This window comes from Candoia aspera, chromosome 1 (assembly GCF_035149785.1).
Source record: "Candoia aspera isolate rCanAsp1 chromosome 1, rCanAsp1.hap2, whole genome shotgun sequence".
In the NCBI taxonomy this organism is placed as follows: domain Eukaryota; kingdom Metazoa; phylum Chordata; class Lepidosauria; order Squamata; family Boidae; genus Candoia; species Candoia aspera.
Genome location: NC_086153.1, coordinates 282,089,396 through 282,191,501, shown reverse-complemented (window position 1 = coordinate 282,191,501; position 102,106 = coordinate 282,089,396). Strand labels below are relative to the sequence as shown.

General features: G+C 42.0%; 2 protein-coding genes across 2 annotated transcripts; both read right to left on the bottom strand.

The window, feature by feature from the left end:
* Nucleotides 1-18,814: 18,814 nt before the first annotated feature.
* On the bottom strand, nt 18,815-19,737 carry ANKRD63 (ankyrin repeat domain 63). The gene has a single exon (XM_063288776.1). It carries the CDS (start codon nt 19,601-19,603, stop codon nt 18,815-18,817), a length of 789 nt encoding a protein of 262 aa, XP_063144846.1. The 5' UTR covers nt 19,604-19,737.
* An 8,324-nt stretch (nt 19,738-28,061) lies between these two features.
* PLCB2 (phospholipase C beta 2) lies at nt 28,062-100,454 on the bottom strand. The gene is made up of 32 exons (XM_063289963.1): nt 100,107-100,454; nt 92,991-93,068; nt 80,688-80,756; nt 76,556-76,696; nt 75,579-75,658; nt 74,848-74,901; nt 73,375-73,450; nt 69,148-69,248; nt 68,285-68,451; nt 66,388-66,534; nt 65,708-65,865; nt 61,172-61,254; nt 60,159-60,243; nt 59,861-60,032; nt 58,729-58,823; nt 57,504-57,600; nt 55,397-55,481; nt 54,658-54,782; nt 54,100-54,254; nt 52,569-52,733; nt 49,368-49,467; nt 48,454-48,558; nt 46,854-46,936; nt 43,825-43,909; nt 43,529-43,585; nt 37,145-37,358; nt 34,905-35,076; nt 33,481-33,557; nt 31,979-32,071; nt 30,467-30,524; nt 29,069-29,155; nt 28,062-28,394 (listed from the first exon to the last, which is right to left on the bottom strand). The coding sequence occupies exons 1-32, from the start codon at nt 100,188-100,190 to the stop codon at nt 28,113-28,115; spliced, it is 3,630 nt and encodes a 1,209-aa protein (XP_063146033.1). The 5' UTR covers nt 100,191-100,454; the 3' UTR covers nt 28,062-28,112.
* Between the last annotated feature and the right edge of the window lie 1,652 nt (nt 100,455-102,106).

Sequence of the window (102,106 nt, the reverse complement as noted above, 5' to 3'; positions counted from 1 at the left end):
ACATGCTTGGGAAGAGGAGCGAGAATGCCGCTATGTGAAGGGACAATGCCTCCGATGTGGGAAGGACGGTCACCAAGCAGCGGCGTGCCCGAAAGGAAAGACCGAGGAACGTCCGGGAAAGTCGTCGGGGAAATCTCCCTCTTTACCCAGGAAAATGAAGGCGGCTTTAGCTGAGACTGAAGTGGAAGAAATTCCTTACTTCGGGGACGAGGGGGAGCCTGATATACTCCAGATGGCGGGAAATGCCAGCCACCTGCTTTAAAGGGCGCCTCTGGGCAGGTGGTAGAGGAAGGGCGCAACCATATTTCGGTGAGTGGCAACTATCCCACATTGACAGTGAAAGTGAAGTTAGGCTCCCGCACAAGAACTGTTGAAGTGTGGGCTTTGATCGATTCAGGGTGTTCGCGCTGCTTGATGCACCCTGACGTGGTGACTGCTTTGGAGTTACCCAGTTTCCCTCTAAAACACCCAATGATTTTTACTCAGCTTGATGGCTCTATGGCGGGGGGAAAGCCAGTCACCCATTCCATGGGCATGGTGGCATTACAAATGGGCAGCCACTGTGAGGGGCTGCCGTTTGTAGTGGCGCCTGTGGGGGGTCCTTTAGTCATTCTGAGGATTCCTTGGTTGGTCCAGCAAAACCCATATATAAATTGGGTGCATAGGACTTCGACTTTTGGAGATGGTTTCTATCAAGCCCCTGGGGAGGACGACGCTCCGCAGGCAGCAGTGGGGAGGGCGGTGGCAGCAACCCCGCATTTGGCTACCACCCCACTGGAAGGCTTGCCGGAGCAATACCAGAGTTTTGCAGATGTGTTTGGTGAGAAGGAGGCGGACCAACTCCCACCTCATCGAAAACTGACTGTGCAATAGAGTTGGTCCCAGATGCACAACTGCCAAAGCCAAAAATCTATGCCATGACACAAAAGGAACTGGCAGCGCTGCGAGAGTTTGTGGACAAAAACTTGGCCAGGGGTTTTATTGAACCAGCTAATTCGCCAGTGGATGCCCCCGTTTTGTTTCGAGCAAAGAAGGATGGGACATTGAGACTTTGTACAGATTACCGCAGATTAAATGCAGTTTCAATATTAAACAAATATCCTTTGCCAATAATAAAAGACATGTTAGCACATCTGGCCAAGGGGAAGATCTTCTCTAAGCTGGATTTGAGGGAAGCCTATTTCTGTATCCGTATACGGGAGGGGAATGAGTGGAAGACTGCTTTCAATTGTCCTCTGGGCTCGTTCCAGTACAAGGTTTTGCCTTTTGGATTGGCGGGGGCACCTGGGGTGTTTATGCAATTGATCAATGAAGTGTTTCATGAGCATTTGTTCAAAGGGGTACTGGTTTATTTGGATGATGTTTTAATTTATACTGAAACGGTGGAGGAACATGAGCGCTTGGTGAAGCAAGTACTTAGCAAACTGAGAAAGGCTGAGCTTTATGCTAAACTGTCTAAATGTGAATTTCATAAGACTCAGCTTGACTATTTGGGGTACAGGATTTTGGACAAGGGTATTGAAATGGACCCTGCGAAGATTCAAGCTATTCTGGAGTGGGAGCGCCTGCGCACTCGCAGACAGCTCCAGAGTTTTCTTGGCTTTTCCAACTATTATCGCCAGTTCATTCAGGGGTTCACAGAAATTGCATTGCCTCTGACTGATTTGTTACATACAAAGGGGTTGGGGGACACACGAAAGGTGAAGAACTCGGGAGCATTGCTCAATTGGACACCTGAATGCCAGTCGGCTTTCGACAAACTCAAAAGCCTGTTCACTGCTGAACCTATTCTGCAACACCCTGATCCCACTAGACCCTTTGTGGTTCAACTGGACGCTTCCGATTTCTCAGCTGGTGTGCTCTTGCTGCAGGCGGATGCTGCGGGCTGCCTGAAGCCCTGTGCGTATTTGTCCCAAAAATTTTCTGAGACGGAAAGGCGATGGCATGTTTGGGAAAAAGAGGCTTTTGCAGTCAAGGCTGCTTTGGACACCTGGCGCCACCTCTTAGAGGGGGCCAAATGTCCTTTTGAAGTTTGGACTGACCATAAGAATTTGGAAGCGCTCAGCACACCCCGTAAGCTCAGTCCTAAGCAGATCTGCTGGGCTCAATTTTTCAGTCGCTTTGATTTCAAATTGAGGTTTATCCCGGGCAAGAAAAACTTCCTGGCTGATGCGCTTTCCCGCCTGCCCCAGGATTCGGTCCAGGCACCTGACGTTGTGGGTACACTGTGGACGGAACCCCAGTTGGGATTGCAAGCTGTCACTCACAGTCAGACTCGTGCGCAGCTGCCCTCAGCGTCAGTTTCACTGGCTGGGGGAAGACCGGCGGTTCCTTCTCAATTGCAACAAAAGTTTCTCTCAGAACTGAAATCTGACACTTGGTTGCAAGTTGTCATGTTCGCCGTTTCAATGTCTTTGATACATCGTAACGTTTCGCATGTCATTAATTAGATGCGTGTTTCATCTTTCTGGGGAGGATGGGAACGATTATCTTTTGGCTTTGCTTTGGAATGTATTTGTATTATCTACTGCGTTCAAGGTTACTTTCCCAGGCTAGCAACTCTGACGATTGCTAGCACCTGTGCCGGGCGGGGCTGTTACGAGGGAGACGGGATACGTTTGTACCAAGGGTTTAAGTTTGTATTTGGCGCGCTTTTGCTCATTCTCAGCTTTCTCTGTATTTGCCTTTAGTTCTCTAATAAATCAGATTTCATTTAGCAGCCTCTTGTGAGTCTGAGTATTTGGGCTAGGGCAATCATTACATAAAGCTGAGAATCCTAAGTTCCTAACTCCGCTGGCCCCTGTCCAGGAAAGACAAGCGTCTAACCCTGTGAGGGAGAGAGCCCGCGATGACCGAACCCGACATCATGATGATGGAGGAAGGGGAACCGGACTCGACCGTGAGGCAGTCCGGCCGACCGTTCCAAGGTAGGGAGCTGTCAGGCATCCGAGAGGAGGCGAGCTCCGAGTCGGAAAGTGAAGCCGGGGGGCTGAAAACGGCCCCGGAGACCACCGTAAATTCTCCGGGCGAGCTGCTCACCTGGGATGAGACCCAAGGAGATGCCCCGGCAGCGGGGGGCCCATCCTGGAAGCAGAGATACCCATTATCCCCCAACGTGGTGCAGGTGCCGCCAACGGAGGGCTCACCCACTCCGGATCGGATCCGAGTGCTGGAGTCCAAAATGGATTCGTTGGAGGCTATACTGAAACAGCTGAGCTTGGATGTGACCTCGTTGCGAGAGGTCCGGGAAGAATCAAGCCAGAGGCATTCAACCCCTTCTTCCCAGGGGCTGTCCCCGGAACGGCGACGGGTGGTGCGGAGGCGCGAAGGGGACCAGTCGGTCCAGATGGAAATCGCAGCATCGCCAGGGCGATCGCCCCGGGGCCCCGTGCCGCCCCGAGCCAGGGAAGCACAAGCCGCGGCAGCTCCGGTGGGGGGGCGCAGCCCGGCGGGAGGCAGCATGCGAGACTTCCCTGTCAAGTTTGATGGGGACCCGACCAAACTCTCGTTCTTCCTGACGAACGCGAAAGCCTACATGGAAGAATGGGGGGCGTCTTTCCAATCGGAAAAGGCAAGGATCATCACCATTGCCACCAAACTGAAGGGGAGGGCGGCAGACTGGTATGTCCAGATGTGCCAGTCGGAGGCGCCTGAACTGGAAAGTCTCGAGGAGTTCCTCTGGGCGTTGAAGCAACACTTCGAGGACCCCTTAGCAAAGGAGAGAGCAAAGCGAGCCCTGAAGGAACTCAAGCAGGGGTTCAGATCAGTGGCCGATTATGCTTTGGAGTTTAAAGCGCTAGCTGGAAAGGTGGATGACTGGTCCCAAGCAACCATTATCGAGCTCTTCAAGGATGGCTTGAATACAGAGGTGCTGCGCTGGTCCCTGGGGAGGGACGACCCATACACGCTGTATGAATGGATCCTGCTGGCGGGGAGGGCTGAACATGCCCAGGAGATCTTCGCCCAGCGGAAGACCGCCAAGTCGGGGTGGGAGGTGAAGCCCAGCCGCACATCGACCACCGGGGGGAAACCGGGACAACGACCCTGGGACGAGGAGCGGGAGAAGCGGTACGCAAAAGGCTTGTGTCTGAGATGCGGTAAGGAGGGGCATCGAGTGGCAGCATGCCCGAAGGCAAAGGTAGAGGAACGGCCCGGAAAACCGCCGGCAAAGTCCCCTGCATTGCCGAGGAAACAGAAAGCTGCGGTGGCTGAAACCGAGGGAGACGATGTGATGTTCTACGAAATTGAAGGGGAGGCCGAAATCCTGCAGCCGGCGGGAAACGCCAGCCACCTGCTCTAAAGGGCGCCGCTGGGCAGGTGGTAGAGGACGGGCGCGAGCCTCCATCGGTGAGTGGCACTTACCGCATACTCATGGTGAAATTGAAATTGGGCTCCCAATCCAAGACTGTTGAAGTATGGGCCATGATTGATTCGGGGTGTTCCCGGTGTCTTGTGCACCCCGACGTGGTGGCGGCTTTGGAGCTCCCCACTTTCCCTTTACAACGACCCATCGCTTTTACTCAATTGGATGGGTCCATGGCAGGGGGCAAACCGGTCACCCATTTTACAGGGCGTGTAGCCTTGCAACTGGGCAGTCACCAGGAAGGGTTGTCTTTTGTCATAGCTCCTGTAGGGGGGCCATTGGTGGTGTTGGGGGTACCCTGGTTGGTGCAGCAAAACCCCCAAATAAACTGGGTTTACCGTACTATCACGTTTAGGGATGGGTTTTATCAAGCGGCAGAGGGGAAGGGTGCCCCAGAGGAGATGGTGGGGGTTGCGGCAGCTGCGACTCCGCCTTACCCGGCCTCTCCTCTGGAGGGCTTGCCGACCGAGTACAGGATGTTTGCTGATGTCTTCGGTGAAAAGGAAGCTGACCAGTTGCCCCCCCATCGAAAGACGGACTGTGCCATAGAACTGCTGCCCAACACCCAATTGCCTAAACCAAAAATTTATTCCATGACACAGAAGGAACTGACTCTGTTGAGGGACTTTGTGGACAAAAATCTGGCGCGCGGATTTATTGAGCCGGCGAATTCACCCGTGGGAGCGCCGGTTCTGTTTCGCCCAAAAAAGGACGGGACATTGAGACTTTGTACGGATTTCCGCGGATTAAATGCCGTCTCAATTTCCAACAAATATCCCTTGCCATTGATAAAGGACATGTTGTCACATCTGGCCAAGGGAAAGATCTTCTCTAAGCTTGATTTAAGAGAAGCCTATTATCGTGTACGAATCAAGGAGGGGGATGAGTGGAAAACTGCATTCAATTGCCCGTTGGGCGCCTTCCAGTATAAGGTGTTACCGTTTGGGTTGGCTGGGGCCCCTGGGGTATTTATGCAATTAATCAATGAAGTTTTGCATGAACATCTGTTCAAAGGTGTACTGGTGTATTTGGATGATGTGTTGATTTATACTGAAACCATGAAAGAGCATGTAGCTCTGGTAAAGAAAGTATTGTGTAAACTCAGATCTGCTGAATTGTATGCCAAGCTGTCGAAATGTGCCTTTCATCAGACCCAAATTGACTACTTGGGGTATAGGATTTCAGATAAAGGCATAGAAATGGACCCTGCCAAGGTGCAGGCTATCATGGACTGGGAAAGTCCCCGCACCCGCAGGCAACTTCAAAGTTTCCTGGGGTTCAGCAACTACTACAGATTGTTCATAAGGGGGTTCGCTGAGATTGCCTTGCCCCTAACTGAGCTGCTTCGAACAAAAGGGGTGGGAGATACTAGGAGAGTCAAGAATCCCGGAGCGCTGTTAAGGTGGACGCCTGCTTGCCAAACGGCGTTTGAGCGGCTGAAAGCAGCTTTCGTCAAAGAGCCCATTTTACAGCATCCTGATCCCTCAAAGCCTTTTGTTGTACAGGCAGATGCCTCCGATTATTCAATTGGGGCATTGTTGATGCAAAAAGACAAGGCAGGATGCCTCAAGCCCTGTGCCTACTTGTCCCGCAAATTCTCCGAGACTGAGAGGCGTTGGCATGTTTGGGAAAAGGAGGCATTTGCAGTAAAAGCTGCCTTAGAAGCTTGGCGGCATCTGTTGGAAGGGGCAAATCATCCCTTTGAAGTATGGACTGATCATAAAAACTTGGAGGCTCTTAGTACCCCTCGAAAACTGAGCCCCAAACAAGTTCGTTGGGCTCAATTTTTCAATCGATTCAATTTTCAGTTCAAATTTATTCCAGGGAAAAGGAACTTCTTGGCTGATGCCTTGTCAAGGCAACCTCAGGACTCTGGGGCAGCGCCAGATGTGGTAAGCACCCTATGGACGGCGCCCCAATTGGGCATGCAGGCTGTGACGCGAAGCCAAACGCGCGCGCAGCAGCCGCCCACCACAAGCGCGGTTCAGCCAAGCACTTTGTCAATTCCCTCCCAGTTGCAACAAAAGTTTCTAAAAGAACTGAAAACGGATACTTGGTTGCTTGCGAATAAGGACACTGTTACTTTTGACAGAGGCTTCGCTTGGAAATCCGACCGCCTCTACGTTCCTGAAAACCTCAGAAAAGATGTGTTACTACGTTCACACGATGACAAACTCGCAGGTCACTTCGGGTTTGTAAAAACCTTGCACCTCGTTCGGAGGCAATTCTGGTGGCCCACATTGCGTAAAGATGTCAAAGACTACATTGCCTCCTGCACTGTTTGTGCAATGTCTAAGCGCAAGGTGGGCAAGCCCCACGGCCTTCTGCAGCCGGTGGCAGCCCCTTCTTCCCCTTGGGAGGAAATCTCCATGGACTTTATTGTAGAGCTACCACCCAGCCAACGCAAAATGGTCATTTGGGTGGTCAAAGACTATTTCTCCAAACAGGCTCACTTCATCCCTTGCGTGTCCATTCCGTCGGCACGTCAATTGGCTCGCCTATTCCTTGTACACGTGTACAGGCTACACGGATGTCCCTCCCGCTTGATTTCGGACAGAGGTACACAATTTACCTCGCAATTTTGGCGGGCGTTTCTCAAGCTGTTAGGCACGAAGCAAGCCCTCTCCACGGCTTGGCATCCTCAGACGGACGGGGCCACTGAGGCGGTCAACTCTACTCTGGAGCAGTACCTTCGAGCTTTTGTAAATTATCAGCAGGACAATTGGGTCGACCTCCTGCCGTTTGCTGAAGTGGCTTACAACAATGCAGTGCATCAAAGCACTGGCCAAACCCCATTTCGGGTAGCCCAGGGTAAAGACTTTGTACCTATCCCTGATCTACCCCAACCTCCTACAGGATCAGCCACTCCGGATGATTGGACAACTCAACTGGCAGACTCCTGGCCAATGATTCAAAAGGCATTGGCTGATGCCCAAGCGGATTACAAATTGTATGCTGATCGGAAACGGGCCCCCCAACCTGCATTCCAAGTTGGGGACTCGGTTTACCTTTCCACCAAGTTTATTAAGTCATCACAACCTTCAAAGAAACTTGCGCCTAAATTTGTGGGTCCTTTCCCGATTATCGCTCAGATTAACCCTGTGACTTTTAAACTTGACTTGCCTCATAACCTTAAACGCTTACACCCTGTTTTTCATTGCAGCTTACTCAAACCGACTATTCCTTCTGACCGCTGGCATCGCCATCCTCCACCTCCCACCCCCATCATGATTGATGGTCAGCAACACTTCGAAGTTAAAGAAATTCTGGACTCTAGACGCCTTCGCAATACTTTGCAATATTTAGTTCGTTGGAAGCATTTCCCTCATCCAGAGTGGGTCGCTGCACCAGATGTGGCTTCCCCTGTTCTGGTGGCCCGTTTCCACTCTGCTTATCCCACGAAACCAGGTCCCTAGATGTATTTTTAGGGAGGCGGTATGTCATGTTCGCCGTTTCAATGTCTTTGATACATCGTAACATTTCGCATGTCATTAATTAGATGCGTGTTTCATCTTTCTGGGGAGGATGGGAACGATTATCTTTTGCTTTGCTTTGGAATGTATTTGTATTATCTACTGCGCTCAAGGTTACTTTCCCAGGCTAGCAACTCTGACGATTGCTAGCACCTGTGCCGGGCGGGGCTGTTACGAGGGAGGCGGGATACGTTTGTACCAAGGGTTTAAGTTTGTATTTGGCGCGCTTTTGCTCATTCTCAGCTTTCTCTGTATTTGCCTTTAGTTCTCTAATAAATCAGATTTCATTTAGCAGCCTCTTGTGAGTCTGAGTATTTGGGCTAGGGCAATCATTACACAAGTGAATAGAGACAATGTTACATTTGACAGAGGCTTCGCTTGGAAGCAGAACCGCCTCTATGTCCCTGACAGTTTGCGAAGGGAGGTTTTGAATAGATCTCACGATGATAAAGTGACTGGTCATTTTGGCTTCATGAAAACCTTACACCTGGTACGCCGCCAATTCTGGTGGCCTACATTGAGACGTGATGTCAAAGAATATGTTGCTTCGTGTCCTGTCTGTGCCATGTCTAAACGGAAGGGGGGCAAACCGCAAGGCTTGCTGCAGCCTGTGGCCAGTCCCTCCCACCCTTGGGAGGAGATCTCCATGGATTTTATTGTTGAACTGCCTCCTAGTCAGAGAAAGACTGATTTGGGTGGTGAAGGACTACTTTTCCAAACAAGCCCATTTCATTCCATGCGCCTCCATTCCGTCTGCTCAGCAATTGGCCCGTCTATTCCTAGTCCACATCTACAGAATTCACGGGAGCCCCTCCCGCTTGGTCACAGACCGTGGAACACAGTTTACTTCTCAGTTTTGGAGGGCATTTTTGAAGCTGGTGGGCACTAAGCAAACATTGTCCACTGCGTTGCATCCGGAGACTGACGGATCTACAGAGGCTCTTAATTCTACCCTTGAACAATTTTTGCGGGCATTTGTCAACTATCAGCAAGACAATTGGGTTGATCTCCTGCCTTTTGCTGAAGTGGCTTACAACAACGCCATTCATCAGAGCACAGGGCACACCCCTTTCCGTACTGTGTTTGGTAGGGATTTTGTTCCCATTCCTGATTTACCTCAACCTACAACACCGCCCTGTTCTGCTTCTGATTGGGCTGCACACCTGGGTGATTCCTGGCCAGTTATTCAACAAGCGTTGGCAGATGCCCAGTCCGCCTACAAACTGCATGCTGATAAGAGACGAGCCCTTCAACCTGCTTTCAAAGTTGGTGATAAGGTCTACCTTTCCACCAAGTTCATTAAGTCTCCTCAGCCCTCGAAAAAATTGGCTCCTAAATTTGATGGTCCTTTTCCCATTGTGGGAGTTGTGAACCCTATCACGTTTAAACTGGATTTGCCTCACAATCTTAGACGTTTACATCCTGTTTTTCATTGCAACTTGCTCAAGCCTGTCAACCACTCCGATCGGTGGCATCTGCCACCTACACCTCCTGCGCCAATTATGATTGATGGACAGCAACATTTTGAGGTGAAGGAGGTTATTGATTCTCGCAGGCTTCATGGCACCTTGCAGTACCTCATTCGATGGAAGCATTTCCCCCACCCTGAGTGGGTGGCTGCACGCGATGTTCAATCTCCTGTTTTAGTTAGATGCTTTCATCTTGCTTATCCTATGAAACCTGATCCTTAGTTTTGGGGGGGGCGGTATGTCATGTTCACCATTCCAATGTTGCTGGTACATTGTAACGTTTCGCATGTCATTTCATTGATACGTATTTCATCTGGGAAGGGCGGAGGATTCCATCTCGGGGAGTTGTTATCTGTTGGCTGCTGGGTTGGAATGTGTTTGGGTTATCTCATGTGTTCAAGGTTACTTTCCCAGGATGGCAGTTCAAACGGTTACCAGCACCTGGGGGGGGGGGGAGTTTGCAACGGCAGGGCGAGGGGAGGGATTACGTTTGAGGCGAGGGTTTTTAGTTTGTATTTGGCGTGCTTTTACTCACTCTCAGCTTTCTCTGTATTTGCATACTATTCTTTTAATAAATCAGATATCATTAAGTACCTGCTTGTGAGTCTGAGTCTATTAGGATAGGCAACCACTACACAGACATCATTACTGACAATGTTTATTTTATTTGTTTATTTAAAAGATTTGTATGGCTGCCCATCTTAAAACAACTCTGGGCAGCTCACAACAGCCATAAAACCAGTAACTACAAAACATAACCACAAAACAGCAAAATGATCAAACAAAAACAAAAACCCTTCACCTTAATTAGCCCCTTAGGATCCCCCACAGCAAGCTCCAATTACCCTCATCCCATCCCATCCCATCCCATCCTGGTGCCTCAGTAAAAAGCCAGGTCTTGATGGCCTTCCAAAGGCTGAAAGGGTGGGGCCTCCTGAATCACCAGGTGGACGGTGTTCCATAAGATAGGGGCAGCCATGGAAAAGGCACACTTCTGAGGTCCCACTAGGTGGCAGGATTTCAGGGAAGGGGTCTGGAGCGTGCCTACCCTATCCAATCTAGTGGGATGGGCAGATATTCTTAGGGGAAGGGGGTCCCGCAAATAACCAGGTCCTGTGCCATGTAGGGCTTTAAAGGTAATAACCAGCACGTTGAATTGTACCTGGAAGGAAATGGAGCCAGCGCAGCTCATGCAATAGAAGTGTAACATGGGCTATGAACACCCAATGCTGTGTGCACCACTGCATTCTGGACCAGTTGTAACTTCCAAGTAATCTTCAAGGGCTGCCCCATGTAAAACGCATTGCAATAATCCAAACGGAAAGTGACTAAGGCATGAGAGAGCATGAGCAAGGCCCCCTGGTCCAGGAAGGGGAGCAACTGGCACACAAGACAGATCTGTGCATCCAAACACCTTACCCAAACCTTCCTTCACACAACTCTCCCAAAACTATGGCACCCAAAACCAAACCTCCCTCTTTTACCTCTCCGCCTCCCCATCTGCCCGCTTTCACCCAGGCAACAGAGAAGCCACACACCTGCAAAGGGGCTGGGCAGCAGCACCCCCAGCCCACCCCATCTCTCACACGAGGGGAGCATGAAGGCCCCAGCCACACCCGGTCCCCACTCCAACTACCAAGCCATATAAAAGGTCCTGGTCCATACCACAGTCCTTAACCCAGGTGCCAGCAACTCCAGTTGCAAGTCCACCTAGACAAGCAAGGGAATCCACCGAAATGGCTGCTTTACCATGTTGATGTTGTAGTTCAGTGTTTCTCAGTGCTGGCTGGGGAATTCTGGGAATTGAAGTCCATACATCTTCCAGTGACAAGGTTGAGAAACACCACTGTAGTTACTAATTTCTGGCTCCAACCTTCAAAGATCTCCTTTAATATTTCCCACATTATAACATTTTGTGTCATTTTGTAAGTCCCAGTATTGACTGACATCAGGCTTGTATTTTTTTTTTCTGCTTAAAATCTTTAGTCCCCTCTAGTGTCCAGTTTCTAAAATCATTACTTATATTTTGTTATGACTTGCAATTGCCAGGACAGCCAAAATAAGTCTGTTTCCCACGAGTGGTTATTTTTTATAGTTAATTCCAAAATCTTAAAGTCAATATTCCAAATTTATCTGGACCCTTAATCCATTTATAACTTTCTTAGATCAAAATCTTATTTAGCTTTTTGCTATTTATTTCAATTTTTTAAGTTCTTAAGCTTGTAATTTTTCTTTCATTAAGAGTTGAAGATAAACTCACCCAATGAAGACTTTTCAAACCTGTCATTCCAAACATCTTTGATAGTTTTAGAATAGTTAATAGGCAATTTCTGAAAGTGATTAGAAAGTAAAGTTTGCAAACTTAGTGTCCTTTAAAAGGGTCCACCGCAGTTGTCAGCAAGATGGCTGATCCTGCCATCTCAAACCTGCAGAAAACCACTGTCCTGTGGTCTCCTCACAAGGAGCAGCCATCCGGAGCACATGTGGGCAATCTCCTGTCCTCTCCTTATCCAGAGAGGTTCCAAGTAACCTTATCCAGAGAGGTTCCAAGTAACTGGATTTCTCACCGGTTCCTTGACCTTTGCTGTGGTTGTTGGCTCCACTTTCACAGAGCAGTCTTCAGTTTGCCATACCTCCCCTGGAAGTTGGAGCTCCACCAGTTTCAAGGATTTCCCCATTCATTTTTGTAGGGCAGTCTTCTCCACCTGATTGATTGATTGATTGATTGATCGATCGATTACATGCTGGTGTCAAGACATTGACACTCTTAGTGACCACATAGATTTTCTCCATGATGTTCTGTCCCAAGCCTGGCCCTTCAACTCTTCCAATGGTGTATCCATTGCTGCTCTATAACTGATTCCATCCTCCTTGCTGCTGGTCATCCCTGTCTTTCCTTCCACTTCTCTACCTGGTACCCTCAAAATATGTTGACACTGCTATAGGTTTAGGTTTCTGAAAGACACCAGGCTGGGAAAGAATAGTAGAGAAAGATAGTACACGTATGAAGATCCAGAGACATAGAAAAGTGCCTCCAGAGATCTGGTCTATTAACTAATCATTTGACAGCCAGGGAGATTATTATGGCAGGTAGATAATTCTTTCTCCATATCCAGCACAACACCAATTTCTGCCAGTCTGTTTACCAGGAAGATTTTTTTTTAGTTTTAGTTTTAGTTTTTTAAATAGGCATTCTAAAGGTCTAGCAGCTTGTACTTCTATGCTGACCATGAAAAGAGATTTCTTATTCTCTGAGGTTAGTATCAAAACGTATCTAAGTAGCTTTTGGAGACAGGTTAAATGTTGTCATCGGGTGGGACCTAGGAAGTGTTTCTTCTCTGTTTGGAAGACATACTTCCCTGCTCCATGGAACACCCTTCCCCTTGAGATCCAGCAGGCCCCTCCCCTCCCAGACCTCTGGGAGGCCTTGAAGAGCTGGCTCTTTTCCTGCAAGCATTGGGAAAGGGTGAGTCTGGAGCACAGGACATGTGAATATGGATGGGTGGGGATATGTTGCTTTTGGGGTGCCAGGAGTTTCTGTTGTGGTTTTTAAGTTTTTATTGTTGTTCTGTGTATGGAACCTAAGATGGGTGGCTATATAAGTCTTTTCAATAAATGAATAAATAAATTTGTGTGTGAGAATGGAGGGAGAGAGAGAGAACAAGGGAGAACAAGAGAGAGAGAGAGAGAGATTGTACTCTGCTGTATTCCAGGTAGTGACTTTAGTAATAATTTTTACAGAATTGTCCAATTCATATGGTAACCTAAAAGTCAGGAGGACCGAGTCCTAGAATGCTTCACACTATTACAATCTCCTAAGATGTCTTAGTCTTTTAATTACAGCATGCTGTGAAAACAATACAACCTCTGTTTAAATTAAAATGTGCCAGTTACCTAGAAAGTTCTCTATGGACATGTGCATAATTAAAATGCACAAAGCAAAGCACAGCCCAGTAAAGTGGTATCATAATAAATAGCACTAAGTAGAATTTAAGCAGCTGAGCAGTCCTATGTCCTGAAGAGAAGGAGATCAGTGACAAAAACCTGCATCTTAAAACCTCGCCAGGAGGGTGGGGTAGAATTTCTTTGTTTTTCTTCCCCCTTCTGTTGTCTCCAGCAAGAGAGATTGATTAGGTCAGGTCTCCAGCTTAAGAACTTGCTGTTTTGGAAAGATCCCAAACCAAACTTGTTTCAGCCCCATTGCTTCCAGACCACCAAAAAGCTTTCAGTCACCAATTTTAAGAGCAGCTGCACAGGTGGACCCTCCTTTTCTGTGGGCTGATCACTTTCTCCATCTGTGCTGAAAAGGTAAATGGGCCACTTTCAACAGTCTGAGCCTTCCTTCCAGGGAATCTTCTATTGTTCCCTCACATTAGAATTCTGGGTCTTGTCTGGAGTGCTTAAGGATGGAGTATCCCAATATTCCTGCTTTGCGATGGCTACAGCAAGGCAGAGCAATAATGAATACAGAGATGTTTGCCTCTCTCTCCTTCCTTGTCCTGCTTTTATTTTAAAAAAAACTTTCTGTCCTACTTCTTGCTTAGAATTGGGGAAAAAATTATTTAAGCCATCTAAACATGTGCCTCTTTTCCCTGGCTGGTCTTTCTGGTCCTCCTTGTCACAGAAGAGTTTTCGCTGGGTGAAGGGAAATTGACCTGGGACTACAGTATTTTTTTCCATCATTTGTGCTCGGAGTTGCCAATGGAATTGGTATTGGGTATTCTCCACCTCCCCTGCTAGGCAGATCCATTCTTTCAAAGTGGAGGGGGGGGGGTCTCCGCAGCAGAGCACCCATCTCAGGATTTCTGGCTGCAAGCCCCCTTTGAAGTAATCAATCTTAGTGGTTTCCGACCAGTCCATAACTTTTCCGGCAAGAGCTTTGAACTCCATGGCATACTCCGCCATGGTCCTTCCCCCTTGCCTAAGTTGCTGGATATCTGTCTTTGCCCTCATCTTGACTAGTGGGTCCTCGAACCGGTGTCTCAGTGCCCTCATGAAATCACGCAGGCTGTTCAGCTCCGGGGCCATGGCATCGTGCAGTTGCGCAAACCACTCCGCCGCAGGTCCCCAGAGTCTGGCGCCTACCTAGCTCACTTTCTTGTACTCAGTGGGAAAGCAAGACCCATATTCCTTCATATATATGGACACTTAGGTCAAGAAGAACACCAACTGTCGTGGGTCTCCATTGAACTTAACTTGTATGTCCTTCAGGGTTGCAGCCAGTGTCACCCCGCTGGACAGAGCTCTCCCCCAGTCGCCTTGGCTCTCTGGGTGGCCTCCACTCCGCCGGCGCCTCACTGGGGATTCGAAATCCCAGGTTGGGGTTAGGGTACGCTGTCTTCCTCGTAAGTCCGGCGATGCCACTCTGGACAGCTGAGTTGAGATTTCTGCCAAGGTGCCATGGTCTCCAGGGTTTTCGATACCTGCTGCAACACCACTTCCATAGCAGACATCCTCGCCTCCAGGCTCCTCATTTCTTGCAGAGTTCCATTGGGGTCTGGTATGGTCCCATGCGACCCCGGACTCTGCACCCTTACTTGTGCCTCCATGGGTGGAGGGGCTCTTCCCTCTTCCTCTCTGGCACTGGGCTGGGAAGGACCCATCTGTGGTTCTTCTATGATAAAGCTTGTCGTCTGAGGCTCTCTCACGAAATTGAGGGAACGGAGGGCACTTTCCAACTCCGTAGTGTTGAGGCAGGGTTCCATCTCACACTTGCTGTCCCCGCTCCCCAAGCTCTCCTCCGTCTCAACTTTTTCTTCTTCCACTTTGGCATATAGCACTGTCCTCTCCGATGACGGTCAAGGCGATGGCTGCTTAGCCCGGGATTTTCCATGTTTAGGAATGGTTCGTCAACTCTCAGCTGATTACTTGCTCAGGAAGAGTTTTTGAAAAGATGGATTCGCAGCTTAATGTCAGCACCTGATCATTTGGGCTTTCACACAATCACAGTCAGGAGGCTGGGATTCCTTTAACTGTTTTAATGAGGTGTAATGAACAGTATAGAAGGCAAGCTGTGAATAAAGATTTCCTGCTCAAACCTAACTTAAAAACTACATTCCCTTAGTTAGTCCCCTTTCCCATGAAACCATGTCACCCCCCCTCCCATCCAGATGGTATTCCTGGCATATCTCAACCCCGTGTCCTTAATGTCCTCCATAGCCCTAATAAACCACTTCACATTCCAACTTCACACTCCCTCCCATCTGGCGACACGGATTCCATTCCTTGGAGAAGGAAATGATGGGAGACGCTCCAATAAGGGTTTTTGTAAAACCTTTGATCAGGGGGATCTGACAGTCCATCTCTAATTAGGGTCATGTTCAGTCCAATCCCCAGCATGTCCTCTTTTGGGGGATTTTGAAATGAAGGTTTATGAGACAGCGTTAGCCATAGAGGCTGGGAGAAGAAAGAGTTTGGTCCTATTCCTTGCCTTCCAGGGTTTGAATCCTCTCTCTGTCCTCACAGGGAGAATCCAAGGAATCCAATGGCCCATGGAACAAAAATCTCAAAAGTGAATCTCTCTGGCCTAATACAAAAACGCTGAACACCATCTTCAGAAGGTCAACCGATTAGTACTGTATGTTCCCTACAATGAAAAGTTGTGTGGGGATATAGTTTGTGGGGACACATCTCTAGAAGACAATAAGAACTATGCCTCCATTAGGTGGACCCACGCTACCGGAAGGAACCATAATCAGGAGAACTAGGTTTTACTGGATTTTGAAGTAAAAATTGAGAGCCACAAAGTCCATTGCCCCAAGAACCGAAAGAAAAAAAATTCAAAGCTCACTGTCTTAGAATGTCAAAAAAGCAGAATTCCTTTCAGCAAGGGGGATCTGTAATAATTGAGACAAGCAGAGAGTATGGATTTGAAATTGCATTATTACTGCATAATGTACCTTTATAGCGAGAATTTTAAAGGTCTAGAACAGGGTACCATCCATCTCAAAGTCTCAATGCTGACTACTTATGCAAGGCTAGCCAATGAAGACCTGAATGACCAGGCAGGGGATAGACCATCCTGGAGAAAATCTATCTATATGGTCGCCAAGAGTCAATACTGACTTGATGTCACATAATCAGTCAATCAGCCAGTGCTAGCTGATGGAATCTGGAGTTTGATCAGCTGCAGAGCCACACAACCACCATCAGTGCAGCTTCATCTCTCAACTGGAAATATTATAACTGGAAAACATAGATACTTTTAGTCCATGAGAATGTGTGCATCTGTATCCTTCAGAGCAAAAGAAGACGTAACGGAGGAAACCTAGGGTTAGGACACCCGGCATGTTTTTTTGGTTAAAGCAGTCCAATTGGCAGAGAATTTAGTTGAGAAGTGCAGCACTGGGAGTGATCAGTTAATATTCTTTCCAGTGCCATAGGCCTGAGCAAAATCATTCCACTGAATCTACCATCAGCCGTGGAAAGGGGAAAAGGACATAATACAAATATTGTCTTCCTCCCACTTCAGGTTCCAACTAAATTCAAAAGATGGCTGCTTAAAAGGTGGTTAAATCAGAGGTCCTTATGTTTTCTGGTAGGCTGGTAGGCATATTGTTCTTAATCAGCGGCTGTGAGAGGATTGGCCCTATTGTGAAACGGAGAGGATTTAGCCAGGTACAAAGCAGAGCTTTATCAGAAAGCTACCTCCTCCCCCTTCTGCCCCTTCCTGCAGAGGATTCTCCCTATTACCCCTGTTTTTCAGTCCCTTTTCCTCACAAATGGGCACACTTTCAAATACAGTTGCAGCCACCTATCATTTTTCATTGAACAAATCAACCTAGACAGAGTTCTCACTCAAAGCACAAATGACCAGGCTCAACTTTCCATACTTTGGACACATTATGCAGAGACCCAGCTCTCTTGATAAATCTATAAATCTGGGAAAGGTGGAAGAAAAAGAAAAAAAAAGAGGATGACCAGCAGCATGGTAGATGGATGAGATGCAATAGGTGGACCACTGGAAGACTTGAAGGGTCAGGCTGGGGACAGATTATCCTGGAGGTCTCGCTGTGTGGTTTCTGAGAGTTGACACCAACTTGATGGCACCAATCATCTGCCATTTCTCCTTTCCTCAAAGAGTTCATGAGATCCATTTGGGTTCCAGAGGCATTATTGAAAATAACAAATATGCTGGCTGTTTTTGATTTTCTACATGCCAACTCTCCTCCCCTTTTCTTCAGTGTAGTTAGGTGAGGGAGAGAGCCCGCAAGTACCAAGGGAGCTGTGCATGAGCGCCATATTCCACCCAAGTGCCACACTGGGAACTCATATGGAGTAATTAGTGGCAGGAGGAAAGGGGAAGCCCTCTCATCTTCCAACTTCCAATGTCTCAATCCCATTTCTTAGCTCACAGTTGCTTTTGATCCGCCTCACTTCCCAAAGAGTTTGCATATAATACTGTAAACACGGAAAGACCTCTAGCTCCTAGCAGCAAGTCCTGCAAGTAAAAAGCCTCTTTCAGGGAGATCAGCTGCAAACCAGAAATGGTCTTGTGATGCTGATCACTTTTGGTTAGGTGGGGAAAAGAACCTACCAGTGAAAAGAAGCAGGCAAATTAGTCTAGTTCGAAGAGTAATAACTTTAACCTGAACTCATACTCTTTTCCAGGCAGGCTTATAGGTTCATTTAAAAGATCACTTCCATTGGTATAATGATTGCCAACAATTAAATGTACATAGAATTGGCCATTTAAGCTCCTACTAAAAATCAAGTTTTAACTTTGTTTTAATACCCTTCTCACATTTTATACATTTTTTTATTTTTATATCTCCCGCTTCTTGTGACAGGCTCTGTATTTAGTTTTACAAAAGCTTGTAATGTTTACCTTTCTAGTAGGCAGGGATGGGATTTATAATTTAAATTACAACATAAATAAACACAACCAGCATCGCTGCATCTTCACTATCACTATAGAAACTACCATGGTCCCGTATTAATGATCTTTCAGACTTTCTTGCTAGTTTGCTGAAAAGTGATTGATGAACATGAAAAGAAGACAGATAATTACACCCATCAGAAAACCTCCATGAGAGCAGATTTTGACGCTAAGCACTTTGTCCTTTTATTTCAGAGGAGCAGGTGAGCTTAGACAGTATTGATAAACAAAATATTGCATAGCTTTGATACGAAAAGACATAAAAAGACATACATACATACATACAGTGATTGTACATATACGCTGCATTTAATAAGCGAACAGAAATAAACTTCTCTTTTGCTATCAAATAAAGCATAACCTTCCCGAGAAGCTACATCCAGCACCAGTTCCCAGTCCACCTGCTAGCGATGTAGTGATGTAAATAGTAACGAGCTGCAGTAACAGCACGGTTGACGGAGCGGGACGCAGTGACCGGGCCCCCAGAAATTCGTCAAGCAAAGCTGGATCGGATGCACTCCTAAGGGCGACGCTCCGGGATGAAGCGAGGCCAGGACAGGCGGCTGCGACGAGCTGCGGCTCTCCAGGAAAAGCGGGTCATTTCCAGCCGCCCGCTCGCCCCTGCCCACGATTAGTAGCCGAGAAGGCTCTGACAGTCGGGCGCCGTGGACCTGCGAATCAGCGGGCGTCCTCTCGCCGCCGAGGGCTCCTTTCTCGCTTCTGGGCCGTCTGCGGCTGCTTCCCGGAATCTCTGCTCCTGCGCGCCCTCCTCGTCTTGTGGGAGCCCACGCTCGCTGGCCGCGTGGTGCGGGGGAGAAGCCGCAGATGCGGCCCCGCTGTCGTCGTTGGCCGGGGACTGCGGCTCCGGGAGGATGAGGATCAAGGCGCCGGCCGCTCGCAGCGCCCGCACGCACTGGTGGTGGCCCCCGTTGGCGGCGAGCTGCAGGGCTGTATGGCCGGCGCGGTCGGCGCGCTCGAGGTAGAGCTGCCCGAGGCGGCGGAAGGAGCGCAAGAGCCACTCGACCACCGCCGTCCGCCCTTGCGAGGAGGCGTACATGAGGGGGCTCCAGCCGCGCGCGTCCACTGCGTCTGGGTCGGCGCCGAACTGGACCAGCAGCTTGATGACCTCCAAATAGCCGCGCTCGCAGGCCAAACTGAGGGCGTTGCGCCCGGCATCATCGCGCAGGTTTACCGCGGCGCGACGCTCCAGCAGCAGCCGCGCAAAGGCCAGGCGCCACGCCGGGTCCTTCAACAGCACGGCGAACATGAGCGGCGAACGGCCGCGCTCTGATCGGCAATCCACGATGGCCCCATCGAGGGCGTCCAGGACAAAGCGCGCCAGATGCAGCCGGCCCGCGTTCATGGCCTCCAGGAAAGTCCGGGTGGACTCCCCCGGGCCCAGGTCCCGCGGTTTCAGCATGGCCTCCCACTGCTACCGGTCCCCGCGGTTCGGTGCCTGATGGTGACTCGAGGCGGCGGCTCTCCAGATCTGCTTTATAACCTCGCTTCAAGTCTCCATGGCGATCACCGCCTTTCCGCCCCGGGAGAGACAGATCCATTAAGCACTCGGGTTGGCGGGCTGGGGAGAGGATGTCGTCCAAACTCCGAGATAGTCACGGGCCTCGGGAGCAACCCGCCCTCCTGCTTTAGCCTGTCAGGTTGGGCGGGAAGCTTAATCCAAGACCAGACGACTGCTTAGCTCCCATCTTTTGAAACGGAGTCCCTGACGATCTCTCCGTAACTGGGAGACTGTCTAAGTAAGAAGAAATGGTAATTCTTGAATGGTGGGATCATTCCCCCTGACCTTTTCAAAGCTCAGTTAGACAGTATTGAGGAGGCGACACTCTCAGTGAGTAGAAGGCGGCTGTGTCCATAGGGCTACCACATCTGGGCTGAAGAAATTGGCAGGATCACTGCATGGCAGCAGAGGTCCCTCTGTCTCTTTGCTTCCCTCTAATGGATGTTTGGATTTCTGCAACTCAGATCTGGTAGCCCTGTACTGTATTTGATTACTTGGCAGCCTTCCTGAACCTGGAATCTTCCAAAAGTTTTTTTCTTTTTCTTCTTTATTCTTTCCTTGTAATGGTCTTGCTACCTCGGAGTTCTGGGCATTGTAATCCAGCACATCTGGAGGGCAATACCTTGGGAAAGGCTTTTTTTAAGATCATGTGAAAAAGCTGTCTGGGATACTTGATGCAAGCAGGATGTCTGGATGTCACTTGATGGGCATGCATGTATGAATTCAGCCTTTTTGTTGCATGGTCGTGTTGGAGGATGAGTTGTGTATACATGTAGTACTCAGTGCAGTCCTCAGAGCCCAGAAACCAGAGTGTGTTTTGATTTCTGCTTTCTCACAGGTGACAGATAGTAGCAGGAGCCGTAAGTTCAACAAGCCCTGTTTCATGGTTTATGATTATGCTGGTGGCTGCACTGCATTTCCTTTTTCTCTGCTAGGATATCCTCCTGTGCTGAAGTCCAGCGTCAGTGCATATACAGACAGGGCCTTGTATATCTCCCATCAGTTTGTCCTTAGCTCTGTACAGATACTGAAACCAGCTACAGGATGGTGTTCTGCTAAAAGAAAATGAGCATCCATATGAGTGACACGATTCTCTTCAAGATGCAGTTGGGATGTGCTGAGTGTCTTCTAGCATTTGGCAATAGTCATGTGATTGAAGCCAGCATGCTTGCCAACATCTGGTCCCAAAACATCTGGAGGGCTCCAAACTGGGACAGGTTGGCCTAATCCTGAGCATAAAAGGGGCAAGTCCACATTGAACTCTAAAGTTTTCTAGCATTTTACCTTTGATTTTTAGTAGAATCCTCAGTGCTAAGCAGCAGTCACTGCTTAAGTTATCTGCTTTTGGCTCTTTGCTGATAGATAGATAGGAAAGTTGAAAAACTACCTTGGAAGAAGGCAGTGGAAAGCCATATTGTTGCCAAGAAAAATATATGGAAGCTCGTTTCCATCAGGCCTTTACCCCACTGCAGAGTTAAAAGTGGTATCCATGAGTGCTTGAGCCAGCAGAAAGCTACCAGCATAACATCTGCTGTCCCTGCTGCCATTCTCTGTCCTGCCTGTTTTGTGTGGCTGCCAGATGATAGCATCTTCAGGGTGGTGTTGTCAGAGCAAATTATGGAAAGGGATTGGGGCATTCTCACTGTTTTGTTTTCCTCCCTTTCCCCCAAATATGACCAGCTGATGGGAAACTGGATCCATCACTCCTTCTCCTCAAGGTGGGCCGGGCTGGGGAGAAGGCGAATTTGGCAGATGCCTAGATTGGTGGATTTAGCCTTATGTCAAAACTTGCTCTGGCTTTGTGCAAGCCTTTTGCACAAGTGCATTTTAAAGGAGCCCGATTCACTGTGCAGCCTTGGAGAAGGCTTCACAGTGAAGCGAGAGATGCTCTCCCAGTACCCTACACAACCCTGCCCCCTTCAAAGTTGAGCTCTTAGTCAGGCTCCTTTTGAAAATGGGTTTAGCTATATCTAGTGCCTAACTAACAGCTGAACTGTTGTTCAAAGGCCTAACAGTTGACAGGTACAGAGGGAAAGGCTGTGTGGTGACATGGCTCTCTCCTACTTCATAGCACACATTTCCACTGTAGGAAAGCTTATGGTCTACACTCCCTTTTCCCCCTGGAGGAAGGTCCAGTATGAAAGAACTATACTCTCCAAACTGGTCCTGAAGAATAGAGTCTAGGAACTTGAAGGAAGGGACTTGTCTCCATCAGTCTAGAATGGCCAATAGGGGCTGAGATGATGCCACTTCCTAAAGGCCTCCTGACTGCACCACCAACAAAATGATTAATGAAATGCATCTGATTATATCCATGGGAAAAAGTGCTGGAGAGCTGAGGATTCCTTAAGGCTGCCTTAGGTACAGCCTAGGGACTGGATGAAGGCAATGTCATGAAGACACAGGAATAAAAAGAGGTTGCCAGAGCACGTTTATGCCAGATGCAGACAAGGAAAACCTCTTAGTCCATCTTCATAGGATTTATTTCTAATCTCCTGATCACCCTTTTTCCCATCTTTGCATCTCTTTCAGTTTGAATACTTCTTAGAGTGCAGGATAATATTCAAGGTGGTATATAATTGGTGCAGAATAGAGCGGAGCTATTATTTCCTGAGATTTAGAAAGTATACTTCTACTGATGCAATTAAAACTGCATTTGTCTTTTTTGAAGCCGTGTCACACTGCTGATGCATATTCTGTGATAACTAGAACTCTAAGGTATTTTCCATAAGTACCGTTGACTATATTAAGTATGGTCTCATCCTGTACTTGTGTATTTATTTTCCTAGATGAAGAACTTTGCATTTGTTTCTGCTAAATTTTATTTTGCTATTTTCAGACCACTTTACTGACTTACCAGGACAACTCTGAATGTTTCTGTCTTCTAGAATATTAGATTTCCCTCTCAATTGTGAGTCTTCTTCAAATTATATAGGCTTTTCTTCCATATCATCTGAACCATTAATAAAAATGTTGAAAAATACACAGCCTTGGAATGAACCTTGTGACACCCCACTTGATACCTCCTTCCAATTTGATGAATTACTGTGGGAAGGCACTCTTTGAGTATTTATTTATTTAATCAAGTTTCTATACAGCCTCCTCTTGGCATAGTTTGTCCACAGATCCACTTAAGGATTAATTGCTATACTTCCAGCTTGTACCTAATTAGCTTGTTGACCAGAAGGTTATAGGGAACTGAATGTCACATCTGGCAGGTATCTGTCTTATTTTGGGTCTAATCTAACAACTCTTTCCTCCACTCTGTATCTTAATTTGAGATGAATACTGTTCTTTTAGCTGTGTTTATAATTAGTAGGTATCATCACACCATCTTTTCAGAAAAGTTGAAAAAATCTATCATGTGATTAGCACTTGGCTGACCTTGTCTACATTAGGAAGCTAAGCAGGATCAGTCCCAGTTAGTAGTTGGCTGAGAGACCAGCACAGAATTCCAAGACTGTAGAACAGACTAAAAAGTTGAAATAGATCCCAGAAGAAGCCAGTGACAAACCACTTCTGTATTGATGCCAAGAATTGTTGCCTGATTTTATCCACATAGTCATCCAGAGATGACTACATGGGAGTCTCCAAGACTCAAGGGAGACTTTACTAATCACCATGGAGAGAGGATAGCAAAAAGAAGGGAGGAAACAATCTGGGTCAACTGATCTTCTGAATGCCTTGTGGATGAATGGTTATGCTCTTTTACAGAGTTCTAATTATTCACAATAGGAATTCTTCATATTTTATAGGGTTAGGGTTAAACAATAGCTTCACAAACTTCAGATAACATTCAGATAGTTCTAAATATGAGTTGGTAACTCTGGCCTTTATAGCAGATCCTTCTCTGCATGATTATTTACATGATTATTTCTTTCATCATGAGTATTATTGCAGTAAGTCTGATGAAATGCCTAAGTGAAGTGATAAAACAGCAGTCTGACACCAGCTGCATCTTTGCAATCCACGTCAACAACTTAATGACCCATCCTTCACAAGTCTTTCATACTGACATTTCAGTTTGCTTTCTTCACTGGCTGTTGAAGGGCATGCAGTACCTACCATTTTGACTGTAAATAGTCCTTTGTAATAAATTCTGATACAGTTGATTAATTCAACAATAGAGTGACAACGCCCCCCCCCCCGCCGCCCCATTTCCTAGGTTGTGATGATTATTCTAGTTGTTGTTATTGTTACCCTCCTGGGGTGAAGTTAGTCTCTTGCTGTTGATTTTCCATGTGATCCAGCAATCCCCAGATGAAAAAAGATTAAATAAGATCCTATCTCACTTCAAAGCATATAAAGCCCAATGGAGTACTGATTATATGTCTCATGAAAGCAATATTTTTTTGCTAGTAGCTATTACTGAAGGGATGGGGAACATATTGCTGAATTACAGCCTTGGCATTCTCTGCTGTTTGGCTGGCTGCTTGAACCTCCTAATCCAGCAGTATTTGAAGACCTCTAGTTGCCCACTGCCTCTGTAATAGAATTTGGAATTATGAATGGCAGGAATTACATAGAGAGAAAAGAAAGTTTGCTGGTGACACAAAAAGGAGGGAGTGCTTCCCTTTCCCCACAAGGCTGTTTACCTGGTATAAATTCGTCTCCAGGTATTTAACAGGAAGAGGAAAAGGAGGTAGTTGTTAATGCAGCACTAAAGAAACAATCTGCTTCAAATAAAAATGCATTCCATAACAGCAATATATATTGTATACATAATACCATAACACAGAGACCGCCCCCTCCTCGAAAGGTGTAAATCAGTCCAATCTTACATTGTGTGATTGGCTAATCCAGTCCAGCGTTCCCTAATCTGGCACTGCTGATTTTGCTTCCGGGGAACGTGGGATTTGTAATCCAATGCCTTGAGAGGGTAAACAGAGCACTCATGCATAGATACGTACACACACACTTTGATGTAATATTTCAATAATATATTTTTTTAAAAAATAATGTAATATTTTAATTTTAGGGGAAGAAATTAAAAGCATACATTTGTAAAAGAGGCAATTTTTTTGGTTGACAAACTGAATAAATTGCTACAATGTTAAGGAATTCCCAAGCGTCTCAGCAATTATTTCTAAGTCTCATGAGGGGACACAATTATTTCTACCTGAGTGGATTCTTCCTTTCTCAAGCACGTCATATGAAAACTGTTCCTTCCTTTGAATCTTTCAGTTCTAATCCATCATCTTTCTAGAGCTGATGATAGGAACAGTATTTTAGAACAAATGGCCAGTCTAGAAACATTTTCATCGCAATCAATCCATTTCAGCCCTTCAAGATTTGAGCTTGTCTGGGGTTGGAAAATGGATCAACTTATTAGAAATATGGCCTATTATGAGACTGATTACCTTTTTTACGAGTATGTCAACAAGGAATTTCTCTGCTTCTTTTCAGTCTCCAAACTGCACTTTAAAAAGCCCTCTTCCCCTTAAAAAAAAAAAAAGCACTAAAAAATACATGCATGAATGTTGGTGATGGGACAGTTGCATACTTTTTTATGAAAGGCCAGTGACTTGCTAGGGTTGAGTCCTGGAGAAGGGCCCCAGTGCGCAACCCTCTGCAGCTACTCTCTGTCTTCCAAGTTTGTCCAACTAGCAGAGTTTTCTTTCCTTCTTCCATTCAGATTGCTCCTCTGGAAAAACTCACAGGCTGGTGCCAAGAAGCCATACCTTTTGCTAAGTATGTGATGGTAGATAGAAGCTAACTCAAAGGCATAAACTGAGCAGGGGCTTCGCCGTTTTCCTCTCATGGTACACTATGTTCTTAAATTTTATAAAGAAAGAAAACAGTATCTGGTATATGAGTATTCCTTAGCAAAGGGATGACTATTCCTTAACAAAGTTGTAAGATGGCTTTCTAACACCTTGACCTCTCAGAATGTTCACTTGAGCTCCCCAGAGGCAAAATCAGGTCAGCGGGTGTCTTAAGAGCAGCTATGACAGCCATTGCAGAGATGGATTTCTTCCTTTTTTAATGCAAGGGTGTAGCATTTCTCTGCAGATGTTTGGGTTGCCCCTGGAGCACATCAGGCCTTGACCTTTTGCCCAGAGGCTGTGAGCTAGTGGTACTGGTAGGAAACTACTGTGTCCCTAGGTTAGATTTGATAGTTGCACTAATTAATCTGGCATGAATTTTTGTGGATATCTATCATTTTAATCAAGAAATCAGACTCATCCCTAAACTGAAGAAAAGCTCATGAACTACTGTTTGCACAATAACTTGTTTCATATTTGCAGCATGCATGTACATGTGTGTGCATGCACACTCATTTTCTCCCCTGTTCCTCCCCCCCACCAATTTAAGGGTTGCTTTTGTCATTCCCTGGCATGAAAAATGGCCATCTATTTCTTTTGAGAAAACATGGTTCTCTCAAAACATCCACTGCACAGGAATTTCAGCTGCAGTTCCCCAGGCATCATAGATACCTTCTGGTTTTGTGAAAGATGACAAATGACAGTGAAATCTTGCATATTGGTGCATATTGCAAATTATTATATATGCCTGGGTAGCTGCTTTGATTGACGGGAGAGTGGCTGGGTTTGTATAATACCTTTCTATTGGTAGATTTGATAGCTTTTCAACTTGTTTCACAGTTGGGACAGCAATACTGAGATTGCCCTTTTGCTGCCCACAGAACTGCATCTGAAAAAGACAGCTGAATGACCTGCATACATGGCTGAAAAGAGGCAAACCTTGGCAATAAAAACTGCCTCTTACAAATCTCAGTGCCTGATTTTTCTGCCACCCACCCCTAAACTGGGCATAAAATTAAGACCAGCCAGAAGATAACCAAGACATCCTAGTGATGAAGATCCTGTCACAATATCTGGAGAGATCAGAGCATTGAGGCCATCAGGCTACCCTGGAAGAACAGTTTTCTCCTGGTCCACACTGGAACACTTCAGTGGTCTTGGATCCACTCTGGAATAAAGAAACCTTCAGCAGCTCCAAAGCTGCCTAGTCTAACCTGATTTGTCACCTACCTCTTCTCCTGCAGCCAGCTTAGCCTGTAAGCTCCTGACTGTCCCTCGTGAGAACTGCTCTGTGAAAAGGTAAACCCATCTCTCCCAGCTGGTTCATCAGAGTCCCAGGACAGATGTATGCCTGGATGATTACATGATTGGATGGGGAACAGTATTCAGCTGCTGCATTTTGGCACAAAGAATTTATGATAAAGGATCCCTGCCATGACAATTCATGTGTACAGATTTTATGGTGTTTTTGGGTAGAAGCTGGAGTGTAAAGAAGAGCAACTTGGGATAATTGGCTGTGTTTGTTCAGATTAAGGGAACTATCTCTGCTCTTTTCTGCTGACTATCTGTCCCCCTTTAAGATATTGCAACAGCTGATGTCCCACAACAAAAGTGGTCTATGAAAACCCCCAAGCCTGGAAAAGAGTCCTCTCTGATCAGGGAATAAATTTTATTTTTCAATCAGGCTTAATTTAGATAAATGGAAACAGGAGAAATTTTGTGGAGTCCTTGGTGCTCTCTGAGCCTTGTTGTTTTCTTGCAGATGTTTCATTGCCAGACTAGGCAACATCTCTGAGAGAGCAAGCCCCACTCCCTACTCGCACTGAAGATGTTGCCTAGTCTGGCAATGAAATGTCTGCAAGAAAACAACAAGGCTCAGAGAGCACCAAGGACTCCCCAGTTCAACTCTGAGCTACAAATATTCTCTTCGATTAGTAGAAGTTTGCACTGCGCTGTGGTTGACCTCCATTGTGTTGGGACTATTGAGAGGCTTCAGAGTTGTCTACTGGATGCTGTAAAGAACTGACCGTGTAACTGGTTTTCTGCAATCAGCTAGTATGTGTGAGACTTTGGGAGTGATCCCTCTTCACTACGTAAGAATTTGGTAAATAGAATAAGCTGGGTGTTACCAGCACTCCACTGTACTTTGGGAAAATCTTCTGATGGGGAGGGTTGCAGCTGCCAAAACATCAGTCTGGGCATCTCTATATGTGGTGTCTTCCACTCCAGAACTGATGTGTCCTTTTGATCCCCCCCTCACCATTTTCCATTTGGCAGCTGAACCAAATGTTTCTAGCTTGGACTTGGAACTGCTTCAGAGCAAGACTGATTTTTGAGACCCTGTAGTTCTTGACTTCATGCCTGTCCAGAAGCAGCTGGAGAGTTGAGAAGCTGAACTACTTGGCTGTTATTCAGATCCTCATTCTATGTTGTGATAGTAGTGGGCATTATCTTTTGGTGCTGGAGTTTAGCGGCAGATCAAATAGAATGAAAACTGTGTAGATGTAAATCTGCCAGATCAAAACGTCCAGCTATCCAAGGAAGCTGGGTAACAGTAACAGATATTCCATTAAGTTCTATGGAGCTGTATTGAGACTTATTTTAAAAATGTGGAAAGTTTAAAATAATAAGACTTCCACTGAGCCTTACAATCTGCTGTCCTGAGCATCAGTGGATTCTTCATCCACGATGACATCCTCCTTCATCACCTCAGTTGCATATCTTAGAGTCTCAGGGGACACCAGGTTCTCATAGAGCTGTTGGCTTAGCCCGTGGTCTCCCTCACTGGCAGCCCTGGGGGCCTCTCTCTTTGCCGTGTCAGCTTCCAGAGGGTAACAGACTTTCATGCAGTTTTTCACTAAATCTTGCACCTCTGCACTGACAGCTTTCATCTTCTCTTCATACTCGGCAAATGCCTCCTGCTGGAGCTGCAAAAAGAGAAAGAAGAAGTTCACAGCTGAGCAACCTGTCTGTTCGTTGCATGTTTACAAATTCAGCTATGTGTCTTTTAGCAAAGCTACCTTAAAAGAAAAAAAAATCTCCTCTGTGAGGACAAGATCCCTGTGGAAATTACTCTTTTTCCTCTGCTGTAATTATGGGTGTGGGGAGAAAATAATTCCCTGAATTAGAGCCTATGGGAGACTTCCCCCTCTTGCTAACATGGAGGGGGTTGAAAAGGTCAAAGCTCTTATCCTCATGCACTGTACAGCAGTCTCAAAGAAAACTGCATTCCAGTAAAAAAGAAAAGCTTCAGCTAGGCCTAAGCAGTTTGTTTATTCTTGCTCTCTCTTGATGGCTCAGAACAAACAGGGGTTCGTGAATGAATCTTCAGGGAAGTGAATGCAATCTGTGTGGCGCAGATTCTGCTTAGTAAGTAGAGGCCTGGAGGGCAGGGAGTAGGCCACCTCAGCCCTCCCCAACCTTTCACCCGCCATTCGTGTTGAGACTTCTGCTTTGGCCATGCTGATTGGGCTGTGCTGGAAGTTGCACTTCCTAGTACTTCAGAAGCCCAATAAACTGGGAAGCCTTTGGGGTTCTTCCAGCCCTCCTGTTACACCCCTAACCCTCAAAGGACGTTCGTCGTAAACTGGTCATGAGATACCTGGCTTTCCTTTTCCTTGATCTTTCCTAGGCAAGTTGACTGCTTTGCTTCCAGGACTTGTTGATGCCTCAGCTGTTTCTCGTTCATCTTGAAATAGGAGAAACATTTATGTTAGAAGGAATAACCTTCCATGCAATTATATAAATGCAACAACATCACAATACAATATCATTATGTAGGTACAACAATACCATTGGTTAAGTCTGCAGCGTATTTTAGCTCCCCATCCATCCTCATCCTCTCCAAGCCCCAAATCCCATTATGGTTACCGGTTAATACCAGACATATAACAACTGCTTTTTTGCTACTATGTATTACTAGAATGCTTTGCCTATTAGCTATACAGGTACATCAGTGTTAAAAGCAGTGACTACCTAGATTTAGACTCTGAGTCATAGGTGATAAGGAGGTAGGCTTCTGTTGTCTTTTTTCTTAGTTTCTTAACACTTCCATTCCAATTTTATTTTTCTCAGCATAGAACGTTATGATTAGTCACCCTAGACAGCTGACCTGATAGCACTTTGTCTCAGATGATCATCTGGAACATCTTAAGGCAGTGCAAATCATTCTATGATTGCCTAAGGTGAGGGGAGGGGGCAAACGATCAACCGCTTCTCTTCCAAGTTGAAAGCCATAATGACTTTCCTCATATTCTTGCTCCTCTGGAATTATCCAGTCAGGGGACTCAAATAATTCTATGAATTAGGTTAAGTTGTGAAAATAACATCAGTGAATTAAAATTTGCCCTATGAAAATGATCAGGCAATGGCCTTAATATTTACTCGCTGGTCATCTGGAAAAGTGTAACTGAAATAAATGTACTTATTTATTCTGCTTTTTGTTTGCTCACCTTATGACTTTAATCTACTTTTAATTTGTTTCTATGGATTTTTAATCGATTTATAATGAATAATTGCACTTGTCCCCATTGTACATCACCCTGCACCTCAGATGGATAGATGTCTAGAATTTGAAAACTTCAGCATGTTTTAACACCCACACAAATCACAGGAAAAAGGAGGTGAAAATAGGGATGAAATATCACAGAGCCATAGGTACTAAGGCCACTGCAATGTATGGTTTGAAGCCACTCCAGGCATCATACAAAGTAATGCAGTGGGAATATGGCTTTGGAAATATTCCAAAAGAGAGAATTGAAGTACACATGATCTGCTAAGTGAGGGTCAGAGGCCAAGTCCTTTCCTTCTTCTAGGGGTCTGTGTAAAGCCTGAGGGAGCCCCATGGATTGGGACCCTACATCTGGATTAGAATCAAGTGTTTTCCTTGGAAGGAGAAAGCATTTCTAAATCACTGGGCACAGCATTTGTACAAGTCAGTGGGACAGGCCTAATAACTGTTCTTTTAGATGGTACAGAAAGGATCCAGAAAGATACTTACCTGCTTGACTGCTTTTACAACTTCCTGAATGTGTGCATTATTGATTTCTCTTTTTAACCTTTAGGAAAAAACAAATCAAAACCCTATGTATCAGGAGTTACAATTTACAGCTGAGATTGTTTTGAAGGCATCAGTGAGACAAAATTGTTTCATGTCATATGTAATCACTTAACAACAGAAAGAATTTCTATATAGAAAAATTAACACTTTTTGTCTGCAAAAGGCGCTGTGTTAGAGGGAAACATCCTAAACTCTAGTCGAGGGCTTGCTAAATTATGCTAATCACTTGAGCACTTACAGACTAGCGGTTCATCCATACACCCTTCTTTCCTGTTGTTGAGGACATCAACAAAAAAGCCCTCTGACTGAAATACTGGTCATTAGCAGATTGACTGAAGTGAAGAAGCAGCATATTGGGAAGCCAAGGGAAAGAAAAGCAGATACTTTGAATCTGCCAGACAGAGTTACTGTAATTTCCAGAGACTCTTGCTGAACATGATGAAAATGCACAACAGGACACTTTGGGCTTGCATTCCTCCCCATCTCCTCTCCTCTATCTCATCAAACGATCCAACTTCAAGTCATAGGTTATTAAGGTTGCCTATGTTAAAACAAATCATAGGTAACATTATCCATACTAAGGATTCAGATGAAATGCCCAACACGGAATGGAACATGGAAGCCCTCTTTATTCATAACTGTGCTGGAGAGGAGATGTGCAGGCATGACTAACATCTTGACTTTTTTTACACACACATCTCCTCACCCCTGCAGACATCCCTGTTACTTGTCATGCACAACAAGTTGCAGTTAACCCAAACTAGAAAGAAATTGTCCTAACAGTCAGGACTCACGCTGAGACGAGGAGTAGGTCTCTAGTGTTTATTACTGCTACATAAAACAGAATCCTAACAAACTGAAGAAGCGTGGGAAAAACCCAGACAGATAAACCCCGAAAGTTAGGGCGGGTCTGATCTGTGTCTCTTTGAATGGCTGCTTAATTCCTCAGTACTACGCATGCGTTTTCCCCCCTGGATAGAGGCCCCCTCCTGCTCGCCATCAGTACTCATGACATAAATGCTCCCAATCACCTTGCAGCTCTCACAGGAGAAGAAGGAAGGAGACAGTAGACTAGTCTGACATCTGCTGCAGGTCATGTCAACTATGTCTTAAGGTGATGCCCAAACCTCCCTACTTTTCTCAAGTTTTAAGTTCTTCTTAGGTGAGGAGAATGGCTTCCCTCTCGTGCTTGAAAGATCTGCAAAAGAGGCCTCGACTCCAGATCAGGAGCGTTCAAGCCATTTTTCAGGTGGAGTCACACTTGGTTTTGTGCGGTGTGCTGGAAGTCTTGCTCCAGAAAGTGGGCAAGACCAGATTAAAATTTGGTTTAAATGTTAGTTAAATACAGTTCACACGACAGCTCCCTGTATGTTTATTTAATAATTTGCCTTTTCATTAAAAATCATAAATTCAGCAGAAATGAGTTCCGCTTGGGAGTGGAGTCCAAAATACCTTTCTTGAGCACCCTTATCAGCATTCTTAGCCACGGCTTGGATTTTGTCCAGTCTCTTCCCCTCTAGATTCTTTTTCGTTTCTTTAGTGTCACTGCAGAGGAAGATAATCAGCTCAAGTTTACAAATTTAACAACAGTATATCTTGATTAAAATTAAATGCCCTCTCCTTTTCTACTCATGTCAGAAGGCTTCAATATTATGAAACCCAGATTAGCTCGCCAATTCCTCAATCTAAACCTCTTCGTTTACTAGGCTGAAAATGTTTGTTGCTCAAGACATGTTCCCAGGGGCATGAGAGGAAAACCCTATGCATTATACTTAGGTCACATCATGCCGACCCTGCCTGACAATTGTCTTAGGCTTCACATCTTCAGCTTCCTCTGAGTAGTGATTGATTAGTTTACTGTCCGCATGCTGATATAGCCCAGCCAGAGAACACCTTTACATGACTATGCTGATTCAGCATGGAGCAACTAGGAATGTTGAATTCATGGAGTTTATTTGAAATTGCTGCATCCATTCCACGATTCAATTTGAGCACTGATAATTGGATTTCTGACTGTTTTTTAAAGAAGCCAACTTCCAGATATTCAGAGAAACTACTTCCCCACGCAAATGCCTAGGCTGGAGCAAGTCCCCTGTGTATAATATTTTAGCTTAGAAAAAGAAACAACTCCCTTCCCATCATTCTAGAACTCAGGATCATCCAGTAAAGGTGAGTAGGGGGAGATTCCAGACTAATAAAAATGTAAGGGGCGATACATAGACAGGCAGACAGACAGACAGATGATTGAGAGATGATTGAGAGATGATAGATATTCAACAGTGTTTATTCACGACATATGTATTATCTTAAGAAACCAAGATTTATGTCTATCAATATCAGTTGCAGGAGAATGAATGGGAAGATATTATTGTACTGGTATTCTGATGGCGGGCTTCTTAGGGAAGGACAGAAGGCTATACTAGAGATTTGAGCTAGCATTCACTCACTCAAATTCGTTGCTCTGAATAAAGCAGTCGTTCTAATAACTTAGAACTTTCTGAATGTCAGTATTTTTCCCAGACAGTCATTCAGAGCAAAATGAAAGATAAATTGTCACACCAATTTATGAACTGAGAGAGATGTTGAAAAACGAAAGTAAGTCAATTCATTACTTGGCCCTGTGTAGTTAGGTGGAAAGTTGCCACCCAAAGGCTCTGTACATTGCTGATCTCTGATCTACTTTGCCCATTAATGCAACAATCTCTCTTTTCTGCATGCAACAAGTTGGGCAGCATTTTGGATTCATCAGTGGGCCTGCCCTTCCATGAGCCTCCCCAATACCACGTAGAACAGGACAAACTTAAGCTGTAGTCCAAGCATGTGTGGGCAAACCAGAGAAAAGCTTTTGTAGAAAACAGTGACAATGGACAAACAAAATAAGGTTGACAGAAGAAAAGCTAGAAACAATGAATAGAAACAATGCCACACACACAAATGTTAATATTTTTGTTTACCTTTCCCAAGTCTCCTTTAGTGCCTTCAGCTCAGATGCTTGCTTGTCTCTTGCAAGTTGTAGCATTTTAGCAACTTTCTGTTTAAACAAAGAGCACAAGGTAAGGATTTTATTTTATTCTTCATTTAATTTTTTTTAACATTATCCTGAGTTGGAACTAGGATGATCCATTCCACAGAAGGAGCTTCAGTGGAGGCTCCTACAGGAGGAAGGGAGCATTGATCCTTCCTTCTCCCTGAAGTGTTTTGTACCTCTTCCCATACCATTCCAATCACATGAAGCAGGTTTGCTCTGGGCACAGGAGGTCCACAGTGGGAAAGAAGGATGAGGGAATTACCAGACGTAGCTTCAGATCTGCACAGGAAGTGAATGTGAGCCTCCACCAGTCACTTGACAGCATTACTTGGCACACTAGTCGTAGCTTCCTCTTGCTTTGAAGGTGAAGTTTTATGCAATGTTGTGTGATAGACCCTATTGACTGACAAGTAGGGACTCAATTCACTTCCTGCATAGCTCTAAAGCCCCAGATGGTAATATGTCACTGACTCTCTCACACACAGAGAGGAGGGTGAGTTCTTATGACAACAGCAGATTTCTTCTTATGGGACCTTTGGATCCAAGGCGCTATTTGTAGTCTGCAATTGTAATGGTATGTGGGAATGACCCTGAGAAAGAGGAGGAACAGCTACAGCCTAGACAAGGGTCTGATAAACCACATTTGAGTCCAAAGGAGGAGAGGTGGCAAAAGAATCTCAGAAGGGACGCTCCCTAGTTTTCAGGAGAGTGAAGTGAGGGACAGGAGGGGTACTCTCAGACTTGCAAGATTCTGTTAATGTAACCTTATAGTGAAGATACAGCTAGTACTCCTGGGTGTGTTTCTTGTCTGGACTACCTTGCAAGGTCGACAGCCATTCACCCACAACCCACTCATGCCACTTTCCTTCCTTAGGAACTACACAGTAAGTGATTAAGCCAATGACTCCAGATATTTCTAAAGCTGTGTTTGTAACATACAGTCTTGTTGCATATTGGGGTGTGTGAGAATGAGCTAACTTGTGTTTTATATAAATTTGCAGAAGAGGGCAACAAATGAGATCTACCTGTCATTCTCAAATGATAAACTTCCTTGAGGATTGCCAAGGAATGATCAGCTCTGAAGGACCAACTTACTTTTGTGCACCAGAAATATGAAATATCACTTTGATCATATAAGGAAGCCACATTCACATACTGTATGACTTTTTTCCCCCAAACAATAATGCAGATTCACATAGCAGATTTGGGGTTGGGTTTAAAGCTATCTGGCAGGTTTAGCATGTACAGTATACAACGCAGTCTCAATGAAATGTGTCAGGTTGCTACTACTGCTGTTTAATAACTAAGTAATTAAATAAAGGAATGTGAATACACATGCGGTCGCTATACCTCTGTGGCATGCTGATCTTTCTTCTTCCAGATTGCGTCATACTGCTCTTCTCCCAACTGGAGCAATTCTTCCTCCAACTTCTCTTTCAGCTCTATCATTTTATAGTCAGCATTCTCTGACATCTCTGCAGCGTTTCCTTTTGTGCTGCTTTCATCCAAAAATAACCTGCAACTTCAGACACAGCAACAATTCTCAGTCTAAGGCAGAGGTGGCCGGCCCCTGACTATACTCCCCTTTTCACCTGGCACATTGTCATGATATTATATTTACCCTTTGAGCAGATCAGTAAACGGGAGACGGGCGGTGATAAATAAATAGATAGATAGATAGATAGATAGATAGATAGATAGATAGATAGATAGATAGATAGATAGATAAAATGGAAGAGTCATCAGTAATACTCCATAGTTTACTGATCTGCTTCCTCAGTAGTCAGGCACTATTGAACAAAAGGACAAAACCATCATCATCCATTTAAACTTGGCTAGGGTGAAGTCATCCTCTTGGGGGAAAAGCATTTCCTCAAAACACTCTGGGATTTCTTACTAAAGATATATATATATTTTCACTGAATTCTCTTTGGTGCCTGGAATCATGTGATGCCTGTTCTTCCGTTTCCTAGCACACTTAGATGGCACGTTTGAATAGCACTGGGAATAAACCAGCTGGTTAAAGGGCTGCTTCCCACAGCTAGTACTCCTGGGTGTGTTTCTTGTCTGGACTACCTTTTCCTAGCACTAAGAGTAATAAAATAGCACAGTGTTAACACATATAGCCCCACATTCCAATTTCTACCAAATCTCTGCACTGGCAAAGCATAACATCCATATTGTTTAGGTAGTGGCCTTCCATATACTGCGTGTCTGTGACATGAATATTATGCTTCAGGCAATACACCCAGCACTGCCATTTAAACATGAGAAAGTACCTCCTTGTGGCAACATAGGGATTCGTTTGCCTTTTAAGTAGCTATCCAAATGTGTTTTCCCCCAGAGTGGAAAAGGAAAAAGTTAATGATCAGGGATTTAGGGAACATAGAAATTACTTGTATGCACAGTAAAAGACTCTTATCTGTGTCTATTTTCCTGGGGGGGAGCAATGTTCTTCCTTTCCCTAGATCAATGTTTCTCAATCTCAGCAACTTTAAGATTCTGGTTGCTGAGGTCCACATATCTTAAAGTTGCTGAGATCAAGGAACGCTGCCCCAGATTGTAGTCTATTGTATAGGCTGCAGATAGGATACAAGCAATAGGTGGAGCTGATCCAGTTTTTCAGTAGTAGCAAGAAATTCAGGACTATGTTGCTGGAATTGCTCCCAGCCAGGACGGTGGAACTGAAGACATTAGTGGACAGCTAGGACCACTGAATGGAGCAGAGCTTAACACAGCAGAGAAGCTGCACACAGAAAAAGAATATTATCTTAAATAGCTTTAATGAGCATGTTAGAGAAATACATGTTATTGTTCTTACACACTCAGCCCTCCCAAGCATAAAGAATCACACGCTTAAGCAAAGTAGGTTTAAGATAAGTAAAAAGAGTCTTACTGACTTTATTCTTGTTTCAGTTATATCCATCTTCGGTGGAAAAATGATGTTTCTTCTGTTCTTTCCCAATACTTAGTGATCTCTTAGCCCTATAGCTGCTAAGAGCTGCATGGAAGAAAGGGGCAGCCACATGGCTTTAGACCAAAGATGGAGAGAGAAGCAAAACATGCTTCTTCTCAGATGGTGAAGGAGGAGGAAGAGAGAGAAGAAGTGGGAGTGGCAACAAACAGCTTCCTCAGAAGCACGAAGAGTTGCATTGTGGGATGTAATCATTTTACATGCTAATGAGGCATGCTGGATTTGCCAGGACCTCCAACAGGGACAGGGGGACAACGGGAAGGAAAATATGCTCAGAGAAGTCTGTTTCAGCCAATCACAAGCCTGGTTATTGAATTCTAGTCCTTGGTCTCTCTTGCTTGACTGAGCATATACCCAGAGGCAGGCACAGTGAAAGCAAACCTAAGTGGCATGCCCCCTGCTTGAGCCTACCGTTATCAGCTGGCCATAACTCATTCAGCATGCTGAAGTTAAGCAGAGCTGAATCTGGTCAAGGTTCGGATGGGAAACCACCAGGGAGCCCCATGTTATGTCACCAAGATGGCAGAAAGACAAGATTATAATATAACAAAGAACAGTTTTGTTGTGATTGCCAGAAAGAAACTCTTTGCTTTCCTTTTTCTGGTCTAAGGTCTACCTTTTCCTTCGTGGAGCTTTGGATGGGCACAACATTTCTTTTCTGCCAACCTGGCTAACCACCTCAGTGAAAAGAGCAGCGTATTTCTGCAGTAATTCTTCCTTGCGCTTTGTCATCTTCCGCTCCAGCTCCTTCAGTTCCTTCTCTTGCTTCTTCAAGAGCTTCCCAAAATTTTTCATCTGCTGTATCTCCTCAGCGCTGGCTGTCTGTGGCTCTGAAACACAGTATGAAAAAGACATCCACTGGTTGAAATAAGAGGCTAGGTTGCCTCTTATTTGAAGGATCCTTTTCCACAAGTAATTTACTAGGCCTATGCTCTCTCAAGATTACCCTAGTGTCATGAGTAAGGATGGCGAGCAGGGGGCTCCCATCCAGACTGTCAAGCGCATGCGTAGCACTGAGGAATTGGTCAGCCATTCAAAGAGACACAGATCGGGACCGCCTTAACCTTTGGGGTTTATATGTCTGGGTTTTCCCACGCTTCTTCAGTTTGTTAGGATTCCTGTTATGTACTAGCAATAAACATTAGAGACCAGTTCCTTGTCTCAGCGTGTTTCCTGGCTGTTAGGACACCTAGTGTTGCATGAATATATCCCATCTTCTCAGCTCCTCAAACACAAGAAAAAACAATATTTATCCCACTGAAGAATGCTCTGGAGTGAGTCTGTGAAAATCTCACAGCCATCTGTTCATAATATTGGTGGGGATCCCCAACACTCTGCTCAATGGTTAAAAACGCAGCTGGGTTTTCCAGCTTCCTTCCCACTGAATCATGCCTCTGAGAAGGCCCAAGGAACCCTCCAAAGATGCAGGCATGTTGGAGCTGGAGCTGGAGCTGAAGCTTAGTGGAAAGCTGGCTTAGTGGTGCCCCTTCCTCCACTTATAAATGGGGCTCTATGTCCCCATTTTGAATTCTAGCTATTATTCTGAATAAATGACTGATTTCTTCTGCTTCACCATTTCCTGGATTTTTCTTCTTTTCTTATCTCACTCTGAGTGAACTTTTCAAATATTATTAAAAGAATAGTCATTCAGGAGAAATTTGTCCCAACCTGGTCCTTTCCACAATGTATTGGGGCACCTACTTCCATAATCCCCAGGTAGCATAAGTGTTGGCGACGGCATCAGCACATAGTCTAGGCAGCAGTGAAGCTTTTCTATTGTTGGAAAATTATCATAATTTCCAGTTTGCACCCAGCATACTCTCATGTATATCAGGGCAAGCACACGGGTCAGTACAGCTAGGAAAAATATAGCTTGATGTTTATTCATTAAACATCAGCAAACATCAAAAGAGATACCTGGCAAAACATGACAAAAGAGGTAAAAGCTGAGAGGCATAAACAGACAAGAATTCACATTTTCTTCTCCCTCTCTCCCCAGAGCCAACAGAAACAATACAGTGGGTGATTGGCAAGAACAGTCCCAATGGGAGGGACCTTTGGTTATTCCAGCCTTAATCTTTTTATATTCGTAATGGCAACAGAGATGGAAATTAGGACACCTGGTGCTCCTTCCTCTATTCTGTACCACGAAGGAAACAATTTGGTGGATGGGGATAACGCATCTTCTCCTATCTCTTTCTTTTAAATAATCTAACTTTTACTTCAGCTTCCAGGGGAGGTATGGGAAACTGAAGACTGCTCTGTGAAAGTGGAGCCAACAACTACAGCAAAGGTCAAGGAACCGGTGAGAAAACCGGTTCCTTGGAACCTCTCTGGATAAGGAGAGGATGGGAGATTGCCCACATGTGCTCCAGACGGCTGCTCCTTGTGAGGAGACCACAGGACAGCGGTTTTCTGCAGGTTTGAGCACTGGGAGATGACGGGATCAGCCATCTTGCTCACAACCATGATGGACCCTTTTAAAGGACACGAAGTTCGCAAACCTTACTTTCTAATTACTTTCAGAAATTGTCTATTAACTATTCTAAAACTATCAAAGATATTTGGAACGACAGGTTTGAAAAGTCTTCATCGGGTGAGTTTATCTTCAACTCTTAATGAAAGAAAAATTAATTACAAGCTTAAGAACTTAAAGAATTTGAAATAAATAGCAAAAAGCTAAATAAGATTTTGATCTAAGAAAGTTATAAATGGATTAAGGGTCCAGATAAATTTGGAATATTGACTTTTACTGTATGATTTTGGAATTAACTATAAAAAATAAACAACTTCTCATGAGAAACAGACTTATTTTAGCTATCCCAGGAATTGCAAGTTATAACAAAAGATAAGTAATGATTTTAGAAACTGGACACTAGAGGGGACTAAAGATTTTAAGCAGGAAAAAAAAATACAAGCCTGATGTCAGTTAATACTGGGACTTCAAAATGACACAAAATGTTATAAAGTCAGAAATATTAAAGGAGATCTTTGAAGATTAGAGCCAAAAGTTAGTAACTGCAATATCAACACTGTCAGTAATGATGTCTGCTTCTATGGATAGACTTTGTCCAGAAGATGTTAATGAAGGAATGACAGATGTGGAACCAATTTTATCTGACAAGATAGAGAAAGTACAGAATGTGGAACTACTAATGACAGGCCAAGATAATGATTTAGAAAAGGATGCTTTACTGGATATACAAAAGAAACTGGCCGAAGTTTTAAAAATTAAAAGGGAAATACAAATGATAAACCAAGAGAATAACCTGGAAAATGTTTTCTTATTGGATCCACAAAAGAGGCTTGTTAAAGCCTTGAAGTAATTTGTTTGATGGGATAAAGAATTGAAGGGAGATCAAATCCTACGAAAATATTTGATTGAATTAAAGATTAAGACTGTTAGAAGTAAAAGGAAGGAATATAAAGTTGGTTTATTTGATCAAGGTTTAAATATGACATTTCTTTTGCAACGTTCTAGTGGTTAAGGCAACAGGCTAGAAACCAGGAGACTGAGAGTTCTAGTCCCACCTTAGGCATGAAAGCCGGTGGGGTGACCTTGGGCCAGTCACTCTCTCTCAGCCCAACTCACCTCACAGGGTTGTTGTAGTAAGGAAAATAGGAGGAGGAGAGAGTATTAGGTATGCTTGCCACCTTGAGTTATTTATAAGAATAATAAAGGCGGGATATAAAATAAATAAAAATAAAATAAACGCTTTACAGACTTTTTGCTGACACCAGGATTGAAAAGTTGATGTTTGATGGATTTTCTTATAAATAAGGATGGGATATGGGATGAAGAGATATTCGTTTAACCTTTTAGGAGGTGAAGAGTTACTAAATTTGTTTATACTTGTGATGAAAGTTGGAAGTCACTTCTTTATTTCTTTTCCTTTTCTTTATTACATTCTCTTTTCTTTTTCTTCTTTCATTTTCTTTTTTCCTGCACTTTTTATTCTTTCTTTCCATTCTATTTTCTTTCTCTAAGTTTAGTTTCTATTAGTTTTTACTATTGTAATTAACATTCTTAATAAAAATTATATTAAAAAAAATAAAAAAAATCTTTTACTTCAAATGTAATGAATGTTGACTAGCATTCCTTGATAGCTGGACTAAGCCCATACCTACGTCAAAGACAAGGTATCATGAGCATTTTATTCTTTTTGTTTTGCATAATTTTATTAAAAGTTTTTACAAGAATGATAAAAATAGTACAAACAAAAAGAAAAAGAAAAAACCTCCTCTCATTTAACAAATATAAAAGTCTCCATCCTATAATCCCGCCTTTCTCAACCTTCTGACCCTGGAGGAACCCCTGAAATATTTTTCAGGCCTCAGGGAACCCCTGCACATCCAGGCTCAAATATAGGCCAGAAGTTACAAAATTATTGTATGTAAAGGCCTATATATAGTGTATGCACTAACAGTGTTCTTAAACTAAAGAATGAAACTTACCTCTTTAATTTGAAGTTGCCCAAATTTGAAATAATTTTTTAAATAAATCGTGATCCCCCAGGGAATCCCTAGTGACCTCTCACAGAACCCTAGGGTTCCACAAAACCCTGGTTGAGAAACCCTGATCTAACCAAACAGAGCTCTAAAATATTAACGAGCATTTTATTCTTTTTAAGGAGGATCTACTGCTACTTAATTTCTCAGCATTCTTTTGGTATACTGCTTATTTTCAGAAACACACCTTCAAACAAGGGCTTCTGTTGAATTCAAATCAACAATGGGAAAAGGCACAACTGTAGCAACACCCCCCCCTAATCTGCTGCATCATTCCAGATTTTTGTTATCATCTATTATTGTTTCAGAAGTGTGTTTTTTTCTTGAAAAAATGGTAACAGCAATCTGTTTTTCCTTAACAATGTCTTTATCTTTGCAGTTTTATTAGCATTCTGTTTTCTGTTTTCTTTTGTTTTGTAAGATTCTAAGGTTCCACTCAGAAGGCCCAATCGAGGGAATTGGCTGGATTTTTAATTATGTTAATTTAATCAGTTTACCTTTGCATTCCAAGGGCCCAAGTGATGCCATTTTCCAGCAATGCATGTGTTCGGATGTGCTTGTGCTTTTCCAGTGTCAATCAAAGCCTTGCACCCAATATCATATTCATGAAATACCTTCTCCTTTGATATCTCCTTCTAAGCCACTAATGAGGTGATAGAGAGTGTTCCCAGTTCAGTATTGGAAAGGTTGGCCTGTTTCTCACCTCCTGTACTTCCCCTCAGAGATTTACTTTGAGTGAAAAAAGGGGGAGGAAGCCTTCTGAATTTCACTTCTTACCTTCTGGCAGCAAATGAAACTGATCTGTCCCTGCAGCAGAACACTTTCCAATCTGTTATTCAGTAAGAGGAATAGTGCCAACTCCTACTTCCTCCTAAAGGTGCCCTCCAGATGAATTGGGATTACACTCCCCCTCACCCCATCTAATAAGGCTTTGCTACCTGGAGTGCTGGAATCTGTAATATCCAAATATCAAAGCAATATCAGGTTGAAGATGTCCCTGCTAATCTATGGAGGACTTGGAATTTATTCATTTCTTTTATTTGTTCACTCTGCCCACTACTCAATTGCTATAAAATCTGTCTGTCTGTCTGTCTGTCTGTCTATCTAATCTATCATCCATCCATCCATGCTCCAGCTGTCAAGCATAAAAATGCATAAACTCAACTCAAGAGCATCAATATCCCCCCACACACAGTGTGTGTGTGTGTATGTGTGTCTCACTCACTCCGAGTCAGAAGCCCACAGGAATTGATGGAGTATCTAAAGAAATATGGCAAACGACAGAAGCAGCAGCAGTAAAGTTTCTACCCAAGCTATGCCAGCAAGAGAAGGACACAGTGGCCAACAGATTGGAACAGGTCAATCTACAAACCAATCCAAAGCAATAAGACTTAGCAGAATCTGCAAACAACATCCTTAATTTCATATGCTAACGAAATAATATTTAGAAGCATCCAATGCAGATTAGAGCCCTGCATGGAAATGGAGATGCTAGCAATTCAAGCTGGCTTTAGGAGAGAACAAGGAGCACAAGACATTATTGCTGATGCATGCTGGATAATTGCACTGTGCTGATGACCCTACTCTAATAGCTGAAAAGGCAAATGACCTGGAAGCTCTAGTAATGAAAGTCAAGGAGCACAGTGAAAAAATGGGACTAAGATTAAATACAAAGAAGACCAAACTAATGGCAACAGGTACAGCAACCAGCCTTAGAACTGATAATGAAGATATTGAAGTGATGGACAGTTTCTGCCTTTTAAGAGTGAATATCAAAAATAAAGGAACCAGCAGTCAAGAAATATACCGCAGACAAGCACCTGGTAGAGTAGCAGTGAAGGCCTTGGAAATGATATTCAGACTGACTCGAGTTACAAATGACTAGGCTCAAATTATCCTACTTTGGACACATTATGTGACGATCTAGCACTCTGGAGAAGTCTATAATACTCGGGAAAGTAAAAGGAAAGAGAGGAAGAGGACAGTCAGGACAAGGTGGATGGACTTCCACTGTTGGAAGTCCTGAAGAACCAGGTTGGGAACAGATCCTTCTGGAAAAAATACATATATAATACATATATACAGTATGTGGTATCTAAGAGTCTATACCAACTTGATTGTGCATAATCATATATATATATATATATATATATAGAGAGAGAGAGAGAGAGAGAGTGAGAGGGATTGTATTTACCTCCCACAACATGCAATCTCTAAAAACTCTAAAAGGCCTGGATAAAATGAAAGGTTTCTCCTCCTATTGTAATAAGAAGAGGGTTTCCTTAACTCTTCTGGCAGTTTTTTCCCAATGAAGGTCCCACCCCTGAATAAATTTGTGGAGTGTGATTTGAAGGGTATTGTGGAAAAGCCCAGAAGTCACTAGGAATGTAACCTGGTTGAATCACCACCCATTCTGTAATGACGGTGTGTGTGCAGAATTTGTTTACATGTGACATTGTGTCAGAGCTCTAAAAAGAGGGTGCTTTCTTACCCATAGTTAATTTTGCAGCTTCTTTCATGGTTCCTTCTTTAGGTGTACTCAAGGTTCCTGGAGAGTGAAAACAAGATCACAGTTGACTAAAAATCTTTTGGGGGAGATGGGCGGTAGCAAAATTTGAATAATAATAATAAAACTTCATTCCTTTGTAACCATTGATTTTGACTATGGCCAGAATGTTCAATGGGTCCCAATGATGTGGGTTGTCACATGCAGCTACACCATCTCCTTTCAATATGTGAACCATGTGTGCTCTCACATTCTCAGCCCCCATCATTCCACAGCATTACCTGCAGGGCCATTTGAAGGAGCGCAATAGCTTCCTATGACGTTAGGTATCCCACTGACTGGAAGATTCCTTTCCAAACTGGGCTTCTATAAAATAAAGATCAGCAGAAACTTTGATGTCAAAGCAAAAATAACTAGCTGCTTCCCGCCCAATCCCACCCTGGTTTTGCTTTTCCACTCTTGTTTGGCACTTCAATGTTTCTGCAGGAAAGCAGGTGCATTTATAAAATATGTACCATAGTGGAGATACTCCACCATTACCCTTCATGTGAATGTCCTGCAGGTGCATCCAAATGTCTCAACCAGAAAAATGTTCTCTGACAGCCCCAAACATCCTATGACCTCCTCAACAGATACCCATTTCCTATGTTTTTCGCATTGACCCCTCCAAATAAATTGCTCAGCAGCCCCCAGAGCTGTGATAGCTCAGAAAGCAGAATGTAAATGCGTCTTCTGAGTACTGTTTTATTCTTAGCTTTGAGAAAAATTTTTACAGCACCTTGATTATTGAATGTGAAATGTGATGAAGACTTGATGAGACATTCACTCCTCGTGTGAATAACTAATTCAGAGTAAGAAGTGGAGGGAAGAGAGTCTGGGAAAGCAGAACTTCAGCTGTTCTCTAACTCTGTTACATATCCAGGCTTTTAGTTTGTTCCTGAATGATGTGAAAAGGGAACTTGGATAAGAAAGAATTTAATTCTGCTTTGCAAAATACCTAGCAGCTAGATTTGCAGCTAGAGTAAAATGGGCTGGAAGTCTGTGGTATGGTCAGCTGTTCAAAGCAAGTCACTGTTTTAACACGGATTAAACCAAACCATCATGTTAATCCATAATGTGTTTTGTTTCAGCATATGATAAAGCCATAATACGGTATTTTGGTTTCCCAGTGTGTTACATGAACACAGCAACTGTGGTTTATTAATCAGATCTAAAGTTTAAGGTACCGTGTCAATATAATCAAGAAACAATACTTTGAAGGTCCAATAGAAGAGATTGTTCGTTTGTTTCCATCTATTTTAGAATTCCAATGCACTGCCCTACATTCCTTGAATCCTTTGCTAAATCCCCTTTCCCATCCCCCAGATGACAGAGCAGTGCAGACCTTAAATGGGGATCTGTCCCCAGCAGCTTTAATAAATAAGCATTCCCAAAACCTTTCAGGAAAGGATGTACTGGAAATGACAGCAAATCAGAGTGACACCAAGTTGGCATATGGCCACTCTTTCTGCATTAAAATGAGCAGCCTAGGAGTGAATTTTGAGCTTTGAGAGACTAAAGTTTCTAGACAAGCTAGGTAGGAGACCAAATGACAATTGCTATCAGAGTTGCAAAAAGGGAAGCCACAAATTGCTGCAGACATTTTCAATTAACAATCATTTTCACTGAGCTCTGTCTTTAGTTTCTGCAGCCACTACAGAAGGCAGGAGAAACTAAGTGAGGTACCTCACCGCTGCACTTGAATAAATATTACATACACAACATCAGAAGAAAGATGTATCAAAATATGACTGCACAAAAGAGAAAAACAAGGAAATCAAGATCTAAAGATTGATGTGAGAGTTCCCCAGCCTAGCACTGGAATGACTTGAGGCTATAAAGAAGAGGAAGAATCATGTAGATGTTGCAGGTCAACTTTTAAAGAACATTAAAGAATGTAATTGTTCCAATTGTTTCTGATATAAACATGGAGAAGAAAAATATTTCAAATACATGGACAGCTTTAATTAAGTGGGAGTGCTAATTTTCTTTAAGTGAGATTTGACATTGAATTGCAGGTACCAGTTTGATGTATTATATTGGTTTATTGTATTATGGTTTCTTATTTATTTTTAAAGGTCTCTGTTGCATGGCTAGATTCTCCTTTTCAGTTTGTTCCTTCCCTTGAAAATTGTTTTTTAAAATCATTTAATTTTTTTTATTAAAATCTATATTTTAAAGCCTTTATTTTATTTTACATTTTATCTTGCATTCCCTTTGCCTGCCTGTGCATACTTGCCCTTTATCCTGTCTGAAAGAGAACAGGACCTCTCCTTGGATTTCAGGGGTTGGATAGGGAGATAATGTGGGAGAAAGGAAACACACTCCAGAGGGCCAGATTCCTTACGCAAGTGGGACTCGCTGTGGCAGGGCAGAAGTAAAACAATTGGCTATGGGAACTGCTAAAGCTTACCATCTGTCATGGGTCAGGCACTGAAACCTGTCAGGACACTATTACTGCAATATTTAAATTATTTGATCCAGTTATCACAGTAGTTAACTGATTTAAAACTTTTAATGCCTCTGGTTGTGAAAACCACTTCCAAAAGGAATGCTAGGGAGGGCATCCAGTCTGCTAAACCTTTGGAAACACCTCGCGTTATGGCTAATGAAGCAGGTCATATTTTAGATCACTGTTTTTTATTTCAGGGCTGGTTGCTAAGTATCTGCTATCTGATTTTTTTAAAAAGATCTAACAGATGTTGACTGACTTATTTCTGTGAATCTTCATAGTATTATTATACATGTGTAGATTTTAAAATGACCAATAGTCAATGTTTCTGTCTAGAAACTCAGCAACTCAGCTTATCCCTGGAAACCATAGCCAGTTCCTCTACATTTAAGCATGCATAGAATAGGTTGGTGTGATGTCATTGCACTGAGGTGGATATTATTATTATTATTATTAACCATTTAATGGTTAACCATTTGCCATTCCAATCTCTTAGGTGTCTCTTGTCTTTCAGATAACTTCGTAACATTTATAATATATGGGTAATATTCTGGTTCCTAACAGAACGATATTCAGAGGTATTAATCTTATGATTCTATAAGCTAAAGCTAATTTTTGTCCTTTGTCCCCTCTTATTAAAAGACTCTATAAAATAACTGATCTCTGTTTTTCTTTGGTTGCTATTAAGGAAAGAGACATGTCAGACTCTGACACAGAAAATGCTGGTTTAACTATGAATTCTGTCACTAATTACCTGATTTGAGCTATAATAAAAAAGTAAGTATTTTACACGAATGAAACATTATTTAGAGGACTCACCTCATTATTAGCATCTTGGTTCTTCATCTTTTTATCATGTGCATTAAAAAACTTTATCGGGTTGGATAGAGCCATGGTGAGATCTATTTTTTTTAAAAACAAGATGTTTAATACCGTCTCATTATCTCCTACTGATTGATTGCTACCTCCTTTACTAAGAATATGGTAACATTTGCCTTTTTTTGTATGCTTTTTGTTATTCTGAACCAACTAATAAAAAAGTTTCAAGACATCAAATTTGCAGTAATGGATTGTTAAGCTTCTGCAGACTACCTGCACTGAGATAAATCTGAAGTGTGCTTGCACTGAGTACATTCAAAGGTATACCATTTATACAAGCAACAAAATCTAATTTTTCTTGCAAAACATTGTTGAGTATTTTTAAAAGAACAATGCTGAGTGACCTACACTCCCAATTACAGTTCTTCCTAAGAAAGACCTGTATACCTTCCCCCAGCTAAGAGGCGTAATTGAGAACTGTGCTGCAATAGTGGCTCACTCCATCTGTACTGTGGCTATGTGTAGATTGCCATTCAACAGTTGTTCAGCCCATTAGTTTCTAGGAAAGGAAACAGAAAATAGGATTTAATCTTCCATGTCTTTGTCCTGTTTGGTTGACCTTGTCTGGGCTCAGAAACCAAATAAGAACAAAAGCCAAAAAAAGAAAAACATCAGATAAGAACAGGTCTGGTTAGTGTTTGGATGGGAGACCTCTGAAGAACATTAGGTCTTAGGCTCAGTTGGGAAATAAATAAATAATCATCCAGAATAAGGCAATGGCTAATCACTTCTGCACTGTTGGCAAGAAAGCTGCATGGATGTAGCCAGGAGCTGAGATCAACCTGGAAGAGACATTACCTATCCTTGTCCTGGGAGACTGCTGAGTAGCTGAACGGGAGATGAATGCACACTGGGGTTGCTACAAGTATGGCAAGACAGACTGGGCTCTTATTGTCGATACCTCTATTAGGTAACCCAGACTAGGAAACCAATGCTATATAGGTCTAAAACTACTTTTACTGGAATAGCCATAGTAACAGAATCTTGCAAGTCTGAATGTGCTTCCCCCCTCCCTCACTTTATCTTTGTGTGCATTAGGAAGGGGTCTGAGACATTTTCGCAAGTTAGTTTCTTTGAATGGACACAAGCCATGCTTGTCTGATCATTGCCTTGGTAGCAGCACTTCCTCCTGTCCTTCAAGGCCATTCCCTAGATCCTCTACACTTATCATCATTTGGTAATAGTTATTATAAGATTGTCATCTTTACTAAAGACTGCCTAAAATATTCATATCTGCCTACAAACACCTCATCCAACGCCCCACTTAAATTATTTCACAATTTTAGCTAAGAGAATCTTTTCAACGTCCCTCATCCAGAAGAGACTGTAAATACTTCTAATTGGCCAATAAACACCAGGCCTTTGCTTAAAAAATAGCATGATCCTTTTGAAAGAAATAAGGTTAATTCAATTAACAGTTCCATCTAGAAGCAGACCAAGACTAACAGCAACAGAGTGTGAAGTCCACTTTTTTTCTCTTTTTTAAAATGCTGCAACTAAAGTACAGGTATCCTTTTCTTTCATCTTCAGAATACTGTACCTGCCCATGAATCAGGAACATAATCTTTCATCTCCACATAGACAAAGAGAGAAGGCATTGTAAGGGGCCTGTTGCTCTCACTACGAAGGCAAACATGGTGATAACCTAAAAAAGAAAGTGCAGGAATCCAGTAGAAAAATATATTATATAGAGGTGGCAAATTGAAAGCCAGAGTGAGAAGGACAATGTTCCTGCACAGAAAAACAGCACCATTATAGGTTCTTCAATATTATATTATTTCAGCTTTTGTAAAGTGTGTATCAGTTTCACACCAAAGAAGTTCACAAATGTCACCCATGATGAAACAGCTAAACTCTGGAGAGCTGGATACCAAGAGTCTGAAAGGAGTCCTCCAGCATTTCTTCACAATCTATATATGCTTCCCTAAAGTATTTGCAATGGCAAACCACCCCGATATAGTCTGCCAACAAAATGTCGTGAAAGCAGCATCCCTCCAAGGGTCAGACATGACTCAGTGCTTGCACAGGGGACCTTTCACCTTTCACAAAGAATTTGAGCTCTCTTTGTGCTTTCCTTGAAATACATGGAGAAAAAATTAAGGAAGGAACCTGGTGACATACATTAGTCCCATTTCCTACAGTTGTCTGTCTCCTTAGTTTCAGATCTTTTAGCCCTGAGTTTGAGAGCACTGTGAGACTACTTCTATTTGTAATCAACTAGACATGAATAAAAGGTTTTCAGATTTTCCAGTTCTCACAAGGAGATCCCACTTTAGCTCTTTACGCGTTTGAGGAATGCACAAAGACAGCTTTGGTTAACATTTGATCCTGGCTATGGAACCAGCCTTCTCCTCTGGCTCTATGAAGGACATCAGGATTCATGGGAAGCCACCCAAAGGCTGTTGTGAAAAAAGACAGTCAAGTTCATTAGTCAGAAAAATGGCCAAGTCTTACCAGAGCACACAGCAGTGACAGGGATGATGCGGTGACCAATGAACTTCCCACCTTCCTCTAAAACTACAATTCTGAGAGAAGCCAGCTCTGGCATCAAAATCTGGCAAGAAACAATTGTATGACAGCTTTTAATATTTTTAACCTTAAAAAACAAATCCCAAGATGGGGAAAACTAGTTCCATAGCTACACTTTGGAGGTCCCATTTTCTTCTCTGCTTTCATATATAAAAGGCCTTCTCTTCTGTATTATTAAGGCCTTATTAAGGCCTTAGACTTTAAAAGCAGGCCTCTGAACTGTCTCCCTTTCCCCCCATCATATCCCCAGCTATTCCTCTCCATAAGCTGCTTTCTCCCCTCCCAATTCAGCCTAGCTCAAGACTGATGTCTCTTTCTTTTAGAAGTATCCTGCCAGCTTCAAGGTCAGCCACCTGTATGCAGGGAGGGTTCAATATATGAGCTGATCCTGTCTAACATAAACTTTTCTGAGCTGATGAACAAGAAGTATAAACAAAAAATGGGTCTGGTTAGAAGTATGAGAAATTGCAATAATATACTATATACTGTAAGATTCGGAAACCCTTCCAGGGATAAGCTTCAGGGTAAACCTGTTTTGCATTGTGCAAGTAAATCATTCAGCTTTTACTCCATTTGTGTGTTTAGTACTTTCAGATACATGAACCTACTATCCATATTTAGGGTGCCAATACTTCTACTTTCTGCAGGAGAAGCATTAATTAAGACTTGGGGCACTTCCACACAACTAGGGTTGCTCACCAAACACTCCCAACCTTCAGAGCCATTTCTGCAAGAGCCAGGATTAATTATCCTGACTGCACTCATTTGGTGAATGGCCAGAGTCAATCTGTGCTCCCACTATTGGACCAATGACAGAGGGCAGATAAACCTAAGTCTATGACTCTCTCCTCCTCTACCTTCAACTCTCTTGTTTGGTTGCAGTGAGGAAAAAGCCCCACCCTAATTCAGGCTGTGAAAAGGTCCATAGTTTGATCTTAAGGCACTACAGGACTATGTTACCTGCCTAGTTGAAGAGGGAGGGGTGGAGAGCTATGGCGCTGAGAGGTAAGGATTGGTGGTAGTTGCCAGCAACGGGAAAGTGGCTCAACCACAGCTCCATGGAATCAAGAGTCTTACATTACACACACACACACACACACACACACACACACACACACACACACACTACTGTGTTTTGAGTATTTAGGCAGCTGAGCTAGAAGAAAATCAACTTGGCTGTCAGGGACTGTGAGAATGGTGCCAAATCCCTGTGTGGAAATGCCCATAAACACATCTAGAGAAATGAAGGTAAAAAGAGGGTCAATTAAAAAAATAATAGGGCTGCAAAAGCTATTTGTACAAGGCTCCACTTAGTGCATGTTACATTTAGCTGAGGTTATTGGCTCCTGTATGTGTAACTTATTTATTTTCTATCCCTTTATTATTATTATTTTAAATAAATAACTCAAGGCAGTGAACATACCAAATACTCCTTCTTCCTCCTATTTTCCCCACAACAACCCTGTGAGGTGAGTTGTTGAGTGACTGGCCCAAGACTGTTGAGGGCTGAGAGAGAGGGACTGGCCCAAGGTCACCCAGCCAGCTTTCATGCCTAAGGCGGGACTAGAACTCACAGACTCCTGGTTTCTAGCCTGTTGCCTTAACCACTAGACCAAACTGGCTAAATCTAAATCTAACATTTAGATAGCAGTTTAGGGTAGTTGGAGCTGTATTTATGTTGCATGCAAGAGAATGCTTTTAAAAATGTAATTGTGAGACTAGCCTGTAGGTTGTGACTGGCACATAACTTTCCTAGATCAGGAGGTCCCATTATGCTAGGGTCACAAAAGAGACTCAGAACAAACTGGAAACCCTACCTGCTACTAACTAGCAGGTTTGGGAAGTTTAGTGAGCTTCTGATTCTGGGAGCAGCCAGACCTGGAGCTAGCATATTTTGCAACACATGTACTTCTAGCCTGCCTAAAAAATCAAGTCTCTCTGATTTGAGAACCATTATAATAGTCATACTCAGATATTATGCTTGCACAGAAAACCCGAACTGGTGTAAGAAACATAAAATCACACCTGCTGGTACCATGTCTCCAACATCCCTGTTGCTATTGTCCCCAGGCAAGGCCTAAAAGGGCTGAGTGTGCCTGAAGGTGAACTGAACTCCCAGCATAATTGGAAGGCCCTGTCTGACCAGAAGCCCCAACTATGCCCTTCCTGTTCCAGTAACAGTAGTGGATTAATAGCTTTACTTTGGTAGTCATGCTCCTGTCTATACTGTTAGCAGATTTTTATACCACATTAACTGGAGTGCTACTGCTTCTTATAGAAATAAATAAGTAAAATAAATGTACTGAAGCCCTCTTTAGATCTTTTGGCACGCTTTCTCTCTCTCTCTCTCTCTCTCTGTGAATGAGTGGGGTGACCTAAATCCCTGAAGTCATTGTGGACAATACTGAGTTACATAAGCCCCATTGCTGATCAGTACATGGCTGCTCTGTGAATTCCTAATTTTGAGAAAGTATTTGTGTGCTGGCACTCTTATGTACATACTAGGCATTACAAATGCTTTCCAAGTCATATACAGAATAATGAAGATTATAATGCAATGGAAGGGGCACATATTTCCATGTTTTATGGCCTTGAGCTTTTGCAAATCTTTAAAGACTGTTAAAGCTTTGTTTAGAAAGCAAAGAATCTGTAGCCTTTGATCTGGCATATTTTAGGAGGGTTTTTTAAAAGAAATATTTAGACAAAAACTCATTGAATATGCCTCACTTTCACTTAAATTTCCCATTTGTAACAATGAAATGTAAACAACTTACCTGAGAGGGTCACTAGAAACAAGGGAATGAAGACTGCAAAGCTTTCTGCCCACAAAACATGACTTAGGAACTACAAGTTATAACAACCTCTGGTCCTTGGACTTTTTGAGGAGGACAGCTCTTACTCAATGAGCATGTGTTCCTGATATTTTCCCCAACCTCATGACCAAGTGGTGATTCTAATATTTTCTCCTGAAATGTGTCGCTGATCCTGTTTATTTAATTCCATTTTTATACTGCTTTCTATATCAAGAATGATAGAGGAATCTGACCTGTCTTAAATGCCTAGAACCTGGAAAAAGCAGACTTTTTACCCTTGGAAATGACAAGTTATTACAGTAAGACCTGTTACCTTTTCAAACACAAAAGGGTCTTCATTCCATACAGGGTTGATTGAATTGGCGTTTGGTGTCACTTTGGTTCGGTATCTACGTTTTGGATCTCCTGGCAGGCCAAACAGCTCCACCTCTACATAGGATTTCACGTTGCGTTCTGAGAGGAACTGGCCAGAAATGATCTGTGCATGGAACAAGATCAACAGAGTAATTTATTAAATAAAGATTCAGTACTAGCTCTTTAGTCCTCTTTCCCTTTGGCCAGAGGCACACACAACTTTTCTCAGCCTGAACCTGGCCTTTGAGTGATCAGGCCAAAAATCTACATTCCAAAAAAAAAAAAAAAGGGCCAGGGCAAAAGCTAACTTTTGTTTTGTTTCATTTACATTAACATAGTTCATGTAATTGCTATTAAGCTAATACAGTCACATGTTGAATAATCCCCACTTCTGTGTCACATTATGTATTTCAACTCAGTAACATTGAGTTACTTTGGATGTAACTGCAGCTCTGCTTTAAGCTATTACTTTAATCCTTCAGGTTCATTTCCCATTAGTTTATGTAAGTTGGTCTTATGTTACCCTTTGATTTATTTCTTAGACTACATAATTTTTCATTTGACAAATTTATCTATCTGTTGGGACAATATCACTGCAAAATGCTGTTCATAGAATTGCATGACTGAATGCTTCTTTGTTTCAAAAAGTGCTTGATGAGGGAAAGGTGTCATATCAGGGAGAAGTGTTCTTGTTCAGCTTTCTTTAGCTTCCTAGACTTCAGTGGGCAGGGAAACTAGAGCTGAACAGAAAGATAAAGTGTAAATGAACACTAGAACTCCCTTCAAAAACAACTTTTCTTCTTTGAGTTGGAAGCATGAGTTCAAAAGACGTGCAAGCATTTGTGTATTTATAGAGAGATCAGGCTATACAAGCACTATTACCTGAATACAAGGAGCCTTCGCTGAACTGCTTTCTTTAGTCCCTGTGACACAATTACATTCTTAAATGTGGGAATGCTACTATTGTTAGGAAAAGGAATTACATTTTCAAAAAAGGATCAGAAGCTGACACCAACTGCTACATGGACACGAGGAAATTAAAGAACTGACAGAGTGATTTGGGAATATTTCCAGCTGCTGGAGAACACTATATTTGCAGGCAAATATACCCACGACCACATGGTGCTTACACATTGAGAAACCTTCAAACAGGTTTGTTCTATTTGGACATGAATTGGTGCATGTCCAATACTCTACTGCAGTAGAGTAGATACAACGATGATTTGCCTAAAATTGCAAATCCATTAGTCCATCTGTGTCGTCTTCTTTTTCCCTATAGTTACAACTGGTCAGGTTAGTGTTAAATCCACGAGTTGAATTCACTCTATTTAAACACTGAAACAACTATAATTTTCTATAACCAGACCCTCCTGCAGGTCCCTGTAGAATTACTTTGCCAAGGAGAACTTGCTGGGTGGTAGATATACTGGACATTTAGCACCCCACCTCTGGGCAACAAATTCCCAGTCAACCCCACAGGTGTTACTTACGGTGACTGACAGAGTGCTTGCCACAACTACGTCAATGCGATCCACTGAAAAAGGATCGAACTGCTTGTCTGGACGACGCATGAAATCATGTTTAAGAAGATAGCCACTCTGCCCATTGAATTCAAAAACAGCCATGTTCTGCTGCATGGGGACATCTGGGAAAGGAAGTGGCAAAGGAGATTATTTCACCTCAGGACAAGCAAAGCAAAGTAGGAAACTCCACTCTGTGGGCCACCTTTCCTTCTATTACAACTGAAGTCAAAAGAAGCATGATTATATAGACAAGATCAGGACCTAATGTGGAATTATGTCTTGGTATGGAGTGGTTAGTGGATGAATGCGAGCTTTATTGGGACCTCAACATTATTTACTGCTTATTGTGTTAAATGTTTTTTTATTATATTTTGTTTTTATTTTGTTCACCACCCAGAGTTCCTTCTGGTATATGCGCAGCTATATAAGTTTGTTAAATAAATAAATACATTTATGCAAAACAATACCAGAGCCAGAAACTTAATGCAGCATATGAGCCCAAACACAAAGAAGTCCTCTACTCACCTGCTGTCTGAAAGTTTAATGCCACCATTTGGCACCCAACATTCCAGAACATCTGTGGCATATAGTTAGATGAATCCATCCGGGTCCCTTTGGGATAAATTCGGCTCATCTGCCTTTTGTTATAGCTGAATTTCTTTTAATAGGAGACCATTATTTCAATGAAGGCAATGACTATTCTCATTTTATAGGATGAACAGTTGTACACATTAAGTTAAATGCTATTCCTGCCCCTTCACTATCCATTTAATTCATATTATGCTAAAACAAACAATTATGCAACTGAACGGGAACAGTACGAGTAAGGGACACAGAGGCAATGAAGACAGGAGATTATCAGAGACAAACCATTTTTGCTATTGTTTATAATTGTTCTGCTCACATAAAATAGTAGCAAGAGATTTCCTGGGGCCGTCCCAATAGATATGGATACAACGATCATGTCCTCTAGGTAGTGAGGTTCATTGTGAACAGCCTTTAAATGAACTCCTAATATTTAATATTACAGTCACACTATAGCTAGCTAACAACCATCTCTATTACAATTATAAAAACAGCAATTAAAATACTCTGTATGTGACTGTACCTTATGTGTAATAGTCTTACACTGTGGAATGTGCAACTATTATCCCATTTTCATTTGCAGAGGGAAATTCTGTTTGGGCAGGTATGAATGAACTGGAACAAGCTTCTGTATATATAACGTAACTGGTCACTGAGGAGATGCCTAAAAAAAGGATACTCTACAAACTGGATGGGGGATCTGGTCAACAACTCATAAGCCTTCAACTCGGTGAAGGAAGAAACAACATAGCTCTGGTTCTTCTCTGGAAAAACAAGGAAGATAGCATAGAACATAGTCAATCCTCTGTTTCCAAATCTTCCCTGTCTTCCATTTAATCTCCAGTCCTTGCTATCATTTCTAAATAAAAGAGCTGGTTGCACATGCCTCCTGACATAGAGTTAAAAGAAGACACAGAAAGGGAAAGTTGGGGTCAGGTGGAAATTCGTTTTAGGATTCCTTCCAGAGAGAAAGCATATCTAGGGAGAATACTTATGGCAACAAACACATTTGTAGACAATATCACCTCTGCAGATATTATGGGAGGAATCAGCAGCTACCTAATCAAAGTTGCTATTAAACTGCATTTCCTGGTGGGAGGATAAGTGTTTGTGTAAACTTGCTACAAGCTGTAGAACCCTCATGAAATAATGGTACAGCAAGCTTCCACTTATGTGCAGTGAGACCATTTTTGTTGTGTCTAGGAACATGTTTAAAAGTGGAGTGGAAACCGTAAATCAACTTTCAAAACTGGGACCCTCGAGATATTTTAACTTGAATTCCCAAAATTTCCAATTAACATGAGTGAATGCTGACTCAGTATTTTGAAAGTCAAAGCCCAGCCCATCTGTTGTTCTAAATTCTGGAAGGGGTCAAAAAATTTAGCTCTTTTAAAGGTCCTGCAGCATTTGACTAGAACATAGAATCACCTCAGTCTTCCCATGGCTAACATTTGCAGAAATTGAATGTCTTTAACATGAAATAATTTCTTTGAATTAGCTATTTCAGTTTGATTATTATTTATTCTTCAGTATTTTTATTCTAGCATGAATCAAACAGAAGGGACAAAGTGTGCAGTTTCATTGGGTTTCCATCAGTTTCATAAATTCTCCCATTGTCATTCAATATTTGACACAAATTTGAGAACTTCTTGATAAACTTTGACAAATGTAATGAAAATACAGATAGTGATACATGGCTACAAGTACACAATTTTCTCCCTCTTAGCTCTCAGTGAACCAGTGATGCACAATAATTCCATATGCAGGTAAAGCTCCTTGGGTTTACACACTTCTGAAGAAGAAACCATAGATTACAAATACCTGCTATGCATCAACAGTACCAAATCTTCTCCCAAATTTCTGCCTTGGAATGTGGGCTTGAGGTGGGTGAGGTGAAAGGTCCCCTGTGCAAGCACCGAGTCATGTCTGACCCTTTGGGGAGATGCCGCTTTCGCAATGTTTTCTTGGCAGACTATAGCGGGGTGGTTTGCCATTGCCTTCCCCAGTCGTCTCCTTCCCCAGCAAGCTGGGTCCTCATTTTACCGACCTCGGAAGGATGGAAGGCTGAGTCGACCTGAGCCGGCTATGTGAGAATCCAGCTTCCACTGGGATCGAACTCAGGTCATGGGGAGAGTTTCGTTTGCAATGCTGCCACCTACCCCTCTGTGCCACATGAGGCAGTATTGGAATGTGGGCTTACCTGGCCCATATGATGCTGTAGTCCCAGTGGCCTTTAGAAGAGGGATGGGCAAAGGTAGCTGTAGGGCTAGATACAGGCTTCAGATTAACTCAGCTGGCCTTCAGTCTAATTTAAAAAGCCACTGTAAACAATTAGTCTAGCCACCTGTCCTAGACTCTTCATGGAGAGGCAGATGAAGATGCAGATAGGGAAGGCTCTATCAGAAAGATTTTTAAAAAATTTTGAATCTGGAAACAACTGCATATAAGAAGTAGGTATTCATTCAAATTTTCTGAAAGATGTTGTGATACTTTGCACCATGTAGAAGCTGTGTCAGCTTCTGCTCATGTAGAGAATCATTGAAACATACAATTCATCTAGGGCTGTAATACCCTTTTCCTGACTGATACTGCCCTGTACCATATTGCTAGTACAGGTAGGGTTTTCCCCCCCATATATAGGTCCTAAAGCACACAGAACAGTGTTAAAGAATGACATTTACACAGATAATAAATAGACAGCTTCCAGTGCTAATATACAGTATCTGGGGCTTGCTTTAACCATATGAAAACACTTTCTTTAATAGGAGAAAACAAATCATCCTTACGTGCTGAAATTTCAAAACTCTCAAACTTGATGGGTTGGATGTAATTCACCAAACTGGACATTTCCTCATAAGCAGTCACTTCCAGACCTGCAGTACCCTAAGCAGAATTTGGAGTGTTACAGAGCACATTGCTGTTATGCAAACTCCAGTGGTGGGCAAAATAAACATCAGAAAGTACTAAGTAGAATTCAGAAGAACAATAAAAGGGGACCAGTGTCTTTGAATATTATTTGCCCCGCAGGTCTGTGTCTTTCAGAATGGGATCTCAGATTAACTGGGGAAGCATAGACATGCAGAGGCTGTCATCTATTTGCACATCCTTAGTTCAGCCTTCTAGGATTTGTAGTTCCAACATACCTGGAAGGTCATCAGGTTAGGGAAAGTTGTTCTAGTAAGATTAGGACTAGAATATGCAGAAGAGGGATGAGTGCAGCTCTACTCATGACTTTGCCTCTGGAAAGTTAGTGAGGGTTATTTTGTTTTTCCCTTTCCTGCTGAATAGCTGATTGGTATTACTGACACACCAGGGAAGGCAGAGTTTAGCAGCTGTATAGTAAAACAACTGAGCTAAAGACAATACAAACTTTACAGGCTTCTCCAGCTGGGTGCCCTCTGGCTGTGTCAATGCTGTACCTTCCAGAATTCCAGCCAATTGTATTTATTTATTAGTTAGAATGTCTAGCCTATGTTGTCATCATTAAAATAACCCCAAAGGTCATGCTATGTCAGAATGCAGGAGGAGACACAACACATTTGAAGGGCTAATCTTTTTGAGATGGGGCAGATGACCCCAATGGACATGTCTTAGCCATTTCAAGCCCTTCAGAACGCACTACTCTGTTACATTTCTCAAGAGAGCCATACAAAGGAGGAAGATGGAAATTAATCATCATCAACTTTTCAGTAAGAAAGGCTGACCAAGATAAATAATCTGTGCAAGGTATACCAATACTGCAATCAGGAAAAGCTTCCTAGAGCATTCAGCTTAGTAGAAACTCACAAAGTTTAGTTATTTCATAAAAAGAGGAGGGTTTTCTACTTTTTATGAGCTCCTCTAGCCTTTCTCCATTAAGTGGAGGAAAGTATGAGGTCTGGACTATTTCCATCTCATCTTGTTAGGGACAGGACAATGTACCATGAATAGATATTACTATATATGAGATCCTTAAAGTCTTGGAATAATCACCATATACTCAGGCTAGGTACATAAAATCAGAAATCATACCTCATCAGACTGTAGCTTTTTAATCTCTTCCTCATTCAGGTTTTCCAAATCTCCCTCTGCTTCTGGCACTTCTTCATCCTCCTCAACTGGCTTGGCTGACAATTTGAAAGAAAAATCAGTATGCTTGTGCAAGTTCTCATGGAGCCTTACTAGAGTCGCTGGGAGTCGGGCAGCATTCATCATCATCATCATCATCATCATCATCATCATCATCATCATTTTAGTTATCTTAATAATCTGCAATTCCTCCAGACTAAAATTTTCTGCTTTTCCCCATCCAACTACCCATTCTGGAGCTGTAGTGGCTGATTCGTACAGGCACAGACTGCTGTCCAGTGTGAACTACAACACACTAATAGTCAATAGAGGCAGGTCATAAAGAAATGTGTTAATTCACTGAGAATTAAGAAGGTTATTTTGGATATATCCCACTGTAGCTCCTTCATCTTATAGGGATCTCTTATATATAAGAAAATAATTAGCAGTAGTTTCTGAGCCCCTCTCTTCATTTTTAATCTACATGTGTTTTGGGATATGAGTTCAGATTTTATTCCTTTACCAACAAATGCAGAAGTAGATGTTGCTCTTTGAAATGTAAGTTCACTGGATGATTTTGGGACATTCACTATCTCTCAATCCAACTTACCCAACAAGATTGTTCTTGTGGGGAAGAAAGGAGAAGAGAGTGCTAAGTACACCTTGAACACCTAACATTATCTTTATATAGTTCTATCATTACTTGTTCATTTTGTTAAAGAGTATCAGACTTTTACACAGCTCCTTGCTGGTATGTTCCCTAAGACCTCCATAACACATATTTTTGATACAACCATGATACTGTTTATGTTGTATCTTAGATATTCCTGAATCCTTACTCCAGGCTAAAAAAATACCCAAAAGGCCAGCCTTATCTCTTGTAATGAGTGAGTTGGGTGGCCATATAAATTCTTTAACAAACAAACAAACAAACAAATAATTTTTCTTAACCTGAGTGTTTTCAGATGTTTTGGGATGACAATTCTCACAATTCCTGGGTAGGTATTTGCCCATATTGTCTGGGAATTCTGGAAATTGTAGTCCCAGAACATCTGGAGGAAACTAAGTTTGGAAAGGCTGTCGTATAATATGATACCTGTGCTATCCTTATCTACAGGCGTGGGTTGGTCTGTGATTTCATCCTCCAGACTCTTCCTCTTCTTCAGAATATCTTGGTTCTCCCCAGGCATGAATTGGTTCTTCTTGTTCTTAATCAAGATTTTCCCCATGAGATCCTGAGGACTTGGCAGTGGAACTCCTGGTTTTAGCTACCAAAGAAAGAAACAAAGGAATAGACCAAGTTAGCATTCATATGATTCCTCACATTAACACAGAATGCAGATGGGCAGGACAAGTGTACCCCAATGACTGTTTTAATTTTCTTATTCACTTACTGGATTTTTTTCCAGCGGTTCTGTCAGCAGCATGTCCCCAAAGGTGGTTCTGCAGTACTCAGCCATTTTAGCCTGCTGCTTAGGCCTAAAAGAAAGTACAAGAAAGGAATAATAGGTTATGAAAAACTGAGCTTGGCATCATCCCTGTTTCATACTCTTTACTCCCTGTTTATATTCTAGCACGTGCAAGACTGATCTAAATTTACTATCCCAGAATTTTTTTGGTTTTGCTGTAAACCCTGGTCTGCACCTCCTCCCTACCACATCCCATGCTTGCCATTGCATGGTAATCATTTTTTTAAAAAGTCCTTCAAATTATTTAGAGTTAACATAAGGTTTTTTCTTTCTTTCTTAGTTATTGAGTAGTTTAACTACCACACTGCTGTGTTCCACACTAATTTGGATGGAATACACTTCCCAGGTCCATTTTTAATAGGCACATTTGCTGGGAAATCTGGGAATAATGGTGCCAATACATATTGAAGGGAAGACTGGATGAGAATTTCCATTTATTTATAAACATGCATTGAAAAAGAAAAGGTTGTTCTCAACTTTTACTATCTCTTGATTGTGAATCCTGCTTGGCCTTTCAATATCTGACTGAGCACCAAACTGAAAGAACAACTTCAGGAGACAACTTGCAGTTGGAGAGAGGATGTTTATTGGCTGCAAATAACACGGCATACAAGCACATAGACACTCCTTTCTCATGCAATTGACTGGGATTCTTCATGGCTGTTGTTTTTTCTTTAAAAAAATAGGTCATAATTAAGCATGCACCCTAGAAGTGTACATTTATTCAAAATAAAACACAGTTTGGCCAGTATCAGTCATTCTCAAATGTGTGTTTCACTTTTCTCATTATTAAGTCTTAAATGTTTGATTTGCTAGAAGGTGGCTAATAATATTGTAGCAAGAATTAATTTATCCTGACTGAATATATTCCTCCCCATTGCCGGTTTATCAAAACACAGATTCAATCCTTTCCCCCTGAGCAAGATCCGAATACTCACAGATCCACATGATTCTCAAAAGACAGGATCACAGGGTAGGGAGAGATTTTAAAAGCACTTTCCGCAATGGCCTCAATTGCATCCTGTATGAGACGAGAGTGAGAGAGGGAGAGATTCAATTTTCATGAATTTAACTGAATGCTTGCCTAGGGAGAATAGATCTATATCATTCAAATGCTGATGAACATCTCTGATAATTGGCGTACTGGGTGGTTCTGGTAAGAATTTTAGTTCAGCAATATCTGAAAAACCACCAATTTGGCGGGAAACCTAGAAAGAAAGAAACAGGATCAGCTGATAGGCGGTAATCAAAAGGCAAGCGATTGGCTCCTGCCTTGAAATGGCGGGAAGAAAAGAACATAAAAGCACAGCCAGAGGAGGAATGGCTTGTCAGGGACAACCGTTCACTAGACTCTCCAGCCCAGCCTTGCCTCTCGCAAACGAAGGAATCCAAAGATTCCCAGCCTGAGAAAAACGGAGAAGTTCCTGCCTGCCAAGCCAGCCCGTCGCCCAGCCCTGCCCCGTTTTGCCATCCCAATGTCCCGTTTTTAACCCTGTCCTGTTTTGCCATCCCAATGTCCTGTTTTTGTCTCAAGGAAATATGGTCAGCCTAGTTTTAGCCTTCTGCTAATCTTGAATCTGTAAACTGGGTTTAGGCAAAGGGGAAACCCAGAACACCTCATTGTCCTTATGAGAAACTTAGGACAGGATAGGAAGCCACAATCCGGATGGAACAAGACAAACAGGCTGGCTCCAGGTTGACAAAGGAGTGGGACAAAGCTGTATACTCTTTCTTTGTTCATTCAACCTCTTGGCTGAATATACTGTATATTAAGGGAAGCTGGACTGGAAGAAGATCAGTGTGGTTTTAAAACTGGAGGAAGAAACATCAATAACCGTGCTATGCTGATGCCTCTGCTCTGATAGCTGAAATTCCAAGTGATCTGCAAGCTCTAGTAATAAAAGTCAAAGAGCACAGTGAAAAAATGGGACTATGGTTAAATGTAAAGACTAAACTAATGACAATAGGCACAGCAACCAGCCTTACAACTGACAACAAATACAATGAAGTGGTGGATAGCTTGTCTCTTTTGGATTGAATATAAAGGGACCAGCAGTGAGAAATACACAGCAGAGTAGCACTTGGCAGGGCAGCAATGAGGGCACTGAAAAAGATATTCAGATGCTATGATGTGACCAGAATCATGGCGGCGTTTTATCTGGTCCAGCAGAGCTGTTTGTACGTTCTTAATATTGTAACGAAATGGGATTTGTCAAGCAAGGCTTTTGAGGATTGCTTGATTTGATTACGTACCGGATCAAAGACCTATCCTGACCAGCACCCAGTTTCATATAGAGGCCAAATGGATTATTATAAGTGGTCCACAAGCAGGTCAGGAGCTGAACTCTCGCTCCCTGGTTATCCCAGATTGATATTAAAATGCCTCATTTGGGAAGAAACATCATAATGAAGAGCTACAGTAATTGGCTTATCCTCTATTAATGTGTTTAACCCCTCTTTAAAGCCATCTCTGTTGTTGGCCTGTCCTTCTATTGTATACTTTAACTTGCTGCTATATGAATGTTGCTTGTTCCACCACTCACTCTCTTTGGACAATCATGCATTATGAGGCAGCATTATGTATTTTTTATCTGGAAATAATATTTTTGTGAAACCTCTATGCAACTGCCATTTATTTATCTGTTCATTTATTTTCCCTACTCCAACACTGTAACTGACAGTTCTTGGTAATACTGCTTTCTATATAATTATCTGCCTTCTCCTTCTGTTGCTTCAGCCATTTTAAACAGGACATTTATCTTCTGTGGGTAAACTGAGTCCCATTATGCAGCAGCTGTAATGCCAAATGAACTTTATCACTAAGTAACAGAATTGAGGAAAGCCAAAGAATGGGATCAAAGCAATTACTGGAATGTGCTTATAGGTTATTATGAAAGAAGAGAGCCAGTTTGGTCTAGTGGTTAAGGTGCTAGGCTAGAAACCAGGCGTCTGTGAGTTCTAGTCCCGCCTTAGGCATGAAAGCCAGCTGGGTGACCTTGGGCCAGTCACTCTCCCTCAGCCCAACTCGGTGCAGTGTAGACTAGCCTCCTTGTGGTGCACCCCGGGCAACGTGACTTGTCACAGCTAAATAGTCTACACATCTGGCTGCTGGACCTCACAAGGATTTCCCAGCAAGAAAAAGCAGCATGAACACCGAACTGCTATGCCATATGAGAGAAAAAAAAATTATGAAAGAGACGCCCAGATGGTGAGCATCTCATAATGTCACCAAGAGTCAACTGTACTGAATGGCACCAAACCGAATGGCCCATAACTTTGGATGGTCTTTTGCAGAACAACTGTTAACTTTAACTTCTAACTGCACACGCAGTTGATCATGGAGAGTGGAGGGAGGCTGTTCTGCCTCTTGACATGATCTATTCCAAAGGAAACTGCTGTAGGTTTAAATCAGGAGAGATCCACCTCTTTCCACCCACAAGTTATTTTGGAGAGGAAAACAAAGAAGGAAGAGGAGAGGGGAATGTCCAAATGTTATATAAGCTATAATGAAAAGTACATGCTGTGCTAACGGCCTGTAATTCCTTTTCAAGTTTTACCGTTGTGGTGCAGAGCAATCATTCCCTATAATTATAGCTCTAGTCAAGCACAATAGCTTCTGTTTGCTCTGTAGATTGCGTGGTGCTGTGTCATGGTAATTGTGATGTCATTAGGTGGAGAATGTGAAATTATTAACACCAAAAACTACAACCATGTTAATCATTTAAAGGGTTCTTTTATTCTTTTCCCTGCTGCTTCAACTACAGCTGAGGGTTGGAACCTGCTGAGTAACTTCCTTTCTGAATTTTTGGGCCAAAAGAAAACTTTTAAACACTCTGAAAGTGTAGTAAGAAAGATCAGGAGTTTGATCATTTAAATATAATCAGTAGTTGTATCGCTGATTATGCAGGCATCACTGCTGCAATACATGGAACTTAAGCACCCGTATTTGAATTGTGGCCTGTGTGTCTTAATTACAGCAACGTCAAAGTACTGCTATGCAGAACACAGAAAGTAGCGCAAATCTTTAAAAAGATCAAAATCATTCCTCGTTTAGGCAAAAAATTAAATGCATTAAATATATGTTTAGGACAGGGGATATCTGATATTGTAGTAATAAATCAGGACGTATGTGTAAGGATTTTGAGGCTGTAATTGATTACATGCTAAACACAAGCCATCTTATGGCATACTCTCCAGTTCTGGGTACAATTTCTGTGTTCCAGATTTTTAAGATCAATTTAACTAAATGGAAATGGGCCCAGAGGAGGTCAACAAAGATAGGCAGGAATATGGAAAACAAGTCCTGTGAGGAAAGGTTTAACAGACTTGGAGCTTATATAACCTTAAGATAAGCAAGTATGACACTGGGTCCTCAGAAACTCCAGCTCCTGGATGCTGCTGAGCTCAGTGCCAGGCTGGTCTGTAGCAAAGTGGTTGTCATCCAGGATCTTAACTTTGATGATGCAGATGACCTGGTATGTATTACCAAGACCCAAGGGAAAAATCTCTTGGATCCACTCAGAAGTGGATTCCAGCTGAGCAAGTCTGAGTGAGTTGGCTGAAGCTTTGTCTAGTCCTGTTATCTGGGAGTTGTTTGACACTGCAATTCCTGAGGAAGTAGACAGGATCCTGAGTTCTATCAACCCAACCACCTGTTTATTAGATCCATGATCTTCCTAGTTGGTTAAAATTTCATAAGAAGTGACCTGTGGTTGGGTCCCTGTAGTGGTAAATGCTTCTTTATGTGAGGAGATGGTTCTGCCTGCCATGAAAGAGGTGGTGGTACACTCCCTCCTAAAAATGCCATATCCAGATCCAACAGTTCTGGACCACTTTTGTCCTGTTTCCTTTCCTTTTCTTGGGAAAGTCGTTGAGGAAGTGGCTGGGTTGCAGCTTCAGAGGGTTTCAGGTTGGGAAATATTACAGAGATGACACCAAATGCACTTGCAGATGACCATATTGTTCTGGATCAACTACAGAGATTAAGAGTGGGAGAAATAGAGTTCAGGTTGTTTTCCTCCTTTCTCTAGAGCTGGTTGCAGTTGGTATAAGTGGGGAGGAGGAGAGGTCAACCCTTCAGCCCCTTACCCGTGGGATGCCTCAGGTTTTGAAACTCTTACCTTTCCTGTTTAATATCTATATGAAACCACTGGGAAAGGTCATCCTCCAACATGGGGTCTAATACCATCAGTATGCTGATGATACCCAGATGCACATCTTGACCCTGACCTGACCAAGTAATGCTATCAAGATCATGTCCCAGTCCCTGGAGGATATGAAGATCTCAATGGGGAAGAACAGGCTTACATTCAACCCTGACAAGATAGAGTGGCTATGGGTTTTCAGTTATCCTGGTATCAGGACTTTCCATCTTTAGTTTGGGATGGGGTTGTGCTTTGTCAGATGGAACTGGTATGGCCTCAAAGTGCCTAAAGAAAACAAATAGAAAAAAAAAATAACCAGCAGACTTGTACCTTGAACAGTATTTCAGTTGTCATGGTGTACCCATGGGTGATGATAGGCTCTTCATCTGGAGGACGTCCCTTCCAGCAATCAAGTTCCACACAGCGACAACCAGCCAAGAGAGTTTGGCGATACATTTCAGGAGACGAGATTCCAGAAAACTGTCCAGCTGTTAAAAAAAAGAAAAGGAAGAAAAAAAGAGGCATGTGCATAAAATATTAATAGAACCATAAAACAATAACCAGTAAAAATGATCACAAATAAGAAAAGATTAAAATATAGGGAAGGCAGCAATTGGGAAGTGGGTACCAGATGTGTCAGTATGAGTGAGTGTATAGGTGTGTATTTGCAGCATATGTGTATGTGTCATTAAAATAGGAGAAAAGAGGGAAAATGATTTTTCAGCCGGCAAATACATTAGATGATATATATGTTATAAGCACGCAACAGGATTATAGGCATCTGCCCTATAATTATGTCAGATTGTGATCCATTTTGCCTATTTTCCTTGATAAACAATGGCTAGATCTTGGATGATTATCTTTCATATCACCTGATACCTTGTCTTTTTTAAATTGGCAGAACCAGGGAATTTGGGGAATTGTAGTCCTAACATAGATGAAAGTTGACAAGTTGCAGAAAATTATCGTGACCAGGACAAATGAGCGTGTCTTGGTATATAACGCCATACCTGTTAGGTAGGTATTGTGGGACGAGTTGATGAAATAGTGGGAGAGTGGCTGGTTCATATCTTGGTACAGCAAGAGTTTGTCCTGGGATACGATGCTGTTTTCAGGACCACACAGGAACCAGACCATTCCCTCGGGAGACAGCTGTCCTGCAGGAGCAAACAGGGAGTGGAATTCAGGGCCTTGAAGGAGCTGACTTTGAATCCAAGATAGGTACCTTGCTGCCCTCCAGAAGCTTTGGATTTCTATTCCCAGTAGCCTCAGCCAGCATGGCCAATGACAAGGAATTGTGGGAGTTATAGTGTAAAACTTCTGGAGGAAACAAGGCTACCTTGTTGCGCGTTACGATTACTTCGTAACTGTTATTACTAATTCCATTCAGTCTGCTGGAGATTCCTCGTTTAGCCGTCTTCACCCACTTCCAGAATGCTTTGGTTTTAATCTCCATCAAGACTGTTCTCTAATTTCTTGGCCTCTTTTTATTTTCACCATCTTTGCTCTGCTTGACTACATTCTTTTCAACTGTCTTCTCTGCATTATACGGTATCTTTCTCTCATCCTCATTTTTTGCACAATCTTTCTCAAATGCAATTTTTCTTAACCACAGTCTTTTTCACTTCATCATTCTACCAAGTCTTTTTGGTCACACTTCCCATTAGTCTAACTCCACATACTTCCATGGCACTCTGTAACTTGATTGTTCTCAGTCTGTTCCAAGCAGCAAATACATCCTCTTTACTTACATTCACTTTCTATTTATTCTGTTGGGAGGGTAATTTATCTGCTAATGAGTTTTCATACTGGACTAATACCATCTCTTCCCAAAATGGACGCTACCCAAACAAGCATCACCTTGTTCAGTGAAGTCACTGAACCATTTACAAAGTATCCAGGATGTTTATAAAGTATTTTAAATTCAGTGGATAATATCCTCTCTCCAAATACCTTTTAGAGAACATCATAAATATTACTTATTAATTACCATAAGACTCCTTTTAAAAAAAGTATACAGGGAATCCTCATTTAGTGACCACAATTGGGACTGGAAACTCAAGTTGTTAAGCAAAGTGGTCGCTAAGTGAAACTGATCTTACTTAAGCTTTTCTTTGCTTTACAGAGCTGTAAAGGTTATAAATGCGAGGATTGGTTGTAAAGTTACTTTTTCATCACTATCGTAACTGTGAATGGTCACTGAATGAGGCAGTCACTAAATGAGACTGCCTGTATTAAGGGCGTTTTGTTTCCATGTTCACAGGATTACATATCATAATGTACGTGATCTTTATCGATGATGACTATCTGCTTGCTTATAGCCAATTATAGATTTTAAACACACTTGAGGAAAATTATTTAAGAATACAAAGAAAATACAAACAACACGAATAAAATCTTTAATCAAGAATTATATGTACACTAAGTAAATATAGTTTTAGCAACTATGTTTCACACCATCCTCCCACCTATTGGTTGTTAATTTTTGTTGGCTGACGAGGAGAGAAGCAGCAGCATTCCACAATGTTAAGACTATGGTATATTCTTTCTGGGAGGACCATCACTGGAGAGAAGGCCAATAACTCCTTGCTAAAACTAGTATTTGATGGTATACCCTGAAGTATTCACAAGACTTACAAAGCCCTCCTCCTCCTTAATACAGTAGGTCTTGCAGGTGTTCTTTTGACATTTGGGAGGCAGTTCAATATATTACCAAACAGTCAAATATGCGTTTGTGTGTGTGTGTGTGTATAGATACTCGAACAAGCACACATGAACACATTCACTACTGCTGTAGGTTTCCTACCCTGTTCACATCCATATAGGAATTGGACAGTGTGAAGCACTTCTGTTGACTCTGTAGGCTTGGGATGATGACAAAACCTCATTCTAATGGAAAAGACTCACCTCTCTGAATATTCATCCCACTGGGCTCATATTTTTCTATGAGACGCTGCACTCTATCTGTTTTGGCAGGAGGGAAAAGCGTGTCATTGAGGTGGGAATCTCGCTGTTTCTTGTTGATAAAGTTTGTCAAGTGATCTTTCGTCATGTATGGCTTGGCTTTTGAATGGCTAAGGAGAAACGAAGAAGAAGAGTGTCTTTAGGTGTCCCTGGGAAATCCCCCCTTAGCAGCAAAATTGAAAAAAAACTTTCATTTTTTTAATATTGAACAAACTTGTTCCACCTTATCCGTTCCTTGCATTGCAGATTTTGTTTCAGCACTACAAGGTATGAAACAATTGGTGAGGAAATAAAGTGCTTCCTTTATCAACCTGAAACTTCCCTCACCATTTGAAAACTGAACAACTAAGAACTGAACAACTAACACCCATAAAAAATACCCTTTGTAGAGAAAATGAGATATAACAAAAGATGCTAAGCCAGCCTTCCCAATCTGCTCCCTTTGAACATGTTGAACTAAGTTCTCATCATCAACAGCCAGCATGGCCAGGAGGGTGGCAACTGGAGGAGAAGTACTGCAGCATATCTGAAAGGCACTAGATTGGGAACAGTTCATCTCAATAATCTCTGAAGGGCATTGGGTGGCCAGAGTTAGCAAACCAATCTGATGAAATGGGAAGAGTCTTTCCATCCAGCAAAAAAAATGCATCTGGCTGACACAGAATGTGCTCACAGAGTCCCAAGAGTCTAATATGAAGCCAACCAAACAGTAGGCCCAAGAGATGCTGAAGGATAAGAACTGTGCTAGATTTCAGTGGACTCACCCATACTACCCACATAGTATCTCGTACACTATAAAAGCTTACTGTGAGGTAAATATTTCATCAATATCTGGCCGAGGACACAGGTTCATCAGGAACGTCTTATACACTGCTTCAGGAAAGTCCTCTGGGTTGATGCCATCATTCTGTAAATGGAAGAGCAATGCATGATGAGATTTATCAATATATTCCGAGTTATAAAGGATGACCTCTAACATGGAAGTCTTCCTCCTATGCCTAAATATGACAAACAAGTTGCACTACGTCCTCGAACACAGAAAAGCTGCATATGACATGGAAAAATACATTTAGCAAGGATTTCAGTTTTGCCTTAAGAATGCAGTGCTTTCACACCACGGGCAGTGTGGTGCTATGGTAGAGTGCTGTCATTTGTGGGGCCCTCCCCATGTGGTGCTTTTAAACATGCCATGCTGCTTTAACCCCATTACCTCAATGAGTTGCTTTAGCCCTTCTCTAACTGAGCTGATTAGCTTCTGACTTGTCTCTAGCACAGCAGGAAATGCGGCAAAAGCAGTTCTGCAGTAGTACTGCTAGTGATGGGAAGCAAATTGTTTTTCATCAGTGAGAACTTGCATTTTATCCTGGTTGCTTGGCTCACCCACCTGGTTAGCTTGTGGGAAGTACTGAGCATTGCAAGGATGGCAGTAGTGAGGACACTCGTGGAACAGCGCAAACACGCTTCTGAGGGTTTAGAGGGTGAGGTGGTGGCTGTGTAGAAGGGCGCTACATATAACCAGACTTTTCTAATCTGCTGTTTTCCAGAAACTTGGGGACTCTCAACGTTATTAGCCATAATTCAAGAATTTGAGATGATGCAGTTCAACACATCTGAAAACACACCAGGTTGGCGGAGAGTGATACAAAAGCTTGTTGTAAATGTAGCCTGCATGCCATACTCCAGATGGCAAGCTCACATACACAGTCACATCCTCATGAGTGAGAGATGGCTCTTTGTCACATGTACAAAGTGAGATATGCCAGCCTGCCCCCTGCTGGAGACAGAAGTGGTTTGATTTTTTTAAAAAAACAAAACAAATGGTAGAACTGTGGAGAAGTCCATGGAAAGAGGCTAGATAAGAAATGGGGTTTCCATGTCCCCAACAATCTCTGTTAAATCATTAGAATATCCCAAGTATATTCTCCAGCTTCTCCCAAGCTGGAAAAGTCCAGATAATTGAAAGAGAGGAACATTTGATTTAGGAGTCTTCCATTTCTGTAGAAATAGGTACAACATACAGCCAGTTACTTGTACTTTGTTGTTTATTTGTTCAGTCGCTTCCAACTCTTTGTGACTTCATGGACCAGCCCGCACCAGAGCTTCCTGTTGGTTGTCGCCACCCCCAGCTCCCCCAGGGATGAGTCCGTCACCTCTAGAATATCATCCATCCACCTTGCCCTTGGTCAGCCCCTCTTCCTTTTGCCTTCCACTCTCCCTAGCATCAGCATCTTCTCCAGGGTGTCCTGTCTTCTCATTATGTGGCCAAAGTATTTCAGTTTGGCCTTTAATATCATCCCCTCAAGTGAGCAGTCTGGCTTTATTTCCTGGAGGATGGACTGGTTTGATCTTCTTGCAGTCCAAGGCACTCTCAGAATTTTCCTCCAACACCACAGTTCAAAAGCATCGATCTTCCTTCTCTCAGCCTTCCTAATGGTCCAGCTCTCGCAGCCATATGTTACTACGGGGAACACCATTGCTTTAACTATGCGGACCTTTGTTGTCAGTGTGATGTCTCTGCTCTTAACTATTTTATCGAGATTTGTCATTGCTCTTCTCAGTTACTTCTACTAGTCTTTTAAAATTTCTGTTTCCTGTGTGATGCTAAATCTCATTGTGTTTTTTATTACTATGTATGTCAGCCCTCTAGGCAAACCAGACCAGGAAATCAACTCCACAGGAAGGGTAAAACTACTTTTATTGAGATTGGCTATGATAACAGAATCTTGCAGGCCTGATTGTGCTGTATCTCCCCCTCCTTCTTATAGTTCAGTGAAGTAGGGAGGCATCTGCCTGAGCTGCTTCCAAATGTTATTTCATGCTGGACATGTACCAGCAATTTTTGCCTAGGCAACGGTTCCTGTATATCTCCATCAAGGTCATCTTCTTTACTCTCTACACCATGCAAGTTATGATATTGCGTGTTTAATCTCAGTCTTCATCCATACTTTATCATACGTCTTTAGAATCTCTTGGGATTGGTAATAATTCAAAATATCTCCAGTCTTTTTATAGTGTTGTTAGGCAGACAAACACTATCTTGTGAACTGTCTGGAGTACTGTATTTTCTTTAGGATGTCTACTTTTAACTAGTTTGCAAGCTGCTTTGCATGATCTAGGCATCTTTGTAGTTTTCTTCCACACTGAATCGTTGCATTTTAATATTTAATGTCAAAAAGGATTAAAAAAAACATTTTATATTTTCTTTCCTTTTTTAAAATAAAGTTTGATTTCAGTTAACTTCTATGACATTGGTCTATCTTCCAAGAGGGTGGAGAAAGGGTCAGATCCTCTAGTTATCATGCCTTTATGCTATACAGCCAGGAGTGATACTACAAAATAATTTCAACTTTTATATTTTGACCTTTTAATCTCCAGAAAGGCACTACAGGTTAAGGTGGAGACCAGGTGAAATGGGCCATGGAAGATAGATGGTGAAAGCAGGGACTACAAAGTTTCTATCCCAAAGCAGAAGGTGGGACCAGGATATGAATATTCTTGCCACAACACTGAATTAGGAAATCCTCTGAATTAGCAGTAGTCTGATGGGGAATCAGGAACTGCAGGTAGTCCTCGTTTAGCAACCACAATTGGGACTGGCAACTTGGCCATTAAGCAAAGTGGTTACTAAGAGAAAAACCATGTGAGTGTGACTGTGCTTGTGATTTTACACAGGACAACATGTACTAACTGTAATGACAAACATGAGACAGAGAAAGATGCTGTGAAGGTTGTAAATGTGGGCATTGGTTGCAAAGTTACTTTTTCATCACCTTTATAACTGTGAATGGTTACTGTCTGAGGCAGTTGCTAAACGAGGACTACCTGTACAGTTATTTCTCTAAGATATTTGCAGATTGGCAATTATTTCCAATTTACTATTAGTTTAAATGTTCAACATTCTTCCTCTCCTTACTCTTGATTCACAGGCTTGTATCAAACTCCTTACTCTTGATACAAACCAATATGAATATGTTTACTGACAATCACATTATTATTATTATTATTATTATTATTATTATTATTATTATTATTATTATTCAAATTTTTGCCACCACCCATCTCTCCCCACAAGAGGGACTCTGGGTGGTTTACAATAAAAACAATCCATTAGAACAGCAATCATAAAATATAAATACAAATGTATAAAATATAAATACAGTCATCACATATAAATATAAAATAAAAATAAAATCCAAGTGGCAGGTGATCTAGCACAGTCCATGTGTGTGAGGAACACTCTAAGGAGCCAGCCAACCCCAGGAGTAACTACTCCCCCCGTGAGGGAGCAGAGCCAAGTCTTCAGGGTCTTCCGGAAGGCCAGGAGCAATGGGGCTAACCTCACCTCCAGGGGCAGAAAGTTCCAGAGGGTGGGAGCTACTGCAGAGAAGGCCTACTTCCAGGACCCCATCAAACAAAACTCCCTTACCGACGGGGTCCATAACATGCCCTCTCTGCATGATTGGGTGGGATGGGTTGAGGTAATGGGGGTGAGGCAGTCCCTCAGGTTACCTGGAGCCATGCCATGTAGGGCTTTAAAGGTGATAACCAACACCTTGAATTGGACCCTTTATTCAGGTATTATTTTGGACTCTTTATTCAGACTTTATTATAACTGATCCTTTATTCAGACTTTATTCAGGTATTAAGCCTAAATAAATTATGCAAGTTCTTATAGAAGCACAAAGGTAATTTGCTGGTTTCAGTAGTCCCAGTGATCCCATACATGCTGCTTGTACCCATTTAGTTCTTGACTTGTAATATTGAGTCTCAAATTCTGAAAAGGGCTTCCATCTGTATTCATTGGAATATGGGTAGAAGATTCCCTTCAGATGAAGCTGGGTAGAATCCCTTTTTCAGACATGGCTGCTCAGCTTAGCAAAGTTTTTTGCTGAAGGGAAGCCTTGATGAGTAAGTTCAGCCTATGGAAATCTGTGTGTATTACATAATTTACATACCTTGTTCAGGATTAAATTCTGATTTAATCTGTGAGTTCTAGGCTATGTAAAAGTAAGAAAAAAATAGTAATTACTGACCTTCCCCTTTGGAAGATGACAGGCACTTAATGCTGCTTCTACCCTTTTTCTGTCTGCGGGAAACATTTGAAAAATACTGAAAAAGAAAGGAAAGACAAATTAAAGACAGACTGAGCCACTTAAGGAACATTAAGATTGCCCATAAGGAATAGCTGTTATAATAATAAAATAAACAAAACTGTACCAGGAGAATATCATGCCAGAGTGGAGTTAAACAACCCCAAACCTTCAGTGGCCAAGGTTCATATTACGCAGAGCAGTTACATTCCTAAAGTGAACAGGGCTGAGACTTCTGTGTTTTGGGAGCTTAATCGGGTTTTTGTTTTAGAGGATGGATTTTTGAAATATTCAATGCGTATTTTGTTTTGTTTGTTGGACAAAGATATGGTGGGAAATCAAACTTCTGTTTTCAGTGACTTGCTCTCAAATGTTGCATACATGATTTTGGATGGTTCCAGGGCCCACAGAACCAACATCTGAGGCAGCAGATGGCCTATGTGCTATAAGATGCCACCATGATTTAATGCATCGCAATAAAAGTGCTGAATAGAAAACATAAGAATGCTCTTGAAGTTAACCAGATCAAAATTTGATTCTTCATTAAACATTTCACAATTTCCTGGAAGAGGGACTATCCACTGTGAGCTACGCGATGCCTCAACTCCGACCTGCTTTGACCTGCTTTAGTCTGCAATCCATAGGCTGGAAGAAGCAAGTATGGTGAGGAGTCAGCCTTTCTAGTGGAAATGGCTGTATTTATTGCATTTTATAATAATTGTAATGTGTCTGGTTTTATGAGATTTTAACGTTTATGATTATAGTTTGATTTTATTGTAAACTTCCCAGAGTCCCTCTTTTGTGGGAGATGGGCGGTAATTAAATTTGAATAATAAATAAATAAATAAATAAACGTGTCACATACATAATCGCTCATTCCTCCTGAAGCAAAGGTACAAGGATCAGGCCTGCAACCAGGGTCTGTATCACCTGGGGCAAACATGGATTCTGTGCCCATTTTGGAGCCTCCCCAGCACTCATTTTGGCACCCCCCAGTGCTGTGTCAGGGGCACATGCCCCGCTTGCCCCCACCCCCGCAGTTGCAGCCCTGACAAGGATAAACCCTACTCTTTGCAAAAGGTGCCAAGGAAGTAGTGCATTTAAAAATCTATCACAAATATGACACATCAGTGATGCTTTGCTGTCAGTGGCAGTGAATGTCTGGTGTACGTGCGCGTGTGATCAAACTACCGATACGGAATATTCCCCCTGTGTAACAGACCTCTGCATTCCACTGTATTTTGTGGGATTGGGACATTTCTTCTGAAAAATGCTGAATAAATATACCCTGGGAACAGAGACCAGCTGGTCACATCTTTGCCCAATGCCCAATGGGAGCCTGTACCATCCCATGACTCAGGGCCATTTCAGGACTCAGTGCATCATTGATCAAAGCATCGTGAACACCATACTCACTTCCTGACAGGAATTTTCCCCTCAGCATTCAGCTGCAGCTTCAGTTTCACCAGACTGCAGGAAAGGGCAGGACAGATACATTTTCGTTAGTTTGCTACCTACAAAGCTGTGGGACAAAAAAGAATGAAGGAAGGTAGACATTGTGGGGAAAATATTGAGGTAACCCTGGTTTGATTCCCCCCAGAACTGGAGCCTGGAGTCCTTGTGAGTAGAATCAAGCACATTAAGAGTATCCAAAACAGATGCTTACGATCCAAAAAGACAAGTAAAGTTACATGCTGTAGTACCAAGCCTGATCTCTAGGCTTTCACAAAGGGGTGAGAAAGAGAAGGAAGGGTATAGTCTTTGTCTAGGTAACAGGCAGAAAGGAAGAACTTAAGAGCCTTCAGTCACAGGAAAGGAGAGCAGGGACCAGCGAAGAAACAAAGAGGAAGTCCCTTGTTTCCTTCTCCTAATGTCCCATATGGTCCATAAGCTGAAAGATTTCCATGAGTTGATGTTCCTGGGACTGCATCTTCATCAGCTACAGTATGAAGAAAATGATTACAGAGAATGTCTTGCTGTTGTTGCTTTTTTGAAGGGAGGGGAAGGTTATGTACCATCCTCCTAAAAAGACATAACACTCCTGTGTTTTTGAGTGACCTGCTTTCAGCTTCACTTATCCACCATACCATACCACTAGGACTGACAAGAAGCACTTGGAAATACAAGCTTTATGAATAACTACTTACATTTTCTCTAGGAAAGTATAGCGGGAAGCATTATATATAAAGGGGCTCCTAACGAAGTTCATGATATCATCTGCCCAGTTCTGAAAAACAAAGCCAATAGTGCAAGCTGAAAGACCAAAATGTGTGAAGTGTAACATCTACATTTCAGTGCATGAGTGGCTGTGCCAGGCAATATTTCCACATGGAATAAATGCTCATTTTCCATTATTGTTATCCTTTCTAAAGACATGATTCTAATCTATGCCACCATCTGAATCAATGACATTTACTTTCTATGTATTTAAACTTAGTGGAACAAATTAACATCTTTCTCCTTCCATCTAAAATGGATGGTCGCTTTGATACTCATAAGGTATTTGTCTAAATAAATATAGGGTTGATAGATATAAATAACAAGTTTGCTTGAAGACAGTTCAGTGCAACATACTTGGTTCTTCTTGCCATCTTTGGTTTTCACCACAGTTCTATGAGGTGGGTTTGGCTAAGACATCAGGAGGGTCTCAAGGCCATGAAGGGATGAGGATTTGAACATGAAAGTAATCAGGCCTAGCATAACCACTACATTACACTGGTATTGGGTTTATTTAGCTTTTAAAGCAATCTTATATGGTTCCATTTTTGCCCATGGGTCGATTCTGTGAAATACTTTAGGGCAGAAATGCATATACCAGAAAAATGCCCTGCAAACTTCATGCCCAAGCTGGATTAAAACCGAAGTCTGCCATCTGTAATGCCAGCACTTTAGGCATAACATCAACAGGTTCTCTCACATATGGTACTGTGTGGCTATTTTGGTTAGCTTTTTGCTTGCATTAACTTCTCGAGTAGTTAAGGAACATCAAAAAAAACTAATCCTGCTAAGAACAAGTATTTTGACTAAAGTACTAATGCACAAATACACAGTCACCCCTTCTCTTCCTTTTGAACAGACTCCAGGATTTGTTACAGCACCACAACTTTATCTTATTCTCTAATACCTTTCCAACGTTTTCTTTATAAGAAACAAAATTGTGAAATGTGAGGTCCACCATATCAGGACCAGAAACCACAGCCAATGTCTTGTGAAGAAAGTTACTGTTTGGAAAATCCATTTTGAAAACTTCTCGGAGCTTGTGGTTCTGCAAAGGAAAGATAGAAAAATAAATCAATCTATCACGTTAAGAAGGAAAACAGAAAGGAGGAGAAGTGAGAAGATTTGAGAAAACCTTACCGTAAAATCCAAAGTGGGATTTTGCTCTTTGAACAGAAAGTAAGTAATATTTTAATTAAATATGGTAGTCTTTACTCAATATTATTGTTTCCTCTCTTTTTCTTTAGCAAGGTGATTTTGGTTCTCCCATGTATATTATTGCACATCTTACCAAATCCCTAAGATGGGCTTTAAATGCTGTAACCAACACAGGGCTATTGGAGAAAAACTGTGTTCAGTGTGCTGCTTCTGTAATTTGTATTGAATCAGCTACAATATTCTGAAGGTATTTCGTCCTTCTTCATCCTGTTCTACAAGCTTGGCCCTGATAAGGCCAGAATCCTTAACATCTCTACCAACAGTCTAGAAGTTCAGGACAGCCTCTAAGGAAGCAGATGTTTTAGCAAGCATAACATTAGGACAGAATCCACACTGGAGTTCTGTCCACATTTGAGAGACATAATGGCTATTTTTAAAAATGCAATTGCTACTCAGTGCATTAAGAGCATTACAACTACTGTACTTAAAATTAAACACGTGCTTCAGTTGTTACTCTGGGAAAAGGAGGAGCTGTTTGAACGCTTCCATTTTAATGCTGTTGCATCAGGAGGATAGTGATAGGAATGCACGAATACGCCATGGAAGTGAGTCATGCATCACAGTGTTAGTAAAATGCTTACATAGATTGGTCCTAGTTTGGTACTAAGAAAGAAATACTGTACAGCTGTGGTCTTGCTGCTGCTGCACTTTCCTAGTTTTGTCAAGGATGCCCTGTGTGACTTGGCTACTGGGAGGCTTCAGCTGTTGCCATTCAGACTGATGTTTTTTATGTTTTCTTTAATAAGAGTTTTATTAAGTTTCAAGCAAAGATAAAAGCTATGAAAAAACAAAAAACTAGAAAAAAGAGAAAAAACTGAAAAGGCGTAAAAACACAAGAGAAAAAATTTTCAAAGTTACAGAAAGATGTGACTTCCTACTTTTAACAGCAAGGATATACAAAGATTTTCCATAATCCATCCCTCACTCTATATTAAACCAAAACCACATTATTTCTATAAATCATTCCACATTAGCACATTATAAAAATCACTAAGTACAGTTACTCCCTTCCCTTATATTAAAAGAAAAAAAAGAAAGAAAAATTCATATAAACCTCCTAAACAACTTCTCCCTCCCCAAAGATAACACCTATTTAATTATTCACTTCCTGTCATGGTCCCTGTTCCAATGTTCCTGGAAAACATTGTAACCGGTTCCCATGCCATGGGGCTGACACGAGTTGCTGTACGAGAGGGGGCTGCTCCTGTTCCTTGGACCAGGCTGTGATGCGAGGAGTGAAGAATGAGAAAGGCATGTTTGGGTTATCTCGCCTTGTCAAGGACTTTTCCCGCAGACCGGCAGGAACCGTTAGGGGCACCTGTGGGTTGGAATTGTGTTGACTTTGAAGGGAAGGACTGGGACTTGTTTGGGGTTTTATTGGGAGACATCCCACACTTTTACTATTCTCAGCTTTGCTTGTGATCCTGCATACTATTCATTATTAAATCAGATATCCATGAAAGCCTTGTGTGAGTCTGATTTTGAATAGGCAATCATTACACTTCCTACTACTATTCTATACATTTCTGACTATTATAATAAAAATCAAACTAAAAAGCACATAAATTGTCTGCCATTATACTTAATAATACAACAATTTTAATTATCTTAATCTGAATAAACCCCAAACCATCCAAGTAGACATTTTCTTATACTTTATTAATCTTAATCCAAATCGTTAAGGATAAATGAAATCAGCCAAACCTTTAAAGCAAACCAGATAAATATTCTTTAACCCTTATCCACTTCAAAATATACCAGAGCATTTGCATATCCCCACAATGTACACCAGAGCGTTTTTCTTAAAAAGGTCAAACAGCCCAACTGCCCCCCTCAAAAACTCCAACTTCTCTTCAGGAGACCTCCCATACATAATAACCCCTTCTTTTTCATGGTGTTCCATCAGAAGATCAATTTCACTTGTGGCTTGCAAATCTCTCCCTTCCTTAAATTTCTCCAATTCCACTATCCAATCTTCATCCAGCATCTCAATAGAAATCCTGATCTCACTCTTAGAAGAAACTTTTCTGTCACTGTTGAATTCCTTAATTTCATCCACCACAACCCCACCAGATGACACATTTTGGACCTCATATTTTCCACAATGTCCTGAATGTCTTGCATAAAAACTTTGTAAGAGTCAGAGAGAATCTGTTTAAAATCTTCCATGTCTCACACAGTAGATTATGGCAACCCCTAGGAGTTTAACCAGTGAATGTTGAAGATACGAAAAAGTTCTGAAATGTGTTTACACAAGTGAAAGTGAGATAGGCAGACAGTTCCCAAGGGAAAGCAGAAACAGAAAGCTGAAGATTCAAATCAGCTGATTCAATGTGTAGGAAAATGCTAATATCTTCAAATTTAGTACAAAAATAATAACGAGACAATTATTACTCTCAATCCTCCTTAATATTTGTAGGGAAAATGAAGTCCAAAACTTTAAAAGCATTTTTTAAAAATCCTCAAAATAACGATAAGCACCATGAGAGCCCACTTCTTGCTGTAGAAAGCCTCTCTTATGGTACACGTACTTAAAAAATATGTAAATTGGGTGATTTAGAAATGCGGTGGCTGGTCTTAGTGTCCCTTTAAGGCTACAGTGTGGCTTGGAAAATGGTGACATCCCAGCCTCCCAGCTAGCTCTTACCAGCTGAATGTGAATGCTGTTTGCAATCTGGCTGCAAGCAGCCGTCTGGAGGACAGATGGGTTGATTCCAGGTGTTTTCCTTTTTCTGGAAAACACTCCTGGGCTTCAGGAAAGCCTGTCTGAGCCCAGAAAAACTGCTGCATTGTCAGCTCCACCCGCTGAACCTGTGGGCACAGCTGTTCAGTCTGCCATGTCCCCACTGGAAGTCCTGATATTTTTTCTTTTTTGAAGTCCTTTAAGTGTGTGCAAACCTCAGCATCCTAGCAATACTGCAGTTCTGTAGCCTATAACTCATACCCATGTGCACACACAGCACACATATTGATTTGCTGCCTACGAATTTCCTCCCTCCACAATCGTTCACAGTAGAAGCTTGGCTCCTACTTCTAAAAATCAATTCTTTTGTTCTTGTTGCCTTTCTTCAGCAATATTGTCTTTCTTTACGGCACTCAAAGGAGGCACAGCTACCTCAACCTCTCCTGTTAAGATTAGTTGGTATTCAGCTGTGTCTGACTGCTGGCCGAATTATTTTCAGATCTCTGAGGAACTGCATGGGAAACCTTCCCTGAACAGAGCTCCACTCAGAGAGGTTGCCTCTGCCAAATTTGGGAGAGACCTCCCTGCACTAAAGGAACTTCTGTGTAGCATTTTTAGGGCTGGAGAGGCCACTGTGGGGAGGGAAAGGTGAAGATGGAAAAATCCACTTTTTCCAATTCAGTTGCAGGCACTTAAATCCTTTCCAAGTCTGTTAAGGTTGCAGACTGGAAACTGTTTTTCACATCACCACAATCTGCATATGGTCTTTTGTACTATGCACAGAGTTGTTACAAAAAGATGGAAAAGCAATTAACTACACCAGCCTTCTGTTGACTTGTTGCTAAAACAGCAGCAGCATTCTGTTGGATCCTCTTGTAAATAAGCAGTCTTGAGCAGGGGCATCCCAGGGAGATATCAGAAATGTCAAGATGATGGTCGCAACTGCACAATCAAAGCCCTGCCCCTTTTTTCTGTGTGTGACTCCTCTGGTTTTGAGTTCATCACAAAAGATGTACAGAACAGTTTTCCCTGGCCTCTAAATTCCCAGTCAGCTTGCCCAATTCCAGGAGCCAAAATCAAATACATTTGAAAGATCCTAGGTTGGAGAAGACTTCTATATATTATGTCATAAACTTACTTTTGGAGTCTTTGCAAATTTCCCCACTCTAGTATCTCGGATGCTTGTAATGTCCAAAAATTCAGTTTCCTGCAAAATAACAAAAGTAGCATGCACTATTTTAGTATCTGTGAAAAACAAAAACAAACCCAAAATCCAGACCATTTGCATTAACAAGCATATTACTCAGTAACCTAACCATCTTTGGGACTGGGAGCTTCAGCGAACATGAATTAGTAAACATTTTATCAATTTTTCTATAGGTCTAAATCTAATAGATTCCACTAGAAGTACAGTAGACTGAGAGCCTTTCTTTATCAGACTACTACAAAACAGTAAATTGTAATGGCTGAGCTAGAAAAAAATCAGGTTACTGTTCAACAGCTACGGCATATAAAAATCATTTGATGCAAAGTGTGTATCTAGGGAAGATATCACAGCTACAGCGGCTATAGTGGATTGCTCCAGTGAAGCCATTTTACTTTATAGTACTAGAGAAATGATGAAATAGTGCACTGCTAGACTTACTGGGGGGGAAACAGCAGAAAAGTAGGCAGTTCAAGGAAAGAAAAGCAGTAATGAAAGAAACCCACATTTACATATTTATTTTACAGTTTTTATAGCCCACCCAACTCAAAGACTGGACCCTCTTTGGTTACAGGTTGCAACAAGTTAGAACAATAATGCAACAATGAAATAAATCAAAATTGCAAAATATCAATAACGATAACTCAACAATAATAAATCAGGTCTGTTGGGTTTCAAGCCAGCAGCATTCTATTTGCTAGGTGAGAGTTATAGCCAGCCATGCTATTGCAGTGCTCTTGGTAAACGTAGCTCTAGAAGACATTAGAGACCAACAGGGGGTGAAGAAAGGAGTTTTTATGTTAAAGGTGGTGGTTGGGTCTGCACACATATGTGTTTAATGCTTTAACAGTGTATGTATTTTAATTTAACTTTTAACTCTTTCTCTTTTGCACACAGACACAGACACATATCTATGTTTGTTTGTTTATATTTCAAATTTCTGTCACTGCCCATCTGCCCCAAGGGGGACTCTGGGCGGTTTACAACACAATAACAAATTAAAACCATAAAACATAAATGTTCAGTAAAAAGGAAAGAAAGAAGAGGGAGGGAGAAAGAGAGAGAGAGAGAGAGGAGGAAGGAAGGAAGGAAGGAAGGAAGGAAGGAAGGAAGGAAGGAAGGAAGGAAGGAAGGAAGGAAGGAAGGAAGGAAGGAAGGAAGGAAGAGAGATTGGCCATTGTTTTCCTGGAATAGAAAGTTGAGAGGGCACAGCAGCAGGGAAATTGTCTAATAAAAAGATTTGCAAGCTGTTGCTAAACTAGATAGGACAAGATCTTCTTAAGCTGTTTTAGAATTAAACCAGCATTAGCACAGGACAGGAACAACTTAAGGGTGCAGTATGCATAGGCTCAAAAGAACTTTAATAGCCGATCTCCTGGAGCTTTACTTAGTCTGTCATTGAGCTTTCTCATGCAGTGTTATGAGTAATCAAGTTAATTTTTTGGAGCATTTACTAGAATACTTAAGGTGAAATCTTCAAAGACAATGCAGTGATATCAGTGCTTCATTACTACTTTGATGTAAAGAAGTATGGACAAAACCTTGAAGAAGAAGGAATGCAAGATCAGTTAAACATGAAAAGGAGGACGGGGGTAAGAAAGAAACTCAGGATTGATCTGTCTTGATTCTTTTTGGTATGGGGGGGGGCAAGGGGAACTGTTTCAGGCTTTCGAGATTCTGTTAATATACCCTGCAGCAATAGAGTTCCAGTAATCCTTGTGGAGTCTCATTCCTGGCCTGGCCTACCTTGAAGGGCTGACATTTGCAGAGACCCTTGCTGAGCACATTGCACAAGCAATTTGCACTTTCTGACTATTGAAACTTGTCTCATCCCCCCCACCCCACTTTTCTCTGAAGCAATGTAGACATCACCTACTCCATGGTTACTGCTGAACAACAGCAAGCGCAGTGGCAGATCTGATACCATCTCTGATCTTCATGCAATTTTTAAAATATACATTTTCAGGTCCCATTTTCTTATTTTGGTTTCTTGAAGCTTTGTAGCAGTCAGAGGAAAGAAGCTTAAATCTGCCTCATGGTTTTTGTTTTCAAAGTGTTGACATACATATAATTACAGTGTTATCACAATTCTTCAGCTTGCTGAGGCTAGCTATTTCACGGACAAATTACATATTATTTGCTAAGGAATATTAATTTCTCAGAGAGCCAGTTTGGTGTAGTGGTTAAGGCGCCGGGCTAGAAACCGGGAGACCATGAGTTCTAGTCCTGCCTTAGGCACAAAACCAGCTGGGTGACCTTGGGCCAGTCACTCTCTCTCAGCCCCATGAAGTAGGCAGTGGCAAGCCACTTCTGAAAAGCCTTGCCAAGAAAACTGCAGGGACTTGTCCAGGCAGTCTCCAAGAATCAGACACAATTGAACAGATTTAAAAAAAAGTTAACTTCTCAACTCTGCGTGTTTTTAAAAACAAAAACAAATCTATACATTTTCTTCAGCTGAGAGTAGAGAAGCTTCTGACTAATCTTCCTTTCTAGATGGTTGACTTTGTGATCTAGAAACAGTGAGACAGGGAAAGCAAAGAAGCACTGGACACCTATATGTAGTTCCAATAGTAGAGAATATCTGTAGCTCAGGGTTGAACTGTGGAGTCCTTGGTGCTCTCTGAGCTTGGTTGTTTGCTTGCAGACGTTTCATTACCCAACTAGGTAACACCAACCGAGCACCAAGAACTCCACAAAGCAAAGAAGGTATGTTATTTAAATTTGGAAAGAGAAAATGGCTGGGAGAGAATAGGTTGCTGCCTCCCCTGACACTTCTCTACTCAGAAAATCCTCTTCAAAAGCAGGTTTCAATAAAGAAACAGGCCAGTAGGATGACTGGGACATGGTGGATTTTCACAGGATGCATTTGAAAGAGCTCATGGAAGCTCTGTAGATGTAGATGTAGACGTAGACGTAGATATACAGTATGTGGAAATAATAGATTATAATTCTGGCAACAATTCCATGAGAAGAATAGAGCTAAGAGGACTTTCATTAGAACAACATGGGCAACTATTGTTCTGATGTAGCTTTTTTTTATACAGTGTGGAACATGTGTGGTAGGCATCAGTTCCCAAACTCACTCCATTAATGGCACTTTTGTTTTAGCGCTTCAAGCTCTTGTTAACATTCTCAAAAGCACTTCAGCCAGCCTTCACTGCTTAGACCAGCAGGGTTGTGAGGTTACAAATTCTAGAATTCCCGGCTAACCTTAAAGGCTGATTTAAATTCAGCCTTGTTCACAAACACTGATTGTGTTTAGAATGCAAATCTGGTAATGGCCTCTCCCATATTTAAGCAAACCACTGCTCTATTCCCAGAATTATTTTGTTTAATTTTCTAATTTAAAAAAAGTATTGCATTTCCAAGGCAAATGAGGCAGCTGATTTCTTAGTATTTGTTTCTTCCTTTATGCAATCCACTTGCACCTAATAGTTACCACACAAAAAGAGGCATGTTTGACTTCCTGGAAAATCTATCCTTCTGTATCATAAAAGGTCCATGATCGATGTCAGCCCTTTGAGTTAGTCTAGGCAGGAAACCAAAACCATGAGTACTAATACTACCTTTATAGTAAGGTTACAGTAACAGAACCTTGCACATCTGAAAGCACTTCTCCCCTCCCTTGCCTTTATTTTCCAGAGAACTAGGGAGGGTCCCTCCTGAGGTGCTTTCTCCACCCCCATTCTTTCTGTGAGCTGAGACATCTTTTGTCTGACTGTTGCCCTAGCTGTGGCTCTTCCTCCTTCCTCCTGGATGCTGACATTTCTACTGTACAGAATTTCAGCATGCTCCTTCCATTTTCATTTGATCTTCTTTGAATAAGTAACTATTTGGCCATTGGTGTCCTTTAACATACCAGTCCGAGGTTGGAACCTCCTTCTGAGTTCAGAGAACTTTTGGAAGACTTTACTTGTTTTTCCATATCTGTTTCCATCTTTATTCTTTACAGATGTTGCTGTAGTATTGCTTCTTGTTTCTTTTAACAGGTCTCTTGAAATTCTTTGTTAAGTTTCTTCTGAGAAGTCTTTCTTGGGAATTTCCACAGTTTGTTTGCGTTCTTATGTTTCTTGATCTTTGGCAGTCTCTTTCCATATTGATCCTTAACAACTTCTTTAAGTTCGCTCCACAGTTCCTCAGGTTCTCTATCAATGAGGTTCAGGACTTCAAAGTAATTCCTGATGTTCCTCTTGAAAATGAAGCGCACATGCTCAAGATTGTATCATGGAAACTGGTTGGTTTTCTTTTTTCATTTTAGCTTAACTTGGAACTTGCATTTGAGCAATACATGATTTGTTTCACAGTCAGCTCCAGGCTACATCTTTGCTGTTATAACTAAGTTCTTCTACCTTCTTCTACCAAATAATATAGTCCATTTGTTTTCTATGTTCTCCATCTGATGATATTTACGTATACAGGCATATTTTGTAAACACTGTGATCTTCTTACTGAAAGTGTCCAATTCCAATCAATTTCAATTCTGTGATGCTAAGATGTCAATGTGTTGTCAATTCATTCCATCTTTCACTGTGTTGAGCTTTCCCATGTTCATGCTTCTTATGTTCTGTGTTCCCACTGTAATTCTGACTTTGCAGCTTTGGATTTTCTTTTCCTGCACTGCAACATCAGCAATTAGACATCCCAAAGGCTTTAATTTAGCTATGTCATAAACACCATAGTACTCTAAAAGATCATCAGCTCTTCCTCAGTAGTGTGTTGAATGCCATCTGACCTGAGGAGCCCATCATTCAGCTCTATATTGTTAATTATTTTATATATACTATCCATGTGGTTTTCTTGGTAAAATACAGGACAGGTATAACATTGCCTTCTGCCATTGTCACCTTCAACATAATCCTATATTGCTGCTGCCTAATATAGTTGCCTGCTTGCTTTAGCTGGGTAGCTGGGATGACCTTCACATCTTGGGTGATCCTGCTGGGAATATATACTTTTGGCATATACGCCCAGTGTTCTTCGCTCATCCCTCCCAGAAACACCCCCCCGTCCCTGCCACAATGATGAAGCACAGCAGGATTGGGTGTGAGTTTTGATATGTAATGTAAAATTCTTGTTTTTCATACTTTTCTCTTTCCCTGCTTTTCCCTGCCTTTTGCCCTGTTTTATCAGTTAAGTTTTTTTAATGTTTATTTTATTTTATTATTAAATTTATACACTGCCCATCTCACTATAAAAGTGACTCTTGACAGCTTACAAATAAAAGTTATAAAACCATTATAAAAATAGAATAGTTTGCTAATGTTTAATAAATAAGCATCAAGTGATGCTGTGGACATCCTATCCCAGTGTCTGGAGGCTGTGGGGGCCTGGAGGGGATTCAACGGGCTTCGGCTCAACCCAAACAAGACTGAGTAGCTTTGGGCGTTTGGACCTTCTAGTGCTGGGAACCTTCCATCACTGGTCTTGGATGAGGTTGCACTGCCTCAGACAGACCTGGTGCACAATCTGAGGGTCCTCCTGTATTTGAAGAGTAGGTGACAGCCACATCGAGAAGGGCCTTCGCACACCTTTGGGTTGTGCACTAGCTGTACCTGTTCCTGCACCAGGAGGCCCTGCTCACTGTCACTCATGCCCTTGCGACCTCTCATCTGGATTACTGCAATGTGCTCTACATGGGGCTGCCCTTGAAGAGCATTCGGAAGCTTCAACTGGTGCAGAATGCGGCAGCACAGTAGTACATGGCACCAGTTATTCAGTGCAGGTAACACCACTACTCCATGAGCTGCATTGGTTGCCAGTGTGCTTCTGGGTGCAATTCAAGGTGCTGGTTGTCACCTTTAAAGCCCTTCATGGCTTAGGACTGGGTTATTTGAGGGACCATTTCTCCCAAGCTGCTTCTACCCATCTGATCCAGTCAGGGAGGATGGGCATGCTTCGGGTCCCATCAGCCAAAGAATGTTGGTTGGCGGGACCTAGAACACGTGCCTTTTCTGCCATAGCACCCACATTGTGGAACATTCCCTCCAGAGATCAGGATGGACCTGACCTAGCTGGCCCTAAAGACCTGGTTCTGTGCCCGGTCCTGGGGCCTCAAGTGTGTGCAGGGACCCACTCCTTGGCTGAACTAATGATTTGGGTTTGATGTTTCTTGTCTGCTTTGTATTTTAATTTTTATAATGCTTTCTGTTTTTATTTTATTTTAATTCTGTTTGCTGTCTAGAGTCACTTGTTGAGATGGACGGCCATATAAATTGAATAAATAAATAAACAAATGTGTGTGTGTGTGTATCAAGCTATATTTTTTGCTAGCTGAACTGAGTGGCATGTGCGCTTGCTCTGATCTGGATGTGGGGACTGACCGGGAGTGTGCTGGGTGCAAACTAAACTGGAAATTACCTACAGTAATTTTCCAACTTCTACAATATAATGATACATGTTCTCAAACAATACATTTGGCATCAGAGCAAAAGGCACAAAATCCATTTTATTTCTAGTGGTAATATAAGTGAGTTCAAAATGCAAAACTGCACATCCTTAAATTATTTATTTTTAAAAAATAAGAACTGGCAAACAAATTTTTTACTTTGAATGAGCTTAAAACATGCAGGCAGCTGTAAAACATGGATATGCTGCAAAAAGCAGCATGAAAAAGCAAGATTCATGACCATCCAAAGAGGCAAGATAATACAATTACAGCCAGGATCCAAAATTATCTGTATGGTAAACAGCATGCTAAGTGGGATGAATCTTCATATGGATCCATTCCAGAATTTCTTTTTGCTCTTCTAAGGTTAAATATTTTCCCAGCCCACACAAAACCATGCACAGCTAATACTGCATCCTTCACAGGTGGTCTAATTCTCAAGCTTTAGTTACTGCAGAGAAGGAAGCCACCGCCAACCACAGTCTTTGACTTTCTGCTGGAAAGCAGAACTAAGCAAGCAAAACTTAATGAAAACTTGACAGCTCTTCTTCTGTGCATTTTTTCTATGAACTGAGAAATAAATGAATCCTTTTCCTGGGCATTATTACTGGTCCAGCACTGTATCATCTGATCACCATATCTCAAACACGCTTCTTTGTCATATCTGCAGATTTCCTTGGTCCAGATCTTCAAACCATGTCTTCATTTCAAGTATTGTTTTGCTTTTTTTTCAAAAATTATTTTCAAATATAGAATACAAGTGAGGGGGTTATTCTTTTACCTATTACAGAGTCCTTGGTTCACCTCCTTCTCAAGAAGTCATTGCTGGAACCCACCATGATGGACAATTTTCATCCAGTATCTAACCTCCCTTTCTGGGGAAGGTGGTTGAGAAGGTGGTTGTGCAACAGCTTCAAGGCTCTGGATGAGGCGGATTATCTGGATCCTTTTCAGTCTGGATTCAGATCCAGGTATGGAACAGAAATGGCATTGGTTGCACTTTTGGATGATCTGTGGTGTGGTGGGATGGGTTGTGCATCCATCCTTGCCCTACTTGACCTCTTGGTAGCTTTCTATACCATCCACCATAGCATCCTTCTGGATTGGCTGTGAGGATTGGGGGTGGGTGGCATGGCGTTGTGCTGCTTTGCCTCCTTTCTTTAGGGCTGATTCCAGGGCCATTGTGATTGGGGAGGAGAGGTCCTGCCCTTGGCCCTTATTATGTGGGATGCTGCAGGGTTCAGTGCTCTCCCCTCTTCTATTTAACATCTACATGAGGCTGCTGAATGAGCTCATCCGTTGCCGTGGAGTGATAATATCCAACTATACATCTCTGCCCCTGGTGAATTAAGTGATGCCGTGAATGTGCCTGGTGTGCAATCTGGAAGTCCACTTAGACTTACGGCTCCTGCTCAAAGAGCAGGTGGCAGCTGTGGCTGGGAGGGCCTTTGCACAGCTGTGTGTATGTGCCAGTTGCGCCCCTTCCTGGATCGAGAGGCTCTGCTCACAGTCACTCATGCCATAGTCACCTCCAGATTGGACTATTGTAATGCGTTTTACATGAGGCCGCCCTTGAAGAGTATCCAGAAGCTTCAACTGGTTCAGAATGCAATGGCACGGGCAGTTACATGTGCTCCCAGAAGAGCACATATTGTCATGAGTACAGATGGTGAACAGGAGGGGGCCACTATCCAGGGGCAAAAACGCATGTGTAGTTTAGAGACTTTGAGCTGTCATTCAAAGAGACAGAGAACAGACCCGCCTTGACTTTCGAGGGTTTATCTGTCTGGGTTTTCCCACGCTTCTTCAGTTTGGTAGGATTTTCTGTCTACTATAGCAATAATAAAGCACTAGAGACTTCTTCCTCGTCTTGGCGTGGTTCTTGCTTAGTCAGGACACATATTACACTTCTGCTCTGTGAGCTGCATTGGCGGCCAGTCTGCTTCCAGGTCAATTCAAGGTGCTGGTTTTAACCTTTAAAGCCCTTCATGGCATGGGACTAGGTTATCTGAGGGACCGCCTCTCCCTGATTACATCAGCCCATCCTATTAGCTCTGGCAGAGAAGGCACGTTGTGGGTACCATCCGCCAGGGACCTACATTAGGTGGGCCCCAGGAGGCGGGCCTTCTCTGCCATGGTGCCCGCCCTATGGAACATTCTCCCGTCCCCCGAAGTTAGGTTAGCTCCATCCCTGCTATCATTCTGGAAGTCCCTCAAGACCTGGTTATGTTACCAGGCCTGGAAGTCCCAAGAAACTGGAGACATTCTTAGATGGCTCCATTGTGGTTGATCTTTTTACTTTCTCTGTGTGGTTTATATATTTTAATTTTTATAGTGTTTTTCATTTTTAATAATGACTTTTATATTTTTATAATGATTGCTTTTGATATATTTGTTGTTTTATTGATTGTTATTTGCCACCCAGAGTCACTTTTCGTGAGATGGGCAGCCATGTAAATGTGATTAATAAATAAATAGTAAATAAATAAAATACAAACAACTGCAACAAGAACAAAAGATAGTGATGATATAGTACAAAAAGAAAACTGAATATATAAAAATAAACTAAACGTGACCAGAAAACCCCTTTATAGAGTCATTATAATACCAGATGGGCAGTGAAGAAATATGACAAATAAATAAATAAATAAACAGGAAAAAAAATCCACATAATCACTGCAGATAACAATATAAAATTAATTGACTCCTTAAGCCTATCATTAAATCCAGACCATAGAGAAACATATTGCACCGACTTCTTATTTTTAAAACATAAAGACTTTTAAAAAATAAATAATAAACTCATATCCAGGATCCATTCCTTAAAATCAGGACAGTAAGTTTCTTTCTAGTTATGTAAAATTATCCTCTTTGCCGTGCCCCAGACCTGATACAGCCAAAGCTCTTCAAGAGATGAGAAATCCCATGTTTTAAGAGTATAGTTTAACTTTGCATTAAGATCCTTAAAGGTAATATTTCCTCCCAAAACTGTATTGACATATGTAATGATATGAAACCAAAACAAGACTATAGCTAGATAAGAGCAAATCACATGAGTTAAAGAACTTTCAAATATCTTACAGTGCAAACAAAAAAATCGAACGTCTATCCTTTTTAAAACTCCTTATTGGACCCATCTCTTTGAATGGTCCAATCAACATAAAATAATATTTTTAATGAATTAATTTCATTTTTAAACCATTAAGACATGTATTTTACAATTTTAACACCTGATTGATTGGTGTTCAAAACTGGATATTCTAGCTCTTTATTCCACAATTCAGATATATAATGAATACTAACTTTCATGTTACTTTTTCATTCCTTGTAAAATTGAATTTCTGCTTTCTATTCAAGTGCTGCATCTCTCAGGGATCCTCAGAGGGTGCTAGAGCATCTGGGCCGTACTACTTAATATATATTTCAATTGATAAGCAAATATTACAGGTAATTCATGTTTAACTTGCCAGGTCTCAAAACCTTTAAAACAGCCTTTAAAAATCAACTGATTTAATCCCTTTTTTAGCCCAAGGATCTCAGTAAAACATCTTCCTCGCTATTTTCCAATTTGGGTTATTCCACAGTGTCAGGATCTCATGCAATTATGGATCATAAGATAACCTTTTACTCATTAACGAACAAATTTGTCTGTATCTTTCAAGGCTGAAAGTCAAGCTCTCTGTTTAGTATACCTGGACTCTGCCACAATTACAGAAGTGTTACGTGCTTGCTGTCCAAACAGGCCCAAAGAGAGGAATTATCATAAAATTTCTTGTTCTAAACACACGCAGAAGTTAAAATAAAACCCAGTGATGAAGTTGAAAATCTGGTATGTTAAAGCTGCCATCATTATGAGGTAGTCTCAGTTTGATAAAAGATATTCAAGGGGCTTTAGCCTCCCGTAAAGATTTTCTCATCAATTTACCTCTCTGGGTAAAGTATCTAATAAGAATTAACACTGCAGTTCCCCCTAGAATATTAATCTCTATGTAATATTCATTTTTATAACATTAATCTTGCCCCAAAGATTTAATGGGAGTTTTAACCATTGACTTACAGTCTGTCTATTGAAACTGTACCTATGGATTTGGAAATATTTAACGTATTTTGATATACTTTGAGAAAGATATAAACCCAAGTATTTTATAGAATCAGTGTAAATTATAAGTAAATCTTACAGTAATCTATTGATACAGTAAATTCCAAAGGCAGCAAATTAAATGTGTTCCAGTCATTAGTATAACCAGAATATAAACCATAATGCTATAAGCTTTCGTGACAACACTGCATAATTATCAGGGATAGCTATAATATAATCAGCATATAAAAACAATTTATATTCAGTATCAAAGAGCACTACACTTATTTTCTGGAGACTGACTAATAGTAGACACCAATGGTTCAAAAATCAAATTGAAGATTAAAGGAGATAAGTGATATCCTTGCTAGGTGCCACAATGTAACTTAATAGATTGAAAGATAAATCCATTTGTAATAACTCTTGCCACTGGGTGAAAATATGAAATTATAATCCAGTGAACAAAAGGTGGTGGAAACCCATATCTTCTTAGACACATTTCACTTAGACACTCCCTGGTTTCATAGATTGCAGCGTTTCTGTGATTTCTTGTAATGTCAAGAAAGGTTTATTTTTATCTACCCAAAAAACTTTTCCATTTCAATATTTCCCAGGAAATCGATACTCTGCTGTTTGGTTCAGGGCTACCTACTTGATTTAACTGAGTATTAATATAATAAAACTGATCATTAATAGACAAAATAACTCACAAAATAACTGTCCATCATTGGCTTGAATTCCAGATATAAAATTTCATTGTTGTTTCAAACGATATGCCAAAACTTTACAGTTTCTTCCAACTACCAATATTTCTGGTTAAAAAATTTCAAAGAGTATTCAAATTCGTCTGAGCATAGAATCCCAAGTTTAAATTTTGCTGCTTTAAATGCTTGATGTGAGTTGTCTATGGGGTTTCTAGCATGTAACAAAAGTGAATCTTTAATTTGCTTTTATAACGATAAAATTAGAGTCTCTTAGTCTCCTTTTTGCTGAGGTGAAAGCAGTACTGAGTCTCCTGATAGATGTCTTATGCTCACCCCAGTGAGTTAACATATTGGTAGAGCCCCAGTTTACTTTTTAAAAAAATTCTTCTCAATATATTCTGCAAAAAGTTAATCTCTTAGGAGAGAAATATTCAAACGCCATCTAAAATTGGCTGAATTGTAACTGTTAAAATTCACAGTTAGAGAGAGTAGAGTATGGCCTGCAATTGCAACAGTAATATAATTTTCAGGACATAGTTTAGAGAGCAGCTATGACATATTTTAGGAGTGTTCTTAATGGGGCATAAAAGTTAATCAGCAATAGTGACAGTAGCTATCTTTATAATAAAAAAGTGTTCTTCACTGGCTTAGCTTCCATATTCCACATCAGTTTCAAGATTGTTGTTGAGCAAAATGTCTTATCCAATCCAGCTCCTAGGTCTCAAAAAAAGTATTGATTAGGTAGAATACGTGGTTCTTGCAATATGATAGCTGGCTGTAATTTTTCCGTCTTGTTGCAGTATTTGATGTTTACCCACATATTCCCATTATTTGTGCCAATGGCTTCAGAGGACAAAAACGAAGAAAAGAAGATTGCATGGACACAGACAGAAACTACAGTGTAGGATGTGGGAGCACAAATATACACTGTGACCCTGGATGTCTTAACGATTCCCATGATTGGAATCAGGATATGGCAGATCCATAGGTATGTTTAGACATCCTGTGTGATTTGTTTCTGAAATAATTTATACCACTGTGATTATCTGCTTCTGACAGCCAGGACTTACCTTATTTTGAAATGTCCAATACAGATAAAATCCCCTTGGATCTACCCGTAGAATGACAGGAAAAGCATTTGCAGTTTCCTGGGGGGGGGGGAAAGATACATAGATCAGAAATTTTTATTTATTAATTTTTATTTATGTAGATAAGAAACAAAGAAAATCAATACTAGTTTCTGGAGGAACACATTATGGACAGATGTTCCCATTAGTACCTTAGCTGCTGCTGGACCAGCTGGGCTGGCTTTCAGTTTGATCCAGCAGGCCTCTGAAGAGATTTCTGCATGAAGCCAAATTCAGCGGCCTGCTAGAACCACTGAAATGGAGCAGAGCTTATAACACAGCTTAGAAGCTGGCACAGAAAAAGAAAATTATCTTAGATAGCTTCAATGAGCATGCCAGAGAAACACAGGTTATTGCTCTTACACATTCAGCCCTCCCAAGCATAAAGAATCACACGCTTAGACACATTAAGTTAATACGTAAAAAGAAGCTTACTGACTTTATTCTTCGTTGGTTCTGCTACATCCATCTTGGTGGAAAAGATGAAGTTCCTTTGTTCTTCTTTTCTTTCTAATTACATAGTTTGCCCTAAACTCTCAGCCCTACAGCTGCCAAGAGGTGTGTGAAAGAAAGGGGGAAATCCCTCATCAAGGCCCAAGCACATGGCCCTGATGAAGAGAGCAGCATCCATGCTGCCTCTCCCTGGGTGGAGAAGAGGGAAAGAGAGAGAGAAAGAGGAAGTGGGAGTGGCAACAAACAGCTTCCTCAGAGTTGCATTTTGGACAACTTAATTTACATGTTAATGAGGCATCTGGATTTGCCAAAACTTCCAACACTGCACACCTCTCTGTGTGGTCTGGACTAGATAATGCTGTTTAAGGTTTCATCTCATCTTGTTAGTTTAGGGTTCTACTTCTATCAATAGGTGGGTTAAGCTAGGTAATAGTATCAACTTTTTTGCACTTACGAAAGCCATGTGCTGTTCTTATTACTTTGGCTGTCTGGCCCCATTTCTTTTGTCATCAGAATGACTCCTTTCTGTTTTTAAGGGTGCCTTCATAATGCATCTATGAATCTATTTCTCCTAATACTTTCTAGAATTTCACTTACACATTTCCTTGAGCAGAAATAAAGCCGACTTTTCCTAATTTCAACGATGGTTACATCAAAATGCAACAGATTTATTAGAAGATACTGTTCATGGGATGCACAGTTCCAAGTGTGCAAATTCAGTATTTTTTAAAGTAGAGCCCATACACATAAAGTGGAGTTGGATGGAAAACTATCCACAGAAGGCATGTTAACGGTATTGATACTGAAACATCAAATATGAAATGAAACGTGATTTTTTTTTAAAAAATTTGGCACAGGAATTCTGAGCTTTGCTAGAAATTGGTGGAATTTTTTTCCCTTGAACCTTCTGTGATTGTCTAGTTTTGGCCATGTTTTTTAATGAGGTGATTTATCTCTGTAAATAATTTTTATCTTGCTCTTCATTTGAAAAGACTTCCCAAGTGACTTAGATTGGTAGCAATTTTAATATTGTATTAATAAAAAGATAGTCCCAGATTTCAGGTTTATATTTTAAAAAATACAACACAAAAGGGAACACAAGATGAAGAAGAAAGAGTAAAGCAAATTTTTGCACCACTTTTTAAAATCATTAAGTTTTTAATAAGGTACTGGAAATGGAGAAGAAGACACAAAAGAAACACAGATCTCAGTCAAGTGATAAAGTATCCCTGTTCTCCAACTCTCCTGACAGAATGATTACAGGTTAAGTCTTGTGTCTGTCTTTGAACTGTGTGCTGCCCTGAAAGTTTGGTTTCTGAATATATTAGCTTTCACACTTTTTTGACAGCACATGCTTTGATTGGAATGTGAGGAGGATTGGAAATCGATTTGCAGCTGAGGCCAGTTGCAGTCTCCATTTCCAGTAACTTCATTCTGCATTATCTGAAACTCTGAAATTGTCTAAATTCAGAAAATACCTTAATCTTCTAAAATACTTAGTATCACTGTACCATACAGTATAAATGCCATGAGGAGATTTGCATTGAGCTGTTCCAATATGAAAGGCTGAGGTGGCATTTCATCCGAAGAAAAATCTACAGCTGACATTTGCAAAAGGGAGGGCTTTGCAGCAGCTTATGCCCCAGTGACAGCTTGCTCCAACTTAACCTAAGCATTAAAACCCAGATGGGTGCAGGTAGCAAGTTTTGTTTATTCGTTTAGTCGCCTCCGACTCTTTGTGACTTCATGGACCAGCCCACGCCAGAGCTTCCTGTCGGTCGTCAACACCCCCAGCTCCCCCAGGGACGGGTCCGTCACCTCTAGAATATCATCCATCCATCTTGCCCTTGGTCAGCCCCTCTTCCTTTTGCCCTCCACTCTCCCTAGCATCAGCATCTTCTCCAGGGTGTCCTGTCTTCTCATTATGTGGCCAAAGTATTTCAGTTTTGCCTTTAATATCATTCCCTCAAGTGAGCAGTCTGGCTTGATTTCCTGGAGGATGGACTGGTTTGATCTTCTTGCAGTCCAAGGCACTCTCAGAATTTTCCTCCAACACCACAGTTCAAAAGCATCTATCTTCCTTCTCTCACCCTTCCTTATGGTCCAGCTCTTGCAGCCGTATGTTACTACGGGGAACACCATTGCTTTAACTATGCGGACCTTTGTTGTCAGTGTGATGTCTCTGCTCTTAACTATTTTATCGAGATTTGTCATTGCTCTTCTCCCAAGGATTAAATGTCTTCTGATTTCCTGACTGCAGTCAGCATCCGCAGTAATCTTCGCACCTAGAAATATAAAGGCTTTCACTGCTTCTACATTTTCTCCCTCTATTTCCCAGTTATCAATCAAGCTGGTTGCCATAATCTTGGTTGTTTTGAGGTTTAGCTGCAAGCCAGCTTTTGCACTTTCTTCTTTCACCTTCATCATAAGGCTCCTCCGTTCATCTTCGCTTTCAGCCATGAAAGTGGTATCATCTGCCTATCTGAGATTGTTAATGTTTCTTCCAGCGATTTTAACTCCAGCCTTGGCTTCCTCAAGCCCAGCATGTCGCATGATGTGTTCTGCGTACAAGTTGAATAGGTAGGGTGAGAGTATACAGCCCTGCCGTACTCCTTTCCCAATCTTAAACCAGTCCATTGTTCCGTGGTCTGTTCTTACTGTTGCTACTTGGTCATTATACAGATTCTTCAGGAGGCAGACAAGATGACTTGGTAACCCCATACCACTAAGAACTTGCCACAATTTGTTATGGTCCACACAGTCAAAGACTTTAGAATAGTCAATAAAACAGAAATAGATGTTTTTCTGAAACTCCCTGGCTTTTTCCATTATCCAGCGGATATTGGCAATCTGGTCCCTAGTTCCTCTGCCTTTTCTAAACCCAGCTTGTACATCTGGGAATTCTCACTCCATGAATTGCTGAAGTCTACCTTGCAGGATCTTGAGCATTACCTTACTGGCATGTGAAATGAGTGCCACTGTTCGATAGTTTGAACATTCTTTAGTGTTTCCCTTTTTTGGTATGGGGATATAAGTTGATTTTTTCCAATCTGATGGCCATTCTTGTGTTTTCCAAATTTGCTGGCATATAGCATGCATTACCTTGACAGCATCATCTCGCAAGATTTTGAACAGTTCAGCTGGGATGCCGTCGTCTCCTGCTGTCTTGTTATTAGCAATGCTTCTTAAGGCCCACTCAACCTCACTCTTCAGGATGTCTGGCTCTAGCTCACTGACCACACCGTCAAAGCTATCCCCGATATTGTTATCCTTCCTATACAGGTCTTCTGTACATTCTTGCCACCTTTTCTTGATCTCTTCTTCTTCTGTTAGGTCCTTGCCATCTTTGTTTTTGATCATACCCATTTTGGCCTGGAATTTACCTCCAATGTTTCTAATTTTCTGGAAGAGGTCTCTTGTCCTTCCTATTCTATTGTCTTCTTCCACTTCCGTGCTGTCATGAGTGCCGATGAGCTGAAGACATCAGCACATCGGCACACATGACAAAGACAAGGAAGCAGAAGGAAGGGACACAAAATAAGCATAGCACGCAAAGCCATCATGACACAAAGAGAAGGAAAAGAAGACAAAGACAAGGCAGATCACGAGGCACACCCAAGCTATTAGCAGGAGCGCCACGGAGATCGCCCAGCGGACAGCAATCATCGGCTGAAGGAGGAGACCGATGATGGGCGATCCCGGGGCACCCGCAGGGGCCCCGCAACCCTACACCTACCGGCACGAAAGGATGCAGGACAAAGGGCGGGTGACGTAACCTAAGGAGAGGGGGCGCTGACCGGCGCGGGGTATTTAAACCCCACACTGACGCGCTCCCTTCACTCTCGGCTTTTTTCCACAACTGACACTACGTGATAAATAAAACAGAACCTGCTTCAACCGAACCAGTGTCTGCGCTTTACTCAGCGGTAGGCAGTGCATGACACGTGCATTGCTTGTTTAAAAATAATTCCTTATCTCTTCTGGCTAACCTCTGGAATTTTGCATTTAATTGGGCATCTCTCCCCCTATCACTGTTGCCTTTTGCTTTCCTTCTTTCTTGGGCTACTTCTAGTGTCTCAGCAGACAGCCACTTTTCCTTCTTGGTTTTCTCTTTCTTTGGGATGTATTTTGTTGCCGCCTCCTGAACAATGTTGCGAACTTCTGTCCAGAGTTCTTCCGGGACCCTATCTACTCAGTCCAGTCCCTTAAATCTATTCTTCACCTCCACTGCATATTCCTTAGGGATATTAGTGAGCTCATATCTAGCTGATCTGTGGGTCTTCCCTAATCTCTTGAGTCTGATCCTAAATTGTGCAAGAAGAACTTCGTGATCTGAACTACAGTCAGCTCCAGGTCTTGTTTTTACCGACTGTATAGATGTCTGCCACCTTTGGCTGCAAAGGATGTAGTCAATCTGATCTCGGTGTTGTCCATCTGGTGAAGTCCATGTATAAAGCCGTCTCTTAGGTTGTTGGAAGAGAGTGTTATGCAGAGTGAGTTGTCTTGGCAAAATTCTATCAGTCTATGTCCTGCTTTGTTTTGTTCTCCCAGGCCATGCTTACCTGTAATTCCAGGTGTCATTTGACTGCCCACCTTAGCATTCCAGTCTCCTGTGATGAAAATAACATCTCTTTTAGGCCTGTTGTCCAGTAGGTGCTGCAGATCCTCATAGAACTGCTCTACTTCAGCTTCTTCAGCATCTATGGTTGGGGCGTATATTTGGATCACTGTGATGTTAGATGGCTTGCCCTGAATTCAAATTGAGACCATTCTGTCGTTTTTTGGATTGTATCCAAGCGCTGCTTTAGCCACTTTACTTTTAATTATGAAGGCTACTCCATTTCTTCTGTGGTCCTCTTGTCCACAGTAGTAGATCTGGTGGTCATCTGATGTGAAGTGGCCCATTCCAGCCCATTTCAGTTCACTGACGCCCAAAATGTCTATCTTTAATCTTGACATCTCACCAATTACCACATCCAATTTGCCCTGGCTCATAGATCTTACATTCCAGGTTCCAATGGTGTGTTGATCCTTAGAACATCGGATTCGCCGTTCACCACCAGCACCGTCGGCCGCTAGCCGTCCGTTCGGCTTTGAGCTAGCTGTGTCATCATGTCTGGGGCTAGTTGAACTCATCCTCTGTTCCTCCCCAGTAGCATTTTGACCATCTTCTGACCTGGGGGTCTCATCTTCCAATGGTATACCGACATATCTCTGGTTGTACTGATCCATTTAGTTTTCACGGCAAGAATACTGGGGTGGGTTGCCATTACCTTCCCCAGAGATCGCATTTAGTCTGACCTCTCTGTCATGACCTTCCCATCTTGGGTGGCCCTTCATGGTTTAGCTCATGGCATCACTGAGGTGCTCAAGCTCCAGCACCACGACAAGGTAACAATCCTTTGCTGAAGAAATTCAATATTATAATAGTATAATATAACCAAAACAAAATATTATTGTAAGATATCACAAAATATCTGCCATAATAACACATATTGCTGCATCCTTTGATTGGTAGAAAATATTGATCATTTTTGGGGGGATTGTATATTAAAGTACATTAGTAAATTGATGTGAAAATCCTTAGATGTTAAAGATATTAATGTAATGTTGAATTATATACCAAAATATTGGAATATGACTGTTTATCAGGAATGATGGCTGTATTGAGCATGGGGCGGTGGCCAAAAGAATTATATTAAGAAATTGGAAAAGTGATATTATTCCAGATGTCAAGGAATGGTTGTTGGAAATGTGGGATCTATCTGTTTTGGAAAGGCTATTTTCTACCAAAGGATGCAGCAATATTTATTTGTTTGTTTATTTGTTTGTTTGTTTGTTTATTTTTAAAATTTCATCACTGCCCATCTCACTCAAGAATGACTCTGGGCAGTTTACATTAAAATATACTTTGTATTATTAGTCTTTTCTGCAAAATGAATATTCTGCAACCTTGGAATCTGTGGAAATATGAAGAGCCACACTGGATTCCCTGTTTACTAGCAGACTTTAGTTATTACCATTTAAACACAGAGCTGTTTCCATTTTGTTTAAAGCATGATTGATATTAATGAGATTATTTTGTGCTTTCTGCCAAACTTTGTGAAGTATTGGAAAACTGCAGTTAAGCCTAATTTTACAAGTTGTATTAATAAAGAACTCATAAATTAGGATGCTTAGTAATAGTAGGCATGTAAGATCACATGACCACAGACTTATATGACCGCATCTTAGCATCATATATGAAGAAATTACTTATTGACAGACCTCCACCAAAAGTCTCTTAATTTCTCTGTCAGGGTGATAAGAAAAGGAACCAATTCATCAATCCAGGGATAATTGTCTACAGTATATCAGCAAAGTCCCTTTCTAAGGGCTACTTAAAGGCCCACTACTCTGCCTTCCTTAAACAGGCAGAATTTGAACTAGAGATTGTCCTCAATTTGTTTAGACGTAAAGCCGCCTTAACCCACATCCATGGATGTTCGTTGCAACACGTATGACTTACACCTTAAGTGCAGTCCACAGCCTATTCCCCAAGACCTCCAAGTGGGTCTGGTTTTGCTCCCATGTACATATCAAAGCGAGAATTGCCACTGTACTTACGTCATCCCACTTGATAAAGCGTTCACCTTCGATCATGTACTTCTTCACCTCAGGAGGGGATAGGATAGGGGTAAGCACTGACATTTTGGCATACACCCCCAAGGTTGGGCAGGGGATTGTCTTTCTTCTTTTGCTCTGCCTCCTTTCTGTCTTTTGGAGCTTCTTCTCACATAGTGCTCACTGATACTTCAGGATCCCAACGTGCTTTATGGGCATGGAAAATGCCGTGATGGATTCCAGAGACAAATGCTGAGCCCCTGATCTGCATAGGCAAATGATGGGCTTTCTAAAGCACATAGGTGGATGCAGCAAAGTCCAGAAGCGGCAGGCTAGGTAGACAGAAGCGATCAACAGGAACCATAAAACGGCAGAAAAGAAACCAACAAGCCAGGGCTTCCTGATCTCAACTTCCTCATAAAAACTTCTGCTTCTCTCCTCACCAGTTCAGAAATTATTTCAACATTCTTTTCCTTTCTGAGACTTTTCATTTCTCAAAATTAACCATCGTGGCAGGGAATTCAGACAGCTCTTCTCAGTACTTGGAAATTAGAGGAATTGAAGTCCCAACATACCCAGAGGGTATGACATTGGAAAAAGCCAAGATATTTGGTTATCTGGCTGCTCTGTTTTTCTTTGAGAAGCTGATTAATTGCTGTTCCCTCCCCTTATGAATTGTGGCCTCTTCACAGAATGTGGCTGCTCCTTGCCTATTCAGTATTTCTCAGGCTTGGCAACTTTAAGATGTGTGGACTTCAACTGCCAGAATTCCCCAGCCAACATGGCTGTCTGGGGAATTCTGGGAGTTGAAGTCCACATGTCTTAAAGTTGCTAAGTTTGAGAAACACTGTATTAGATGAAAGGCAGAACTTCCCACATCCCTATACTCAATATCCCTAGCACCATTTCCCTATAAAATATACTATTCTTGTTTGTGATTTCTTTAGAGCAGCCTTTCTCAATCTTTTGAACCTGGTGGAACCCTTGAAATGGCCTCAGGGAACCCCTGCAAATTCAGGCTCAAATATAGGCCAGAAGTTACAAAAGTATTATATTTGCTTCATGGTTAGGCCTGTATTACAGGCTTTAACAGTGTTCTTAAACTAAAGAATGAAACTTACCTCTTTAATATGAAGCTGCCTGAATTTGAAATAATTTTTTAAATAAATCGTGATCTCTCCGTGAATCCCTAGTGACCTCTCGCGGCACCCTAGGGCGCCACAGAACTCTGGTGGAGAAACTCTGCTTTAGAGACTAGCTCTACTTGTCCTGTATCATTCAAGCACAGAAATGATGGGGTGAGCTATTTTAAAAAGTTAGCTCACATCCCATAACAGTGCCTTGCGCCTTCTTGAATTTGAATTTAACTTTATTTATATAGGACTGCAATAGTCCAGTTGACTGTAAGGTGACAGCAAAGAGTTTTCTGGATCTCTTTGCAGCATCTACAGTAATGATTGGTAGGATTTTTTTTTTTTTTTTTTTTGCAATTGCTGTCTGGAAGTCCTAATCTGTTTTCGGGGATTTATTTGCTGGTTTTTTTCCCTGAGACTTTTCTTGCTTTCAATCCACCATACACATTTTTCCCCGTTCCATTATACATGAAGCTGATACACTGTTCCTGTTCTTTCAGAAAGGATTTTCAAGTATCACACAGTTAAGACATTTTTAAGAATGTGTTCTCTGTGCATTATAATGTTTTGCACTTTATCTTTGATAGACATCTAAATACCACTTTCTGTTTAGCATCAGAGAGTTCGAAGCAACCTCAAAGATCACCTAGTCTGACTTCCATCAGTGTAAGACAGTGATAAATATCTGCCCTCTCCTTAAAACCAAACAAAGCAAAACAAAAAACAAAAGCAAATTTCAAGTCAGTCTGTACTACCATCAGTTCATACTACAGTACAGGATTTGCCTTTACAAAAAAGAGGACAACAGAAGACAAACACGATTTTTAAAAAGGTCTACTTTGTAGAGCTGTCAAGATAGCAACAGTCATT

What these genes read in the sequence shown, in the direction of transcription:
- ANKRD63 (XM_063288776.1), bottom strand. Translation starts at nt 19,603, where the DNA reads ATGCTGAAACCGCGGGACCTGGGCCCGGGGGAGTCCACCCGGACTTTC.
- PLCB2 (XM_063289963.1), bottom strand. Translation starts at nt 100,190, where the DNA reads ATGTCAGTGCTTACCCCTATCCTATCCCCTCCTGAGGTGAAGAAGTAC. An exon ending in ATTAAACTTTCAGACAGCAG is followed by an intron (nt 54,255 to 54,657) that starts GTGAGTAGAGGA and finishes TTCCTTTCCCAG; the next exon opens with ATGTCCCCATGCAGCAGAAC. An exon ending in TTGTAAAAGCAGTCAAGCAG is followed by an intron (nt 29,156 to 30,466) that starts GTAAGTATCTTT and finishes TCCTATTTCAAG; the next exon opens with ATGAACGAGAAACAGCTGAG.